Genomic DNA, 131,374 nt, shown 5'->3' with positions numbered 1-131,374 from the left:
GGGGGGTCTTAGGTTTAGGCACCACCAGGGGGGTCTTAGGTTTAGGCACCAACAGGGGGGTCTTAGGTTTAGGCACCAACAGGGGGGTCTTAGGTTTAGGCACCAACAGGGGGGTCTAGGGGTTAGGGGTAGGTACAGGGAGGGTTACTTAGTAATTTTTTTTTAAACGTTATTATACGTTTCACTTTTTAAACGGAAGATTAACGTTTTTACAATTGCCGATTTCATGCACATTATTTAATGATTTATAACTTTATAAAACATTCATTTTAAACGAAATACAGTACAATATATTTTTAAACGTTATCTATGCTTATCGTTTAAAACCCCGCGCCCTTTTTTCCCAGCGCCCCTTTTTAACGTACGCCCCAACTGTCCCTCTTTGGGAACCAAATCCCTCTGTCTCTCTTTTTTGCTTATTTGTCCCTCTTTAAGGACTGATGTATTCTTTTAGAAGAGTTTGCTTTTATGTGTGCTATAAGTACCGTCCATGAGATGTACTTTTTCTCCCCCAAAAATGGGGAGAAAAAGTCCTTGTGTCTTATATGGCGAATACAGGCAAGAAAGGGCGTTAAAAATGTGTCCCATATTATTAAAGAAAATGAATTACCGGTAGTACATTTAATGATTTAAACATAGACTACAGCTTTCCAAGTTAAATGTTTTTTGTTTTTTTTTAGATATCTGCAATTACGCCACATTTTCAACACTGTTTTCTGGTATTGCTCAAACTGTTGAAAGTACAAGGCTTGGACCTACTCCGCTACAGCAGTCCCTAGCGAAGCCATTGTCCGCTATTTGTTATGCATTGCTTACGGCTAATACCTACAAATTGGATAGATGCAAAGCCAAATGGCAGTCTGATAGTCCTGTGATGAAGATTGAGCTGAGGTAATGGAGGATTATGTCCGGGCTATGGTCTCTTGGAGAGAGATTTTATTGTGATGATCTGGGCCCAATAGTCTGTCCAAGTCTAATAGAATAAAACAAATTAATAAAGCACTTCTGCTGTAACAACTTAAAGAGAAACTGTAACTAAGGATTGAACTTCATTCCATTCAGTAGCTGATACCCCTTTTCCTATGAGAAATATTTAATTTCTCTCAAACAGATCATCAGGGGGGGTCTGTGTGGCTGATATTGTGATGAAACCCCTCCCACAGTGTGATGTCATGACCATGGTCCTGACAGTTTACTGTGTAACCTTGTTGCTTTTTCCAATTACCAAACAAGCAATATATCCCTCTATGCATAGAACTCATTCCATACAGATCACCAGGCAGAACTAAAGATGTCACTACCTGTGATAAATCTCAGGGTGTAAATCAGGGAGAGGAAAGATTTTACAATGAGCAAATACTGACTCTATAAATTAATATTGTAAAAAATGAGCAGTTTAATTCATTGTTATTTTTACTACAGTTTCTCTTTAAGTAGGGGTTGCTCAAGGAAGTTTCTTAAACTTGCTGTCCTTGCTCTCCCCCTGTTCTCAATCCCATAACTCTGGAATTCCTCTGAGCAGCACACAGCTACTCTGAACTGCGCAGGTGCAGTGAAAGAAAGTGCTCATACATTTCCTCTGTGCTCGCATGGTTTAAAACTTGCCCCTCCATAGTTCTCAATCGCAATTTAGTATCCCACTGGAGGACGGGGGATGGAGGGGAAGATACTGCAGTATGAAGAGGACCGTGGATGGGGAATTAGAGATACCCTGAGGACAACGAGCAGCACCAAGACACTTCTAAAACGGTAATCTAGCTCACCATGGGCTTCATTCTTTTTTTGGCCCTCAGTTCAGTGGTACTTTAAATGTGTACCAATAATAAAGCTGCTGGGGAATCTGGGTGCAGGGTAAAGCCGAAAAACGTCTCACCCTGCTCCTGCAAAAGTTCCAACAGCGTTAATTACTGTGCCCCCTCCAGGTCGCCGTGGTTAGTGAGGAAAGACGTAATTTGGCTGCTAGCTATTGCTGGCAGCCAAATTACGCTTTTTTCCATCTTTTGATGGCGCCCAAATGACTGTCTGAGCAGCGCTATAGCCGTAATTGTTTTTACGGGCCTATGGCGGTGCCAGGCGCGCGAAAATGTTTTTCGCTGCGTTTGCTTCCCTGTTAAACACCCTGCATCTAGAAACGAGGTCATAAGGTCAGCATGCCCTGCGTCTTCTAATAATGTCAGAGTGTAAGGGGTCTTCTAATTATGTCAGCTTATGATGCGTCTTCTGATAACGTCAGAGTGTTATGTGTCTTTTAAAAACGTCATAATGTTATCTGTCTTCTAACAATGTCATAGTGGGATCTGTCTTCTAACAATGTCTTAGTGCAGTGTGACTTCTAATAACCTCAGCATGCAGAACATCTTCTAATAATGTTAGCACGCAATGTATCTTCCAAAACTGTCAGCGTGTCGGGCATCTTCTGATAATGTCACCATGTTCTGTGTCTTACTCTATATAGTTGCTGTTCAAGGTTCAAGAGACCGTAGAAAATAATTTCCCTTATTTGAACAAATCGTCAATAGATACATATGTAGGTATTAAATGAGTAGCTATAAAAATTGTATAAAATGGGTAGGTTCTAAGGCAGAAATGAGTAGGTAAAAATTACAAATGTAATTCTTTTTCATTTCCGAATACACTTTGTAGAGTTGTACTTCAAGCCTGGCAGTCGTACAGACAGTAAATAAGGGACAACAATAAAAACAAAGAGATTCCGACTCTTTAACACGTAGAAATAAAGTTTAATTTGTTGTTTCTCTACCTGACGGAGGGATTTATCCTCTTCCTGTCAGAACAGGAAATGAGAAAATTCTCTCAGACGTGGACACAGACATCTCATATCCCAAAATAGGTTTTGGCTTCTTCCCCCTGCTACCAAAGGAAAAAACGGAGTTTGGCTTTGAAACTATGAAAACTTAGTTGGTCATTCTAGTGTTATGGGGGTGGATCTACCCTCACCCACATAACACTTGGATAAATATCACCTGGTCACAAGTGAGCAATCTATAACCCATCATGAATCTTCCCATGGCTATTATTTATCTAGCCTGCATAGTTTTCACCTTAAGTCTGACACAGAAGCTTTATTGCTACCATAAGTCAGTCAGCAGTGAATTCTCTTTGCATCCTCAAAATTTCTCACTAGTCCCCCAACAATCTTGAGTTATTTTGCTTATGGTGGGCTTTCTTGTTATTGATTGATGAAAGGGGAAAAATAACACTTGCTGGATTTAGAACAGGATCGTCTGTGCCTGCTTGGGAACAGCTTGGATCTTCTGGACTTGTATAAATAAACCCCTCTCTGTTATACTTTATGGGAGTGAACAGCAAAGCCCAAAGTGTTATTGTACTTATTCTTAAGTGTGCTTAAAGTAGCTTAAATGGAGTCTTGGTCTTTAAAGAAGAACGATACTGAACATAACATAATGAATAAACCGCTTATTTTTGTTTTACAATGTTAGGGTTAGTGCACACCAAAAATTGCTAGCGACATTGCAAATGCTCTGTGTATTTAGAAGTGATTTTTCGAAGCGATTCCAGGCAAGTGCCTAGCGATTTTCTAGTTATGCCTAGTGATTTTTGGAGCATTTTGGTATAGAGATATTTTTATTTTTTGTACAGTTTGAGCTGAAAGTGAACAGCTTTAACAGAAAAAAAAACAAAACGCTTGAAAATTACTCTGTTCTAGCATTTTTTAGAGCGATTTTCCACTTTTCCTATACTTTACATTGAGGCTGAATCGCCTCTAAAATGCTGCAGGACACGCGTGTGTGATCCATCCCATACAAATACGTTAGCCAAGCAGTTTTTGAAGCGCTCACGGTTCTAAGAGCACTCTTTGTGTGCACAAGCCCTCACTTTGTAAATGACTTAGGTAGTGTTTGCCCATTGTATAATCTTTCCTCTCCCTGAGAGTCAGTGGGTCTGGGAAGATGGAGTGGAGGAGACGGCCAAGGGAGCACTGGAAGTGGGCCCCAGTGGAGAAGTCTGGGCCCCTCCTCCATAATGGTTATTTCTCGCAAATTGTGGGAGCTGCCTGTTACCCCATATTACGCCATTGGACATCTTGTATATCAGCATTCACTTGTCCATCATCAGATTTAAGGGCATCTCACCTAGGCTCCTGCTTCTGTAGGAAGAGACATAGGGCCTGAGGCAGTGAAGTCCAGTAAAATTGCCGTGCGCAAGGGAATGCATAGTAATTTCACCATTGCTTGCGCAGGGAGAGCACAAACAGATAACCCTTAGCACCACGTGCATTACCGGCTTACCGCACGTGTTGCTATGGTAACCAATGCCGGATGTCCTCCTGTGCTAGTAACAGTAAAATTACCGTGTGCTTCCGGCGCTTTCGGCGCACACCAATTTTACCGGTCTTTATTGCAAGAAAAAAAAAATATTCAAAATAATTTTGGTAGTACTTTTTCAATTACTGTTTGGTGCTTTTTCATTTGTAAAGTGCTGATTGAACATCTAGTATCAGGTCAGACCATGACCCTACTACGCTTTTTAAAGAGAACCCGAGGCGGTGCGGGGGGGGGGGCAGATAGGATACAGAGGCATGTTTTCTGCCTCATGACATGCCTCTCTGCCCCCCACCGCCGCCCTATAGCCGCCCCTGAAATTAGCAACAATAATTGTCGCTATTTCAAAGGGTAATGGGAGAAGAGGGATTCCCTGCTCAAAACGTCCACTAGGGGTGTTCCTTAAAGGCTTTCTACTGTTGCCATTGGGCAATAGGCAGCTGTCACTCCCTGGCAACGCTCCATGCACACTGAGAGAGTATCTCTCTCTCCTTCCAGTGTCGTAAACCCCAGAGGTCACAAAAGTGAAAGTGAGCCCTAGCAGGCCAACGGAGCGGCGGGGATGGTGGCTGCCTGATTTGCCCAGCCCCCACAGATCAAGTAGCCTAGTTTTTTTTATTTTATAACCCCACCTCGGGCTCATCATTTGTGGATATATATGTGCCCTTAAATATTTTAATTGTCCTAAGAAAAGGGTATTTTTCGGACTATAAGACGCCCCTGACCATAAGACGCACCTAGGTTTATAGGACAACAACCAGGGGGAAAAATATATACTCTAAACCTGGTGCATCCATGGTGAAGGGGCATCTTGTGGATTATACCCCCTTTGTACCTCATGCCCCCTTGTGTCTCTCTGTGTCCTCCTCTGTCCCCCTTGTGTCCTTCTGTGCACCCTACGTGTATACCTCTATCCTCCTTGTGTCCTCATCTATGCCCCCTTGTGTCCTTCTCTATGCTCCTTTGTGTCCCCATGTGTCCTCCGTTTGTCCCCCGTGTCCTCTACATGGGCACAGTACAGGGAGTCCCCAACATTGCGGTGGGTTGAAGGTTCGTATTGGCAGCCGTTCACAAGTCAGGAACTCCCTGTATTTGGACTATAAGACTTTTTTCACCCACTTTTGGGGGAGAAAAAGTGAGTCTTATAGTCCAGAAAATACAGTATATTTTACAAAGCCTGTAGGGCTTCAGTCCCAGTTCAGTCATTCTGTGCATGTAAGTTTTCCCTGACTCCCCTCGGACTAGTATTCTTGTATTAATAGTGTGGCTCTATAAAATAAATAGGCTATAGGCACACACTGCAGCTCTGGGCATGTGTTTGGCTTTTCAGGCACATAGAGGAATGATTTGCATATTCACTCACTGAGCGGAAGTGATGCCTCATGAACAGGGGCGTAACTAGAAATCACTGGGCCCCCCTGCAAAACTTTGGAGGGGGCCCCTTCCCCCCGCTTTCTACACAGGTAAACTGAGAACCAATGTTATTCAATTGGCTAGTGCACAGTTGAATGTTTTTCCCCATGCTGACTTATTCAACATCGCCACAGTACACAGCACATGGGGAGGGGTAGAGAGGCTGGGGGTTGGGCTCTGTACACAAGAGCCTGCTGAACCCTGAATAGGGACGTCTACAAATTTTTGTCTACAAAACTTTGCATCATTCCTTATCAGTGGCTGAGCAGATGCAGTCATTAGAACAATTGTGCAGAGAACAAAAAGTTTTTTCACTCCATGGCCCATATGCAATTCAGTTTTCTCCTAGGAGATAATTTTTCATGTTCGATTTAAAAAAACTTTACAGCAATTTTCAACTAAAAAAGTACCAAAAAGTAGGTGAAAAAGTAATACCAAATTTATTTTGAACATTTTCTTGCTTTCCGGTGGCTTAAAAAGCATTTTATTGACAAGTTTAAAATTATCACCTAGGAGAAAACTCAGGTGAAAAAGTGAATTGCATATGGGCCCATGTCCTTAGTTGTCAGTCTCTCAGGACAAAGAAAAGAAACTTCTCCCTCCACGGGGCCCCTGCGGCTTCTGGGCCCCCCCTGCATATGCATCCCTTGCAGTGTCTATTGTTACGCCCATGCTCATGAGAGTTCTATCTCGCTCATATAAAGCAGGACAAGTGCAAATGCCTTCTGTTGTTAGAAGACAATGTTATAAAAAAACACATACAGGTATACAGGTATGTATTGTACTGTCCACGTTTTGGTTTCAGTGAATTTTATATAGTGAATAAAGAGAAAACTGTTCCAGGCATATTCCATTTTTGCTTCCTCTGAAGCCAATCCTGATGTAATTTCCTCTCTTGCCTTTTTTTTTCTCTCCTAGAAACTGCACTGTCATATCTAGCTTGCTTTGTAAACACATATGAGCACAGCATAGATCAGATTTAAGCAGCTCACTGAACTGTAAATGTACCAAAGAGAGACAGGCTGACCGAGATAAGATTTATTACAGCACAAACATTTCTGATTAGACTGAAGTGCTTGCAATGCAGGGTAAGGCTGCAGGCTGCATAATAAATACAGGGCAGTGGGTAAATGGAATTTGATTTTATGGCTGACAATCTAACTTTAAAACATTTTTTTTGTTTTTTTGCTGCATTGATTATAGTTGTGATCTTTTGAAGCGGATGTGGCTCCTTCTCCAGGCCCCTCCCACAATCAGCTCCTTGCATCAGACCAGTGGTGTAGCTAGGGATTATGGGGCCCTCAGAAGTAGGCATTCTTAAAGAGAACCTGTAAGAAAAAAAAGTTCCCCTGGGGAGTACTCAGCTCGGGAGGGGGAAGCCTCAGGGTCCCAATGAGGCGTCCCCCTCCCCTGTAGCTGCAGGCAGTCCAGTGCTGGCTTCCGTGAAGTGTCCGGCAATCCTCCCTCGACAAGCCTGACAAGATCTGATAAGCACTGATTTATTTACCTTTCCTGGCTCCAGCGGGGGCGCTGTTGCAGCTCTCAGCACGGAGGAGATAAGAGAAAATAGCCGATCTCTGTCGGGTCCGCTCTACTGCGCAGGCGCAGGAGACTGGCGCCTGCACAGTAGAGGGGCCTGACAGCGATCGGCTATTTCCGCCTATCTCCGAGCGGAGAGCCGATACTGCCTGCGCTGCCGCCGGGAAGGTAAATATTTACATCCCCGCTGCTCGGGGAGCTTTATCGTCACCGCCGTGGGACAGAGGAGGACGGGGGAAGCCTCAATAGGATCCGGAGGCTTCCCCCACCCAAGGTGAGTATGCCCCCGGGGAGGTTTTTCTCCGTACAGATTTTGTTTAAGCAATGTCACCTGCTCCACCCTATGGATATGAGTTAATTGGGCAATATACTTTCTCATGCAATCAAAACTGCACTAGTTCATTGGCACTGAGACAGAGGATGGAGAAACAATAAACAATTTAATGGTGAATACATTAAGTACTCACTGGGCCCCATGGCCAGATTTCTGGCAAGGCCACATAGGCCATGGCCTAGGGCACAAGATAAATAAGGGGCAGACTGCAGGCAGCCAGTGGGCTTTATTTGTAGATTAAGTGTCCAAACAAATGAAAGGGGTTGGGCCAACCGCACTATTTGAACCAGCTGGCAGCTGCCTGTGCTGTGCTGCAGGCAGCTGCACTCAGTTAACCAAGCATGTGTGAACAGTGTGTGATTAGCAAGCAGCCAGACCTGGTCCAATGACACAGCAGAAGCTGTGGGCGGTTATGGAAGGCTGGGTTAGGCGTGCATGAGGTGTGGGGGATAAAAGGACCCAGGGCAGCACCAGCGAATAGTACAGAATACAGAAGGCAGCCTATCATAGTCCAGATTTCCTGGTTATTGATTGGCCAGTGGTGGTCCACGTCACTTTACCATGGAGACCGCAGTGGGTATGGGAATTCTACGCATTGCCCACTCCACCCACTGTCCAATTGTGGTAGGATACTGTGTGGTGAGGGGCGGATGGCAAAAGTGGGCCTTGGGCTGTAAGAAGTACAAATCCGGCCCTGCTGGGCCCCAGGGCCAGGGCCCCATAGCAGATGCTATGGCTATTGCTACACCCCTGCATCAGACATCCACAGTGACACATGACACAAATATCTACCGCAGTGCACTACATGATCTGATTATCTATTCCGTGCAAAGAAATCTTGTAAACAACAATCTCATATTTACTCGACTGTTTCTTTTTAAATGGAAAGGAGGTTTTTCTTTTTTACACAAACAACACACACAGAGAATTCACAGCTGAAAATCCAACGCAGATGTTACATGACCTATCAGAAAAAGTTTGGAAAAAGTTAGCAATGCCTGTCGAAGTATCCAGGAGGGGGGTGAAGCTGTCAGGCAGAAACGCTGACTGCACAAAGCAAGGCTATTGTACGGAATTGGGGCGGGAGATGGAGGAGAAGACAAGGATTGTGATTACAGTCAGGGTGCTGCATACATTAAATATGACTAAAGGGCTGCTTTAGCCTCTTGTATTTGGAGAAGGGTTTGCAGTGAGGACTAGGCAGGATTAGTGGATGGAGAGACCAGGTCACAGTGATGGCACTTGCTCTGTGTCGCAGGAGGATTTTTTTCTCAATTTTCAAAGGCAATCCTGCAATAATTCACAAAAACTGATGGGTTTACAGGAGAAAGGAAAAATAACACTAAACAGACCTAAAAATGCAATACTTAACTTACCTGGGGCTTCCTCCACACCCCAGTAGCCCGTGAGGTCCCTCGGGGTCCTTTGGGTCACCTCTGTACCCTTGCTGGCGGGAGACATGTGCAACCACATCTCTGTGCTCATGCGCTCGTCGCTGTGAGTGTCCATGGTAATGGGCCCGCAATTGAGACGTGTGGGGACGGGCCGTGCATATTCAATTGCGCACAACAATGGGGCATAGGAGTGGGAAGTGGTTAAGGTTAGCCATAGGGGTGGGTGGTGAGGGATCAGTGAATAATGGCGCACAGTGCCTATGCACAGAAATGGCGCCGCATTAAAAAGATACGCTTATCGCTATTTATCGTTAGTACTGCATAATAATGGCGCACAGGGAAAAAAGAAGAAAAACGGCACACACTAACGTTATTTATCAATAGTGGCACACACTAACGTTATTTATCAATAGTGGCACACACTAACGTTATTTATCAATAGTGGCACACACTAACGTTATTTATCAATAGCGTCCTACATAAGCCAAACTGCAGAAGTTATTTAACTGCAAAATGATGAATGGATTTAATGTAACACTGTCAAGGTTAGGGTTAGGCGCCACCAGGGGGGTCTTAGGGTTAGGCACCACCAGGGGGGTGGTTAGGGTTAGGCACCACTGGGGGTGGGTCTTAGGGTTAGGCACCACCAGGGGGTGGTTAGGGTTAGGCACCACCAGGGGGGTGGTTAGGGTTAGGCATCACCAGGGGGGTGGTTAGGGTTAGGCACCACCAGGGGGGGGTTAGGGTTAGGCACCACCAGGGGGGTCTTAGGGTTAGGCACCACCAGGGGGGTGGTTAGGGTTAGGCACCACCAGGGGGGGTTAGGCACCACCAGAGGGGTGGTTAGGGTTAGGCACCACCAGGGGGGTGTTAGGGTTAGGCACCACCGGGGGGTTTAGGGGTTAGGGATAGGTACAGAGAGGGTTCTGTGTGTTAACGCTAAATAACAATAAGGCTTTAACGCTAAATAACAATAAGGCTTTAACGCTAAATAACAATAAGGCTTTAACGTTAAATAGCGATAAGCGGCAAACGGATTAGCGGCAACACTGTGCGCCATTATTCACAGGCGCCATTTTCAGATGGATGCGGGTGGTTAAAGAGGATAGGAGATGAAAAACTAACTGTAACAAGTAACTTGTCCATATATCTTATCTAAAGTTTAGATATTTTACACAGCAAATCTAGCTGCAAACAGCTTCAACAGTATATAATTATTTATTCCTGTCATACAATGAGGGCAGCCCTGCTCTGCTTGTGATCATTACACAAAGCCAAGCTGTTCTGCATCTCCTCCCCTAAGCCTGTGAAAACTTCACTCCCCTCTCCTCCTCCCCTCTGCCTCTGAAATCTCTGGCTAGTAACACCTCCTCCTCCTGCCCAGACTGAGCTCCCATAACCCCTTGCTACATGGATCTGAGAGTGCCAAGGCACTGAAGAAGCTGTGGGTGAGGCTTGCTTAGTTTATAGGGAATTAGAGGATTGAACAAAAACACAAAAAAAGGATTGGGCTTGAGGAATGCCCTATAAACTATATGAAAGGAACACAATTATGCAATGAGTAAAAGTTCATCTCGGATCCACTTTAAGGTTTGCAATGGGATGTGGTTAAGGTTAGCCGAGGTGATGTGTGGTTAAGGTTAGCCGTGGGAATAATAATAATAATCCTAACCTTTGTGTAGCACTTTTCTCCTGTTGGACTCAAAGCGCTCAAGAGCTGCAGCCACTGTGGCGTGCTCAAGGGGCCACCCTGGGGTGTTAGGAAGTCTTTCCCTGGGACTTCTTACAGAATAGGTACTGTCCCTAGCCAGGATTCGAACCCTGGTCTCCCATGTCAAAGGCAGAGCCCTTAACCAGATGGTTGAGTTTAAGCATCAGTAGAGAGAGGGATTAGTGTGAGAATAGGCTTATGTTTAGCTGTCAAAACTGTGAAAAAACTTTTTAGCTTCACTGGGCACCCTTTTTCCCTCTGCGCTCTTTTTGCATAGACACGTTAGGCCCGGTTCACACTTGCGGTTTAGTAAAAACCGCACCGGATGTCCGGACCGCACCGTATCCGTACCGGACCTGATCCGTACGGTTCCTATCCGGATCCGGTCCGTTTGCATCCGGTTTCCGTGCGGTGTGAACACGGTTGCGGTCCGGATCCGGTTTCTTAAGGAGATAACATCCTTTTAATTACCTGGGGTCTGGGAGGTCAGCAGAAGGGTCTGGGGTCATTGTTGGAGACAGGTGGACGTGTGGAGACCATCCGTGGATACAGAGACTGCAGTTGGGACCATGGATCCAGGCATTTTTTACTCGTAAACCTGGGAATTCTCTCTGTTGTTCGCCTCCTTCAGCAGACATGTTGCTGGCAAAAAGAGCTCCAGCATGAAATCGCTGCTGCCCCACTCTTCGCTGGGCCCATGTGGTCCCCATCCAAAATGCATAGGAAGTGGGGTAGAACGTCCGGTTTTTGTAGCCAGTGTGTTGTGCGCTCTCCGGCTCTCATTGCTTTGTATTGGCCGGATGGTGCAGTCCGGCTCCGCTCCGGATACGGCTGCCGGAGGAGCCGGACCAAAAAATAGCGCATGTTGGAACGGACGCCGGAGTCCGGATCCGGCCCGGATCCGGTCCGGCTCCGGTCCGGCAGAACGGACGCATGTGAACGGACGCATAGGCTTTCATTGCCATGCCGTGCGTCCGTTCCGTCCGTTCTGAAAGCGGTCCGGCTCCGGCACGGCGATTCCGGACGGCCACCGCTAATGTGAACCGGGCCTTAAACTAGACCGTAACTTGTGTGCAACACAGGATTATAAGCAATTGCTATGCAGAGAGTATTTTATGTACTGGAATTTAATTGAGTCCACAATGTCTAATAGTAATGGAGTGACAAAAGATTAATAGTCAGAGATATCAGTATAGGTCTTCTTTTCATCTTCAAACAAAGTAGAAGTTTACTGTTACATAAACACCAGCTATATCCGTTTGTTTTGGAAAGTTGCCACAAGGACGTACAGTTACATTTGAAGGACAGTGAAGAAACTTATTTTGGCTGAGACATCATTACTGAACGTTTTCATTTATTAGAACGTGCATCAAACTTACAGAACCTGTCCTCATAGTGTGACTGACCCAGGTGCGTAGCAATAGGGGGGGCAGAGGTAGCGACCGCATCGGGGCCCTTGGGCCAGAGGGGCCCCAAAGGGCTCTCCCTCAACCACAGTATTAGCTCTCTATGGGTCCTGTGATCATAATAATCACTTCTATAGATACTTTGAATAGTGGTAATCATTAACAAACTGTTCTCCATCCCCTTCTTGCACCTCAGACACTGTAGTTGCCATTGGCAGGTTTTGGTGCGCCGTATCAATTGTCATGTATAGAGTGCTTGGGGGGGCCCCATTGTAAAACCTGCATCGGGCCCACAGCTCCTTAGCTACGCCACTGGACTGACCTGACGTAACATGATGAGAATGAGATAAGCCCAGGGCCGGTCCTGGACTTTCTGCTGCCTGAGGCAAAGATCGCGAAGGCACCCCCTCCCCCCCCCCCCCGGCCGACCTCTCCCAACCCTCCTCAACCCCCCACACCCCCCCGGCAAATCTGACTTTAAAAATACAGGGACTACAGCAGAAGTAACTAATTTGGATTGGTTTATATCATTTTTGTGGACTAAGCACAGCTATTACTGTTTATATACATGATTTAAGATGACCATTATATGAAAAATAGAACATTTTATCATATTGTCTATTTTAATTACAGTTTAAATTCATTAGGAGTGGGAGTCAGAGTATTTTTTTCCCGACTCCAGGTACCCAAAATTGCTCTGACTCCAACTCCACAGCCCTAATGAAATGACTCACATTAAGGACCATTTCATTTAGTAATTCTACACACAAGTGAAATGCTGTCATCTGGCATGGCATTAACCCCTGCAGAGTGACAAAGGCCTATGTTGCAGAAAGTGTAGGCCCTACTGTTTGGGGTTCAATGTGGATGTACCATCCTGCGGTTCCCTTCACACTGGATCTGCTGGTGTGTGTCTCTGCCTCCATGTTCTGCTTGTTCTCCCTCCTGTCCATTTTAGTGGAATTAAGCCTGATACACTTTCAATTACGATTGGCCAATTATTAACCAATTTTACCACCTGCCTCCATGTAGTATAAGGGATACCTACATAATATGCTCATAGGCTTCAATATCTGTTGCTCCTCATACTACATGCAGGTGGTAAAATTGGTCAGTGATTGGCCAATCATAATTGAAAGTGTGTACCAGGCTTTATAACAATAAACCCCTAATCTAAGTAGGTGCTATGTAAGCATAAGTGCAGTCGTAGGTAGCAACCTGTGCTAAGATGAGCTGGTACGGTGAAAATGCTGCTGCAAGATCGCTGCAAAAGTGTCAGTGCATGGAATAAAGTGCAGAAGTGAAAGTGTAGAAATCCTTACCCGTGTGTAGATATACCCCCCTGCAATGCAGAGCCCCAGCCTGTATATGCAGGGCCTGCATAATGCAGGCCCTGCATATACAGGCTGGGGCCCTGCATTGCAGGGGGTAGTGCTTGGCTGCATATACCAATACCACACTAGACACCAGAGCCGGGACAAGGTCCTCCAGCACCCAAGGCTGAGACACCAAAGTGCGCCCCTCCATCCCTGCCACCCCAGCCGTCACACACTGATTGCTATTAGACTAAGAGGCGCCACAGGGCCCACAACCTCCCCAACACCTTAATATCTAGTTATCTGGCTTGCAGTCACTGCCATGTATCCCCTTTTCTTATTTATTTCTGCTTCAAACACAATTAGGAATGACAGCTGAATGAATTCTGCACCCCCTCCTATACTGCGCCCTGAGGCTGGAGCCTCTCCAGCCTATGCCTCGGCCCGGCCCTGCTAGACACTACCAGCAACATGATTATATATACACGCCCCTGCAATGCATGGGGCCCCAGCCTGTATATGCAGCCTGGCCTGGGCCTGCATATACCAATACCACACACCCACTAGACACTACCAGTCTGTCTACCACACATGACAATCATTCCAAAATAAATACCAGTCTGACTCAGACTACGGCTACCATATTTATATATATCAATATGATTGATGACGTCACTCACATACATTCACATACAAAAAAAGGAATCCGACCCGACCGTGAAACTAAGGCAGAGCAGAGCGGCCTGAGCCTGGGGCAGCAAACTGACTCACCGGTGATGGTGGGGTCCGGCGGCGACGATAGCGGAGGACAGGGGTCGGGCATGATCCAGGCCCAGCATCCATAGTCTTGCACTGGTGGGCAGCTGCAGGCGGCGAGCTTGCTCCTCCATCTTGCCGGGGGGCAATGGCGGGCACATCGTTGTCACGGTCACAGCGCCACTCAATGACCGTGACTACTATCATGGCAGGCGGCAAGCAGCGTGACTCTTACTTCCAGTCCTGTATTCTGCCTGGCACCCACCATCAAGCAGGCGGAGGCAGCGACAGCGTGCAGGTGCAGCCTCACAGTCACAGAGGCCTGCTATTAGGCGGCAGAGGCAGAGCTTGGAGTCCGGCATGGTGGGTGGGACGCGGGCGGCACGTCACGTGGCAGGGCTGGCGTGCACTGTGCACCGGTTCAGTCACTCACGATTGACGATTCTTCGGCGCAGACTTCACTGCAGTCAGAGTCTGCAGCCAAATTGAGGCTATCAGGCGGGCGGGGTAACCAGCACACACTCCAGTCTGAGCAGTCTCTCCAGAAGGCGGCAAACCAGGCCAGTCACTTCCTCTTTATGGCTCCTAGTGCCGCCCCTCCACTTCCTGCTGCCTGAGGAACCTGCCTCACCCCGCCTCATGAGCGGGCCAGCCCTGGATAAGCCTGTACAGTATATGCACATCTAAAAGGATACAGAAAAGACTTTTTAAATGTCTTCTTCTCCTGCTCTGCCGTTCTGAAATGCCACCCTCCAAAGTATTGGGCCAAATAGGGTGAGAAGCAGAGCTGCCTAGCTCTCCCTATTGGCTGTCTGCTAGATAGATAAATACCAACACTTTTGCTTGGTTTTACAAACACTTTAATCTTTGTAAATTGCAATATGTTGACATTTCTTCAGGTATTTACTGCACAAGTTGGTATATTACCTCACTAGTAGATCATTTTATTTTTCAGTGCAGTAATAGGTTAGTGAATTGGCATTTAACAAGGTGATAAAGTTTGTTTGCGCCTCCATGGGAAAGGTAATAACATGAGTATGGCGTTGGTAGTATCCAGAGACGTAACTTAACTTAAAGTGGATCAGAGATAAACTGTTACTCATTGCATAATTGTGTTCTCTTTATATACTGTAGTTTATAGGGCATTCCTCAAGCCAAATACTTTTTTTTTTTTTAATACTCTAATTCCCTATAAACTAAACAAGCCTCATCCACAGCTCCTCCAGGGCCTTGGCACTCTCAGACCCATGTAGCAAGGGCTTATGGGAGCTCAGTCTGGGCAGGAGGAGGAGGAGATGTTACTAGCCAGAGATTTCAGAGGTAGAGGGGAGGATGAGTGGGGAGTGAAGTTTTCACAGGCATAGGGGTGGAGATGCAGAGCAGCTTGCCTGTGTGTATTGATCACAAGCAGAACATGGCTGCTGTCATTGTATCACAGGAATAAATAATCATATACTGTTGAAGCTGTTTGCAGCTAGATTTGCGTGTAAACTATCTAAACTTTAGATAAGATATAGAGACAAGTTACTTGTTATAATTAATTTTTTCAGCTTGGATCCGCTTTAATAGAGCCCCCCCTTGCAAAAATTATACCATGGGGCCCCCTTGGTCCACAAGCCGCAAGTGGTTCATGTGATCTGGAGACAGTGAATAGCAGCAGAGAGTGTTCTGCTGTGAAGCAGCATCTGGAAGCAGGAAAAAATGACACGTTCCCGCTTCCTAATACTCTGCATGGCGGGAGGAGGCGGGGACGTTTCCTGTGAGCAAACGGGGACCTTTTTTGCTAATTGGCTCCACTAGCAGTTGAGGAGAGGGAGAAGAAGTGATCCCCCAAGGGCCTCCGGGCCCCCCTGTGATGGCAGGGGTCTCAGGGGTGATTGTTACACCCATGGTAGTATCAACAAGATTATTTAAACTGCAGTATAGTAAAGCAACCACAAGATGTCACTGTCTGTAAAATGATGTGATCATGTCTATGGTATTGTGATTTCCTGTATTAATTCTGTGTTCCTCTCTGTTTTTAAGTAAACTGCATTACCTAAAGGTGGTGTACGTTTTATCTCTGCATGTTTTTCTTCAGTAAAGAGTTCTAACTTATATTGGGTGCCTCTCTGCACCTACAGACCACCCTGCTCCATCATATGGATCCTGTAAAGTACTGCAAAAGTTATCAATGCTATATAAATACACAATAATAATATTTTGACACAACATGTAAAGTGGGCCATTCAGTTTAACCACTTAAGGACCACGGGATTAAACCCCCCTAGTGACCAGGCTATTTTTTGCAAAATAGGCCACTGCAGCCTTAAGGCTTCGCTGCAGGGCCATACAACTCAGCACAAGTGATTCCCCACCCCCTTTTCTGCCCACCAACAGAGCTTTCTGTTGGTGGGCTCTGATCGCTCCTGGGATGTTTGTTTGTTTTTTTTATAAATATATTTTTTACAATAAATAATACTATTTTTTTTAACTTTATTTTTTATTTCTCCACCCTCTCTCCCCCCGCCAGCCAATCACACCTCTCTCCCCCCGCCAGACATCAGCAGCGCTGTACGGTGTAAATAGACGGCGGTTTCGTCGTCTAACAGTCTCATAGCGGCGATCACTGCTGGGAGACTGATGACGGAGCAGAACTCCGTCATTCAAGCTGAGGTGGGCGCGCGATCTCCTGCAAAACCCCGCCCCAGGATTTCACGCCTATTGGCATGGAGTGGTCCTGGCGTTCACGCCAGGCAAGGGGTTGAACACAACATTGGTCTTTTTATCCAATGTCTCATTCAGCACGTCTGTAGTGTTTATTCACATTAGATGAAAACAGAGATAATACAAGTTTAATGTTCGTAGTTTTGGAGTAGTCAGGAAGATCCAATGTTTAGGTTTGAACTGGTTGGTGGTGCTCTGTGATTTTGAGTTAGTTGGTGTAGATTGAGCATTAAACCAGAGTACACGCCAGTTATTTCCACTCCGCTAATTAGGAAGCTTCTGAAATTTCTTCCCAGGATGTCGGCTAATTGCAGTGGTAAGGATCTCTTTCCTAAGTACTCAGCACTGAGCAAACACAGGAAAGCTCTAAGCCAATGATACGCCTCCTTTGATCCATGTAATACTTGTTCCGGGAGACAGAAGGAGGACATTGTTAATGATGTTCTGCTGATTGCTGCTTTGGAGTGCTAGCATTGCATCCTGAAATATTAACACATGAAGTCTAATCTTCTAGTAAATTCTTAACTATGTTAAAGATTCAAAAATATGTTAGCGCCCCTTCAAAATGATGCCTTTTGAACATCTGTTCATTACTGTTTTACAACCGTGCAATTGTACTGAAAAGCTCAGTGATGTTCTATAGTAAACTGTCACTTTTCCAACAATTTACAAGAACGGTTTTCTTTACTTCTAGGTCCGACCTGGTCAATCCTGTTACCTTGAAGTGGAAACTTCTAGAAACAACAATAGTGCAACTGCAATTTTTAAGCAGAGGTTTAAGTCCTGTAAACTACGAGGCAACTCAGGGGTCTAGTCCTGGGAAAAGAGGTGAGTGGACTCGCCTGGAAAACCCCTGCGCGGTGTGCCAAAAATAGGCGTGGTCAAGCATAATGTGGGCGTGGTCATGGGTGGGTCCAAATATACATGACCTTAGCAGTGATGTAAAAGGTCTGCCGGGGAAGTTTGAGCTCTGCCGTAGTGTATCCCCCAAAAATAGATGTAATCTGTTTCACCAAAAAGACACATAATCTGGTAGAAGTTCCTCCAAAATACAGATAATATGGCAGTGGTTCGCCCAAAATAGATAATGTGGCAGCAGCAGTTCCCCCAACATACACATAATTTGGAAGCAGTTCCCCAAAATACGCGAAACCTAGCAGCGGATCACCCAAAATACACGTAACACCCAAAATACATATAATCTGGCAGCAGTGGTCCCCAAAACATACACAATCTGGCAGCAGTTCCCCAAAATATGCCTAATCTGGCAGCAGCTGTTCCCCTAACATACACATAATCTGGCAGCTGTTCCCCAGAATACATGTTATCTGGCAGCAGCCGTTCCCATAACATACACATAGTCTGGCAGCTGTTCCCCAAAATATATAACAGCGGTTCCACAAAAATGCAGATAATCTGACAGCAGTTCCACCAAAATAGGTACCCCCAGCATAGGTAGCCAGGTCTATAGGTGTCCCCAGTATAAGTAGCCATGAGTATAGTAGTCCCCAGTATATGTAGCCAGGGGTATATGTGCCTAGTATATGTAGCCAGGGGTATATATCCCCAGTATATGTAGCCAGGAGTATACGTGCCCAGTATATGTAGCCAGGGGTATACATGCCCAGTATATGTAGCCAGGGGTATATGTAGCCAGGGGTATATGTGCCCAGTATATGTAGTCAGGGGTATATGTGCCCAGTATATGTAGCCAGGGGTATATGTGCCCAGTATATGTAGCCAGGGGAATATGTGCCCAGTATATGTAGCCATGGGTATATGTGCCCAGTATATGTAGCCAGGGGTATATGTCCCATTATATGTAGCCAGGGGTATATGTCCCAGTATATGTAGCCAGGGGTATATGTCCCAGTATATGTAGCCAGGGGTATATATGTGCCAGTATATGTAGTCAGGGGTATATGTCCCAGTATATGTAGTTAGGGGTATATGTGCCCAGTATATGTAGCCAGAGGTATATGTGCCCAGTACATGTAGTCAGGGGTATATGTGCCCAGTATATGTAGGCAGGGGGTATATGTGCCCAGTATATGTAGCCAGGGGTATATGTGCCCAGTATATGTAGTCAGGGGGTCTATGTGACCAGTATATGTAGTCAGGGGGTATATGTTCACAGTATATATGTAGCCAGGGGTATATGGGCAAAGTATATGTAGCCAGTGGGTATATGTGCCCAGTATATGTAGTCAGGGGGTATATGTGCCCAGTATATGCAGTCAGGGGGTATATGTGCCCAGTATATATGTAGCCAGGGGTATATGTGCCCAGTATATATGTAGCCAGGGGTATATGTGCAAAGTATATGTAGCCAGGGGTATATGTAGCCAGGGGTATATGCCCCAGTATATGTAGTCAGGGGGTATACAGTATGTCCCCAGAATAGATAGTCAGGTGTCCCCCAGCAGGAGGGGAACAGCACAGTGGAAGGAGAGCTGTGAGCAGCGGTGGAGAAGGGGGTCCATCTCCCCCCATCCCTCACCTTAGGGTGCTCTCCTTCCCTCGCTCTCCCCTCCTGAAGTAACGTACGGGCAGCCAGGAGCGGGCGGGACTTACCTCTCCTCGTCGTCGGAACACCGGATCTGCGTGCCGCAAGTCTGGTCTGGTCTAGACCAGAGCAGCGGCACGCAGATCCGGCGCTGGAACGAGGAGAGGTAAGTCCCGCCCACTGCCGGCTGCCCGCACGTTACTTCAGGAGGGGAGAGCGAGGGAAGGAGAGCACCTAAGGTGAGGGAAGGGGGGGGGGATGGCCCCCCTTCTCCACCGCTGCTCACAGCTCTCCTTCCACTGCGCTGCTCCCCTCCGAACATGGCAGGGTGAACGGCATCCACTCTCTGGAAATAGTAAGTGGACGCCGTTCACCTGCGTCCACGCACCACTCGACCCCTGAGGCAACTGGACTTTGGAGCAGTGGAGAGATGCATGTTTTCTGAAGTGATGGCTCACACTTCACCAAATGAGCAGTCTCATGGATAAATTTGACCTTGATAGATGCCAAGAAAATGCAAGCATTATGTCAACTGTGAAGTTTGGTGTTGGCGTAAAATGGGCCATATTCTTGGTGTAAGCTAGGATCCTTAATTCCAAAAAAGGTGAAATCTGAATTCTGCAGCCTACAGTGGTATTATAGAAGCTTGTACCCTTTCGCCTTTGTGGCAACAGTTTGGCGAGGGACTTTTCTGTATATCAGCAAGACATTGACTTTGTGTTTTAAACCAGGTCTACAAAGAAGAGGTTTGCCGTTTGCCTAATCTGATGTGCAAGAGCCTTATTAGCTTACACAGTAGTCTAAAATGAATTAATCTTTTTTGGGGATCTCGTGCGCTCCTCCCTGACACTGAGTTAACCACTAAACATATAATATAAAATATAAAATATATGTCACAAAACTGTTCAAATTTAGTTGGATCGCTATCTACCTCAGCGTGTACCTCAATAAAAGTTGTAAATAAAATCGTGGTATAGCGCTCAACAATATACACTTATGAAACCCTAAATGCAGTCCAAATGCTTAAGAGCATCAGCCTGGTACTAAATAAAAGTCCAAGTGTACAGGTCCTTCATTCATCTGATATCTTCATTGCATGATGTAGTAAACCATATATGCTCACCAGATCTCTAGGCCAACCCAAATTGATCGGCAAACACGTTTATGACACTCAGTCAGTATCTCCAAACGCTCCCGCTTGTTCCAGTCACGTCTCCTCAGCATTCATTCGAATGACTCATCAGTTTCGTCATTCGACTCATGCCCCTGATGAGCCGAATGACGAAACTAGTAGGGCGGAGCCTACGGAGCGGAGGAGACGCTTTCCTGTGATATGAGCATATAATTCTACTATATTGTGAGTGCACTCTTTTAACTTTTTTAAACTTAATAAACGGTATTACACTATGTTGGATCCTGCTTGAGTTCTAGGGGAAGAGTCTGGTATATAACACAGTGTGACACAACTACAAACAAGCGCTTTTGGCTGGTCTGTGCTGGGTCAGCACGGATACACGGTGAGAGGCTTTGTTGAAATCTGGTGGAGGTCGCACTGGGTACATTATTAACCACTACCCAACTGAGGGGTTTTACCCCCTGACCACCAGAGCAATTTTCACCTTTCAGCGCTCCTTCCATTCATTCGTCTATAATTTTATCATTACTTATCACAATGAAATGAACCATATCTTGTTTTTTTCGCCACCAATTAGGCTTTTTTTAGGTGGGACATTATGCCAAGAATAATTTTATTCTAAATGTGTTTTAATGGGAAAATAGGAAAAAATGTGGGAAAAAATTTATTATTTTTCAGTTTTCGGCCTTTATAGTTTTTAAATAATGCATGCTACTGTAATTAAAACCCATGAAATGTATATGCCTATTTATCCCGGTTATAAAACCGTTTAAATTATGTCCCTATCACAATGTTTGCCGCCAATATTTTAATTGGAAATAAAGGTGCATTTTTTTCAGTTTTGCGTCCATCCCTAATTACAAGCCCATAGTTTATAAAGTAACAGTGTTATACCCTCTTGACATAAATATTTAAAAAGTTCAGTCCCTAAGGTAACTATTTATGTTTTTTTTTAAATTGTAAATTTTTTATTTTTTTTTACTTACAAAAAATAAATAAATTGGGGAGTGTGGAAGGTAAGGAGTTAATTTTTTGTGTAAAACTAGTTTATTTGTGTGTAAACAATGCTTAGGGTGTAGTTTTACTATTTGGCCACAAGATGGCAACAGTAACTTTTTGTTTCATGCGACCTGCAAGCGTCCTTCCGGACGCTTGCAGGAAGTAGAAAGAGGCTGGGAGTTTGTTATTGCTCACAATGATCGCGCTGCTCAGCCGAGCGGCAGCGGATCATTGCAGGGCTTAGATCAGCGAACGGGAATGGATTTTCCCGTTCGTTGATCTCTGGGCGAGCGGGCGGCGGCGTGTTTACTAGCGGCGGGTGGCGTGTTTACGAGCGGGAGCGCGGGCAGCGGCGGGAGTGCGCAAAGTACGGATTTCTCCGTCCCTGGGGGTTAAAGGATGGAAAAAGGGACGGAGAAATCCGTACGGGCGGGGGTAAAGTGGTTAAACTCAGGGAACCACTGGAGTTGAGCCTAGAAAGGGAGTGGTGAATCTAACTGCCAAACAGTATTACCCTATGGATGTATTTTTATTTACATGACCTGAATGCTGAGGAGGCGTGACTGGAACAAGCGGGAGCGTTTGGAGATACTGACTAAGTGTCATAAACGTGTTTGCCGATCAATTTGGGTTGGCCTACAGATCTGGTGAGCGTATATGGTTTACTACATTGTGCAATAAAGATATCAGATGAATGAAGGACCTGTACACTTGGACTTTTATTTAGTACCCGGCTGATGCTCTTAAGCATTTGGACTGCATTTAGGGTTTCATAAGTGTATATTGTTGAGCGCTATACCACGATTTTCTTTATAAAATGAATTAATGTCAAGCCATTCCTCATAATATCATTGCTTAACCTTATTGGTGCTCTTATGCCTGAATGGTAGCAAATCTCTGTAGCCAAGTTCTAAAAATATAAAGGCGGTGCTAGAAGCAAAAGGGGAACAATTCCATACTAATGGTTTTGAAATCGAATGTTCAACAAGTATATATAACTGTGTTGTTAGTGTCTCAATCCCCACATACTCTTTACTAAGAAGTGTTTCTCAACTTCTGTTGCCTCTTTAGGTGACTAATCTCTTAGTCACTACAGGTATTTAGCATATTGTGAGGAAATCAGTCTGCACGTCATCATCTTTACTACTGGCATGCATGTAAAAAAACAGACAGCACCAACTTCCATTATCTATAACCAAACCCCTAACAATGCGATAGGCTAAAAGGTTGTTTTTTTTTAATAGATATACATATGCATAGAGGGAGATACTGGTTTCTTGGCAGTTGTAAAAAGCTGTTACTTCCCACAATGCAACAAGGCTCAAAGACAGGAAACATCACACTGTGGAGGGGAGGGGTTTAATCACAATATCAGCCATACAGACCCCCATGATGATCTATTCGAGAAAAGGTAAATATTTCTCATGGGAAAAGGGGTATCAGCTACAGACTGGGATTAGTTCAATCCTGGGTTACAGTTCCTATTTAAAGAGGAACTGTCACGAAAATCTTAAAATTTAAAACACATACAAATAAGAAGGAGTACATTTGAAATGGGCGCCGGTAGACTTGGGTGCAGGATACAGCGGTATATGGCTGATCCTGCTTCTGCACAAGTCGGGCCGTTTTAATTACTATTCCCCCTCCAGGCCGCCATGGATAGTGGGGGAATGAAATAATTCGGCTTCCAGCGATTGCTGGAGGCCGAATTATTCTGTTTTTAAGCAACTTCGGCTCCGTCTTCTGACTGATTCCCATTACAGTCTATGGCGGCGCTGGCTGCGCCCAAATCTAGCAGCGCTGAAAAGCACTGCTCCGATAAGAAGTATGTTTCTTCCTGAGTAAAATGAGCCATAAATTACTTCTCTCCTATGTTGCTGTCACTTACAGTAGGTAGTGGAAATCTGACATTACCGATGGCCTAGACCATCTATCCATAGGGGATTCTCAGCATGGCCTTTATTCTTTATAAAGACACTCCCTGAAAAAGATTTATACAAAGATGCCGACCAGCCTCCCTGCTCACCGTAAGTGCATTTTGAAAATGAAGAAATCCCTGTGAATCCCCATTGAAGAGATGGACTAGTCCAAAACCTGTCGGTTCTGTCAGAATTCTACTACCTACTGTAAGTGACAGCAACATAGGAGAAAAGTCATTTATGGCTCATTTTACTCTGGAAGAAACGTACTTCTTAATTGTATATGTTTACATATATTTTACATTATAAGATTTTCGCGACAGAGGTCCTTTAAAGAGGAACTGTAACGGCAAACCGTCCCCTGGGGGTACTCACCTCGGGTGGGGGAAGCCTCAGGATCCTAATGAGGCTTCCCACGCCATCCTGCGTCCCTCGGGGGTCTCGCTGTAGCCCTCCGTACAGCCGTGACGCAATATTTACCTTCCTGGCTCCTGCGCAGGCGCTCTGATGGCTGTCGGCTCCGAAGTAGGCGGAAATACCCGATCGCCGTCGGGTCCGCTCTACTGTGCAGGCGCAAGTCTCCGGCGCCTGCGCAGTAGAACGGACCTGACGGAGATCGGGTATTTCCGTCTATTTCCGAGCCGAATGCAGCCACAGCGCCCCTGCTGGAGCCAGCAAAGGTAAATATTGAAATTACAGTCGGGCCTGTTGCCGGCTGTTCAGAGGGCTGCAGCGAGACCCCCGTGGGACGCAGGACGGCGTGGGAAGCCTCATTAGGATCCGGAGGCTTCCCCCACCCGAGGTGAGTACCCCCCAGGGGATCTTTTTCAAGTTACAGAGTCTCTTTAAACAGTTAATATCGAAAAAAAATGTTTCTTGAATGAGGAGTTACTCTCAGGGTGAACGTTATCTCTGAGAATTAGAATTAGCTCATAAAGAACATAGACAGAAGCACATAAGTAAGTAGTACATAAGTACGTACATATGTGGTACATTGTGCTCCTGCTAACAACTAAACACAGTGTTTAACGGTAAGCTATTCTCTACAATTATCTTGTTCTCGGTGAAGAACATAGAAAACATCAAATGGATCCTCGTTCTGTTGGAGCCATGATTTTCTTGGAGAGATGTTGCATAGTAGATGGCCGGGGAGGAAGATTGTTATTTATCAACGACCTTAGTGCTAATCCTCGATAAAATACTGTGATTTAGCTTTTAATGTGCCTCTTCCGTTGTACTGGAAATGCTCTCCTTCCTTTGAATTTTGATGGAAATTGTGTGAAGAGGTAGTTGTTTCCCTAATGACGGGTCACCTTGCTCTACATAAACTTTCGATGTTCTGGGTGTTCTTCACGCTACTTCCCTTTTATGACTGGCCTGATTTTTCTCTGAGATAAAACAGGATTTTTCTACACTGGGTCGTTATGTTTTCCCGCTCAATAAACTAATGTTTTAAGGTAGACCCTGGCATTCATTAATGAAGGAAGTGAGGCTTTCAGAATTGATCAGGACTAATCTTCTTCTGCACATCTCTGCTAATGTTACTTTACAGCCAGGGCCGGTTGTAGACTTTTTGCCGCCTGAGGCAAACTTGTGAGGGTGCCTCACAAGTTTAGTTATTTTCGCTAAATTTACAGCAGGGAAGCAATTACTCACTTACTTCTTTACTTGCGTTGCACCACTCGCCGCATCACTTCCTGCAATGCAGCCCACTGTACTTCAGTGGGCGGCATGTGACGTGGCGAGGCGTGGAATGCAAGTAGGGAAGAAGTGAGTAATTCCCTGCTCACTGCTGGCTGTAAATTTAGCAAAAATAGCTGGAGGGGGAGCGTGGACGCTGGAGCTCCAGATGAGGGAGGGGTTGTCTTTGACCCCTCTCCCCACCACTGTGCCCACTGCTCCCCCTTCCTGGCTGCTACCTCCTCCAGCTCGGCGTCCCCCCCATGACCAGACAGGTGCTGCCCCCCACTTTCGACGCCTGAGGAACCTGCCTCACCCTGCCTCATGGGCGGCCCGGGGCTGTTTACAGCCTATGCCTAGGATTCTAAAAAAAATAACACAAACACATTACTAATAAACAGAGAATGCATAATGAAAGTGCACCTGCATCAGGGAAAAAAGAACCGAATCGAGCCCATGGAGGGCTAGATGTATGCATGAAAAAGGGCGCGAGGAAAAATGGGTGCCCGTTTTTGTTAATAGATTTATTGTTAATATCTACCGATATTCTTCGTTTTTAAAGTGCAAATAGTGTAAATTATTGTAATAAAATATCGGTATTTATTAACCATATTTTACAACAACTGAACCTAAACCTATTCTCAGACAGAGCCCTCTCTTCCTGACGCCTAACCTTAAAACCCCCCTTACTGATGCTTAACCTTAAAGTTAACCAGAGCTGAAGTCATGTAAAGCTCTGATACCTACCCGGGGCTTCCTTCCACCCCATAAACAAGTCTAACTCCCACGCCATCCTCACGCAGTTCTCTGTTCAGCCGCGGTGAGACCTGGTAACAGGCTCACTGACGTCAGTTCGGGTCTAGTGCACATGTGCACGTGTGCACAGTAGATCCAGACTGGCATCGACTGAGCCAGTTACCGGAGCTCACCACGGCTGAACGGCAGACCGCGGGAGGACGGCGTGGCACTTATACGTGTTTATGGGGTGGGAGGAAGCCCTGGGTAATTATCAGAGATTTACATTACTTCAGCTCTCTCTCTTCAGTCTCTTTAAAGCTAATGAGAGTTGTTAAAAAAGAAAAAATGAACCAGATACTTACCCATACTTACTTTAGCCATTTAAGCCTTCTGGACGTAGAGGCTATGTCCAGAAGGCCATGTGCGCTCCTGCGTCCGATCGCGTGCATGCACGCGTGCTCCCGGCCGTGGATCGTTAGCCCAGGAATCAATGAATCGGGACATGGTGCCCAATCATGGATTCCTTTCGCTGGCAGAAAAAGGGACCGCTTCTCTCGGAAGCCTCATTTTTTCTGCCTCTTACGTCCCCCTACGTCCCTCTAAGCGTACATGTTACGCTTAGAGTGACGTCATGTAAACAAACTCAAGGTTGCCAATTGTGGCCAAAAAGTAAAACTACATCCACATGTAAAAAAAAATAAAAAAACACATATTTACATAAAAAAATTACTATTTACATCCCACCCTCCCAAAAATACCCATATAGAATGTTTAATTAAAAAAAAACAAAAAAAAAACATTACAACAAAAAAAAAAACATGTAAATATTTACCTAAGGGTCTAAACTTTTTAAATATTCATGTAAAGATGAAATATTTCTATTTTTTTGTTATTATAAGCGTGTAAATAGTGATGGATGCAAAACGGAAAAAAAGGAATTTTATTTCCAAATAAAATATTTTCGCCATACATTGTGATAGGGAAATAATTTAAATGGTGTAATAACCGGGACTATTAGGCAAATACAATACGTGAGTTTTAATTATGGAGGCATAATATTCAGAGGCTTTACTCTTCTAAGGTAAGTATCTAACTTTTGCTGAAAATGTATTTAATTTGATTATTATTGATTTTGATAATTTGATCATTGTTAATTTTTTTAGGATCACCTTAAAGGACCACTATCGTTAAAAAAAATTGAAAAGTTTTAAATACATGAATATGCACGTGTATAAAATGTACATTTGCTCCAGAGTAAAATGAAGTATAACCTTATGTTTCCCTATGTCGCTGTCACTTACAATAGGTTGTAAAAATATGACAGATCTGACAGGTTTTGGACTAGTCCATCTTCTCAATGGGGGATACTTGTTTTTTCTCGATATTCATAAGCCCTGGACACCAGTTGTGCAGTCCAACTACCAAATTTTGCAAGTGAGTATGGAGACCAGCCAGCATCGTTGTATAGATCCATTTCATAGAGAGCTTTTTGTAAAGAATAAAGGAAATACTGAAGATTCCCCATGAGGAGTTGGACCAGTCCAAAACCTGTCAGATATGTCACATTTTGGCTGCCTACTGAAAGTGAGAGCAACATAGGAGAAATGTATTTAATACTGTAGCACATTTTACTCTGGGAGAAATGTTCATTTTATATACAGTATATGCATTCTACATTTTACAATTTTTCTCGATAGTGGTCTTTTAAGAATTAAACTGCTCAATAATTTCTCTGTTCTACTGTACAACAAGCTGCTAAGTGGAATGTAAAGATACTTTGTAATAGCATTGCATTGCAAGATGACTTGTGTACCAGTGATACATGTTGTAGCAGAGAAGCTAGCAGTTTTTCTGGATCATGTTTTATACAATTTCTTCTTTGTGTGGTAGCCAGTCCTGGATTTACATCACAGGAGCGTATAGGCACAGATATCCTGGCACCCTACACTTTGCCCTCCATGAACCCACAACCCCCCCCCCCCCCCCCCAAAACCACAACTTACATATGCTGGCTAGCCCAGCTGTCACCTCTGCCCAACGTAGTTAGCCACAGGTACCGCTTAATATTGAGGGTACTTCTGACAACCTAATACTAAGTAGAGGTGCTCCCAAGTGTGAGGTAGAAAAAGATGCCCCAGGCTGAAGGGTGATGTAGACAGTGGAATGCGGAGAGCTGGGTGACTAACCTCTCCTTTTCACTCTGCTGGGGTAGGAGGCACTCGGGGACGGGAGTGAGCCCGCCTTTCCAACATCAGGCGACTGTAGGCACATGCCTACAGTGCCTTATGGTAAATCCAGCCCTGGTGGTAGCGCTTGTATTTACGCCTCTGGCTGCAGCACAGATCATTTTTGTAATTGGTCCTGAGGCCATACAGTGGTTTCTTTTCACATCCGCCCAGAGAATTCTCTGGATTCTTGTAATCCTTTAATGATATTATGTACTGTAAATGAGGAAATTCCTAAATTCTTTTTACTTGAGAAATTTTATTCTTAAACTGTTGTGCAATTTTCATCATGTTAGTGACTTGTTGTCACTTGATCAGTTGTTAGATGTTCCACTGTTTTTTTTTTTTGTTTAATTTGGTCCTACACAACTTTTCATTCTTTTATCGACCCTGTAGTGACTTTTTTTTTTTTACTTTTGCTGCTGGTAATTCCAACCAGGTATGTATTTTGTTAAAAGCATTTCAATTTATTTGTGTCAACGTTTTAATTTTTTTGTATTAGTTCAGTAAATATACAGGGCCGGTTCTAGACTTTCTGCTGCCTGAAGCAAACTTTGGAGGAAGGTCTCGCAAGCAGGACCACGACACAGTCATTGGACCAGTCACTGCACTCAATCATTAGTAGTGACCTATCAGATCTCACTGCTACTGATAGAGTGCAGTGATTGGCCGCAAGACTATTGGCACCAGTTAGCAATGAGCGGCTGCGATTGGCCGGTCTAGTGCCGGCACCCCCGCCTGATTGGTCGCGTGCCAAAACTTTCCCTCTGACTGGCTATGGTGATCTCTCACCGGTGGTTTGGATTTTACCGTAGCATGTCCTATGATGTCACAGGGAAAGGTGGCAGGTGCCACTGGTGGAATGAGGACAAGGATTCAAGGATGCGTCGATGAGGAGGGTAGTGTGTGTATGTAACGATCGGTGAGCACAGAGAGTATCTGATTACCGGTGATCTGCAGTATCACTGGGAATACAGATATATACCAGATTATAAGTGATCTGCAGTCTCACCGATAATCCGATATACTAGCTAACCTCTGTTCACCTAAGTAGAGTGTAGTGTTTGGTGTAACAGTAACACTTTGAGGACTAGGCCTCAGTGCAGCAAGAAGTACTGCACAGATTCCTTCCGCAGACCTGAGCTCTCCAAGACGGGAGGAGTCAGACTGACAGTAGGAAGGATGTCTGGAAGTGACCCTCAGGAGGAAGGGTCGCTAACAGAGCGAGGAACCGCCTCTAATGGTAAGGTCGGTTCTCGAGGTCGGACAAGCCAGGTCGTACACACACAGACAGACAGACAAAGTACAAGATCAGGAGACAAAGGCGGAGTCTAAGTACAGGCAGGGTTCGGCAACGGGGTATCAGATATATCGAGGTACAGAATCAGGAGGCTGAGGCGGAGTCTAGAAACGAGCCGAGGGTCGGCAACAGAGTATCAGAAGTATCGAGGTACAAGATCAGAGTTCAGAAGGGTGGTCAAGGCAGGCAAAAGTCATAACAGATAATCACAATCAAACTAGTACTTCAGCTATCAACAGAATCTAGCTAAGTGTAGGATTACAGCTCCAGCTGGTCCCGGCACACTTGCGGATCCGACTACGGATCTGGGTGCTCCCACATATGTGATCGCAACGCCAGACAAAGAGCAAGTGAACAGCCAGCAGTATATATACACAAGGACCTTTCCAGGACCTCCCTAATTGCTGGACCAATGAGAGCAGTGGAAAATGTCAGCTGGTTTTGCCTCTCCTCAATGCCGTACCCTTTCCAATGTACGAGGTACTGTACCGAGTTTTGTACCGTACGTGAATCTGAAATTTTTTCCACTTCATATTCGGGTTCTGCATCTACTAACACAGGAGGAGGAGGAGTGGGGCCCACCTGGACTGCTGGTTTAAGAAGAGACACGTGGAAGGACCTAACCCCCCGCATGCTGGTGGGAAGGTCAATGGTATAAGTAACATCGTTGATCCTCCTGACTACCGGAAATGGACCCACAAACCTGGGACCAAGCTTGTCAGAAGGTTGTCTCAAGGTCAGGTGACGGGTTGACACCCAAACCAAATCTCCAGGTTGAAATTTCCACTCTAACGAGCGTTTTTTGTCAGCCTGACCTTTCTGACTCTGAATTGCTTTTACCAGGTTATTCTTAATGGTCCACCACATGTCCTTAAATGACCTTTGCCAAGCCTCCAAGGCTGGAAATGGAGTGGACGCAATTGGCAACGGAAAGAATTTAGGTAGTTTACCGGTTACTATCTGGAATGGACAGAAACCTGAGGAAGAACTCTTTAAGTTGTTGTGGGCAAATTCTGCATAAGGTAAAAATTTAACCCAATCACTCTGCGCCTCGGCAACGTAACATCTCAGAAATTGCTCTAACGATTGATTGACCCTCTCCGTCTGGCCATTTGTCTGTGGGTGGTAACCCGAGGAAAACGACAGTTTAATGCTTATTTGGTGACAGAATGCCCTCCAAAATTTTGAAACAAACTGGACTCCCCGATCGGACACTATGTCTTCTGGAATGCCATGTAGTCGGAAGACATGGGTGATAAATAAATCGGCCAGTTCCTGGGCCGAGGGGAGTCCCTTCAGGGGCACGAAGTGGGCCATTTTACTAAAACGGTCGACCACCACCCAGATGACCGACATACCTTCAGACCTAGGGAGCTCTCCCACAAAATCCATGGACAAGTGGGTCCATGGTTCACTCGGGGTGGGCAAAGGCTGCAGAGTACCTACAGATGCCAGCCGGGAGGGCTTGCTTTTTGCGCACACCGCACATTCCCTGACAAACTCTTTGCAGTCAGCTGCTAGCGAAGGCCACCATGCACATCTGGCCACGAGATCTTGCGTTCTAGACGCCCCAGGATGTCCCGCATTTTTATGAGAGTGGACCATCTCCAAGATCTGGAGACGGAATGGTAACGGGATAAACAATACCCCGTCTGGTTTCCCTTCCGGGATATCCTGCTGGAAAGGACTCAAAGTCTCCTTCCAGTCCTCCCAAGTCTCAGTAGCGGCTAACACCACCCTTCGAGGGACAATGGTCTCGGGAACAGAGGGCTGTGCTGTCTCCGGCTCGAAACACCTAGAGAGTGCATCTGCCTTGGTATTCTTACTACCTGGCGTGTACGTAATCAGGAATGTAAATCTCGAGAAAAATAGAGACCATCGAGCCTGCCGAGGGCTTAACCTTTTAGCCCCCTCGATGTATTCCAGATTCTTGTGGTCGGTATAAACCGTGATAGTGTGCTCAGCTCCCTCTAGCCAATGACGCCACTCTTCGAAGGCCAATTTGATGGCTAGGAGCTCCCTGTTGCCTATATCATAGTTTCTCTCTGCCAGAGAGAACCTCCGGGAAAAATAGGCACACGGGTGTAATCTACCCTGGAGACCAGAACGCTGAGACAGCACAGCCCCCACCCCGACCTCCGAGGCGTCTACCTCAACAATAAACGGGAAGGAAGTGTCCACATGTCTCAGTATGGGCGCCGAGCAGAACAACCCTTTTAAAGTAGAAAATGCCTGTAAGGCCTCGGGAGGCCAATGAGTGGTGTCTGCCCCTTTTTTAGTAAGGCTAGTGAGGGGTGCGACTACTGTGGAGTACCCCTTTATAAACCTTCTATAATAATTCGCAAACCCCAAGAACCGTTGTAGCGACTTTAACCCCACCGGCTGCGGCCACTCCAGAACCGTGGAGACCTTGGCAGGGTCCATAGACAGACCTGAGGTGGAGATTATATATCCCAGAAAGGCAACCGACGTAACCTCAAAAATACACTTCTCAAGTTTAGCGTATAACATATTCTGCCTCAGTTTGTCTAATACAATCCTGACATGGGTTCTGTCTTCTGAGAGGTTGTTAGAAAAGATGAGAATGTCGTCTAAATAGACTAAAACGAACTTCCCTAACACCTCCCTAAAAACCTCATTGATGAGCTCCTGGAAGACGGCCGGGGCATTACATAAGCCGAAGGGCATCGATTAAAGCTTTGTGCTGGCCCAGTGCTTGATGGATGGTATCCACCGAAGTGGCAAGCACAGTCAGAGGGTCAGCGCGTGCGTCCATCTGTTATTTGGGTCTGGCGTTCAGTAACGATCGGTGAGCACAGAGAGTATCTGATTACCGGTGATCTGCAGTATCACTGGGAATACAGATATATACCAGATTATAAGTGATCTGCAGTCTCACCGATAATCCGATATACTAGCTAACCTCTGTTCACCTGAGTAGAGTGTAGTGTTTGGTGTAACAGTAACACTTTGAGGACTAGGCCTCAGTGCAGCAAGAAGTACTGCACAGATTCCTTCCGCAGACCTGAGCTCTCCAAGACGGGAGGAGTCAGACTGACAGTAGGAAGGATGTCTGGAAGTGACCCTCAGGAGGAAGGGTCACTAACAGAGCGAGGAACCGCCTCTAATGGTAAGGTCGGTTCTCGAGGTCGGACAAGCCAGGTCGTACACACACAGACAGACAAAGTACAAGATCAGGAGACAAAGGCGGAGTCTAAGTACAGGCAGGGTTCGGCAACGGGGTATCAGATATATCGAGGTACAGAATCAGGAGGCTGAGGCGGAGTCTAGAAACGAGCCGGGGGTCGGCAACAGAGTATCAGAAGTATCGAGGTACAAGATCAGAGTTCAGAAGGATAGTCAGGCAAGCAGGAAGTCATAACAGATAATCACAATCAAACTAGTACTTTAGCTATCAACAGAATCTAGCTAAGTGTAGGATTACAGCTCCAGCTGGTCCCGGCACACTTGCGGATCTGACTACGGATCTGGGTGCTTCCACATATGTGATCGCAACGCCAGACAAAAAGCAAGTGAACAGCCAGCAGTATATATACACAAGGACCTTTCCAGGACCTCCCTAATTGCTGGACCAATGAGAGCAGTGGAAAATGTCAGCTGACCCGCCTGGTCAGCTGACTCACTTCTGGCTGTTATTTAAACTCAGCCTCTGTGCGCGCGCGCGTGTCACTCTGAGCCTTGGTGGACTATCAGTCCCAGCCACACCAGCACTGTCTAGCAATGTATATTGTGAACCGCTTGCGGGGGCCGCCTCAAATGCGGATTCCGCCGTTCTCAATGCGGATTCCGCCTTTCCCAATGCGGATTCCGCCGTTCCCAATGCGGATTCCGCCGCTCTGCCTAAGCGGCATGCGGCGGTTTTTCCGCGTTGTGACGCCATGCTGGACACGGAGACAGCCGCCTCACCTTGAGAGACGGCGGCTTTTCCGCGTTTCCTTGCAGTGTACCAGGAAGGCGGGAGAGCGGAGGGGAGGCAGGTGCCAGGTGGCCCAAACCTTTTGTCCAAACACAGTGGATTCAGGTGGCTTCATGGTACCGGTAGGTCCAGCCCTAGTATTGGTGTTTGAATTTGGCATAATGAATTCGGAACATATGAATTCCAAAGCCAGAATGAGGAAGTATCTGAGTCATGTGAAATGTGTCGTGAAGGGCAAGTGGTGAACACCCCCTGACACTGTCCACTTGTTTGGTACTGCAATGGCACTGAAGTGTGGTTTTCGTACTGTAAGTATTCCTGTGTTCCAAAGTCATCGTGCCTGATCACCAACACAGAATATAAGGTTCGTATGGTTCGCAAAACATAAAAAAAAAATGTTAAAAGCAAAGTTGTGGATCCACGTGTCAAAAATTCAGATACTTACCTCAGTAGAGGGAAGTCTCTAGATCTTCCAGAGATTTCCCATATCCTCCTCCTAGCCACTGATCCAGCGCTGAGACCCTCGGAAGTTTGCAGCTGTGCTACCATAGGTGAACATGCAAAGCCTAGCTGTGCATGCGCAGGGCTGGTGGCACCTGTGCAGTAGCAACGAATCACTGCTCAGGTTTGGTGGAAAAAGCCTAGCCCATTTGGCTCCGTGCTACTACATAGGCGCAAGGCCATGCTCCGTTGGCCAGCCCTTGTCAATGAGCTTTGGGGTGTCCCATCACCGGATTGGCGAGGTGGAAGGGGACGAGGGAAGTTTCTGGATTTTCCAGAGGCTTCCCTCTATTTAGGTTATTACCCATTTGGAGAACTTTTTTTTCCTCCAGCTACTGTCCTAATTCTTTCGGAAATGGGGTTATAGTAGATCTTTAAACATTTTTTATTGTGACTTTTCTGCATTTCACTTTAATTATTTGACTTTAGCTTAGCTTTTACGTAATACAAGTAGTCTCATTTGTCTCCTGTGCTGTAATTGGGTTCTGTTTGAGCTGCAGTCATCCCTTGTTTCTTCTTCTCCTCATCTTCGGGCTCATTATTTCCTTGCTGTAGAATGATGTCATTCATCTGATTTCTTTGTAAAACAGTGTAGTATCCTCTTTTAAGGCAGATTGATAAAGTGTCAGTAGATGATTCATTTCTGTAATTTCTGATTTAATGGAGTTATCAGCCAAATTTTAAAAAATGAGCTTTATTCCTGGAGCTTTCTCCAGCCCCTTGCAGGCGATTGCCCCACGCCGACCACTCCACTCTCCGCCCCCCATCCCGGTCTCCGCGGACGGTGCAGAGGCAGACCACGAGGTCGTCCTTACTGTGTACTGCCGCTGTCAATCAAGCCCACGTTGTATGCGGCTTACTGCGCATTTTATACACACCAGGGCGTCTCTTTCACCCATATTGAGATAAATACTTGTTCTACTTCCGTAACAGATGTATTGTACTGTCCACGTTTTGATTTCAGTGAATTTTATTTAGTAAATAAATAGATTTCTGTTCCTGGCATTTGCCATCTTGATTCCCTCTGACTGAAGCCAATCCTGATGTTATTTCCTCCATAACTTTTGTTTCCTCCTAGAAACTGCACTGTCATGGCTAGCTTACTTTGTAAACACATGTCTAAACACATTTCGGCAGCTCACTGAACTTCCTTCAGCCAATCAGAGAGGAGCAGGAATGTGGGAGGGTTGATGACAAGCTTCCTTCTCATTGGCAATGGCAAAAATAAAGCCAGGCTTACTGGGATATTATTTATTACAGCAGAAACATTTCTGAATAGATTGGAGAGCTTGCAATGCAGGGTAAGGTTGCAGGCTGCCTAACAAACACAGAGCGTGGGTAAATGGAATTTTATTTTGTGGATAACAATCCCTCTTTAAGAGGAAAACTAACTTTATTTTTGTAATTACATGTTACAGTATTGTATAAATGGTTTTAAGCTGTTTAACCTCCCTGGCGGTAAGCCCGAGCTGAGCTCAGGCTATGCCGCGCAGGGGGAGATCTCAGCCCCTGGTGGGGCGATTTACATGCTGTAAAGTGCTGTGCGCGCAGCCAGCACTTTGCTAGCCGCGCACACAGCTTGATCGCCGCCACTCTGCGGCGATCGGCCGCACGCAGCGGCTGAAGAGGGCCCCCCCGCCAGAGCCCTGCGCTGCCCGGATCAATGAGTTCCGGGCAGCGCTATGGGCTGGATCGGGTGTGCCTGACGTCAAGACGTCGGATGACGTCATCCCGATCGTCGCCATGGCGACAGGAGAAGCCAAACAGGGGAACGCGTTATATACGCGTTCCCCTGTTTGCTATAGATGCCGGCGACGATCGGACTAGAGGGCCACATGCGCCCTCTAGTGGTGTTTCATGTAGCTACCACTCTGGTAGCTTTACATGAAACAAAAAAATTTTTTTTTTTTAAAAAAGGATTTTTTCAATTTGGAAAAAAAAATTAACCGCCAGGGAGGTTAAAGCACATTTTTTATACTGCATGTCCAAACTAGAGTTGATCGAAAGTAAATAATTTATCCACATATACTAGTATATAATACATGACTCAGCGTACAAATAAATTTGACTTACAAAGAAGAACCTCATGGAATGGGAGCCTATTTGCCAGTGGTGGACCGACAGCCTGTATATTGTGCAGAGCAAAATTCATTTTTCCAACATTATTGACAGGTATTGGAGTGGCCATCACAAAGCTCTCACCCCAGTCTGATTCAAAATTTGTCGGCAGAACTTTTGTGCACATTTGTGCAAGACAAAAGAGTAGAAACTCCGGGCACCAGTTGCTTTGCAAGTCACCTATTTAATTGCTCCCAACATCTTCAAAACCTACATGCAATAAATCCTGGCCTTACCGCTGTTTCGCAGAGAATCTGCTTCTTCAGAGGCAGTGGATTACATAAAAATTGTGGCACAACATAACAGTATATATATACATGTGAGATGCAGGTCTTACCCACCTCTGTAGCAGCCTCCCACTGCCGAACGCGCGCCAAGAGGAGGCGCCGCCCCGAGCCGGTCAGTCAGCCTACGGGAGAAAGCCACGCCCCCATACTCTGGGAGCGTGTATCGGGTTTGCCCCGAACGTCACATGACAGCCGTCATGTGACTCTAACTTTCGTCACTTCCCCCGTCTGGTCCTTTACTGCCGGTATCAGTGAGAGGATGTAGCCACAGAGCGTTGCCTGGCAACCAGGAACGCGGTGTTCTAGACCTATAACAAAAACAGACAGAGAAAATAATGAATAAAAACAACTAGTGAAGCAAATTAAAACCTCTGTAAGTTGGCTCTATGGTAAACAGTAATGGAACTTATTCATTTACTGCAGGATAAAGATTATTTCATACATAATTGTAAATACCCGTTTTTAACCGGCTAATGGTTATTAGACCCAGTAATTATACCTATGAGGCATACTAGTTTCAAGGGGGCATACCAGGGAACATGGATTAATCAAGCCTCAGATAAAACCTTTGAAAAGCATAAAACATCAATTTCTTTACTTATTCATGCCGGGCAACAGCACTCCAAACCACATAATCTAATGTTTCTCCAAGAAGCACCAAAGTTCGTTCCTTTCATTCAGACCCATCCTCCCACATGCTTCAGTGAGGGAAATTAATCTTGCCTCCTCCCTGTTTTCTGGAGGCACAGCTGCCTGCACCTGGGGCTCCTGACCTGCCAATCCAACATCTTGTGCCGATTTATCTGCTCTTTGCTACAAATACATTTGTGCAAGCAAGGAGCCCCTTGAACACTTCACAGCTACACCAGTTCTGTCTGAACGAATGATCCAAACTTTCAGCGTTTAATTGCAAGTAGGGATGAGTGAAATAGTTGCTGGCATGCTCTCGTTAAACTTCTGACCCTTCCACTAAATTTTGCCAAATCAATGGGGTCAATTGCAAAGCCCTCCTACATGCTCTCATAACCGGATTTTCGAAAGTTGTAAAAAGGAAAAAAGGAACAAAGGAAAAAATTTAAAAAGTCCTTGTAGTTGTTGCTGGGTAAGGGGCTTGGAAGAAGAGGGAATGAGAGAATGATAGGAAGGTTTATCCAGTGCTTGTACAGTATTTATTTCCATATTACACAGCGGTTGCACAGCGTAAAGAACCAGCAAAACGTTTCGGGCTTATTGCCCTTTGCCAAGTGCTTGACAAAGGGCAATCAACCCCGAAATGTTGTGCTGGTGCTTTACGCTGTGTAATATGGAAATAAATACAAGTGTTGGCTAAAGCCAGGGCCGGTTCTCGCAGGCGGCAGAGATCACAGGGGTAGCATGTGTTTGTACTGTGTTTACACTAACAGCATGCAGTCAGAGTAGGAGGAGAAGTGAGAGGAGAGCGAGGTGAAGAGGTCATCATTTGGGGAAAAGCATCTTGTAGTGCTCTGTGAGGAGTCTGACAGTGAGTGAGGAGCGGGGAGGCAGGAGAGCAGCAGTGTTTCATTTGACTTGCACAGCAAAGAGAGGAGGTGGCACTGCTGTCCTGACTGAGGTGAAATGGAGTGGCTGAGAGTGAGCAGTGTGTTTGTCACAGACTCACAGCCTGCAGCATGCTATTGTAGTAGTGTTGATCGAACATCCAGATATTTGGGTTCGGTTCGGCCGAACATGGTCCAGATATTCGGCATATTCGTGCCAAATCCCGAACATAATGGAAGTCAATAGGGACCCGAATAACCACAAAAAATTAGGGAAACCCTCTGCAAAATGGCTTGGACATAGTGTGTGTGTGTGTGTGTGACGGGGGGGGGGGGGGGGGGGGATGAGAAATTCCTGAAAAGCTGTCGTAGTACCAATGGGACCGGCAACGCTAACCCAGCACACAGGGTGGAAGAGAAGGTACAGGAGAGCACGGCCACGCTTTGTGACATAACCCAGGCCTGGCCTGAGGACAATATGCATGCGTAAAGCAATGCATTTTGTCGCCATGCAGTGATAAATGTAAATGAAATGAGATATTCCTGAAAATGTCACGCTAATCCAGCACAGATGATCATGGTGCTTGGTCGGGGGGTGTTGCGAAGTCGTTTCCAATCCACGATTTAGCAATAAATTGTGTTTATTTTAGAGCCACAAGTGATCCCACCTGGCACTGAAATTACTGTTTTTGGTTCAACACTAAGACAAAATTAATTGCAATAAAGTGTGTTTTTTTGGAGACAACTGATCCCACCTGCCACTGAAAGTACTGTCTTTTGGTGCAACACTGCTGCTGGCAGTGCTTGCTGGCAGTGGTGAGTCAGAGGCCCTGTGGGTGCTGTCAGGAGTGAGGATAGGGCCCTGTGGCTGGCCTGGCTAGCAGTGGTGAGGCAGGGGCTCTGTGGGTGGCTGGGTGCTGCTGTCAGCGGTGAGGCAGAGGCTCTGTCCTCTGTGGCTGCAGCAGTGCTGTGTGAGGCAGAGCCCCTGTGGGTGCTACTGTCAGCGGTGAGGCTGGGGGCCAGGGACCTGCGGCTGGCCTGGCTGGAAGTGCGCTACGCTGACGCTCCCTCCTACCTACTCAAAGCTAAACCCCAAAGCAAATGGCGTCGATAACGCGCGTTCGGGTATTTATAGTCCCGAACCACGTGACCCAAGTTCGGTGCACGCTCGGCCAATCACAGTAGGGGGAGGAGTTCGAGCAGTGTGGCCGTGCATCGTCACAAACACCATGCGGTGTTCGGCTGTGCTCGACTCGAACCCGAACGGCCCATTATTCAGGGAATAACGAATAGTGTTGAGCACTGTTTGATCAATTCAACACTAGTGTTGAGATACAGCTTGTCACGTGAGAACATTAAATGAAGCAGAGTAAATTATTGTGTGCCGTGTGATCATTCCAAACTGGGGGGTGGGCAGATACTTACAAGTTTGCCTCAGGTAGCAAAAAGTCTACAACCGGCCCTGTATAAAGCATCCACAACGGGTCGAGTTCTGATTGGGAGTTTATATCGACTGGAAGTTTAGAGGTATGATGACCCTCTGTGCCACCAGAACTCCCCGCATTACCATTTGATTCATGAGACCCGCAGACCACTTTTTGCTTCGTTTTGGAGGATAATGGAACATCACAGAATAACTGCCTCTTCCTGCCAGAAATCTTGACTTTCGCCAAAGATCACATTTAAAGGCGTGATTATGACCCTTGCAAGATGGGTCCCCTGGCTGTGAGGGCCAGGGGTAGGCAAGGGAAAGGGATTGAACATTGGGGGGTGCTCCATCAAAGTTTTGCTGGGGGGTCCTATTTAAGTTTTGCTTGGGGGCTCCATGATTAGTAGTTACGCTCCTGTAACCAAGGACAACCAGGCAAGTTGTAAAGATGAAAGTGGCAAAACAGGAAAAACTGTATTATAATTGGATTCTACCCACTGGTTAAACTTATACTCAAAAATAGATACTGTATTTTTTGGACTGTAAGACTCAAAAGTGGGGAAAAAAGTAACTGCGTCTTATAGTTCAAATGCAGGGAGTTCCTGACTTGTGAACGCCTGCCAATATGAACCTCCAACCCGCCACAATATTTGGGACTCCCTCCCTGTACTCTGCCCATGCAGAGGAGGACACAGGGGGACAAACGGAGGACACAGGGGGACACAAAGGAGCATAGAGGAGGACACAAGGGGGACAGAGGTGGACACAGGAGGACACAAAGGGGCATAGAGGAGGACACAAGGAGGACACAGGACAGAGCTGGACACATTGGAGACACAGAGGACACAAGGGGGAGAGAGGAGGACACAAGGAGACACAAGAGGTACAAGGGGGCACGAGGTACAAAGGGAGCATAATCCACAAGATGCTCCTTCACCATGGACCAGGTTTAGTACATAAATTTTTCCTGTTTTCTGTCCTCTAAACCTAGGTACGTCTTATGTTCAAGGAGCGTCTTATAGTCCGAAAAATACGGTTATTTATCCAAAAACACAACAAAGAGGCTAAAACAGGCTATTGTATCACCACAAGGCAGCAATATTCTACTAAAAAGCATTTTTTAAACATAAAAGTTACAAAAAATTAAATTAAATAAATGTGTATATGTTTGGCCTCAGAGAATGTATGATGTTCAAAAAAAAAATAAAAAAATCCTACGTAGACATCAATCATCAGATAATAATAAAATGGCAGGGAGGAGCAGGACTGTTTGAGATTGAGAATAGATGACAAGCGTCTCACAATGAGAGTCTGCAGCAGAAAGACAAAGGCAGCTGTGCTCACAGATCCTTGATTAATCGCTCAATGGAAGGAACTGACAGATGAGGATGTCACATTGGTGGGAAGGTTGCCACGTCTTTTGCAAGCTAATCAGGATAAAAGTAAACATGGTCATTAAATACTAAAAGCATCATCAGACACAATGAGCTGGGTTGTAATGCCATTCCAAGACGTTACCAGAGGGGTTTGTCAGGATCCGATGTGTGGCGGTAGATCAGGGCAGCAGTGACTGCAAACACATGAACTGTTAACCCATTCGCGTTCCGTCGTTTTCACTTGAGCAATGTTCACCTCCCATTGATTAGCCTATAACTTTATCATTCACTACTTATCACAATGAACTGATCTATATCTTGTTTTTTTCGCCACCAATTAGGCTTTCTTTGGGTGGTACATTTTGCTAAGAGCCACTTTACTGTAAATGCATTTTAACAGGAAGAATAAGAAAAAACAAAAAAATTCATTATTTCTCAGTTTTCAGCCATTTTAGTTTTAAAATAATACATGCCTCCATAATTAAAACTCACATATTGTATTTGCCCATATGTCCCGGTTATTACACCGTTAAAATTATGTCCCTATCACAATGTATGGCGACAATATTTTATTTGTAAATAAAGGTGCATTTTTTCCGTTTTGCATCTATCACTCTTTACAAGTTTAAAGAGGAGCTGTTAGGTATAGGGTCTCAGAGAAAATAAACACATATATCAGTAGCTAAAGATTGGCTGTACTTACATTACATATGCATTTCACTGTCCACGTTTGTACTTCACAGATTTTGTATATAGTATATGCAGAGATAGATGCTCCTGACAGCTCATGGCAGGCTCCATGTTTGTGAAGCCAAATGTGTCGTCATGTCCTGCCTGCTTCTGATCACAGATAAGCTCGTTCTTGAACAACACGGTGTGCAGTGAATATTAATGAGCCATGTGGCTAGGAACAATAGCTGACTCCTGCAGTGTAGTCTGCCCGAGATTTATCAGTGCTTCGCGCTGGACTGATTACACAAGCTCCTGTACCGTCTCATTAGCAGCCGAGGGGAGGGCCCCAGAATGCTTTGCAGTTTAGCTGCGGCTTGCGTCTTTATGGGTCTATAACAGACTTTAAGATAAGCACACATCAAAGGTAACTGAAATGTTTATCTTCACTAATGGCTTTTGAGCTTCCTTCTAAACTGTTTAACACAGGAGAATAGAGGTTTAAATTAGCTTCTGCAGCCTGACAGTTACTCTTTAAAATAAAAAAAAAAATATAGAAATATTTCATCTTTACATTGATATTTAAAAAGTTTAGACCCTTAGGTAAATATTTACATGTTTTTTTTATTGTAATGTTTTTTTTTTTTTTTTTAATATTAAACATTGTATTTGGGTATTTTTGGGAGGGTGGGATGTAAACCATAGTTTTTTAATGTAATTGTGTGTTGATTTTAATTTTTTTTACTTTTTGTTGTAGTTTTACTTTTTGGCCACAAGATGGCCATGAGTTTGTTTACATGACGTCACTCTAAGCGTAACACACGCTTAGAGTGACGCATCGGGGAGGGAACAGCCAGAAAAGGCGCAGCTTCCGAGAGAAGCTGTCGCTTTTTCAGCAGGGGAGAGAAATCAGTGATCGGGCACCATAGTCCGATTCACTGATTGCCTGGCTAACGAACCGTGGGCCAGGAGCGTGCGTGCACACGCGCGATCGGCCACGGGAGCGCGCCGTACCGCGCATGCTTCCTGGACGTAGTTTCTACATCCAGGAACCAAAATAGGTTAAGGTGCACGTACATCTATTGATTTTGGTGGCCAATCAACCAAGAGATAGATCTTTCGCTGATCGAATCTGATCAGTAGGGATGATCAATGAGATGCAAACTGTTCTGAAATTATGCAAATTTTATGCAAATATATGCAGCTTGAAAAGCTGCATACATTTGCATACAAATTTGCGTTAATTTTCATCAACTCGGAACTATTTGCATAGCTGTGATCATCCCTACTGATCAGAGAGAGATCTGTTGGCTGCCATACACCGCAGGCCAATTCCCAATCAATTTAATCTTGAAATCTTTCGGGAATCTGCCATGAGATGCTGCCTCACGTCCACCAGCTGCCCCTCCCCCCCAAATTTTTTATGTGCCCCCCCTCCCCCGTGCCTGAGCATGTTCGATGCTTTCCTACCCGTCGTAGTAATGCACTGGCACCCAATGTGGGACCCAAATGCGGAACTACAGCTGACCCAGTGATGGACACTAGTGGGTATTCATCTTGATGTTGTTTGCTGTGGGTGGGACAGTAAGCTGTGGCAGTAGGCAGGGAAAATTAACACTGAGCTTGGTTGAAAAAAAAAAGCAGAAGTGATGTCACATCACAGAGAAACAGGTGGAAACCGGCAGAAATGTTATTTTCTTTTTTTCATATCACATTTCTCCTAAGGTCAGTTTTACGCTTATTTTTAGTGCTGTGGTGCTCCTGCCGCATCACACTGCAAAAAACCTGAGTCCTATGGAGGCTCACTGACGAAGCACCCCATGGGTGGATACGAACCGGCTGTCGAACCTCTGTACACCTGATCTATACCTCTCTCTCCAACGTGGATTCTGTTATTGATTGATGTCATTTTAAGGATTTTCTATAAAAAAAATTGGCCTTTATTTGGATGTGCCCTGCTGCTCTGCCTTTTTCAGTACAATTATGTTTCAAAGTAGTTGATCCCGGATCAGGTCATTTGGGAGCTGGGATGGCAGCCTCTATTAGTCGCCTGTTTTTGTATGCAGAACACAGTGGTAGGTCACAGCCAAAAATAGCAATATTTATTTGAATCAATAAAAATCAGTCATGGGTCAAGCATTCAGCATCCGCTCAAGATGAGAGGCAGTACAGAATGTTGCAAAAGTCGACAGCTGTTTCGCACCGCTATCTGTGGTGCTTCATCAGGACAGCCTAATAGATGCATGTGTTAACCATCAGTAATCGGGCTCCCAAGCGGTGAGATGACTCAATGCGGGATGAAGCCAATTAACTACTAAATAGGAATGAATGGCTGTAGCCAGGCCCGGATTTACCTCACTGGAGCCTATAGGCACTGATGTCCTGGCACCTTAGACTTCACCCTCCATGAACCTAAAACCCCCACCAAACTGCACCACAAGTGTGCTGGCTGTCCCAGCTGTCACTTCTCCCTTACTTCCCTTGCCCATTATAGGTAGCTACAGCTATAGGAGGGAGGCGCTCGGGGAGGGGCGTCTATAGGCACGTGCCTACAGTGCCTTATGGTAAATCCGTCCCTGGTTGTAGCCGATCGCATACAATTGGCTACAACTAGCGCTTGTCTTGCCTTGGTCCTGTGTGGCTTTTCTATTCACTACTTTCAAAATTAATTATTTGAAATCAGCTGAGTCGTGAGCTTCTACGCCAATAAATACAAACTCTTCACAGAGTGCTGCACAGGTTGAGGAAATACGCTCAGAGCTTGTCTTTCAGTAGTCACTGAAGGTTTGAGAAAATACACGAGTTTGGCACGGTCCCAGGGCGGCTGCCCTTAGCGCCGCGTCAGTTTGATCCTGCGGTGAGGGATCAGTGTTGTCTCAGAGTGACACAAATATACAGGCGGTACTTACACCCTTAATAGACCGCGACTTGTTACTGCAACGCAGCCTCTGGGGATCCGCTGCTGTGACCTCCTCTGTGCTTAGATTATGTTCATTTATTTTTCTGCTGCGAGGACTGTGGCTGCATTGTCAGGACAAATGCGGTCAATGTGCAGCAGGTTTACATTCCATTGGCTGTAATTGCTTCCAGAAGCTCAGGGCGTCCGTACCGTAGAAAGTCTCAATTGGAATGATTGATGGGCCCGAATAACCCACAATTACTGCAGCGCTGATGTGTCAATGGACAGTGTTAGCACCCCGGCAATCAGAAATGATTACAGTACTTATGCATTTACACGGCACAGATATTTTCCCGCCACTTTACAGAGTACAAGTAAAGAAAACCTAAACTGAAAATTAAAAGTCAAAATAAACATACAGGAGTCATACTTACCTGCCATGTAGTCTACTTCGCAATCTCTTTCTCTTCTCCTGCGTCCTGTTTGTCCACTGTGATCAGTGGAATTCCCTATCCTCCATTTTGAAAATGGCCATTACCCCATAACAGCTTTGTGGTCAGCACAGTGTTAAAGAGAAACTCCGACCAAGAACTGAACTTTATCCCAGTCAGTAGTTGATACCCCTTTTACATGAGAAATCTATTCCTTTTCACAAACAGACCATCAGGGGGCGCTGTATGACTGATATTGTGGTGAAACCCCTCCTACAAGAAACTCTGAGGACCGTGGTACTCCTGGCAGTTTCCTGTCTGTGAACCTTGTTGCATTGTGGGAAATAGCTGTTTACAGCTGTTTCCAACTGCCAAAAAAGCATGCAGCAGCTACATCACCTGCCAGCAGGAAAAATGTCACCATGTGATAAATGTCAGAATGTAAATCAGGGATTTAAAAGATTTTACAATGAGCAAACGCTGATTAAATCATTTATACATAATTATTGTAAAAATGAAGCACTTTTTATTACATTATTTTTAGTGGAGTTTCTCTTTAAACTGTAACATCGCCCACTTGAGCCATAGGGAAACATGGACATTACCTGGCACATCACTTGTCCTCTCAGCTATAACTGACAGCAACTGATATAAAACCGACAGCAACTGATATATTTCAGTCCTGACAAAATGTTGTCAGAACTGGGAGGGATCATTGTCAGACGAAAAAGCTTCTGAAATGACGGTGAGCTAACTATGTAATGTTCATTTGAAGTTACCTCACGGGTTTATTTGAAATAAATTTACTCACTTCAGGTTCCCTTTAAAGTGTACCAGAGACGAACTTGATTAAAAGATGTATACATACCTGGGGCTTCCTCCAGCCCCATGCGCACAGTCACAAGTTCAAGTTCGTCTCTGGTACACTTTAAGTGTACTTTGTAAAGTGGTGGGAAAATATTTGTGCCGTAAAATGCCGTAGTCGAAAAATCGATGGGAAAGTTGTGTAGTGGGTACGGGCCTTAAAGGGAACCAGAGATGAACTTAGTTAAAAGTTTTATACATACCTGGGGCTTCCTCCAGCCCCATTCGCACGGATCGCTCCCTCAGTCACCGCCCTCAGTCTTCTCCCTCTTCTGCACCGGGTCCCATAAGTTCGGCAGTCATGACCAGTTTGATGCAAGCGCAGTGCGCTCTCTCTGTCTCTCTCCGGTGGAGAATAGTACTGCACAGGCGCAGTACTATTCTCCACCATCTGTGCAGCTGGTCATCTCGGGTGCTGCCTGTATTTGGAAGAGCTGCCAATATCTCCTGTTGTACAAAAATGTGAGTCTACTTATGGCTAGCTGCATTCATGTGTATCAGTTTGCATTCAATTTAATTAGATTAGGGTTCAGTGCATAGTTTTGCAATTGATTTGTATTCAAGGTGTGTAATTTAAGTCCCTGGGGGCGGTGCATGCCTCTGTTGGTTAATTTCAGTTGCAGCCTGTTTTAGCGCCGCCAATTTTTTCCCTGTTCTTTAGAAAATAAGTAAAAATAAAGTTATTGCTGATTGAATAGGGGCATAGCTAAAACGTTCAACGTGCTCTGGTTCATAAGAGAGAAACAAGGTCTGGATGCGAAGCGCTTAAATACCCAGCAGTATGCAGATGACTTGCAGCATGTGTTTTTTAAATGAAAAATAAAGGATCTGGCAATCTGCTGACTGCAGAGGGAGGGTGGCATTTAATAGTGACATTTATTACACCTATGTACACAGTATTTTTTTGTGTGTGCTTATTATGAAACATAAGCCTTTATTTGTGTTTTGCTCAGAATCCCAGACCTCCATCTCATTCTCGACATCTGTCTGCATAAGTAATTGGAAGCTCAAAGTAGCCACGGCTCTGAACTGCCTGATGCCAAGATTCCATAGCAGGTATTTATGATTCTTAAGGACTTTATGTACGCCGTACTCTCTACACAAGCAAACGCCTCATTGTGCTGAAGGGAAAGCACAGATCGGACTCCTATAAAAATATAAAAAAGTAACAAGCTACAGGAGGAGGAAAATATTCAATCATTCACAGCCATCATCTCCCTGCAACTGCTGGGGCGGCCCACCCCTCCTCCCTCTCATTACCCACATGCAGCTGTCTCTCAATGTCGTTTTAATATTTGCTATGCTGTATCTTTAAAGGGAATCTAAACTGAGAGGGATATGGATGTTTTCTTTTAAACAATAACAGTTGCCTGGCAGTCCTGCTGATTTTTTTTAGCTGCAGTAGTGGCTGAATCACACACCTGAAACAAGCATGCAGCTAATCCAGTCTGACTTCAGTCAGAGCACCTGATCTGCATGCTTGTTGAGGGGCTGTGGCTAAAAGTATTAGAGACACAGGATCAGCAGGAGAGTCAGGCAACGTATTATTTAAAAGGTAACATCTACATCCTTCTCAGTTTAAAGAGACTCTGAAGTCTCTAAAAAAAATGTTTTTTTAATTTCATAAATATGTTTAACACTATATCCCTAACTAAACCGCCGCATCCCCGCCGCAGTACACTATCTAAATCCCCCAAACTCCCCGGGGTGCAATCCGGGCAGCGCTTCTGTGTGTGGCAGGGCTATGAGCTGCAGTCCTGCCTCACAAGTGTCTGTCAGTGCCGGATCTCCGCCTCTCCCCCGCCCCTCTCAGTCTTCCTTCGCTGAGAGGGGCGGGGAGAGGCGGAGATTCGCCACTGACAGACGCGTGTGAGGCAGGGCTGCAGCTCATAGCTCTGCCTCACACGGAAGCGCACAGGGGCAGCAAAATCCACGACCAAGAAAGTCGCAGTATGTTATCTAAATCCCCCCAAACTACCCCCTACCTCTCCCCAGGAAAATCTGCGACTTTCTTGGTCGTGGATTTTGCTGCCCTAAGCACTTCCGTGTGAGGCAGGGCTATGAGCTGCAGCCCTGCCTCACACGCGTCTGTCAGCGGCGAATCTCCGCCTCTCCCCCGCCCCTCTCAGCGAAGGAAGACTGAGAGGGGCGGGGGAGAGGCGGAGATCCGGCACTGACAGACACTTGTGAGGCAGGGCTGCAGCTCATAGCCGTGCCTCACACGGAAGCGCTGCCCGGATTGCACCCCGGGGAGTTTGGGGGTTTAGATATCGTACTGCGGTGGGGGTGCGGCGGTTTAGTTAGGGATAAAGTATTAAACATATTTATTAAATAAAAAAACTTTTTTTAGAGACTTCAGAGTCTCTTTAAGTTCACTTTAAATGAGACCAATGAACGAGTACATCATTCCTCTCCTGCTGAAAGCCACACTGCTCTGCCGTCCAGCTTCTCTACCGCACAGCTACAGTATACATTGCTCAGCTGTAGCCAAGCAATATGTCTGTGTACCCTTGTGCCTGAAGACCCCATACACACGCTCAACAGCAGTATTTTGTATCTGGTGGTTAACAAGCGATTTGAAAAAGTTGCACGACAAAACGTACATGTAGACGTGCGCACGACAAAATAAGAAACAGGATAAAAACCGCAAAGCGACTGATAAGAGGAAGTTGGATCGTTCCGCTATTCGGTTTGATTTTGGAAACAAGAAGATTTATGTGCAAGATAACAATGTGTACAGAAATCTAGTGCAACTGTCCACCCACTACTAATGACTACCTTGTAGATAGCGATATGCAGATTAGGCGTCTTTTCTCAAGTCGCTCATCGTGCCGTGTGTATGATAGTCGCATGCGCATCAAGACGTATTTTTCAGCACCTCACAGTTGTTCAATTTCGCCTATTCGTTTGTTCTGAGATACTGTGGTTGATGGTGTGTATGGGGCTTAAAACCAGCTCTGGATAGCTATGGGTGGCTAAGTAATTATGTATGTATACTTACCTTAAAGAGGGATTTTCATCCACAAAATCAAATTCCATTTAAACTCTGTGTTTATAATGCTGCCAGAAATCTCACTATGCAGTGCAAGCACTCCAATCTATTAAAAAATGTCCCTGCTGTAATTATCTTATCTCAGTATACCAAACTGTATTCTCACGCCGATGCTGAAGACAGAGAGAGAGAGAGAAGGAAGCCTGTCATTTCCCCTCCCACATAAATTCTACAGTATATCTAGGCAGTTGCCTAGGACCTGGAGAGAATCTAGGGGCCTGGTGGATGCTAACCCCTACGAAATCTTACTAAAGTTAAGTACCCATGGGCAGATCACGGCCAGATGGAACAGGGATCTCTGCAGACAGACGATCGCTCCCTGATCCAACTGGCTGAATCTGCAAGTGTCATTTGCGCCATCGTAAACAAACAATTGTGTTTACACGATCTTGGAAAAATCTGCAAAAGTCAATGAGGTTTGGAAGGATCTTCCGTGATTTAATCCAACATGGCGGTCATTCTAGAAAACGTCTCACATCACAAGGCAAATGATGGCAAATCGTCCCTTTGCCTTGTGGATGATTCGGCCCTGCTCTCGACAGACAATACATGGTGGATTTTCTGCCCTTGGGCCCAATCTCATGGGGTCACAAAGTCAAAGCTGCACCCCTAGTGGCATGGCAGGTATGGCGCCTGGGGCATGTGCCACTCCTGCATACCCTAGAAATGTCTCTGACTATCATTAATCCCTTAAAGTATACCCAAGGCAACATGAGACATGATGAGATAAACATGTGTATATGTACTGCAAAGCACTAAGAACCAGCATGGGTGTAACTAGGCCCCACCGGGCCCCCCTGCAGAAATTATGAGCGGGCCCTCCCCCCGGGGGCCCACTCGGGGTCATTTTGTGGGGCTGGAAAAGTCGCAGCATGAGGGGAAAGCCATGCCCACAGTCGGCGGGGAGGGTGGACGGTCCCCCCCCTCCCTCACCTCAGGGCTCTCCCCTCTGCGCTCGGCAATGGCTGATACATACCTTCCGTGCGCTCCAGTGTGCGTTCCTCACTCTAGTCTCTGACGCAACTTCCTGTTATACAGGAAGTCGCGTCAGAGACTAGAGTGAGGAAGGCACGCTGGATGGAGCGTCCCCCCTCCCCGCCGACTCTGGGCATGGCTTTACCCTCATGCTGTGACCCCTCTAGCCCCCCAAAACGGCCCCGAGTGGGCCCGGGGGGGGGGGGGGGTCAGGGGTCGCATCCCCTACTGTTACGCCAGTGAAAACCAGGCTGTTTTACTTGTTTGGTTTTGCTGCCTGAAAGAGTTAATTTCTAAGCATGGAAGTGACAACTTCTGCCTTGTCGGTACCTTGTCATATTGCATCACTGATAAGCTAATTACAGCCATAAAGGGTTTCCTGGCAGAATACAACTTCTGAGAGCCAGGAGAGATAAAATACATGAACTGTTGACCTTTTTCTAACTCTGGGACACTGAGTAGAGGCAGCAAAACATTCAATCTAGTTTGTAAATGTTTAACTATAAAATAGAACCGTGGGACACCCAAAAAAAGTCATTTTAGGAGTAGATAAAAAAAATTGTTTATCTCTTCAGTTTATTTTCACCTCGGATTCCGTCACTCGGATTAAGATGTAATTAGGGCGCTAGTGAATGTAGTAGATTTAGCTCCCCCTTTTGGTCCATTTGGTAAGCTGAAGTGAACAGAGGTCAGAGAATGTCGCAGGTGGGCCCCTTGACACCTAATAGGCCCCAGGCACCTGCCTAAGTCACCTGGTGGATGATCCTGCTCTGCCGCCACCGCCAACAGCTTGCAGCCAAAACATGTTTTACAGTTGTAATTTGAAATGCACATTGCTTTATAGCAGAGTTTTCTTGAAATCAGGGCTGTATTTATCATAAGGCACTATAGGCAAGTGCCTACAGGCGCCCGATGATGGAAAGGAGGCTCACTTCTCGCCACAAGTGCCTCTCTCCTTCCCTATGCAGAGTCCTGATGTGAGTGTAAATGAGAGGTTACTCACCCTGCTCTCGGCATTCCACTGACTAGCTCTCCCTTTAATCAGGGGCAACTCTTGCTACTTAATACTGAGGTTCCTCTAGCTACCTAATACTTAGGGGCACCTCTAGCTACGTAATTTTGAGGGTACTGCTGGCTACCTAATACTAAGGGTCACCTGTAGCTACCTATGACGGGCAAGGGAGAGGTGACAGCTGGGACAGCCAGCACACTTGTAATGCAGTTCAGCAGGGGTTTGTAGGATCGTGGAGGATGAAGTCTAGGGTGCCAGGACATCTGTACCTATAGGCTTCTGTGATGTAAATCTGGGCCTGTTTGAAATGCAATGATACAACCCTGAACAAGGGCTTTAGCACTATTTCAGAAGACATATTTAAAAGCACCATTTTCATAGTTTCCTGTTTGGCAGGAGCGTACAAAGAAGTGCCAGTCCCGAATCCTGCAGGAAGCATAAAAATGAACGATATCTCTCAAGGGCTTTGTAGCGAATTTCATTTTAAGCGGCAAACAAGGAAGAGTTGATCAATAACCATAAAATGTGCCAAAAATAATCCGGCGGCGGTAATACTGCGGCCGTTATTAATCTAATTAACGAGGGGAACCTCTGTCGTAAAGCGAATGTGAAACGCGTATTGAAATACCTAATTGAGCTGATAAATCATAATACTCTCGGCACATTTTTGGAAAACAGCTTTAAATACCTCTATAATAAAGAAGAGGGAGCGTGAGCCCAGTCCGCACATTATGCATCACAGGCAGATGGTTACATTTAGACACCATAGAAATACCTTTTCACTTTGGAGCTGTAGTTTTGCAATGTAGGCAGTTTTTAACATTGCAGATCTATCACTGAATGGACTGTCAGGATTTGGTGGAACACTGGGAATCCAGAACAGTGGATGTGGGCACAGCTGGCGCCTCTATAGGCTGAAATAGGATAGGATTACAACTATAGCGGCGCACAGTGAGTAACTTCAGTGCCGGCAGAAGACGGAGCTGAAGTTACTTTTAAAACACTGAAATTCAGCCGCCAGCAATAGCTGGAAGCTGAATTACATCATTCCCCACCATGCTCGTGGACGTGGAGGGGGAATAGTAACTAGGTAACAGTAAATTCGGGCGCCTGAGGCAAGTGGACAAATCGGGCGCCGCCATTCACTCCCATAATAAATATCATTTAATGGGCGCCCGACAGGAAAAAAGGGCGCCGGAGAAAAATAACGTTTTATAAGCGGCGCCCGGAGACTTTTACTGTTTTATAACTGCTTCTCATGATTACACATTATTTTATGATTTATAATTTTTTAAACATTATTTTTAAACGAAAAACAGTACAATCTTTTTTAAAACATTATTTTTAAACGAAAAACAGCACAATATTTTTTTCACACGTTATTAATGCTTATCACAGGGGGGTCTTAGGTTTAGGCACCACCAGGGGGGTCTTAGGTTTAGGCATCAGCAGGGGGGTCTTAGGTTTAGGCACCACCAGGGGAGTCTTAGGTTTAGGCACCACCAGGGGAGTCTTAGGTTTAGGCACCATCAGGGGAGTCTTAGGTTTAGGCACCACCAGGGGGGTCTTAGGTTTAGGCACCAACACGGGGGTCTAGGGGTTAGGGGTAGGTACAGGGAGGGTTACTTACTATTTTTTTTAAACGTTATTATACGTTTCACTTTTTAAACGGAAGATTAACGTTTTCACAATTGCCAATTTCATGCACATTATTTAATGATTTATAACTTTATAAAACATTATTTTTAAACGAAATATAGTACATTATATTTTTAAACGTTATCCATGTTTATCGTTTAAAACCCGGCGCCCTTTTTTCCCAGCGCCCCTTTTTAAAGAGACTCTGTAACGACAAAAAGATCCCCTGGGGGGTACTCACCTCGGGTGGGGGAAGCCTCAGGATCCTAATGAGGCTTCCCATGCCGTCCTCTGTCCCACGGAGGTCTCGCTGCAGCCCTCCGAACAGCCGGCGACTGTGCCGACTGTTCAATTCAATATTTACCTTTGCAGGCTCCAGCGGGGGCGCTGTGGCTGCTTTCGCTCCGAAGGAGGCGGAAATACCCGATCTCAGTCGGGTCCGCTCTACTGCGCAGGCGCCGGAGACTTGCGCCTGCGCAGTAGAGCGGACCCGACTGAGATCGGGTATTTCCGCCTCCTTCGGAGCGAAAGCAGCCAGAGCGCCTGCGCAGGAGCCTGCAAAGGTAAATATTACGTCACCGCTGTACGGAGGGCTACAGCGAGACCCCCGAGGGACGGCAGACGGCGTGGGAAGCCTCATTAAGATCCTGAGGCTTCCCCCATCCGAGGTGAGTACCCCCCAGGGGACGTTTTAACGTTACAGATTCTCTTTAACGTACGCTAGTAACTAACGCCGCCGGGACTTGTGCAGGAGCAGGATAAGCCATATACCGGCTGTATCCTGCGCCCAAGTCTCCCAGCTATTTCTCTCGTACGCTGATTTGTCAGCTTAAAGGAGAATTCCCTGTCTTGGAATTGAGCAATGAGCATTAAATGGAAAAACGGGGGCAGTACAGTGGCGTAGTGGTTAGCACTCCTGCCTTGCAGTGCTGGGTCCCCGGTTCGAATCCCAGCCAGGTCAACATCTGCAAGGAGTTTGTATGTTCTCCCTGTGTCTGTGTAGGTTTCCTCCGGGCACTCCGGTTTCCTCCCACATCCCAAAAACATACAGATAAGCTAATTGGCTTCCCCCTAAAATTGGCCCTAGACTACGATACATACATACACTACACAATACATACAAAGACATAGGACTATGGTAGGGATTAGATTGTGAGCCCCTCAGAGGGACAATTAAGTGACAATACAATATACTCTGTACAGTGCTCCGCAAGATGTCGGCGCTATATAAATACTAAATAATAAAATAATAATTAGTGATGAGCAAAAATTACGCCTATGTGTAATTATGCATACATCGTAATCGTAGTGTGAAATTTCGGGGAAAAGTGTAATTCATTTTGTAAGAATTCATAATTACGCATGAATTTATGTGTAATTTACGCATAATTTCATGCTGTTTTTGCGGTGAATAGCAAAGCCCCCATACATGCTATTGCTACAAAAAAAATTGCTTCATATGTTACGGAGAAAAGTGGGTACAAGTCAAAAGAAAGAATTTTTCAAAAAGCCCTTGTAGTTTTTGAGAAAATCGATTTTAAAAATACACAGAAAAATGTTTTTTAAAGAGACTCCGTAACAAAAATTGCATCCTGTTTTTTATCATCCTACAAGTTCCAAAAGCTATTCTAATGTGTTCTGGCTCACTGCAGCACGTTCTACTATCACCATCTCTGTAATAAATCAATGTATCTTTCCCCTGTCAGACTTGTCGGCCTGTGTCTGGAAGGCTGCCAAGTTCTTCAGTGTTGTGGTTCTGTGATGCATCTCCCCCCTCCAGGCCCCTCTCTGCACACTGCCTGTGTATTATTTAGATTAGAGCAGCTTCTATCTTCTCTCTTATCTTTTACAAGCTGGATAAATCCTCCTCTGAGCTGGCTGGGCTTTCACATACTGAGGAATTACAAACAGGCAGAGCTGTCTGCACTCTGCAGGAAGAAACAGCCTGACACTTCAGTGGAAGATTGCTGCAGGGGGAAAGAAACACACAAATGATCTCTTGAGATTCAAAAGGAAGGGTGTATACAGCCTGCTTGTGTATGAATGTATTTTCTATGTGTGGACATACTGTACATCAACCTACTTCCTGTTTTGGTGGCCATTTTGTTTGTTTATAAACAAACTTTTAAAAACTGTTTTTAACCACTTTTAATGCGGCGAGGAGCGGCGAAATTGTGACAGAGGGTAATAGGAGATGTCCCCTAACGCACTGGTATGTTTACTTTTGTGCGAATTTAACAATACAGATTCTCTTTAAGCTGTAATTTTTCTGAGTTTAAAAACCATTTTCCTTTGCATTTTTAAAATCGATTTTCTCAGAAACTACAAGGGCTTTTTAAAAAATTAATTTTTTTGACTTGTACCAACTATTCTCTTTAACATACGCAGGAACCACATTACGAGTAAATTACGCATAAATTAATGCGTAATTACAAATGCTTATACAGAATCAATTGAATTACAATATGTAGTTACGCATAGGCATAATTGCAAAAATGTACTTGAAATTTTGCTTTATTGTAATTAGCCGATTAGGATCATCACTAATAGGAATATGGAATGCTGCATGATATGCTAAGGAAGCGGCTTTGCAGTTGTTCTGGAAAGTCTATTGTACTACAGGTGAGCGACCGTTCAGTAACCAGCAGGACCTGGAATACCAAGCAGGGACAGTTAATTCCCTGCAGGCCTATATAGTGGTTGCAGGAACTACAACCCACCTTTGTGAGTATGTATCTATATAATTTTATCCTCAGTATACCTGACGATACTCCACCATTGGATACTCCCTACTTCTCACCTAGGTATTCTTGGCCCCTACAAGAATCACCAAAGAAATAAAAACCCTTTAGACCTCTATAATTCTCCAGGATTGCTTTTTTTTTTTGTTGGCTTGGCTCTATTTACAAGATACTTAGATAAACAAACTCACAGGGTATGAATGCTCTTCTAGGCCATATTTAATTACCTGTTGTTGTTAAGTTTTATATTTTGAGATCCTTTAGTTTTACGGTATTCTGGCTCCCACCAGTTTTCCAACTTTTATTGGTTGCCTCAGGCAACATATACAAACACGACTCCCCTGTGTACAGAATAAGTTGGCAGCCAAAATCATCCTAACCTGATTGTTGTAACTGACAGCCATACATAGCACAGCACACATCAGGAAATGAGCACTGCCTGTGTAGTAGTGTGAATTATTTTATGCCTCTAAATCTCTGGACTGGGAACCACTAGGGTGTTTTTGGCAGCATTTTGGGATCACCATCAATCGCTGGTGATTCGCAAAAATGTTTTGCCAATGTATCTAAATGGGACTAAACCCACTAAAGCGATTGCGATTAGCGTTATTTGCAGTCGCAGGACATGCAACATTTTGAGCACGTTTCCGCTCAATGCTGTGTTTAGTAGCATTGCAAAATCCTTTTGAAAAGCTATTTTGCAGTGATTTGGGGGGGCGAGCGATTGTAAATATAAATTTTATACTTACCGGGTATCTGGATGTCCAGTTTCCGTCCATAGCCCCACCCCCTAGCAGAAGAGCTCAGTGGCGCTTCTCTGATCTGGTCCTAGAGAAGTAACAAAAACAAACCGCAAATCGGTTGTACAGTGCTTCTAATCACCAAGAAACGCAAGTGCAATGACCCTAGGAATCGCTGCACACAGTGCAGAGCCCTCATATGGGGTTATTCCTTGTACATTAGCAGCAGCAGTGGGTTGTTGTGGAGTGCTTTCATGGTCTCTTATCCTGCAGAGGCTTGTATTATAGATAGATTTCTGTGAACTGCTGGTTTCTGGGTCGTGTAATGCTGTGTTATTCCTTTGGAGCTGTCTAGCCCTCATTACTCCTCATAAAATATATTTTATTGGTTTCCTTTTAGTTTCTGCAGTGCTGGGTCATGCTCAGGTTGCAGGTGGAGCTAGCTATGATAAATGGTTTTCCTTTTAAGCCGACAATATGACAAAGGCATAAATAGAATTAATTTCTTTTAAACACAGTGTGGGTATATTGTATTTATAGTTTTGTACAAGTAAAACACTGCATGCCCTACAGCCCTAGTTCTCCATCACGATTCCAGATCTTTCATAGTGGAGGAGGTGGAAAGGGGAATATAGCACCATGCACACGATTCTCATATTGGTTGCAACTGTTTCAGAGAAATTCCCTTTGGCAAGGTCATGTGACCTAGGGATTGCTTCAAAAAACAGGCAGCTGCCTGAAGAGTGTGTGTTGCCCTCATTTCCTAGCACACAGCCAACCATCTGACTCTGCCCACCTCCCTACACTGCTTCTGAGACATTAACTCTTTGTTGCCAGCATTGCAGCTGGGCAGATTCTTATCATATTCCTCTTCAGGTTCCGCAATCAGTGATCCTTCCCACACCATCTCCACTATTTACAAAAGCCAATTGTACCTCGCAGCATCAGACACTGCCTGCAATTAACCTGTTTGCATTTGTACTTATTCGATACAAGGCTAGTACATGTTTATGTATAACTTTGATGTTTTTATGTTGTATATGTTGTCTACCAGGAAAGCCATATGGGGGAAAGCACTAAATACTAGAGAACTGAATAGGGGAGGGAGGATTACTAGACACCGGGGAACTGTATAGGGGTTGGAGGGAAGAGGCATTAGACACCTGGGAACTTCTTAAGGGGAGTAAAGGGGCCCATACACCTAACGATTTTACCGCCAATAAACAGCAGATTCAATCACTGTGATCGTATCTGCTGTGAAATCGTTGCGCAAACACTGACAGAACGATCGATTTCCGTCTGAAATCAATTGTTCCTGTCGATTCCCATCGATCCGTCCATGCGGAAGAATTCGCTCGATCGCCGGTGGGTCGGGAGTGCATCGATAGCGGCGTTCGAATGCCCGACGACCCAGATGCTAGCGGCAATACATTACCTGCTCCGGCCGGCGCGTGTCACCTGGTCTCTGCTGTCCCTTCTCTGTGCTAGGCTCCTCCAGCTTCACTGAACTTCCTGTCCCAGCAGGAAGTTTAAACAGTAGAGCGCCCTCTACTGTTTAAACTTCCCTGGCGGCAGGAAGTTCAGTGAAGCTGGAGGAGCCGAGCACGGAGGAAAAGACAGCGGAGACCGGGGGACTCGCGCCGGCCGGAGCAGATAATGTATGCGGGGGAAGGGGGCGGCGGCGGCAGCTTCACAGATTGTGACCGGTTTCATGCTGAAATTGATTCACAATCTGTTTGCAGTAAAGGCAGCCATACGATCCCTCTCTGATCAGATTCGATCAGAGAGGGATCTATCTGTTGGTCGGATCTGATGGCAAATCGACCAGTGTATGGCCACCTTTAAATGGCCAGTGGACATTGAGGTTGGCCCGCGAATAGGTCCCAGTGTACAATTTTGGCCCACTTTGTATTTGAGTTTGAAACCCCTGCTCTAGTTCCTATTTACACTACAAAACAGGAAACACACAAGAAAAACGCAATTTTACCACAGTTGTTTTTTTTCCTGTGTCCTTTCTATATGTTTTTTTTTGTGCAACTACAAAATCCCATTCAGTTGTATTGAATACAGCCTTATTCTAAACAAAAATGTCAGCGAGTTCAGCTCCACTTTAGAGGTGCTACCAGCTACTTTTCAGCATCTTCAAGGCATATTTTTTAATAAAAAACAACTTCATCCAGGAACACAGAGAAACAAGGTCAATCTTTATGAGAGTGCCACATCCTGACCTGAGCATAGTACAGACCTCTAACTCTGGCAGGTCTTGAGAAATGATCTTCATTAAATTGATGTTATTCTACTAAATGAAAAAATAGTTCGGTGGAAACTGTTAACGTAATAACGTTACCTAATAATGAGCTTATTCAGTGGATTGCTCTTGTAGTTCTGTCGTCATGTTGACCTGTGATAGGAAAGATGCTTCTTCAGGGAGTTCAGGGGAACAAACCAGCAACTGATGAATGAAATACCTCAAAGTCACACTGTAATTGAGAAAAGGGGGAAATTTCAGGTCAGAGTCACATTCGAATAAAGGGATTTGTCTTAGTGTAAATAACGTCACTGGTTTAGGTTAACTCTAATGTCAAAGTAGTGTTGGGCGAACAGTGTTCGCCACTGTTCGGGTTCTGCAGAACATCACCCTGTTCGGGTGATGTTCGAGTTCGGCCGAACACCTGATGGTGTTCGGCCTTTTAAGTTCGGGTTCGCCCCGAACTTCTGTATGCCCCCGAACAGGGCCCCTGTTCGGGCGAACAGGGCCCTGTTCGGCCGAACAGGCCGCAATACGGCCCCCCTATGGGGTCGCAGGCATAAGGGGGGAGCATGCCCCGATCGCGGGGGGGGTCGGAAATTCCCCCCACCCCCTCCGCTAGCGCTCCCCCCTCTGCCCGCTTCCCCATAAAAAAAGTTTAAATCAAGTTCAATAGTAGTGTACCTGGGCTGGTGGCATTGGCTGGCAGTGGAGTGAGGAGGAGGAGGAGTCCGAGTAGCAGAGTGACGTTGAGGCCGGGCAGCGGGCGGTTCAGCGCTAGTACCCTTGTGGTACTTCCGCCCTTTCTCTGACCTCACGTCCTCTGCATACGAGGGTACGCATCACGCGTACCCTCGTATGCGTCATCACGCAGAGGACGTGAGGTCAGAGAAAGGGCGGAAGTACCACAAGGGTACTAGCGCTGAACCGCCCGCTGCCCGGCCTCAACGTCACTCTGCTATTCGGACTCCTCCTCCTCCTCACTCCACTGCCAGCCAATGCCACCAGCCCAGGTACTATTGAACTTGATTTAAACTTTTTGTATGGGGAAGCGGGCAGAGGGGGGAGCGCTAGCGGAGGGGGTGGGGGGAATTTCCGACCCCCCCCGCGACCGGGGCATGCTCCCCCCTTATGCCTGCGACCCCATAGGGCCCCCAAAATGGGCATGTTCGGGGGTCCCATTGACTCCCATTAAGTTCGGCGTTCGGGCCGAACATGCCGAACATCTGGCCCATGTTCGGCCTGTTCGGCCCGAACCCGAACATCCAGGTGTTCGCCCAACACTATGTCAAAGTACAGCAAAGTCCCTGGTATCCTGCACTGGTGGGCAGGGGCACAGCATTAGCCCCTGCAAGGGATGCAGGCCCAGGAGGGCCCCGAGCCTGGTGGGGGGGGCGGTCCAAGGGAAGTTTTCAGTGGCAGAAGGGGGGCACAGCGAAGGAGGGGGGCAGTGGGCACACATCAGCGGGGAGGAGGCCCAAATCCCCCCACCTAACCTCAACACCCCCCCTTCAGCCCTCCTGGCTCCCACCTCCAGAAATGATGGCAGCGGGTTGGGAACTCACCTCTGACTTCCGCTTCCAGGCGGCGACAGAGCACTGTATGCCTACGTCTTCTATGTCGTCATCTCCACTGACTCTGCTTCCTGTCACCGGCATTGGAGACATACAAGACGCAGGCATGCAGAGGGGTTGGGGGCCCATCCATAGTTTCACAGGAGGGCCCAGTGATTTCTAGTTACGCCACTGCTGGCGGGGATCGCCTGATGTTGCAGGTTACATGTGTTTCCGGTTGCTTGAGCCACCAGCCTAAAAAGTACAACCCCCCTTCTAGCATTAAATATTTACAGAGCCTCCTGCGCCATCTTCTAACCTTCATGTAAAAACAAACACATCCCCACATCCCCTTCAGGCATGTCGGTTAGTTGAAACTTCCAGTTAGCCAAATTCTGTGTTAAAGGGGACTTTTACTGTATTTGGAACAGCAAGGAGAGAGACTACTGTATGTGATCCTGAGGGCCTGGTGGACAAAAACCCGTCTGCTACATAACTATGTGCTTTCTGAAAACTGAGATTGGTATGTCTTTTAAAGGACACTTGAAGTGAGAGGGATATGGAGGCTGCCATATTTATTTCCTTCTAAACAATACCAGTTGCCTGAATATCCTGCTGACCTCTTTGGCTGCAGTAGTGTTTAAATCACACACCTGAAACATGCATGCAGCTAATCCAGTTAAACTTAAAGTGAACCAGAGACAAAGCACCCTCAATTATTTCACCATATACAGAGGGAGCCCCGCAAATTAGCCTCCTTCAAAGCGCATCGTAGCGCGAAACGGCCGTCAGGCACCTTCCCCCAGCACCCACCGCATCACCCCACTCCATCTCATGGTATGTGAACAATTTTTTATCCGTGTGATTTTCTGTACTGTACCTGTGCCTGCATTTGGAATAAGCACCTGCAGTGCCGATTGACCTTCTCTCTCTCCAATCCTTCAATACCTGACCTCCATATATCTGAGCACGCAGCCTGTACCAACAGCAGGAAAAAAGAGTGGGTGTGCATCCTGCCTATGTTCTTCCAGCGACAGCTGTCCCCAAGCTGCAGTGCCAACTACCTCTCCTTCCCCTCCTCCTTTTGCTTCCATATACAGTGGCTTGCAAAAGTATTCGGCCCCCTTGAAGTTTTCCACATTTTGTCACATTACTGCCACAAACATGAATCAATTTTATTGGAATTCCACATGAAAGACCAATACAAGTGGTGTACATGTGAGAAGTGGATCGAAAATCATACATGATTCCAAACATTTTTTACAAATAAATAACTGCAAAGTGGGGTGTGCGTAATTATTCAGCCCCCTGAGTCAATACTTTGTAGAATCACCTTTTGCTGCAATTACAGCTGCCAGTCTTTTAGGGTATGTCTCTACCAGCTTTGCACATCTAGAGACTGAAATCCTTGCCCATTCTTCTTTGCTAAACAGCTCCAGCTCAGTCAGATTAGATGGACAGCGTTTGTGAACAGCAGTTTTCATATCTTGCCACAGATTCTCGATTGGGTTTAGTTCTGGACTTTGACTGGGCTATTCTAATACATAGATATGTTTTGTTTTAAACCATTCTATTGTTGCCCTGGCTTTATGTTTAGCGTCATTGTCCCGCTGGAAGGTGAACCCAGGGCCGGCCCTAGACTTTTTGCCGCCTGAGGCAAATTTAGGAGAAAATTGCTGCCGCCGCCCCCCGCCCCTTACAATACAGTGGGCGGCGATGCAGGAAGTGACATCAGTGGAGCGCTCGCTGGAACGCGGAAAAGGTGAGTCCTCCCCGCCCGTGCCTCTTATGATCGGGCAGCGGCTGCTTCCTAATTACAGCTGGAGGGGAGCGCAGATCAGGGGACCCAGGCGTGGGAGGGGGGGGGGTCCGACCCCACCGCTAGGCCCAATACCCCCGTCCTGCCCGCTACCCCTCCAGCTCAGCGGCCGCCCACCCACCCCTGCAACCACGGACGGGCGGGTGCCGCCCCTAGAAGTTTGCCGCCTGAGGCAAATGCTTCACCCCGCCTCATGAGCGGGCCGGCCCTGGGTGAACCTCCGCCCCAGTCTCAAGTCTTTTGCAGTCTCCAAGAGGTTTTCTTCCAAGTTTGCCCTGTATTTGGCTCCATCCATCTTCCCATCAACTCTGACCAGCTTCCCTGTCCCTGCTGAAGAGATGCACCCCCCGAGCATGATGCTGCCACCATATTTGACAGTGGGTGTGGTGTGTTCAGAGTGATGTGCAGTGTTAGTTTTCTGCCACACATAGCGTTTTGCATTTTGGCCAAAAAGTTCCATTTTGGTCTCATCCGACCAGAGCACCTTCTTCCACATGTTTGCTGTGTCCCCCAGTTGCTTGTGGCAAACTTCTTATGCTTTTTGTTAACAATGCCTTTCTTCTTGCCACTTTTCCATAAAGGCCAACTTTGTACAGTGCATGACTAATAGTTGTCCTATGGACAGAGTCTCTGACCTGAGCTGTAGATCTCTGCAGCTCGTCCAGAGTCACCATGGGTCTCTTGACTGCATTTCTGATCAGCGTTCTCCTTGTTCGGCCTGTGAGTTTAGGTGGACGGCCTTCTCTTGGTAGGTGTACAGTTGTGCCATACTCCTTCCATTTCTGGATGATCGATTGAACAGTGCTCCGTGGGATGTTCAAGGCTTTGGAAATCTTTTTGTAGCCTAAGCCTGCTTTAAATTTCTCAATAACTTGATCCCTGACCTGTCTTGGACCTGTCTTGTGTGTTCTTTGGACTTCACGGTATTGTTGCTCCCAATATTCTCTTAGACAACCTCTGAGGCCCTCACAGAGCAGCTGTATTTGTACTGACATTAGATTACACACAGGGGGACACTCTATTTAGTCATTAGCACTCATCAGGCAATGTCTATAGGCAACTGACTGCACTCAGATCAAAGGGGGCTGAATAATTATGCACACACCACTTTGCAGTTATTTATTTGTAAAAAATGTTTGGAATCATGTATGTTTTTCATTCCACTTCTCATGTGTACATCACTTTGTATTGGTCTTTCATATGCAATTCCAATAAAATTGATTCATGTTTGTGGCAGTAATGTGACAAAATGTGGAAAACTTCAAGGGGGCCGAATACTTTTGCAATATACAGTGGGAACATTAGAGAAAACAGACTGATTGCTCAGCGAGGGAATTTTATCAGCGCTGATTAGAAGCAGGCTGAGCAGTGAAGAATGAAACAGAGAGCAGGGTATGTGTTTTCTCTAATGTTCCCACTGATATATATGGTAAAATACATGAGGGTGCTTCGTCTCTGATTCACTTTAAGTCAATTTCTGATCTGCATGCTTGTCCAGGGTGTATGGCTAAAAGTATGAGAGGCAAAGGATCAGAGGGAGGACTGCCAGGCAATGTGCATTGTTTAAAAGGAAATAAATATGGCAGCCTTCCTACTTCTGGCACTTCAGGTGTCCTTTAGGGGCAGGGGCGTAGCAATAGGGGTTGCAGAGGTTGCGACTGCATCGGGGCCCTTGGGCCAGAGGGGCCCGGAAGGGCCCTCCCTCAACTACAGTATTCGCTCTCTATTGGTCCTGTGCTCATAATAATCACTTCTATAGATACTTTGAATAGTGGTAATCATTAACAAGCTGTTTCCCCATCCCCTTCTTGCACCTCTGACACTGTAGTTGCCATTGGCAGGTTTTGGTGCGCTGGATCAATTGTTATGTATAGAGTGCTTGGGGGGCCCCATTGTAAAACTTGCATTGGGGCCCACAGCTCCTTAGCTACGCCACTGTTTAGGGGCTCTGAATTTTAACCTCTTGAGGACCGCAGTGTTAAACCCCCCTAAAGACCTGGCCATTTTATGTAAAATAGGCCACTGCAGCTTTAAGGCCAAGCTGCAGGGCCGCACAACACAGCACACAAGTGATCCCAATCCCCTCCTCCCTTTTCTCCCCGCCACCATCAGAGCTTCCTGTTGGTGGGGTCTGATCCTATTTTTTTATTTATTTTACCCCTAGGCCCACCCTCCCTCCCCCTACCAGCTAATCACTGTGATCGGATGTCATAGGTTTCAGCCTATGACAGCCGATCACCTCTGATCCACTGGAGGAGACAGCCGTGTCACACGGCTGTCCCCAGTACAGCGCTGCTGCAGATCGCAGCGCTGTACAGCCTAATTAGACGGCGGTTTCGCCGTCTAACAGTCTCCCGAGCGGCGATCGCTGCTTGGAGACTGAAGGTGGAGCTCTGCTCCGCCTACCAACAGGAGATGCGCATGCAGGCAGCGTGCAGGCAGTGTTAGGCGATCCTGCGCAGACGCAGTCGCTCTGGTCCAGGTGGCGGGGATTGACAGCGCCGCTCGCACAGGCGCAGTGAAGTCCGAACTCGAGGGCGGCCTGACATCATCGCCGGGGACCAGGACGGAGCTGCAGCGAATGGCTGACTGCAGAGCCGCGGTGAGGGACATACTGGGAGCTTGGGGCTGGAGAAAGCCCCGGGTAAGTAGCACTTATTTTCTTATTTTTCTCCTTATAACTCCTTTATAGGGAACCTAAACTGAGAAGGATACTAATTTTTCCTTTTAAAATAATACCAGTTGCCTGACTCTCCTGCTGATCCTGTGTCTCTAATACTTTTAGCCACAGCCCCTGAACAAGCATGCAGATCCGGTGCTCTGACTGAAGTCAGACTGGATTAGCTGCATGCTTGTTTCAGGTGTGTGATTCAGTCACTACTGCAGCCAAAGAGATCAGCAGGACTGACAAGCAACTAGTATTGTTTAAAAGGAAACATCCTTATCCCTCTCAGTTAAGGTTCCCTTTAAGCAAGGCCAGTGAGGTCGCAGTGTGACTTCACTTCTGCCGTTCCTTATTTTTCAGGAAATACGTGAATGTATTCTGTACATTACAGTGCAAATGGCAACTGGCAAGTGCAGAAAAATGGTCGAAAAAAATCACATAAAACCCAAATAAAGAAAATACCGCAAAAAAATTGCAATTGCTGAAAAGTCTACTTCCACTTAACCAGGATCGGTCACTAAGAAACTGCAGATTTAAACAGGTACATACTCCTCCGGAATGTGTCATTATTATTTATTGGGTTAGGAAGTGGGTGGCAGGAGTCCCTTCCAGTCTCCTAATATAATCAGTTTATTTGGTAAAGCTGCAATAAGGTATTTGAACGATGATTGATCTTTTTGTCTGTTTCTTTTTCTTCCATCAGCCTCAATATACTATACAGTATTTAATTTCAAATTCTGCCTCATTGCGTAGCATGCTAATACACATTTATTCATTCATTCATTCATTCATTCATTCATTCATTCATTCATTCATTCATTCATTCATTCATTCATTCATTCGTTCTGTGTTCTACTTAGGGTCATAGCCATTTTTTACTTGATGCAGTTCCCATTCATTGATCTAAGTCCCTGTGTCAATGATCGTCGGCATCAATGAGATGCCTGCGTTCATTGTAACAACCTGAATAACACAGGCACACATTACTTCCTGTTCGCGGCAAGAAGAAAATGTGTGAGAACATCTTGTGGCCAAATAGTAAAATTACACCTACGATTGTTTCAATAAAAAGAACTACACACACGTAATTTAAAATGAACTCCTAACCACCCACACTCTCCAATAAACACCCAAATAAATGTTTTACATGCAAAAAAAATTAAAAGAGTACAATAAAAAAAAACATAGTTATCTTAGGGACTGAACTTTTTGAATCTGTATGTCAAGAGGGTATATTACTGTTGTTTTTTAAAATATGGGCTTGTAAATAGTGATGGACGGAAAACGGAAAAAATGCACCTTTATTTCCAAATAAAATATTGGCGCCATACATTTTGATAGGGACATAATTTAAATGGTGTAATAACCGGGACAAATGGGCAAATACAATAGCTTGCATTATTTTAAAACTATAATGGCAGAAAATGGAGAAATAATGATTTGCTTTCCATTTTTTTCTTATTATTCTCATTAAAATGTATTAGGAATAAAATAATTCTTAGCAAAATGTATCACTCAAAGAAAGCCTAATTGGTGGCGAAAAAAACACGATATAGATCATTTCACTGTGATGAGTAGTGATAAAGTTATTGGTGAAAGAAAGGAGGGCTGACAGGGGAACATTGCTATAGTCCATAAGGGGAAAAATCCTTCAGTGGTGAAGTGGTTAATTGATCTGTTTTCAAGCTGCATACAATATGTATAAACTTGGAATTATTTGCATCTGACTTATCACTGCTATAAATTTGACCTCCTCATATACAAGAAGTAACAGCCTTAAAGCAAATCTGAAGCAAAAAAAAAATTATGAGATAATAAATTGTGTGTGTAGTACAGCTAAGAAATAGAACATTAGTAGCAAAGAAAAAAGTATAGTTGTTTTCCTGTACATGAAGAGTTAAAACTTGAGTTTTTATCTATGCAAAAGAGCTTCTCTAAGCTATAAGACCAACTTGGTTGAACTCAGTCCTGTTTTCTAAATAGTTTATCTACTTAACTACTTTGTCTTCCTTGACGTAGGACTACGCACTCCCAGTCCACGGATCAATAGCCCAGGAATCAATGAATCGGGCCATGGTGCCCGATCACTGATTCCTCTCCCCCGCAGAAAAAGCGACAGCTTCTCTCTGAAGCTTCGCTTTTTCTGGCTCCTACATCCCTCTAAGTGTACATTGTACGCTTAGAGTGACGTCATGCAAACAAACTCAAGGTTGCCATCTTGTGGCCAAAAAGTAAAACTACATCTAAATGTAAAAAATAAAATAAAAATAAACATATATTTACCCCAAACAAATACTATTTACACCCCACCCTCCCAAAAATACCCACATAAAATGATTAATAATAATAAAAAAAATACAATAAAAAAAAAAAAAAACATAAATATTTACCTAAGGGTCTAAACTGTGAAAATATCAATGTAAAGATGAAATATTTCTTTTTTTTTTTTTTTCTTCATAAGCTTGTAAATAGTGATGGATGCAAAACGGAAAAATGCTCTTATTTCCAAATAAAATATTGTCGCCATACATTGTGATAGGGACATAATTTAAATGGTGAAATAACCGGGACAAATGGGCAAATACAATACGTGGGTTTTAATTATGGAGGCATGTATTATTTTAAAACTATAATGGCCAAAAACTAAAAAATCATGCATTTTTTCAGTTTTTTTTGTTATTCTTACTGTTAAAATGCATTTACAGTAAGGTAGCTCTTAGCTAAATGTACCACCCAAAGAAAGCCTAATTGGTGGCGGAAAAAACAAGATATAGATCAGTTAATTGTGATAAGTAATGATAAAGTTATAGGCTAATGAATGGGAGGTGAACATTTCTCAGATGCATAAAGTGAAAACGACCGAGGGCTTAAGTGGTTAAGGACCGCAGTGATCTCGCCGCTCAAACCCGACGTTTCTCGCCGCAGCTCACTGGCTCTGCCTGTCTCTATGACGGCAGAGCCATGTGAGCCGTTCAGGAGCCGATTTCACCGGCTCCTGGCCGTGTCTATCAATGTAAGCCACTCCCATTGGCTTACATTAAAAGACACGGTCAGGTGCCAATGAAAGCGGCACTTGACCGCCTCACATGACTCTGCCGTCATAGAGGCGGCAGAGTGGATGTCAGGAATGGCCCCGGCGAGCGGCGATGATGGTGATTGCGGCGGGTATGCGTGGCGATTCGCCGGGATTAGACCACTGGTACTTAAGTGGTTAACAGTGAGAGAGACAGCTTGAGATGATGTTTAACTGCAGGGAAGTTCAAAGGGTCATTAGCTCTGCTCTGTTTTACAGCTTAAAATACAGAGTGTGGTTTCTAAACTGCAACTATGACAGCATGATGCAATGGTATAAATAAAACTATATAACTAGAAACAAAAAATATGAGACTCTTTTCTTTGTTAGTAATGTTTTATTAATTATCCATACTACATATACACTTCATTATCTCATAAGTTTATTTTCGCCTTAGTGTCACTTATTTCTGCCGCAGGTAGTACATGACAATATTACCCATACTAACTTCAGTAGAGCACTGTGGATTGCGCAATTAGCGTGACCCTAGGTACATGAGTAACGCAAGTGTTGCTATGGTAACACGTGTTAAGCAAGTATCATAACATGCCAATATTACCTGTGCACAGCAGTATTACCACGGTTACATGGATCAGGTCCTTAATGCTTTAAGAAGGCCGTACTTCACTGTTTCTTAATTTCATTCTACTCTGCGTCTGCAGCATGATGCTGTCACTTCATAGCAATCATTAGGATAATTGAATATTGTGACTTTTCATTTACACGCACGGCCCTGGCCACAGCCTCCGCCACCAATTAACAAACATTACTGTGTTTTCATGTAGCACACGGACAGCTTCATCCAGCTGATCTCACACTGAAATAATCAACAGATTACATTTCCGGGCAAAGCAGCATTTCCTTTAAGCCATCATTTCTTTTTTCTTTGTATAGGAGGATGGAGTCAATTATATACAGAGTACATTGTATTTTTCTTTTTACATCAATATTTATTATTAAGTACTTTGTATATGCAGATGGGAAAAGACTAGTCAAGAAGAGTAAATAAGTAGTACATAGTTGCCGATTAGCCAGAGATAAGCAAGTCTGTACTGCTGTCTGCAGTGAAAGCAAACTTTTTACACACAGGGAATGCGTGGGAATGCTTTCAAAGGTTCTTGTAGCTAAGAGTAGTTGCTGAAACTTTACTTGTGGGAGTATAATCCCGCTGTAATGAAATCCTGTGTCCCAAATTATGTTTCCTTATGTGTGAAACATTCATCCTTAGCACAGCTGCAAAGGTACCACCAAGTCGTTGATTTTTCATTAAGGTGATTTCATTGGACATAAAAGGATTGGAGAGAGCAAGGAACATAATAAATTCAACATAAAAGCTCCTTCAGGCAGTAAGGGGCCTGGGCATGAAGCTAGTAAAGAGGGTGCTGCAGGCACCTTGAAAAGAAGGGCACCGCTATGGCGCCAATGGTTAAAGCTGTAATTTGCGTCGATGGCTGGAAATTTGGGCATCTGGAGGTGTCGACAAAATAGTGGGTGCTGGGGCTACCCACTATGTAAAGCCTCAATTTGCATTGCAGCCTGCCCTGTCACCCACTAAATTTCCACCCATTGTTGCTAATCGCTGGGGGTGGGTGGGGGGTTAAGGGTTAGGCATTGATAAAGGGAGGGTCCTGTGTGAGAGTAGGGCTAGGTTAGGTTATAGTAAAATATTGGTAAAGATTGATGGCAACAAAATTATCTAAACTGCAGTATAGTAAAGCAACCACAGGATGTCACTGTAAAATGTAAAGTGCTGCAGTGATCTCTATGGTATTATGATTTCCTGTGCTGATTCTGCATTCCTCTCTGTTCTGAGTAAGCTGCATTACCTGATGGTTCTGTATGATTTAATCTCTGGGCGTTTTCTTCAGTAAAGAGTTCTAACTTGTTATACTGTGTGCCTATCTGCCTGTACCTACCACTCTGCTCCATCCAAGATTATTAATAGTTTACTGTCGGAAACAAAAAGTAGTAGAATAGTGGTAAATTTACCGATATTCTACTAGCGGCAGTCTCCTACATCCTTTTGTTTTCAGGACCCTTTATTGCATGTACCCCCCTAGGCCATTGCCCACTTCGCCTCCTTTACGATCTCAACTGCTGAAGTCTATTCATCTGTGTGAACAGGAAGTGGGATAAAATTTTCTTGGCAGGGTAACACTCATAAAAAGATGTGACACAGCTTATAACCTCTTCTGAAATAAATTAAAAAAAATAACAAAAACATTTGTTTAATTAATATTAGTTTAAGTAAGCCGGGAACACTTGTAAGCTGTAATCTCCTTAGGTATGATTTCATGTGCATCTTATGTCCCTGGGATATTCTAAAAAGAAAACAGATGTTTGGAATATTATTAGGAACAGATGGGTGCCTGATCTTCTGTTTATAGAGCTGTCATCCAATTCTTTCAGTACATATTCTTCTACATCAGTGGTGTAAACTAGACATCAGTATTTATAGCAGTATTTGAAGTTCTGGCAGTGTGTTATGTACAAAAAGCCAACAAAATCCCAACATGAACCAGTCAATCTTTGGCATCATTTCATGCCTGCTGGCCATGCCAGTATGATACCCACAATTGGTGCAGAAATGTTTGAAGTTCTGTTCAGTTTTGTATTATGTTTGAACAATGATGAAAACATGAAGAACTTTTTTTTTTCTCCTGTATGATCAGCTGGATATTTTACGAAACAGACATTCAAAAAGTTTGTCCTAAAAGTTTCTAGTTCTCATTTTCTATAAGATTGGTGGCAGGATGCCCAATCTGGTTTCGGCATCAGAAATGCTACCTATATGTACGTTATACAGTATGTTGCTGTATATTGCTATTTAGCCCCGCTATCCCAGTGATGCTCATTTTCTAAAATGTAGGAGGGATAAAAATATTCAAAAACCATTCCATTATCTGTGTCAGGATACCCAACCTGGTTTCGGCACCAGAAATGCTACCTATATGTACTGTATATTGGTATGCAGCCCCGCCCTCCCATTGATGCTTAGCCTAGGCTATGACATCACACAGCCTTCTGCCCCAGAGCACTCTGGGAGGCCAAGTGTTTCTGCTCATTTCGAAACACAACAAACATGCATTCCGTTGGGATGCGCCTTGCCAATGTAAAAGGTGTCGCCACCTGTGACAGATTTAAGAATGTAAATCAAGGTGAGAAAGATTTTACAATTGGCAAACACTGACTAATTAATGTGTGAAGTAAAATTATAAAAAAATAAACAATTTTATTCATTAAGTTATATTCAGTTACTTTATAAAGCTGGGCATTTTAGCTCATCATCTTTATAAAAATTCTGGGCTCATCTTGTTTATAGCACTTAATAGACAACCTTAAGACCACCCAAATTAGTGTTTCGATCTTCAGTAAATCAGGACATTTAATGGCAACAATAAAACTTCTTAGCTACAAAATTTAAAGCAAAGTACGGTATAAACTTGCTAGTGTATGGTGTGCCAGGTGTGTGTCTTAAAGTGTCCGTCTTTCTTATCTCAAAAAGTTGTGAGGCATGTCTTTAAAGGACTACTGTAGGGGGCCCTTAGGGAAAAAGAGTTGAACTTACCTGGGGCTTCTATTGGTCCCCCGCAGACGTTTCTGTGCCCGCGCAGCCACTTACCGATACTCCGAGCCCCACCTCCGGTTACTTCCGGAATTTGCCACTGTGCCTGCGTGCCTTCCCCCCAGTGCGCTCCCGGGGATGTCAGCGAGAGTGTAGAGAAGGCAGCACAGGCGCAGTAAGGCCTCTAGGTCCTCCTTGCAATTCTCATCCCTGATTGGTCCAATTTTTGTATATAAGATGTGTGTTTGAGCTATTTGATTTAGTGTGGGTCTGACCAGCCTGAGGAAAGGCTGCTTGGCCGGAAACAGCAGGCTGTCGCTGGATATAAGCTGTGCACTTTTTCTCCACTTTTTACTTTTTTTTAATGCTTTTTACATAAAAGAGCTGTTTTAAGAGCTATAATACTTGGAGGTGCTGACCATTTTTTGAAGCGAGAGCAGTGGTTTTGCGACTTTAAAGTCACAAATTCCAGAAGTAACCGGCAGCGGCGAGTGGCTGCGCGGCCACAGGACATCTGCAGGGGACCATTAGAAGCTCCAGGTAAGTTCAACTCTTTCCCTAAGGGCCCATACAGTACTCCTTTAAAGAGAATCTGTACTCTAATAGTCTTACACTAAAAAGCATACCATTCTATTCCTTATTTTCTCCTGTGCCCCTCTGTGCTGTTTCTGCCACTCTCTGCTGCAATCCTGGCTTGTAATTAACAGTTTTAGGCAATGTTTACAAACAAACTAACCAGCTTCTAATAGGCTCAGCTAAGTATAGTGTGTGAGTATGCAGGGGGCCTGCAGAGGGTGTGTATCGCTTCTACCAATCACAAGCAGCCCTGCACATTCCACACAATCAAAGCCTTAGCCTGACAAACAGGACAGAGGAAAGATACATTGATTTATTACAGAGACAGTGTAATTAGGAAGAGCTGCAGTAAGCCCCAGCACATTAGAACAGGCATAGGAACTCATAGGATAGAAGAACTAAGGCTGAAAAAATTGTTACAGAGTCTCTTTAAAGTGAATGGGAACCGCATTTAAAAAAAAATGAAGCAAATACTTACCTAAGGAGAGGGAAGGCTCTGGGTCATATAGAGCCTTCTGTCTCCTCTCTCGGAGCTCTCTATCCTGTGCTGGCTCCCCCCGTTTCAATCCCCCACCGAATGGGTATTTGGAAGTCTTCGGGAGCCGTGTCCTCCCGAAGACGTGCGGTTCCATACTGCACAGGCGTGAGCGTGCAAGAGAGCGTGCTTGCGCAGGTGCAGTACAGGGCCACCCTTCTTCAGGAGCACTCGGGCTCCCTGAAGACTTCTGAAGCCTCCTTCGGCCGGGTAAAGCAGTATTTGACTAAATTAGTTAAATACTGCTACCGGGCGAGCCAGCACTAGAACGAGGGGACCAGGAGAGGAGCGGGAAGGCTCTATAGGACCCAGAGCCTTCCCTCTCCTTGGGTAAGTATCTGTCTCATTTTTTTAAATGCGGTTCCCATTCACTATAAGTCTAGCTGGATTTGCTGCAAGCTGATTTCAGGTGTGTGACTGGTGCATGAAAGATTAGCAGGACAGCCAGGCATCTGGTATTGTTTAAAAAATAAATAAAAATGGCAGCCACCATATACCCTTCACTTCAAGCATCCTTTAAGAGCACTTACAGAGCTTTAGAACAGCAGTTTGGTGTGGGAATACTACAGTATCACAATGACCAGAGCAGCAGTAATTGAAAAAAACTTTATTGAATGATGCACACTGGTTTTAAATAGAGACATTACGCACTGGTAGCGGTTTTCATCCAGAAATCATGGACATTCCTACTCACAATGGCTGGGAAGTGAAACTTTTGCATTTCACAACTTTTTCTCTAAAGAGATGACATACCCATGGAGAGCTCCAATGCAGGAATCTCATTACTTACTAATCACTTCCTGTGAGATTGTTTACGGAGGTTTAACACAGAATCACAAGTCTCTAAACTGAAAACAAAAGGGACTACGGTGCTACAATACCCCACCCTTTGCTTGTAGTGGTTCATACAGTACAGGCCTGGATTTACCTCACAGGAGCCTATAGGCACAGATGTCCTGGCACCTTAAGGTAGCCATACACTGGTCGATTTGCCATCAGATTCGACCAACTGATAGATCCCCCTCTGATCGAATCTGATCAGAGAGGGATCGTATGGCTACCTTTACTGCAAACAGATTGTGAACCGATTTCCGCCTGAAACCGTTCACAATTTGTTGTGGTGGTGGTGGTGCTGCCGCCGCTCCCCCCCGCATACATTTCCTGCTCCGTCTGCGCGTCTCCAGTCCCCAGGTCTCCGCTTTCTTCTCCGCTCTGGTCTCCAGGTCCGGCATGCTTTACTTCTTCCTGCCTGGCAGGAGGAACTGAAGCATGCCGGAAACCAGCGCGGACATGGTGCAGCGGTGACCGGGGGTAGTCGCGCCGGCGGAGCAGGTAATGTATTGCCGCTCTATTGCGTCGGTCGTCGGGCACTCAAACGCCGCTAGCGACGTGCTCCCTACCCGCGGGCAATCGACGGTAATTTTCCGCACGGAGCGATCGACGGGATCGGACGAAATGGATCGAAATTCGGCGTGTAGCGCGAACGATTGGCAGCAGATTCGATCCCAGTGATCGAATCTGCTGTCGAAACGGTGGCAAATCGGGCCAGTGTATGGCCAGCTTTAGACTTTGCCCACTATGAGCCTACAAACCCCCACTGAAGTGCACCACAAGTGAACTGGCTGGCCCAGCTATCACTGCTCCCTTACTTACCTTGCCTGTCAAAGCTAGCTACATGGGGACCTTTAGTATTAGGTAGCCAAAATGATCCTCAATATTAAGTAGCTAGAGGTGCCCCAAAGTATTAGGCAGCTAGAGGAACCTCAATATTATGTATGTAAAGGTTCCCCAGACTGAAGGGAGATCTCATCAGTAGAATGCCTGGAGCAGGGTGAGTAACCTCTCATTGACACACTCATCAGGACTCTACATAGGGAAGGAGATAGGGAGGCTCTCGGGGAGGGGAGTGAGACACCTTTCCATCATCAGGTGCCTGTAGGCACGTGCCTACAGTGCCTTATGGTAAATCCGGCCCTAATACAGTAGATATATCTGCAAAGTCTACGGATGGCCATACATCAGTCGACTTGGCGGCCGATCGACCATCCGATTTTATTATTATAACCAAATTGGATGAAAATCAGTGCTGTCAAGTGTATGCCCAATCGATGATTGCGTCAGACATGCTGCAAGATGTAGGGCCGACTTGCTTGATCGGGTGCATGGCAGTAACGCCAAGCAATATCGGGGTGGGCAACGAATGCGACAAACCCCCCGATGTTTGCCTCAGGCAGCAAAAATTCTAGAACCGACCTTGGTCAGGGACAGTGCAACTACATAAAATCTTACATAACACAGCATTATATTACTCAGAAATAACATCAATGCAAATACAGTGCAGCAATATCACAGATAACAGCAATCTACCTCGAGTATAAACCGAGTTTTTGGGCCAAAAAAAGTGGCTCCAAAAATGGGGGTCTCGGTTTATACTCGAGTCATATACTCGAGGGAGGTGGAGGAACTTGTGTCCTCTTTATAGAATACCAGAATTACACATCTGGTTCTATTATGATTATATCAATCTATGAAATTGACGGTGAAACATGTTCATTTTTGGGGTGCCTGTTTTATACATACTTTACAATATATTTTTTAGGACAATGTTGGTCACAGATAAGCAAGACCTGCACAAAAAGAAGAAAACCATGAATCGGATATTCTTTGAACTTCCCAGGATGCGACCTCTTTCATCAACACGATGTGGCAAACTTTGATATCAACAGGAGCAACTTTTCAGGCCTTTGATAAGTCGCTGACGATGAAACGGAGCCATAATGGGACACATAAAGGCCAATGTTGCAGAACATAACAACTCTCATTGAGAAGACAAATAAGTCAGACAAAGTGATTACTGTTCCATTATCTAAACTACAATTGGCAAAGTGCAGTCACAAGTCATTGCTGGAGAGATGTACTATCGCCCTACTAATGACTGGAGTCACAGATGATTGGGCACATAGTGCAAATTCATCAAAAGTACAACGCGGTTAAGGTCACGTTTGGCTAAATTTGTGGTTCGCATTTACATAGGATATACTTACGTAATATGTAAATAGCAACAATTGATCACATAGGGAATTAAAGTGAACCCGAGGTGAGAGTTACATGGAGGCGGCCATATTTATTTCCTTTTAAGCAATATCAGTTGCCTGGCTATCCTATTGATCCTCATCTTCTGTCTCTAATACTTTCAGCCATAGACCCTGAACAAGCATGCAACAGATCAGGTGTTTCTGAGGTTATTGTCAGATCTGACAAGATTAGCTGCATGCTTGGTTCTGGTGTGATTCAGACACTACTACAGTCAAATAGATCAGCAGGGCTGCCAGCCAACTAGTATTGATTATAAAACAACAGGTTTTCTTATGTTGCAAGAGTCCAGGAGCTCCAAACAAGGCTCAAAAATAAAAATAAAAATTGGTGTGCCAAGGTCCTCACCCCGGTACCTGGGGGTCACAGTAATGCGTATTCCTCAAAGGACCGGCACCACACAAGGTAAATATAGCTCTTTCAAGGTTTTATTGATGCAGACATGACTCCAACAACAAACAGTTGTTTCGGCCTCCTCTGGCCTTTTTCAAGTTGTAAAATGGTCATATAAAACACCTAATGTGAAAAACATGCATATATAGGACAAGACCCACCCCTCTGGTGAAGCCTCAGACCAATCCCCAGGAGCGCACAAAGGAGGACCTGATGGGAGACTAATACGTCCAACATGGACCAATAGATACTGCATAGTTCAAAAATCAACTCACCAATCAGGTGAGCAGAAGGGGTCCCCGCTGTAGGCAGCCATCGTGAGGGCAGAACGGGCGCATCATCGCTACATAGCCGCCGCCTCCATCCACGGAGACAAGCGGTATAACATCCGCGTCATGTGACAGAGTCACATGATCTGGTCAGCTGTAAGACCTAAGCCAATCCTGTGCGCCCCAGCCGTCACTCAGCTCAACACAGCCCACGCATCATCACAGTAGGTGGTGCTACAGCGGAAAATGTCGCCATGGCAACATAAACACATAACAAGTATATACAATCCGCAGCACTCACCATACTGCTGCGTGGTTAAAGGGGGCCACCTCCTGCACTCCATATGCGTCCTCTGATGATCTGAAATGAAAACAAAATAAACATATTAAAACCACGAAGTGCCAACTATACAGAATATATAACAGAAGTACACAGTCAGGTAACCACAATTCAAATACAGAACCCCAGGTCAAGCTCACGATTGAGCCCTGCCCTTCCCATGGCATCCATACGCCTGATCCAGCCCGCCTCCCTGCGTAAAAGTTCCTTGGTTCTATCTCCTCCCCTCCAATTCGGTGGAACCCCATCTATCGCCATAACTCTAAGCTGGGAAACACTGTGCCCACATGACGTGAAATGCTCTGCCACTGCCTGTCCTGCCATGCCATTTCTAATGGCTGATTTATGTGCAGAGATCCTCACCTTCAGACACTGTGTAGTCATACCAATATATATAAAGCTACATGGACATTTCAATAAATATACAACATGGTTAGAATCACACGTGTAATGTCCCCTGATATGATACACAGTGCCCAAAGTGGGATGTAAAAAGGTGTTACCTCGTATAACACTATTGCACATATGGCAGGACAGGCAGGGGAACATCCCAGTTCTTGCCACATGAGGCTGAAATTGAGGTGCCGACTTAACTCGCAATTTATCTCGCAGTGTAGGCGCACAGCGAAACGACATCAAGGGAGGAAACCTAAATTCAGGCACTGTAGGGAAACCATCCCTTAACAAGTGCCAATGCCTGCGTACCGTCCTTGCCACCACATCACTACAGGTGTTGTAGGTGGAAACAAAGGGTATACGCGGTACCCCCTTCAGACGACGCCCGCGAAAACGTTTTCTATCACCCAAGACCTCCATAGGGTAACCTCTAGATTGAAATTTCGCACTGAGTTCATTCTTACGGTCGGCACATCTTTCAGGCTCACTCACAATCCTGTCCACTCTAGAAAATTGACCTCCAGGAATCCCATCCCTCACCCCACCAGGGTGGAAACTCCCATAGTGGAGGATGGAGTTCCTGTCCGTCGGCTTGGTATACAAATCGGTGGATATAACCCCATTATTGTAACAGACTAAAACATCAAGGAAGGGTAATTGTTGCGTGTCCCAATTTGCTGTCAATTTTATAGCCGGGCACTGCCGGTGTACAGTATCAATAAAACTATCCAATGTATCACGTGGCCCCCTCCATATGCAAAACACGTCATCAATATACCGCCACCAGCACAAAGCGTGCTGGCGGAACATGGGGTTCAAATAAACAAAGGTTTCTTCATATAGCCCCATGAAGAGGTTTGCATAGGACGGGGCCACATTGGAACCCATGGCAGTGCCCCGTAGTTGGCCAAAGAATCGTCCCTCAAATTCAAAATAATTTTCTTTAAGCACAATCTCAAGAAGTTTAATCAAAAATCTACGTTGCGGGGAGGTACAATCTGATTGCGTCATGAGGTACCAGTCTACCGCCTCTACACCCCCATCATGTGGGATGGAGGTGTAGAGGCTCTCAACATCCAAAGTGACCAATGCCACATCCCCTTCAAGTGATGGTAAAGCACTCAATTTGTTCAAAAACATACCCGTATCACGTATAAAGGAATCCAGAGATCGCACCATGGGTTGGAGAAGCTTATCCAAATATTGTGCCAAAGGGACAAAGACTGATCCCACCCCCGCCACAATAGGCCGTCCAGGAGGACACTGCAAAGTCTTATGGATTTTTGGAAGAATATATATATGTGGCGTGGTGGGATTAATCTGTTGCAAAAATCTGAACAACGGTTCATCAATAATATCCCTAGCTAAAGCATCTCTCAAAACTCCCAATATGTATCTCTGGATCCTAGGTAAGGGGTCACATTGTAGTTCCACATATACATTACTGTCGGACAGCTGTCGAATGATCTCACCAACATACTGATCACGGTCAATTACAACTACAGCTCCCCCCTTATCTGCAGGGCATAGAACAATCCCAATATTATTCTGTAGTCCCTTAAGGGCATCATTCTCAGCTTTTGACAGATTATGCGAGACACGAAACTTCCCATTCTTGTAGTCCCGTTCAATAGCTAATAAATCCTCCGTAACCTTAGAAACGTAAGCGTCAATAATAGCGTGGCTAGGAGGTTTAAAGGTACTGGAGTTACGCAAGCCAGAGTCTTTCAAATGTAGACTATCACTGTCTACATTCCCATACTCTCTAGGGAATGAGGCTTGTGGAACAGTACCAAAAAAATGTTTAAGCTTAATTGAACGAAAAAAACAATAAAGGTCTTGTTCCAGCTGAAAAAAGTCGGGTAAATAAGTGGGACTATAGGACAAGCCATAGTTAAGCACATGTTCCTCAAGCTCAGATAACACATGGGAGGAAATATTTACCACTAGACTGGAATTCGCTATCTGCCCCTCCTGGGCCTGAGGTTCATCGGGTTCCTGGGAGGTTTGTTTTTGGGGGCGCACAGGATTGGCTTAGGTCTTACAGCTGACCAGATCATGTGACTCTGTCACATGACGCGGATGTTATACCGCTTGTCTCCGTGGATGGAGGCGGCGGCTATGTAGCGATGATGCGCCCGTTCTGCCCTCACGATGGCTGCCTACAGCGGGGACCCCTTCTGCTCACCTGATTGGTGAGTTGATTTTTGAACTATGCAGTATCTATTGGTCCATGTTGGACGTATTAGTCTCCCATCAGGTCCTCCTTTGTGCGCTCCTGAGGATTGGTCTGAGGCTTCACCAGAGGGGTGGGTCTTGTCCTATATATGCATGTTTTTCACATTAGGTGTTTTATATGACCATTTTACAACTTGAAAAAGGCCAGAGGAGGCCGAAACAACTGTTTGTTGTTGGAGTCATGTCTGCATCAATAAAACCTTGAAAGAGCTATATTTACCTTGTGTGGTGCCGGTCCTTTGAGAAACAGGTTTTCTTATGAAATCTTTATGGTATGCGTAACTACGGGTGTGCCGGGGGGGGGTGTTTAGGGGTGCGGCAGAGGTGTGGCTTAGGTGTCTCTTTCTGATCTCAAAATGTAGGGAGGTATGGTTTAAAAGGAAACAAATATGGCAGCCTCCATATCACTCTCACCTCAGTTTCAATGTAATGACATAGAAGAAAAAAACTAGTGAGCAAAATTTCACAGAGATGCCGTGTATTGCTCCTGCCTTTAATTGCCTGAAGAAGCGGGTTTTTGCCTGCGAAATGCGTTGCGACTTTCATTGGGAATAAATGAATAAATTGTATATTGTTTGAATTTCGACAGTACATGTGTCTGTTTATGGTTGGCTGGTCCACCACCGCAACGGAACAATTTTAAACTTTTTATCGACTTTTTTCCTACCGGCGCCTCTGTACATCTCTGCGCATAGTGAGCAAAATTGGTAACAAAATATCTGGGTAATTTTACATATAATGTGAATTGCTTTGAAGGACGAAAATAACACTTTTTTTTCAATGGCTACACATTCCTAAGGGCCCATTCAGAATTGCTGATCGCAAAACGCTAGCGATTTTGCTAGCGTTTTGCTCTGACGTTTTTTGGCGATTAACGGCCAAAAAAATTCACCATTCACACCTGGCAATTTTTTTGTGATCGCGTTTTGTGCTTCTATAGCAATGAAACGCAATCGACGGGAAATCGCCTGAAAACGGTGCAGGCTACGTGTTTGCGTTTAGCATTTTTGGGCGATTTGCGGCGATTAGTGCAAATCGCCCAAATGAGAACGGACTCATAGACTTTTAATACCCTAGCGCTTTGAAAAGCAATAGCGTTTGAACGTTTTGCCGAAATCACCTGCAAAACGCTCAAGTGTGAATGGGTCCTCATTCCTTTTAAGCCACCCCACAAGTGGGTATTTGAAAATCAATGTGTTTGATCGAATCTGACAGGACTGGAATGGGGAAATAGATAAGTGTATATTAAGCATTAACCACTTCACCCACAGGCAATTTTACCCCTATCGCCAAGAGCCATTTTTACCTGTTGTCGCTCCTCCCATTCATTTGCCAAAACTCTATCATTGCTTATCATACCTAAATGATATATATTTCGCTTTTTTCGCCACAAATTAGGCTTTTTTTTTAAACAATACTTGTTTTCAGTAATTACTTCATTTTCTATGCATTTTATAGGGGAAAGCAAGAAAAAAAGTACACTATTTCTCCAATTCTATCCCATATAGTTTTAAAATAAGCAATACATAACACCCACACATTGTATTTTCCCATTTGTCCCAGCTATCAAAACAATTAAAATATGTTTCTAGTACAATCTACGTCGTCAATATACTGTTTGTGTTTTTTGTATCCTGTCAATAATTACAAACCATTATTTGCTAAAACAACAGTAATATACTCTCATGACATACATATTAAAAAGCTGAGCGCTTAAAGGGAACCTGAGATGGTGTGTGTGGGCCAATTTGTATTTAACTGGGGCTTCCTCCAGTAGAGGTGTTCAGTACTGCGCAGGCGAAGAACACTCCTGGGCACGGGAGCGCGGTGTGGTTGAGCACGTGGCCGAGCAGGAACACCACGACTGGCCGTAACTGACCACAGTACCGGAAGCGATTCTAAGAGAACAGAGTGGCCGGGAATGGTGGCAATTGGCTCCAGGCAGCTCATGGGGCTGGAGGAAGCTTTAGGAAAGTATAAATTGGCCCACACACGGCCTCTCAGGTACACTTTAAGTCAACTAGTTATGTTTTTTTTTAACTGTTAGGTTTTTTCCTTACAAGTGTCTCTATTTGATAACTATGGGGGAGGGGAAGAAGGGTGAAATTTAGAAGGGATTCATTTTAGTATTTTTTTATTTAATTCATTTTGACTGTAATTTTAGGGGGATTTTTTTAGAAAAAGAATGGAGCAGAATGGAGCTGCGGACTTTAGGAAAAAGTCGCCCTGTGTAATACAATGTAACTATGGAAAGATGGATATCATTTTAAAGCTCTTTCTCCTCTTTCTGACGACCCCAAATCGTTACCCTACGCCTTTTAGTTTTCTCTATTTTCGCGATCGAACTCGCGGCCGCGGCAATTCAATCGCGAAAACTAAAAGGCGTAGGGCCACGGTTTATATATCATTGGAAAGAGGAGAAAGAGAGCTTTAAAATGATATGCATCTTTCCATAGTTTCTGCACTGCTCGGAGTCCCTTTAACATTGCGGTCCTCAAGTGGTTAACACTGAGTTATGTATTTTTTACACAGAGTTATGCTTCACAGTAGAAATAATAATTAGATATAGAAAGTAACTTGGCTTACACAAATTCACAGTCATTACAAAGATTTCTGCTTCAAAACCTATCTAGAATTAGTTTCTATGCTATGCCCTAACCCGAGAATGGGCTACTTGGTATGCAGTTTGATTTAGAATGTCCGGTTTGCAATGAGATGAAAGCTGATGAGTTCTCTTAACTGCCAGTGGCATTATGATGAGGCTGGGAATTAATCCATTCCATCTGTTCAGTAGATGGCATTTTCACTGGACTGGAATAGCCTCCATAAGAACAGAAGCGTTATGACTCCCAGGGGACGATTGCCTCCCAGGACTGTAATGCCCAATGATTGGATTCTCAGAAGATCGCTGCCATTGTTAAAATACCATCTTTGCCAAATCTCTAAACAGAGGCATTCTCTGGTTCCTGGCAGACCAATGGCAGTGAGGCGTCATGAAATCAAATAAAACTGACTAAATACTTCTGTAGTTGCTGGAATGTGAAATCCTAGCATCAGCCAAGGTGCATTTTAAAGCACCACTATTGCAAAAAAATGTATATAAAATGTATCTATGTCCCAGAATAAAATGCACTAAAAATGTTTTTTTCCATTGTTGCTGTCACTTACAACAGAACAACAAATAACATTTGTAAAACACTTTTTTCCATAGGACTCCAAGGCAGCGCATTAGCATGTCTCAGACCAGTAATTGGTTGATTGGTAAATTGTGGTGCAGAGGAATAACGCCAGGCTAAACAGGTGGCTTTTCAGTCTGGATCTGAATAACTCCAGGGATGGGGATGTCTTTACTTGGTGTGGTAAGGAATTCCAAAGGGTAGGGGCAGCATGACAAAAAGCTTTGGCACCAAAGGTTTTGAGGTGCACTCTGGGAGTGACCAAGTTTATGAATCCTGCTAATCTGAGATTGTGGGGGGTGTGGTGCAGTTTCAGTAAGTCCTTCATGTATCCAGGGCCACAATTGTGCAGGGATTTGAATGTCAACACTCCAATCTTGAAGAGTATTCTCCATTTTAAAGGTAGCCAGTGCAGTGAGTGAAACATCGGTGTAATGTGAAAGTGGTTTGCTAGCAATCTGGCAGCAGCATTTAGTTGCAGGTGGTACAGGTCCTTGTTTGGGAGGCCTGCATACAGTAGGTAGTTAAAATCTGACAGATCTGTCAGCTTTCCTACTAGTCCATCTCCTCATGGAGGATTCTAAGGTTTTTCTTTATTTTCTTAAGCACTTACTGAATGGAAGTTGCTCAGTCCAACCGTTAAGATGGTGGGCAAATTATGGATAGGGGGGCTGACATCTTTGTATAAATCCTTTAGGCCCGGGTTACATGGACATTACTGAAGGCCGTGGTTCACTTAAGTGAATGGGCAGCACTAGTACCATTGTTTGTCATTATTTATGCAAACGGTGTGCTCTGTTACTAATTTTATTTTCCTGTGACTTTTCTCACTTCAGGTATCCTTTACGTGACCTGTGTGGATTTTCACAGCTGACAAATTATTGTATATCCTCTCTGAGCAGTGAAGCCCTCAGTAGCTTGGTGGAGTGCTAAATGTTGACATTCCTTTCACTTCTCTGTATTCCTCTCTGCTGTAATCTATGCTAAGACAAGGATAAGACAAGATAAGGCAGTAAAACAATTAGCTGATAAAAACATAACAAATATAAATCTATGGATCTGCATAAAAATACAGCAAAGTGGCTTATTTCCTGTTATGTATCTCTCTTATCTCATGGAGAAATTACTGAAGATTTCCCATAAACCATTGCACTATCTGCAAAACCACCACGTGCATTTCTCCATGGGGGCGGGATCACAAAATAATACATGTTTGCAAGATTTCCCTCCCACCCACATACCAAGAACATACAGATAAATAAATTGGCTCCCCCTAAATTGACTTTGATAGGGACATTAGACTGACTATAGTAGAGATGAGTGTGTGTGGAACAGTCTGAGATGTAATAGTAGCGGGGTAGTATACTGGTTAAGGGCTTTGCCTATGACATTAGAGACCTAGGTTCAAATCTCGGCTCTTCCTATTTAGTACGCCATCACCTATTCAGTAAGGAGTGCTTGGGCAAGACTCCCTAACACTGATACTGCCCACTGAGTACGCTCTAGCAGCTGCTTTGCAAGCACTTTTAGTCCAACAGGAGAAAAGCACTATACAAATACTAAAATTATTATTATTATAATCATTTTGGACCCTGTAAAGTGCTGCATCAGTTCTATATACAACAATACAACAAGTACAGCTTTAACAGTGGCGTAGCTAGAGATCGAGGGGCCCCATAGAAAAGCTTTCATGGGGCCCTCAGATGTAGGCACTCTTAAAGAGAACCAGAGACGAAGCACCCTCATGTATTTTACCATATTTATCAGTGGGGACTTGACAGTAAACACCTACCCTGCTCTCTGTTTCATTCTTCTCTGCTAAATCTGCCTGTTATCAGCCCTGATTAAAATCCCCGACTGAGCATTAAGTCTAGCTTTTCTCGGAATGATTATAGCTGAGTCAGTCTTCTGTGATGTCTTTTCAAGCCCAAGTCTGGCCCCTTGGGGCTCTGCTTTCCTGCTATTTATCCTCGAAGCAGCAAAGCAGAGCCACAAGGGGGCAGGCTTGGGCTTGAAAAGACATCACAGAAGACTGACTCAGCTATAATGATTCCGATGAAAGCCAGACTGAATTCTCAGTCAGGGATTCTTATCAGGGCTGATAACAGGCAGATTTAGCAGAGAAGAATGAGACAGAAAGCAGGGTAGGTGTTTTCTGTCATGTTCCCATTGATATATATGGTAAAATACATGAGGGTGCTTCGTCTCTTGTTCCCTTTAAGCAATGTCACCTGCCCCAACCTTATGGATATGAGTTTACAGTGCAATTTACATTCTCATGCAGTCAACACTGCACATAGTTTATGGGCACTGAGACAACATTTGAGGGTGGAGGAACACAACAAAGTTAATGGTAAATACATTAAGTACAACCTGGGTCCCCTATGTTCTAGGGCCCCATAGCAGCTGCTATAGCTGCTATGGCTATTGCTACGCCCCTGAACATTAATAATAATAGTAGAAGAGAGAGACCAATCTGAGACGTTCAACCAAAGAAGCCAGTGTCGTTGTTAGTCACCTGTTGTAGGTCAGCTGCCCATGAGGCTATATGGTAGATCTGAACTAATCATCATTGTAAGTCACCTGTTGTAGGTTAGCTGCCCATGAGGCTATATGGTAGATCTGAACTAATCATCATATCTGAACTAATCGTTATAAATTATAACAGATGCTGTGAGCCTTGCCCTTTAGCAGGTTGCAAAGTCCGTAAACTGATCTGTGTAGCTCAGATTATACCGCTGTCTGTCACTCACTATATATACATCTCAGTCATCTCTTTGGCACATTGCAGGACTGGAATATGATCTGCAAACAAGCAGCCAGAAAAATAAACTCAGCTAACTAGGTGGTCAGGCAATCAACAACATGCTACATTCATGTGCTAGCCTAGGCAAGGCATGTTTTCCTTTTTAGCCTTGGAAAGACGGGAGGTTTAGAACTTCTGCCAGATTTTTTACTTCTTGTCTGTGGTGTCATTGGGGACATTTTTTTCCCACTTTCCACTCAACAGGAAGTCAGAGAAAGTCCTAGCAATGAGCCTTTAATAGAGGACAGTAGAACTTACTCTAGTCCATTTTCAATGAACGTTTGTAAACTGGAGCTTAAAAACTTTGCATGGAAACAATTATCATCACAAAGACCATCCAGTTATAAAAGGGGAGTGTCATTTATTTTGTTTCCCACTGGGTAACTGGTTAGTGGTACCACTTGAAACACAAAATTAGTACTCAGTTTAAAAATATTTGTTATCAGTCACACACACTCCAGTTATGAGATTGGATTTGTTTTTGTGACACTTGTCACATCAAGATAATCTAAGTTAACACTGCAGGATTCCAGCATCCGCCTTTCCCACTCTGGGCCTTTTTTATTCACCACATTCCTGCCCCACTGCGCTCACTCCCAGGGTCGGCATTATTTACAAAATGGAGGTTCCAGATTTCCCAAATGGGACACCACTGTGACATCAGAAGATGCCAAATGAAAACTGCAGGGGGTAAAAATTGCATGCGCATGTTTTTTTTACAGGGTACTTTTCAGTTCAGGTGTGCTTTCATAGCTGGACTTGCACTGAGGATAATAAGCCATCGCTTACCCGCCATCTTCATAGCTCAAATCCCCTCCCTTAGACTTATTCCCTACCCCCCTTATGTGTCCCACTCACCCACCAATTAGATTGTAAGCCTATTTGGTAAGGCCCTCTTACCCATGTGCGCTTCTCCTCCACCATATGGACTCAGTCATTTGTCTTCTATATTTATCCTTTCCTTGCAATCTGCGCACCATTGTTTATTGGTGTATCACTATTTTGTGTACCATATTATTTAACATTGTAATGACTTTTCTCTCTATTGTACAGCACTGCATGATATGAAATGAAGTTTAACAATAATAAGCCTGCCAGAAAATAGTGGAAGCTTTTGGATCAATCCTAGAATGGAAACACAGGTGGCCTGACTGGATATTGTACTGGTTAAGAGCTCTGCCTCTGACACAGGAGGCCAGGGGTTCGAATCTTGGCTCTACCTGTTCAGTTTGTCAGCACCAATGTAGTAAGGAGTCCTTAGGCAAGACTCCCTAACATTGCTACTGCCTAAAGAGTGCACCCTAGTGGCTGCGGCCAGGGCCAGATTTCAGGCAAGGCCACAAAGGCCATGGCCTAAGGCACCAGGAAAGCAAGGGGCGAGGTGTGGGCAGCAGTGTGGCAGTAGCAGTTAGCGTGCTGAACATTCGTCCTGCTACACAGAATTTGCATGTAGCGGTGGGCAGCTACAGCTGGATCTGGCATTCGGGAGGATGAAGGGGCAGCAAACGGGCACTTACAGTGAACTCTGAGCTACCTGTCACTCACAGAATGTGCCAATGCCAAATGGCACAAGATTGCAAGCTCACCAAGGAGCTTGCAATCTAATCCCTGTCATCACTAATCACTAACTGTCCTCAGAGGACCTTATAATGTAATCCCTGCCATCACTAATCACTAACTGTCCTCAGAGGAGCCTACCATCTGATTCCTGCCGTGTTGTGGGGGAAGTTTAGGATGTTGTCGGTCTGGGACAGCTGGTGATAGTGGGCCTTGGGCGGTGCTCTAAGAACTTTGAGTCCGCCAGGAGAAATGCGCAATGTAAATGGCCTGTGTCTTGCCTACTAGAATGATCTTCAGAAGTACGCGAGAATACGAGTGCTATCGAAGCCTGCCATGGAGTCTTGAAGGCGTGGACATTGAATGGGGGACAACGGTGGTCAAGGAAAGAGCAATGTATACAATCTGCCTGGGCATGGCTTGCTGCTGGTCTGTGCTCTATTCCCCTCCTCTGTCCCATGGCTCCACCTCCCTAAATGTCCATCAGCTCTCTGTTGCAGGTTCCAGACACAGCAGCTTGAAACTCCACCCCAACTACATCTCCACACTTACACAGTATGCTAAGAACACAATGCATTTGCCTGCTTTGCCTATGCCAAAAAACGGCCCTGCATGTGTATACTTTACTTCATATACAAAAATACTGCCCCAGACTGTAGTTGGATTTATACACCCCTACCCCTTACCCCTGTCCAGGGCCGGGCCGAGGCAGAGGCTGGAGAGGCTCCAGCCTCAGGGCGCAGTGTAGGAGGGGGCGCACAATTCATTCAGTTGTCATTCTGAATTGTGTTTGAAGCAGAAAGAAATAGGAAAAGGGGATACATGGCAGTGACTGCAAGTCAGATAACTAGAGATTAAGGTATTGAGGAGGTTGGGGGCCCTGGAGTGCCTCTTAGTCTAGTAGCAATCAGTGTGTGACGGCTGGGGCGGAGGGATGGAGGGGCGCACTTTTTGTCTCAGCCTTGGGTGCTGAAGGACCTTGTCCCGGGCCCTGTCCCATTGAGTGGGAGTGAGTGGGTACAGGCAGTGCTGGACTTCTTTACTGGTGTCATGGTTGCACCCAGTATTAAATATGACAAATGTTGATTTGTAAAGCAAAGTCAATTTAATAAATGTACACATCCTCCAGTTTAGCTGGGAATTATCAAATCCAAATCCCCAAGCCTGTCCCGGCTTTATTTTTATGCATTTGAAGTTTGGCTCTCTTAGTGAGTTTGTTTTTCTCCAACAAACAATAATTATTTTCCTGATTGCATTTTAGGTAGAGGTCACTGAGCGTTGGCATGACAACCCCAGGGAGAGGTGACAAATTAAAAACCCATCCAGGATGTCACCTTGATCTCTGGGATCTCATTTCCCATTACGTTTCATCTCACGGCTGAGGCTCGAGTGCTGTTTAAAAAGCGCTCTCCTTGGAATTAGCCCTATTACTGATTTCTGCTAATTTACCAATTTGTTCTATTTGTACTCTGGCCTCGCCTTGGTTGTGACAATGTGTGATATACATATGTATGAGCTCATCAACAGCCATAATAACAAACAAACACACAGAACGCAGCAAGGGATTCTGGGAAGTTGGATTCAGAGGAAGTCCAACGAGAGAAACATAGGAGGAAAAATTAATCTCTGTACCGATGCAGGATGAATGCGGTATAATTGTAAAACTTCCTGCTCTACGATACCCTCCAAAAATAATCAAGGGCAGTTACTAAATACTGCCATTAGACGCTTTTAAAATAATAACTGCAGCAATCCAAAGAATGGTTACAAGAAGGCAAAACTCAGCAGGCACAATGACACTAGATGATTGGGATGTATCCAGCGCATCATATTGAAGCCTCTGATTAGATTCCACTTTTCTTAAAGCAGTTTGCTGTAAATAATTTTCAATATATATGTGTATAATTTTTTAGCCCAAAAACATTTGATTTTTTTGCAAAATAAAAAATGGACACGATGCACCACATCTCAGGTACATATTTCATCCTTGGTGAAATGGCTACTGTAGATAAAAAAACACACATTTTATTTGTCCATTTGTCCCGCCTATCACAACATTTATACTATGTTCCTAGTACAATATATATTATGTGGAAATAAAGGTGTATTTTTAATGTTCTTTGTAATCTATCAATAATTAAAAGCCCTTATTTGCTAAAATAACAGTAATATGCCATCATGACATACATATTAAAAAAGTCCCAAAAGGCAACTATGCATGCTGTCATTTTGGGTTTTTTTTCACAAGTATTTCATTTTGGGATCTATGGAGGAGGAACAGTGGGAAGACGGGGTTAATAAATATGGGTGATGTATGCTGTAATTTACATTATTTTAATGTTTCTTTTTGTCCACTAGATGGCGATACAAATTTAATCCTGCGCTCACAGGATTAAGTATTAAAGGATACTGCAGTCGAAAGGCTGCTGAGAGATAAAACCTGCAATGTGTAGGGAAAGAAAAGTACATACTCACCGCTCCCCTCGCTCCCTGCCGTCGGGTCCCGCTCGTCAGCCACAGCTCCCGGTACTGGCCGACTCTCCTGACCCCTGACCCGGACATACTGCGCCGCGCATGCGCAGTATGTACTGTAATCTTCGCTTCTGGCGTCGCATCATGACGCCAGAAGTACGGACACTCCCCCGCCTCCTGCGTGTGCGCTCCAGCGGCTCCACTATAAAGCTTTAAAGTGGAGCCGCTGGAGCGCACACGCAGGAGGCGGGGGAGTGTCCGTACTTCTGGCGTCATGATGCGACGCCAGAAGCGAAGATTACAGGACATACTGCGCATGCGCGGCGCAGTATGTCCGGGTCAGGGGTCAGGAGAGTCGGCCAGTACCGGGAGCTGTGGCTGATGAGTGGGACCCGACGGCAGGGAGCGGTGAGTATGTACTTTTCTTTCCCTACACATTGCAGGTTTTATCTCTCAGCAGCCTTTCGGCTGCAGTATCCTTTAAGTGTGTTTTTTTTTCCTCTGCTTTTAACTTTATTTTTGATGAATTAACATGGCTTCTGATTGGAGCCACATTGAATTACTAGCTCAATGCAACAGCATTGAACTTTTCTTTCATTCTTGAATATCGTTTACATCTTTAGCTACAAAGACGTCCAACCAACCTCCAAGTGCACTGTATTCCATGCTACCCCGCCCACCAAAAGCTGTGCCATTGTTTACTCCGTGCCCCCCCCCCCCCCCCCCCCAGCAACAGATACATCACTAACATCTAGGCTAGCCTCTAAGCGAGTAACACAGTGTACAGCATTCGGCATTGATCTACTGCCCAAGGAATCCCTGTAGGTAACAGTAATCGTATGTTTGTACTTAGCTTTAGAAAGCACTGCAGTTTCCTATTGTTTGCTGCATGCGCGCTGCAACCAGAGTCGGATCATTCACAAGGCAACTCCCGCAGATGCCCAGGGCCTGGAGGGAGTTTAGGGGCCCGGTTTATGCTTGTCCCCAACAAATCTTACCATAACAGCCAGGTGGCCATCAAGCATGGGTGTGAGGTTGTGGCTTGCCTATTGCCCCAATTCCACTAAATCCGTCTCTGGCTGCTCCGGTAGTTAAAGAAGAACTTCAGCCTAAACAAACATACTGTCATTAAGTTACATTAGTTATGTTAATTAAAATAGATAGGCAATATAATCTCTTACGCATCCTGTTTTAAAAGAACAGGCAATTGCTTGTGATTTCATGGGGGCAGCCATCTTTTTCATAGGGCAGCCATCTTTTCCTTGGGGCAGCCATCTTTTTGGTTGACAGGAGGGGACAGGGAGCATGAGACAAAGTTCCAACTGTCCTGTGTCCTGATCACCTCTCCCAGCTGCGCACGCTAGGCTTCAAGTCTCAAAATAAAAAAATTGCACCAAACAGCAGATAGAGAACAACATCAGAAATCCCATCATGCCTTGCACAGAATCAGGGCAAAAATGCCCGGGCAGTTTTCTTCTGTGCAGCCAAAAATGAGGCTTGGGTAAGAAAATCAAAGTTCTGATGCTGTGAAACTGTTAAAGAAACACCAAGCCTTTTCAGTTCTGCGGAGCAGATTTTTAATCTGGAGGTTCACTTTAACAGCCTTCAGTATCTATCTTTTATTAAAGCAGAACCTTTATTCCAGTGCTGCTTATAGAGTTACTCTGTCTTAATCATCTCTGTACGATCCTCATAAATATAAGAAGAAATACAGTCCCTGGAGGTGCTCTAACATGTCCTCAGCCCAGTAATTTGCTAACATTCAATTTGGCTTGCTTGATCAGCATAACAATAGTGGGTTGATTAGAGTGACAATGGTGCAGTGGGGAACATTCATTTGCTAAATAATACATTAAGTGTTTTGGATTTGTTGATTGTGCCACACAGTGTCAAAATGCAAAACCAAATGTTCCTTAAAAGTTTTGAATGAAAGAGGCAGATTATTGTAATATATGAGAGCGGTGTCCAATTGACACGGAGCAGAGATGGATTAATATGTAATGGGGCCCTTGGCAAGGTAGCAGATTTGGGGCTCCCTTGTGGTTCTATTGGTAAGCTAAAGTGGAGAGAAGTCAAAGAAGGTCTCTGGTGGGCCCCACGATACCCATTAGGCCCCAAGCACTTGCCTAGGTTGCCTGGTGGATAATCCTGCTCTGCACGGGGACATGAGAATGGATACTTTTCGGGGTGTACTAAAATAGCCAGAAACTGAAGCAATAACCAAACCAAAAGAGGCAATATGGGCGCTGCCATGAGTGCCTATGTTAGTAGCTGCAAGTGGCAGGATATTTGGGGGTCAAAGGCAGCTAATAAAATAGCAGGTTCAGTGGCTTTGCGTCTTCTTTTTGTTGCGGTATTTTGTATAGCGGGGGGGGGGGGGGTCTTATGGCTTAGGATTTGGGGAAGGGGTCCTTAGGGTTAGACATCGGTGGGGGGCCTTCGGGTTAGTCATTGTCAAGTGTGAGGACAGGGGGTGTTCCTTAGGGTTAGGTATCGTTGGGTGGGAAGGGGTCCTTAGGGTTAGAGTTAGGCATCGAGAGGGAAGGCTCTGTGTGAGAGTAAGGTTAGGAAAGGACATAGTAATATATCGGTAAAGAATATCAATATTTTACTATTGCAATTGCTCACTGATTCCTAGTAGAGTATTGGTAATTTACCGATATTCTAATTGCGGCTATGCACCCTAATTACCACGGCGACCATTTGAAATGTGCGCCCAGAAACAGCTCTGTGAAGCAGTGCCAGATCTGCACAAAGAACATCATGTTGGCAGTATCAACACAATTACCTAAACTGCAGTATAGTAAAGCAACCACAAGATGTCACTGTACAATGTGCTGCAATAATCTCTATGGTATTGTGATTTTCCTGTATTCATTCAGTATGTTCCTCTCTGCTAGTAAGCTGCATTTCCTGATGGGGGTGTATGATTTTATCTCTGCACGTTTTCGAGTTCCAGCTTGTTATAGTGCGTATGCAGAACACTCCATCACATCACTGGTGAATTCATGTATGATAACATTTTTATTTGCCTTATATTTGGAGGTCGAATAGGGTAAGCAAGAGAAGACTGTTTATTCAGCTGGATATAAGCGTGGAAAGCTTCCTCCATCCCTCTGCCCAGCCTATCAACACCTCTCTATGAACACAGAGTGGATGCTTTGACATGGCAACAACAGCCAAACCTATATCTGGATTCATGAATTATCACTTTTATGCATTCATCTAGTGCTGACATTTTGGGCAGCACTTTACAGAGTACATTGGATAATTAATGCCACCTACGTCCCTTTCAAGGAGCTACGTCCCTTTAAAAGAGTTATGTCACTGCCATAGTGTAGGACCTAGGTTCTCAACGTGTGGTATGTGTACCCCAGGGGCACTTCTGATGGTTCCAGGGGGTACTCAGGCTTGATATACTTAACCAAGAGCAACAAATTTAGAGTTTTAGAAACATTAAATCTTATTTAACCTCTTCACCCCAAAGGGGTTTTTGCCCTAACGGACAAAAGCGATTTTCATCTTTCAGTGCTCATCCCTTTCATTTGCCAATAGCTTAATCACTACTGATCACAATATCTAGTTTTTTTTTCACCACCAATTAGGCTTTTTGGGGTTGAGATTTGTTTTCAGTAATTACTTTTTTTTCTATGCATTTTAAAGGGAAATGTAGGGGAAAAAATGAAAAAAATACACTATTTCTCCAATTTCATCCCCTATAGGTTTAATATAAACACTGCTACTGTACATAAAACCCACACATTGTATCTGCCTATTTGTCCTGGTTATTACAAGGTTTGAATTATGTCCCTAGTACAAAGTATGGTGACAATATATTATTTGGAAATAAAGGGTTTTTTTAACTGATCTCACGTGCATGTGCTCGGGAACGCATGTGCACACGTGGGAGCGTGCACGCGCGCACATGCGCAAGCGCTGCTTGACTTATAAAAACGGCCTGGAGCCGTTAAGACTCTCCAGCAGGACGTTTTAATACGCCTGCTTGTCTTTAAATGGTTAAGCACCAAATTAGTGTTTTAGCTAATTAAAAGCTTGTTTTGAATCAATTATCATGTAGTACGATTCAATATATATTTGTCAAGGGGTACTTGTTATAATGTTTACTATGCTTGGGGAACTTGGTGAGAACAGGGTTTTAAAAGGGGTACATACCAATAAAATGTTGAGAAACACTGGTCTAGGTGTTATTGGGGGAGGAGGGTGGGAGACAGGTAGCCTACTAGTATGCTTTAAGGGTTTGGGTGCCGGGAAGCTGGAGTGAGCGGTAAGGCAATTATGCTTACTAAGGGGCTACAATGACCCAGGCGGACAGACCTGGCAGGAGAAACAGGAGTTCAGTTAGAAGTTGGAAGAGGGAAGAACGTGCTCCTGCACCTGGTGGTTCCGGAGGGAATGCTTCCGTCGGCTCGATGAAAAGACCTCAAAGAAGTGACTGCCCGGGTGGGAAAAGTCATGCGGAATCCTGTTGGCCCTCTGCCTTTGGTGGCAGTGTGGAGGAGGTCTAGAGGTGGCAGAGGCGATTCGATTATCTGATTTGATAAACCATTGAGCACCAAAACCTGTCAAAGATAGCTACAGAGAAAGATGTGACCAAAGGAGGGAAAAAGTTTCTTAACCACCTTAGCGGTAATGACGAGCTCAGCTCGTCCATTACCACTGCAGTGGATATCTCCGGCCCCTGTGGGCCGATTTTGCTATTTTTTTTTTATACACGCAGCTAGCAGCTAGCTAGCTGCGTGTGGGGTCCAATCGCTGCCGCTCCGCGGCGAAAAGGAGCCCCCCCTGCCCAAACCCCTTGCACAGCCTGGCCAATCAGTGCCAGGCTGCGCTATGGGGCTGGATCGGACACCCCCACTCCATGACGTGGATGACGTTGATGACGTCATCCCGATCGTCGCCATGGCGGCGAGGGAAGCCAAGCAGAAAATCGCATTTACAACGGGATTTTCTGCTTGCTGTAAAAGCCGTCGGCGATCGAACTAGATGGGCAGATGCGCCCTCTAGTGGTGAATCATGTAGCTAATTGAAAGTTAGCTACAATGATTCAGGAAAAAAAAATTGAAAAAAACCTGTTTGCACACCACCCTGGCGATTTTACTGTAACACCAGGGTGGTTAACCAGTGTTTAAATCACTTATGAAAGTGATCATCACCAGCATAGCTCCAATGAAGAGCTAATTCAGCAGTTGAATAAAGGGATCCTTGTGGGTCCCTGTCGCACTCTCAGCATCTCCTATTGCTATGCCACTGCCTAGACCAGGCATGGGCAAACTTGGCTCTCCAGCTGTTAAGGAACTACAAGTCCCACAATGCATTACAGGAGTCTGGCAGCCACAGTCATAACTCATAAAAGCAAATGAATTGTGGGACTTGTAGTTCCTTAACAGCTGGAGGGCCAAGTTTGCCCATGCCTGGCCTAGACGAAACCCACATAAACCTAGCAATAACATACAACTCCATGGGCCATATGCAAGTCACCTTTTTTGATAATTTAAGAATGATACCGGATCATCTTGCCTAAGTGCAGGTCAAGGCGATTGTTCTCCTCTTTAGGGATGCTCAATCGAATTCTGCAGAATTACGCAAGATTTACGATCGAAACTCGGAAATCAGAAATTCTATGAAAATACTGGAAAGTGGGAAATCAGATTTATGTGGAAATACCACCTTACCCGCAACTCTAATTTTAGCCCAATCACCGAACTAGTAAGCATAGGACCCATCAGAGAATGAAAAATCAACTCGGAAGTATTTAGCCAATCAGAGAATGCAAAAAAATGACCAAAAAAGACTTCTTGGAAATCAGAAATCGGAAAACAGAAATTTCAGACCATCCCTAATTCTCTTCACACCTTCTGCTCCGTGCTACTCCATGGTGAGGTGCATCAATGTCCCCTCCATAGCAACAGAACTTGGCTCTAAATTGTTGGGGCAGATTTATCAAAGCATTACCAACAGTTTTTTCTTCTAAAAATGTTCTAACCAGCAGAGGAACTGTTCTGCATGTTAGTAAGAAACGACTCAAAACCTACGTAATAGTGACAGTTTAGCGTGGATTTCTAGAGCTGCACTACAGTTAAGAAAAGTGCAAATCTATTCCTAAACTTCTGCACATTAAGAAGTGCTTCATAACAGTTCTCCAGATAGCAGAGCAGGGACAAGGTCCTCCAGCACCCAAGGCTGAGACACCAAAGTGCGCCCCCTCCATCCCTCCTACCCCAGCTGTCACACACTGATTGCTATTAGACTAAGAGGGCCACAGCGCCCACAACCTCCCCAACACCTTAATATCTAGTTCTCTGGCCTGCAGTCACTGCTATGTATCCCCTTTTCTTATTTCTTTCTGCTTCATACACAATTAGGAATGACAGCTGAATGAATTGTGCGCCCCCTCCTACACTGCGCCCTGAGGCTGGAGCCTCTCCAGCCTATGCCTCGGCCCGGCCCTGCCAGATAGTGCAGCAGTGCAGTGCAGGCTAGACATGATTTGTGAAGGACTCCTCCCCCCTCACTCAGAGCCTGCTGCCAGCAGATGTGTTGGTTACCTCAGCAAAAGTAATTTCCCTCACTCTGCACTGCCTGAGAGACCTTCCTAACTCCACTTATTTCTAACAGTTTAAGAAGGAATCTGCACTGTTTAGTGATTTCTTAGGATGTCTGAGACAGTTCTGCACGGGTTTCTAAAAAATGACTAATATTTTGTCTGACACTCTTGATACATGTCCCCCTATGTCTAATGGTTCTCATACATGTGTATGAGGCTTTAGCTCAGTGTTTTTTAAGGACTCTTGGAGTATTACAACACTTTCCCTTGGTTTGACCATTGTTGGTGAACCACTATCGGAGGATAACAATAATGTTGAATTACTGTAATTTGTGCCTCATCTGCCTGACACTGAATTTATGGAATTTCTACTCTTTAAATATACTGTTGTAACCTTCTCCAACCTGCTGAACGTGCTTTTAGGAGGTCCTCAGAATTCCCCTTTGTTTCAGCTATGGCACTCTTCCAAGTTTTTTAGATCAGACCCTGTTAGCGGAGATCCAGATGTGTGGTCCATGCACAAAGCAGGATCTTCCAACTTTCATACATGATTATCATCCAATTGATTGAAACTTCCTCCTCAAATGAAGTGACAATTCTGAAGCTTCAATTACGTTTACAGAAAACTACGCAATGCTGGATCATTTCACGCTATACATAAATGAACAAGCATGTTTTCGGCGCACTTGTTTAATCAGTTCTGGACTGTGCTAATTGAAATCTACGCCATGTTTGGGAACTGTTATCCCTGCCAGCATGTAGATTTCAATTATTCTGCCACACGCTACCACTGCTACCGCCGATCGCGCCACTCTCCCGCCTCTGCAGCTCACTCGCCCTGCTGTTGGTGTGACAGCAGAGCTCCGTGAACTAGTCAGGAGCCGATTTCATTGGCTCCTGACACTGTGATCACTCTGAGGCTCACATTGAGCACAGGGTCAGGGGCCAATGAAATTGGCTCCAGATCGGCTCACAGAGTTCTGCTATCATAGCGAAGGCAAAGCGAGCGAGCTTCAGCAATGGGAGAGCAATGCAATCAGCAGTAGCAACGTATCTGTGTGGCGGGATGATGGTAGGCCCTGGATTTTGTACCAGCGGTTTCTGGTCCTTAGGGAAGGGAGTGGAGAAGCTGGCCAACATCTTTGCATAGCTCCTCACCAGCGAGGGTTTTTGTAAGGCATCCTACTAATCCCCCATGAGGAGCTAAGCTAGTTCAAAACCTCATCAGATCTGTCAGATCTTTATTACCTACTGTATGTGACAGCAGTGTAGTTGGAAAGAGGAATACCTAAACAGCCCAGAACCACTTAGCTAGCCCCCCGATCAGTAAATGGGAATATAATTCCCATTCACCGATCTAATTTCCCTGCAGAAATACTGACGCTTTCTCTCCAGAGAGCGCGGTATTTCTGCCCCCAGGAAACTTCTCCCCAGCATTTTAGTTCCTGGATGCGAGATCGTTCGCATCCAGGACTTTTTTCACTGTGGCCATCTTGTGGCCAAATAGTAAACTGCACCCACATACATTTTTAATAAAAAAAAAATCATTTTATATTTAAAATTAGCAGTTTCCCTCCCACACCAAAAATTACCCACATACATTTTTTTTATTAAAAGAAAAAAAAATACAGTAAAAAAAAACAAAAACAACATAAATAGTTACCCAAGGGTCTGAACTTTTTAAATATGCATGTCAAGAGAATATGTTATTATATTATTTAAAATTATAAGCTTATAAATAGTGATGGACGCAAATTGAAAAAAAATGCACCTTTATTTCTCAATAAAATATCGGCACTATAAACTGTGATAGGGACATTGTTTAAATGGTGTAATAACCGGGACAGATGGGCAAATAAAATACATGAGTTTTAATTACGGTAGCTTATATTAATTTCAAACTATAATGGCCAAAAACTGAGAAATAATGATTTTTTTTCATTTCTTTCTTAATCTTCCTGTTAAAATGGATTTAGAAAAAAATAATTCTTAGCAAAATGTAGCACCCAAAGAAAGCCTAATTAGTGGCGGAAAAAACAAGATATAGATCAATTCATTGTGATAAGTAGCAATAAAGTTATAGGCGAATGAATGGGAGGTGAACGTTGCTCGGATGCATGAGATTTTCGGCACTGCGGTGCTGAACCAGGGATTTGGGAGAATTTAGCTCCAAGTAAGCAACTGTAGCTTCCCATGATGCATCACTCATGAACATGCAAATTATCTCTTTTGCTCCTGAAGCGAGGCTTACATCCAGAACCGCTGGTGTATAGCAGGCTTATAAATTTTACAGAGTGACTTCAACCCAAGATGCATATTGGTATTTTGACCAATCGCCACACAGCCCTGCAAACCACAATCACCCAGCCTATGCCACTCGTGGTTGCTGCTGTATTGGATCTGTGGACCTCCCACTAACACACACCACTAAGGCCTAACATGCAACTATACTGCATATCTTGTTGCATCCTTGAAGTTGAAGATACTTCAATCCGATTGCAATATAGTTCCGTACTTAGTGAACACTGACAGAAACTCCCATTATCCCATAGCAATTAGCAGCACCACCCTGATTTATATGACCCCAGTCACTGCTGTGACTTGATCGCCAATATTCTGCTTGAATCCCAGCAAAGCTCCATCACTGGACACAACAGGTACAGTATGCACCGTTGTAACTCACAGATCTTCAACCAAGCACTTGCAGTAGTTGCCTCGCTCGTCTTCCATGTGGTCAGCAGATCGCTTGGTGCTGCTGGTATCTCTGTGCTGTAATGTACAGTGCCCTGACTCCAAGACTCTAATTACCGCGGCGCTGCCTCCGTCAACGCTGGTGGTGTGGCTACAAGGAAGGAAATCTCAATGACCCGGCAACCAGGGTCTCGGAGCACTCACTCCTTCTACAGCCCGACCTGCAGGTGCATGATGTGTTTATTTTAAACAATTTTATTCAGTTCAGGTTCCCTTTAACTCCATGATGGACACATTTGCAGACACACAGTTGATACGTTTTGGTGGAGTCTCCACCTAACCTGATCAACTGTCTGTCTGCTTGTTTGGTGTAATTGACTCATTTTTAGACAGCCATACATTTCCAGCTGCATTGGAGGCAATGGAGCTTATCAGGAGCTATTATCTTATTATTATCTTATTACTTCAAAATTTGAAACTGCTTAATGTATTTTTTTCCATATTTAGAAAATTCTATATTTTTCAGTGGAGTTCTCCTTTAAGACATAAGATTCCACTGGTGGCCTGTGGATTTTCAGGACTTCCTTGAAAACAGAACAGAGTAGCTGCCTGTAAATAGGTCATGCAGATTCTTGCATAGAAGGCAGAAAGGCTGTAATGAATTAGTAGCTGACATAATAGGCACTAATAATACGGCAGTGACTGTAATTGAGGAAGCATGTAAGCCAGTTTCATCCCCGGAGCATTAGGATCCTGAGAACTCCCCGTGAAGCCAGTGAGGTCTGGCATTGTGCCGCGTGCTTCATCCCGGGAGCTGGCGACTACTTCAATCTAAGGACAGCAACTGCTGGAGATCTGTCTGACAGGAGAGCTGCTCATTTATCACGGGTGGGGATGGCAGAGAAATGATACAATGGGCTTGTATCATAGCATGCCTTATCCAAGTTAATACACCTTATCAGAGTTAAATGTCTTATCAGAGTAGCATAGCAAGCGCTACAAACTTACGCCTGCTAATTGGCAATGACGAGAGCTCCACTTGTCCTGCCCTGAGCCCCTGCGGGTCCAAACACTTTAACTACCTGAAGACCACGGTCACGCCAATGGGCGGACCGCATAACGCCAAATGACGTCAAGTCCTGGGGCTGGCTTTTGCAGGAGATCGCACGTGCTGCTGCAATTTTAAATGTAATGATGTCTGTTTATTGTATTAAAAAATGTATATAGATGTAGTTTTACTATTTGGCCACAAGATGGCCACAGTGAGATTTTTTTTCAGTCCTTCTAGCTTCCAGGAAGCATATAGAGGACGGGAAACTTTTTTTTCTTTTCAGAAAGGCCGCGGCCTCTGATGAGAAGCCGTCGGTTTTTCTGCTGGTCCCCATTCTTTGATCTAAGTCCCTTAGATCAATGAACGGGAACCATGTTCCCATACATTGATCTCCGGGCTGCCGAAGCATGCAGCAGCCTTGCCTGGTTAAAGGACTTATGAGCCGAAATAAAAAAAAAAGTTCTGTACCTGCATGATTTTTGAAGGCATGGAGGAGGCCATCCGCGCCCTCCGTGCAGTTCTGCCGGGTCCCCGCTGCTTAATCTTCCCCCGGGCCGGCTCCCAACCCACAGCCCGGGTCGGGCTCTTCTGCCTACTCAAAAATGGCTGCCGGAGGTTGCTGCGGCTGCGCAGTCTGCACAGACGCAAGTACGACTGTGCAGCTCTAGGGCCTCCCCCCGATCCACGCTACAGGAGACAGCCTTTAGCGTGGATCGAGGGGGAGGCCCTAGAGCTGCGTAGCCGCACTCGCACCTGTGCGGACTGCGCAGCCGTGGCAACCTCCGGCAGCCATTTTTGAGGAGGCAGGAGAGCCCGACCCGGGCTGTGGGGTCGGGAGCCGGCCCGGGGGAAGATTAAGCATCGGGGACCCAGCGGAACTGCACGGAGGGCGTGGATGGCGTCCTCCGTGCCTTCAAAAATCATGCAGGTACAGAACTTTTTTTTTAAAAAAATTGGGCTTGTAAGTCCTTTAAGGAGAATAGCGAGTACAAGTCACAAAAACAATTTTTCAAAAAGACCTTGTAGTTTTAAAAATGCCAAGGAAAAATGTTTTTCAAACTGCCATTTTCCTTTGCATTTTTATAACCGATTTTCTCAAAAACTACAAAGTCTTTTTGAAAAAAAACTTTTTTTTTTACTTGTACCCACTATTCTCCTTAACATATGTTGCGATGTTGGTAGCAATAGCAGGTATGGGGGCTTCGCTATTCATTACTAAAGTTGGCACAAAATTATGCAAAAATTACTCAAAATTATGAATGATTACAAAAAATCAATTGAATATACAAATCGTAATTACGTACAGGCCTAATTGCAAAATATTATGAAAAATGTTGCATAATCATAATTAACTAATTACGATCAACACTACACAATCGCTTTACAACCAAAGAGAAAGTACCCAAATTATACAGCACCAGACCACTCCTGATAATTGTCAAAAAGTATAACAACCTTTATTGGAAAATAGATTAACAACATTAAAATTCCTAAAAATCACCATAGGGTGATGGCAGCGGTGAACGGAATATTAAATAACAGGATAATACAATAATCACAACACCTAACAACCACCTCTATAAGTAAGTATTACAATTTACATAGATAAAAAGGCGCAAAGTATTCTAATAAAGTCAATACACAGTGCAGGAATATGATAAATTGTGAACAAATTGCACAATATAAATAGAGTCCCTGGGAATAGTAAGGAAAAGTGCAGGCAAGGGTCCCTAAGGATACCAGTAACATAAAAATATATGTCCAATGAACCCAAACAATTGAACGTGAGAAGCCCATGTAAGGCAAGAGAAGGCGCAAGACTTACGAGGTGGAAGAGGGAAGGACCGTGTCACCGATGCACGCCTAAATGCATCGCGCGGGCTCTACCCGCTTCTGAAGGAGGCTCTACCCGCTTCTGAAGGAGGCCTCCTTCAGAAGCGGGTAGAGCCCGCGCGATGCATTTAGGCGTGCATCGGTGACACGGTCCTTCCCTCTTCCACCTCGTAAGTCTTGCGCCTTCTCTTGCCTTACATGGGCTTCTCACGTTCAATTGTTTGGGTTCATTGGACATATATTTTTATGTTACTGGTATCCTTAGGGACCCTTGCCTGCACTTTTCCTTACTATTCCCAGGGACTCTATTTATATTGTGCAATTTGTTCACAATTTATCATATACCTGCACTGTGTATTGACTTTATTAGAATACTTTGCGCCTTTTTATCTATGTAAATTGTAATACTTACTTATAGAGGTGGTTGTTAGGTTTTGTGATTATTGTATTATCCTGTTATTTAATATTCCGTTCACCGCTGCCATCACCCTATGGTGATTTTTAGGAATTTTAATGTTGTTAATCTATTTTCCAATAAAGGTTGTTATACTTTTTGACAATTATCAGGAGTGGTCTGGTGCTGTATAATTTGGGTACTTTCTCTTTGGTTGTAAAGCGATTCCCTAATTGCCCAATTAGCACATTCCCCCCAGTTCATTTATTTTTGATTATTGGATGGTGCTTGTCCCTAACTGTTGTTTACAACACTACACAATGACTGGTCCCTCTATGAACAGCCCACCAAACCAGGTGAAACCTGTCCATGCGGCCATCGGTCACCCCATATACACATATACACGCTGTCTTTTTGTCTTTTTTTTGTTACTGTATACAGCGTGGCGCAGTGTGAATGGAGTCTTATATAACCTATTGGTACCATCAGTAGAGATGTGGTAAACATCTCTGAGGCTGTTACTACTTCCGGGTCGCTATGACCCGGAGTAGTACGCCTGCGCTGCCCGGCAGAGCGCGTCCTAGATCGAGCTCCTGTTGCCGGGCACTCTCTGCACATGAGCGTGAAGTCGTTCATGACGTCACGCACATGCGCAGAAAGTGCCCGGCAACAAGTGCAGCGCAGGCGTACTACTCCGGGTCAGAGCGACCCGGAAGTAGTAAAAGCTCCAGGGATTTAGAGATGTTCGCCGGCGAACAGTTTGGGAACCATTCACCACATCTCTGACCATCAGTGGTTAATACATTTTCTGCTCTTGTGTACTGGAGATGACATCATGGAACACTCATCTACAGAGAGGAAGGTATGGAACATAACAGCTGAAATATATGTAAAGTAAGCCCTGACCTTTGGAAATCATTTGTTGAAGAGTCCATCTCTCTCCCCTTTCACCATGTGAGCGTAATTGTATCCATTCTGGCTGGAGCTGTACCTTCCAAATGCCCACTTGTGAGCTCTCCACGAAGCACTCCACCTTCTATAGGATTATTATCCTAATACTGCACTCAATATCAATTGACAGAAGGCTGATGGACTATAGTGGGATGATAAAAGGGAGAACTATGAAGTGTTTTCTTCTTCTTCTAAAAAAAAAAAAAATACCGCAAATTAGAGGAAAGCTACAAAAAGTCAATATGGATTGCAGAGAAAAAAGTTGGGGGAGGGAGTAGAAGATGAGTTCATGAAAGGCAACCCAGAGTGCAAGTCTGTATCCCAGGCTCCGCTGTACATAGCCGAGCCTGAACATAGTGGCTCGGTGGTTAGTATTTACTACCCTCATCACTAGAGTCCCGCAGAGCCGGTTCTAGACTTTTTGCTGCCTGAGACAAACTTGTGAGCATGTACCCCCTCCCCGATTTGGAATGATCACACAGCAATGTTCTCACATGACATGCTGCATCTCAACACAATAGCACACTTGCACAAACTGCTCACCCTCAGCCACTCCATTCCTCCTCAGTCAGGACAGCAGTGCCCCTCCTCCCTTCTGCTGTGCAAGTCAAATGGAACACTGCTTCTCTCCTGCCTCCCCCCTTCGCACTCACTGTCAGACTCCTCACACAGCACAACAAGCTGCTTTTCCCCAGTGATGACCTCTTCACCTCGCTCTCCTCTCGCTTCTCCTCCTACTTTGACTGCATGCTGTTAGTGTAAACACAGTATAAACATGCTGCCCCTGTAATCTCTGCCTCCTGATGCCAATATTTCACCTTGCTTCATGAGAGAACCGGCCCTGGAGTCCCGGATTCAATCTCACACTTGGACACCCTCTGCACGCCTTCAAAGGTTTGCTTCGGGCACTTCAGTTTCCTCTCACATTCCAGAAACGTGCCCTTCTCCTGAGGCTATCACTATGGTATGTACTCTGTAAAGTGCACCAGAAGATGTCACTGCTACATAAATACTTAATAATAATAATAATAATAATAATAATAATAATATGATAGGAGATTAGACTATGACTATGCTGGTGATTAAATTGTGAGCTCCTCTAAGGAAAACAGTGACATGACTATAAAGTGCTGCAGATGATGTTGGTGCTATATAAATATGTAATAATAATTTGGTAGGACATTACACTGTGACTATGGAACGGATTCGATTGTGACCTCCTCTGAGGACAGACAGACAGTGACAAGACTATGTACTCTGTAAAGTGCTGTAGAAGATGTCAGAGCTATATGTAATAATAATATGGTAGGACATTACACTATGTCAGTTATGTTAATTAAAATAGATAAGAAATATAATCTCACTACAGAAGTTGGCTGTCAGTACCTGTATCGCTGGCTTCTGCAACATCAGACTGTACTGTATTATTGATTAATTACTCTGATCAGGAAAAATAATCAATAGTCTAGGGCACTCTGGTATTACAGCAGCCAGTGCACATGGCTACTAATGACAGGCAAATTCAGATGCACTAAACACATCCTGCCTTCTCTCCCTGCTAATGTCCCAGCTGCAGCACAGCAATCATTCTCTCTACTCACCCTGCTGCTCTGCACATTCACTCACTGCAGGCTGTATGTAGCGAGCAAGGAGACACATTGCCCACGGGACAGGAAGTGGGAGGGGTTCTACATCTAGTGCAGGAAGTAGTACAGTCCCCTGCACTGCCTGCTGCTATTTTACCAAATGTTGCCCAAACTACGGGAAAAGGTCTCGGGTGGAAGAACACAGTGGCTGCAGCACCCAGCAGCACCCCTAGCCATGGCTACACGCAGTGCTGTAAGCACCTGCAGCCCTATAATAGGTACGCCGCTGCTTACAAAGAAACTAGTTCTCTCAGCCATTGATTGCTGCTTAGGTACAACATGTACAACAACATGAGACCTGGAGGGAGCTGGCTCCATTGCTCTGGATTCTGGACACAACTACAATAAAATGAAAGCTATAATAATAGTGTGCAATTTCGTGGAAAAATTAAAAACAAGCAATTCCTTTGGGTATTTCTTGGGCAGCTTTTTTTTAGACTTTGGAAACCACAAAGAAGAATTCCAAGATGTATCAAATAAAACTTCAGTTATTTGAGGGATTCTCTGTATTTTCTTTACAAATGCACTCCCTGGAAAGGATCTATACAAATATATACACGTTTCCACACTATTTCAGCAGTTCCAGTGAGCAACGGAGGTTGCCATATTTATTTCCTTTTACGCAATACCCGTTGTCTGGCAGCCCTGCTGATCCTCTGTCTCTAATACTTTTAGCCATAGACCCTTAACAAGCATGCAGCAGATCAGGTGTTTCTGACATTATTGTCAGATCTGACAAAATTAGCTGCATGCTTGTTTCTGGTGTAATTCAGACACTACTGCAGCCAAATAGACCACTTAAAGGGACTCCGAGCAGTGCCTGTGGGTATGCCTTTAAGCATACCCACAACTAATTAATTATATCCTCACACCTACCAGCTTTATGTTTGTAATTATATCCCCCTGGGTTCCTTATATTTCATTGCATTGTGCTGAATGGAGCTGCCGACTTTGGGGAAAAGACGTCCTGTGTAATAAAATGCTGGACTTCGAAAAGTGCAGAAACTTTGGAAAGATGCATATCATTTTGAAGCTCTCTTTCTCCTCTTTCCAATGATATATAAACCGCTGCCCTACGCCTAGGGATGCTCATTCGGATTCCACGGAAATGCAATTTCCGAAATTCCGATCGGAAATTGCATTTCCGCATCGGAATGCGGAAATCGGTAATGCAAATGCATTAGGCGGATTTCCGCCGGAAATCGCGGAATTTCTGCCCGACTTTAACATCGATTTTCTCAAAAACTATAAGGTCTTTTTGAAAACTTTTTTTTGCATCTTGTTCAGGAGATTCTGTTTAACAAACCCTTAAAATTTGGTGTTTCTAGGACTTACGGGGGCTTTGCTATTAACCGCTAAAGTCGGCGGATTTTTACTGTAATGTAAAATGCAGAAAATCTGCATCTGCCCATTTTCTGCATTTTACATTACAGTAAAAATCCGCCGACTTTAGCGGTTAATAGCAAAGCCCCCGTCAGTCCTAGAAAAACCACATTTTCAGGGTTTGTTAAACAGAATCTCCTGAACAAGATGCAAAAAAAGTTTTCAAAAAGACCTTATAGTTTTTGAGAAAATCGATGTTAAAGTCGGGCGGAATTTCTGTGATTTCCGGCGGAAATTCCGCATCGGAATGCGGAAATTGGTAGCGGAAAGCGGAATCGGTATTTGGCAATGGCGGAATGCGGATTTACCGCGGAATCGGAAATTGGCATTTCCAACCATCCCTACCTACGCCTTTTAGTTTTCGTTATTTTCGCGATCGAAATTGCAGCGGTCGCGATTTCGATCGCGAAAATAGCGAAAACTAAAAGGCGTAGGGTGGCGGTTAATATATCATTGGGAAGAGGAGAAAGAGAGCTTCAAAATTATATGCATCTTTCCATAGTTTCTGCACTGCTCGGAGTCGTTAAAAACGAAGAACATTTCCGAGAATCCCCCATGAGAAGATGGACTAGTTCAAAACCTGTCAGTTCTGTCAGTATTTATCTGCTTATTTTTTCCACTGGAGTGGTCCTTTTAATGCAGCCAACCCCAACCTATCAGAACTAAGCCTTTCTCTTGTTAGGAGTTTCTTGAGTTCCCTTTCCTTTGCTCAGTAACACTCTCCAGCTTTGCTGTCTGCTAACTGAAGATTATATGGGATATAAGCCTCAGCGACATTCTTCATACGCTTTATCTGATGAAATCCCCAGTGTAATACATTCATTTTATGTCTGCTTGACTGAAGATTTATAGTCAGAACAGAAAACTAATAACAAAATTCCTATTTCACTTATCAGTAAAAGTGCTGTACAGCGCACTTAATTATTATTAATTATATGATAATTGCTCCGCTAACCAGTATGACCAGGGCTATAATTCCATTATATTGCTGGAAGCCCAAATATAATGTATCACATCTATCATCAGCTGTAATATGTGGAAATGGGAGCTTTAGTAGAGTACTTCAATGTAAAACAAAATTAATCTTAAAAATGGGAGTTATTTTTTTTGACAGCTCCTGGAATCTACGGCTATATACAGTGGTGACTAGGGCCAGATTTGTACTTTTTACCACCCAAGGCCCATTATCACCAGCTGCCCCTGAACTGCCAGCATCCTAAATTTCCCTCAACATGGCAGGGATTAGATTGTAGGCTCCTCTGAGAACAGTTAGAGAAGAGATGGCAGGGATTACATGATAAACTCCTCTGAGAACAGTTAGTGACATGATGGCAGGGATTACATGATAAGCTCCTCTGTGGACAGTTAGAGAAGAGATGGCAGGGATTACATGATAAGCTCCTCTGAGGACAGTTAGTGACATGATGGCAGGGATTACATTATAAATTCCTCTGAGGACAGTTAGTGACATGATGGCAGGGATTACATGATAAACTCTTTTGAGGACAGTTAGTGACATGATGGCAGGGATTACATTATAAATTCCTCTGAGGACAGTTAGAGAAGAGATGGCAGTAATTACATTATAAGCTCCTCTGAGGACAGTTAGTGACATGATGGCGGATTTAATCAGATCGTGAATAGAATCGTAATTGAATCGCACAAAGAATCGTATCGTGTAGATGGGGCTTAAGTGCCCCTTCATCCCCCGGGTGCCAGATCCGGCTGTCGGTAGCCGTCCGCTGCTATGTGCAAACTCTGTGTAGCAGGGCGAATGTTCGGCAGGATAGTCGCGACTGCCTCCCTGCTGCCCACACCCCGCCCCTTGCTTTCCTCGTGCCCTAGGCTATGGCCTTTGTGGCCTTGCCGGAAATCCTGCCATGGTGGCGACTCCAGCTTAATTTTTTGGGGGGAGGGGGGCACAAAGGCGGCACAATGGCACGATGGCTGGCTGTTGGGCCCCATTTCAATGATCAACATCAATGTTGCTTTAGATATTTTTTGCCTAAAATGAAGGCCAATTAGTTCTGCAATGATAGATACCTGCAGATGTACCTAGTTGGCTGGCATGCTTTGAACCTTACTTGCTAGCAGGCTGCTCCTGTGTGGACAAATCACAGACAAACCATTTCAGCCCCCAGCTTTTGTTTGTACAACCGAGGGGAGGCGGAAGATGCAGGAGGAAGAGAAACACTGTGTATGTAATTCCTTATCTTAGTAGCTAAGCGTTGCTGGAGACTAGATCTTGTATATTATGGACAGGAAGTTTTGAATCAGGATAATACCATTTATTGGCTAATTTAAAGTATACGTGTCATCCAGATGCATTAAGTACAAGGGATCTTGCAAGTATTCTGATGTATTCATGACAAATAGATAAGACCCTTGGTTTTTAAAGCCTACATAGTCTACATAGAGCCTGCAAACAGTTAACTGCGTGTGTGTGTGTGTGTGTGTGTGTGTGTGTGTGTGTGTGTGTGTGTGTGTGTGTGTGTGTGTGTGTGTGTGTGTGTGTGTGTGTGTGTGTGTGTGTGTGTGTGTGTGTGTGTGTGTGTGTGTGTGTGTGTGTGTGTGTGTGTGTGTGTGTGTGCGTGCGTGCGTGTCACTTAAAGAGAAACCGTGACCAAGAATTGAACTTCATCACAATCAGTAGCTGATACCCCCATGAGAAATCTATTCCTTTTCACAAAAGGATCATCAGGGGGCTCTGTATGGCTGATATTGTGGGGACCCACAGGAAACTGTGAGGACCATGGTCCTGGCAGTTTCCTGTCTGTGAACATCGTTGTATTATGGGAAATAGCAGTTTACAGCTGTTTCCAACTGGCAAAAAAGCAAGCATCAGCTACATCCACAGACATCACCTGCCAGCAGTAAAAATGTCACCATGTGATAAATGTCAGAATGTAAATCAGGGAGAGGAAATATTTTACAATGGGCAAACACTGACTAAATCATTTATACATAATTATTGTAAAAATTAAGCACTTTTTTATTACATTATTTTCACTGGAATTCCTCTTTAAGGCAGCACAGTAATTCCCAGGGGGAGCCAGTGTCCTAGCCTGCGCCAATGTAGTGCCGCCGCTGGTTGTATCCACTAAATGTAAATGTAAAAGTAAAGTTGCCATACACTGGGAGCACACTTCCAGCAGTTGGGCAGCACAGGTTGCCTTATTAGTGCAGCCTGTATTACCTAGGTAAGGCACACTTTGCAATGGTGCACCATATGCAAGTAGCATAACACACTGGTGCCCTAGCAACGTGTGTTACCTAGGTAATGTGGGTCATGCTAATAGCGGATCTCACGCTACCTAATTGCCCGGGGGATCAGGAAAATTGCTCCCAACACATGGCGATTTTAGCAACATTTCGTAAATACACCTCTATATGCTACGATATATTTGGCAGCTTATCGGTAGACTAATGTGGAAGGGGCATCCTTTGCAGGAGAGGCACACCTGTGTAACACCCCTTCCCTTCCCCTCAGAGCCATCTCACTGGCTCTCCTTTGCCCCTCCCCCGTTCCCTTCCCTTCCTCTCAGTTCGAGCCGGCCTTAGGTTTCACAGCGCCCTGAGCGAAACCAGATTTTGGTACCCCCCCCATTCATCTTTTTCGCGCACGCGTACGCAAACACACACACAGGTCCATATGCAATTCACCTTTTCTCCTGAGATATCTCCTAGGAGATCATTTTCATCTTTGCTTTAAAATACGGTAACTTTTCAGCATACAGTTGAAAAATTACCTAAAAGTTGGCGTAAAAGTGCTAACAAAATGATCGTTTTTTCTTGCTGTTGGTTTTAGGATGCATTTTATGACAAGTTGTGAAATTATCACCTATGAGAAAAAGTGAATTGCATATGGGCCACTCACTTTTGTTTTAGCAAGAATAAAGAGTAACAGCCAAAAACAGTCCTACATGTTTATGGAAACATGCTGTATAGTCATTGTAACAGGTAACAAAACTCTGAATTGGAATTTAAACAAAAATGATAGAATTTCAAAATGAAATGGTAGGTGAACCCTCGGATCTGTTTACGCTTCATACTGCAGCCAGGCTCAAGAATCAAGTAACTGAGCACAGGGGGATCATCATTAGTCCCTCCTTTCCGTGCATATACTCAGATCCCCCCCACCTTTAGTGTAAATAGGCAGATCCTCCCTTTAGTGTATATAGGCAGATCCCCCTTTAGTGTAAATAGGCAGATCCCCCCCCCCCCCTTTTAGTGTATATAGGCAGACTCCCCCTTTAGTGTAAATAGGCAGACTCCCTCTTTTAGTGTATATAGGCAGACCCCCCCCCTTTAGTGTATATAGGCAGATCCCCTTTAGTGTATATAGGCAGACCCCCCCCCCTTTAGTGTATATAATCAGATCCCCCTTTAGTGTAAATAGGCAGACCCCCCCTTTTAGTGTATATAGGCAGACCCCCCCGCCCCCCCCCTTTAGTGTATATAGGCAGATCCCCTTTAGTGTATATAGGCAGACCCCCCCCCCTTTAGTGTATATAGGCAGATCCCCTTTAGTGTATATAGGCAGACCCCCCCCCCCCCTTTAGTGTAAATAGGCAGACCCCCCCTTTTAGTGTATATAGGCAGACCCCCCCCCCCTTTAGTGTATATAGGCAGATCCCCCTTTAGTGTAAATAGGCAGATCCCCCCCCCTTTTAGTGTATATAGGCAGATCCCCCTTAAGTGTAAATAGGATTCCCCCCCCTTTAGTGTATATAAGCAGATTCCCCCCCCCCCCCCTTTTAGTGTACATAGGCAGATTGCTCCTCCCTTTAGTGTACCACTTTAGCTACCACTCGCAGCAGCCATAGATGGACCCGGAGCCTGCAGCCAGTTAGAAATGCGGCCATGGCCAGTCCAGACAAGGTAGATAAATGCATGTGCGCCCCCTGGAAGCTAGCGCCCTGAGTGACCGCTCCAGTCGCTCCGGTCAAAGGCCGGCCAAATTTCAACCTTTATCTCACAAATTATCTCCCCATTATCTGTCTATCCCATGAACTTACCCTTATCTAGCTCATGAGTTATCTTTCCTTATCTGTCTATCCCATGAACGTACCCTTATCTAGCTCATGAATTATCTTTCCTTATCTACCTATCCCATGAAATATCTTTCCCTTATCTGGTTAACTCATGAATTATCTTTCCTTATCTGTCTATCCCAAGAACTTACCCTTATCTATCTCATGAATTATCACCTCTTATCTGTCTACCCCACTCTTTATCTCTCCCTATCACTGCGGTGAAAAAAAGGGGGATAAATCAACAGAAGAGATAAGCTTTGTGTATCAGCCCCGCGGCATTGTCAAAGTTGGATTTATGCTTATTATATCCCTTCTAATAGTGTCGTCAGATTCTGCTTTGATTAAAACATGGTTGGCATGAATAGGAATTTAGGAGGACCTCATTTTGGCTGAATTTGTATTCCTTCCTGAAGCATTGTCCTTGTGCTGCCAGGCCTCATCAGCAATGTAATGTAAGTTTTGTCCTTATTACCGCAGTGAATAAAGCAGAGCACTTACTGCCTGACTTCCGTAATTGTCTCCACCTGAGCTCCCAGATGGCTGATCAACCTCATTGCATGGATTCTGTGTGATTACCCGGCTCCCAAAAACCGGCTCTCTGCGGCGCAGAAACTGCTTCATCCTACAGATGAGGAGTGTATTGTGGGTACTTATGTTTCAAAGGGAAAGTAAGTCTCGAAAAGCAATGTTCTTCAGTAATGAGTATTGCCTGACAAAGATGCCATGAGCATTCCGAGCTGGAAATCAATGCCAATCTGTAGTAGTGTCCCTTACACACACTAGATGGGACTTGGCTCCACAGGGCGGTCTTGGCTGAGAATCAGGAGTGTGTACAGGTGCCCTTACAGGGGGGCTGCTCCTGCACTATAAGGACCCCCCCAGCTATACTTCATTTTACCAGATCAGGTGGTTTTGCAGCTACACTTGTTATGGGTGTGAAGGTCCACACTTGGGTGGGTGTGAAGATCCACACTTGTTTCATGACCCTAGCAAGATGGGCCCCCAGGCTGTGCGAATCACTAAAGGTAGGAAAGAGAAAGGGTTTGAACATTGGGGGTCCCATTAAAATGTTACAGGGGGCCCAGTAAAGTTTTACTGGGGGGGGGCGCATGATTAGTAGTTACACCCTTGGTCTAAATCACACACCTGAAACAAGCATGCAGCTAATCTTGTTGTATTTGTTATAGCCATCTGAACGGCCAGGTCTATAGCCAGGGGTGTGGCTAGACTTAATAGGGCCCCCCTGCAAAAATGATAGCATGGGGCCCTCTTGGTCCCCGAATCCCATTTGGGTCACGTGATCGGAAGCTGGCGAATGGCAACAGAGAGTTTTCTGCTGTAAAGCAGCGTCTGGAGACAGGAAACTATGCACGCTCCTGAAGATAGTTTTTGAGAGTGAACAGGGAGGGGTTTTTTTGCTACTTGGCTGCAATTGCGGATGGAGAGAGGGAGGAGAAAGGCCCATGTCTGGCAGGGGTCGCAGGGGTGATTGCTACGCCCATGTCCATAGCTAAAACTATTAGAGACAGAGGATCAGAATGACAGCTCGGCAATGTGTCCCTGACTTGTTTGGAGAGCTCCTTGGTCTTCATGGTGTGATGACTCTTAGTTAGTGGTGTTGAAGTCTCTGGGGCCTTTCTGAAAAGGTGTATTTATACTGACAGATCATGTGACACTTTGATTGTGCTCAGGTGGACTTCATTTCACTAATTCTGTGACCTTTGAAGGTAATTGGTTGCACCAGGACTTTTTAGGAACTTCATGGCAAAGGGGGTGAATACATATGCATGTGTGAATTTTCAGTTTCAGAGGGTCCCTGCCAGAACCAGATCATTCACAAGGCAAACCTAGGCAGTTGCCTAGGGCCTGGGGAACTTCTAGACGGGGTGAGGCAGGTTCCTCAGGTGGCAGAAGTGTGTGCGGGGGAGGAGCGACGCCTGCCTAGCCATGGGGGGGGGGCCCAAGCTGGAGGGGGTAGCAGCTAGGAAGGGGGGCAGCAGCCGGCACAGCAGTGGGAAGGGGGGTCGGACTCCCCCTCCCTCACCTGGGCTCTCCCAGGTCTGCGCTTCCCCTCCAGTTATTACCGCAGTGCACAAGCGATGATTCATCCTTGACGTTCCAGTGCTGCGTTCTGGAACGCAGAAGGAGGTGAGGCATCGCTTCCCCACCCGCTGCTTGATAATTCTGCACTGCGGTAATAGCTGGAGGGGGGGCGCAGACCGGGGGAGCCAGGTGAGGGGACCCACAGCTGTGCCCGCTGCCCCCTTCCTGCCTGCCATAACCTCCAGACTACCTATACTGGGGGCAATTATACTACCTATCGGGTGGGGGCGTCATCTTCACAAGTTTTCCTCAGGCGGCAAAAAGTCTATAACCGGCCCTGGTTGCTTTACCCTTTCTGCACGCAGAGTAACGCAAGAACAATTAAAAAGTGTATGGGGCCCAGTACACTTACCGGGTCAAGCCAATAGCTTCTGCTTTACCGCTATTCATATGACCATGCCGGCGCACTCTGCCGCAGGGTCAAATGCTTTTTTTTGGCATTGCGGTGTGATGTCAGGTGGGAGGAGCACCACAACGCAATGCTATCCCCAAATGTAATGGAATACCTTAATACCTCTTTCTCAGTGCTTAAAGCGAACCTCCAGAATAAAAATCGACTCAGCAGCACTAAAAAAGGCTTGTTGTTTCACAGCATCAGAACTTTGTTTTTCTTATTCAAGCCTCATTTTTAGCTGCACAGAAGAAAACTGCCCGGGCATTTTTCCCCGACTCTGTGCAAAGCATGATGGGATTTCTGATGTTGTTGTTCTCCTTCTGCTGTTTTGGCGCAAATATTGTATTTTTTTATTTTGAATTTGAGATTTGAAGCTTAGCTTGCACAGCTGGGAGGGATGATCAGGACAGGTCAGTTGGAACTGTGACTTATGCTCCCTGTCACCTCCTTTCAACAAAAAAGATGGCTGCCCCCATTAAAAAGATGGCTGCCCCATGAAATCACAAACATTTGCCTGTTTTTTTTTAAACAGGGTGGGTAAGAGATTATATTACCTATCTATTTTAATTAACATAACTAATGTAACTTAATGGCAGTAGGTTAGTTTAGGCTGAAGTTCCCCTTTAAACGTTATACACAGAGGAATATGTTAAGCAAAAATGGAATGAGAAAAATACTTTGCAGTCTCTTAATAAAAAGAGATCACTGCTGTAAAAAGAGTAAGACACATAAATTATATGATATCAAATAAATAAACTGCTGCCACAGAAGGATGTAATGCATAGCAATTTTTCTGCCTAACAATACAATTATTTTCATCATACAGGAGAAAACACACAACTTCAAAATTGCTGCCTGCCTTTGTTCGCAGTGACAGGTAAACAATGGCAATTTCTGCTGCCGCATAATTTGTGAAGATTCAAGGCTATTTCCTTCACTTACACATGGTTTATGTTTATCAGAAGCCCAAAACCACAAAATAAATCCTAATAATGTATTTTGTATCTGAGCACAAAGAAATAGATCTTCAAATTAGCATTGCTTGAATATTCCTGTTTGGTTCAAGGGCTGTCCTTCTAAATCTCTTCAAAACGTCCACGGTCGGTAGGACCTGAATCCGAACACCATTGAACAATCTGGTGTTTTGTTGTGTTTTGCCTCCAAAAAACAACCACAGCTGCCAAATGCACCAAAATGGTATGAAAGGACACTAAGGCCTGGAACCCACTGAAATCCGCAAACGCAAAACGCAACCGCTAGCGTTTTGTCTGAGCGGTTTGCAAGCGGATTCATGCGCGTTTTCGGTCGCGTTTTGCAACAGTGTATTTTTTTGCTCAGCGGTTGTGTAGCGTTTTGCGTTTCGCGTTTTTATCCTGATTGGTCCTGTGAATTATGTTTAATTTTGTTACAGTGTGCTGAACCGCAAAACGCTAGCAAAACCGCTCAGTTTAGGTTTTGCTGAGCGTTTCTGCTAGCGTTTCAATACTTTACATTGAAGCGCTAACGCTCCCAAAATGCTGCAGGTCCTGCGTTTGCGTTTCTGGGAAACGCAAACGCTCCTGTGGAAGTTGCCCCATCCATTAACATCAGCTGAGCGTTTTGGCAAAACGCTAGCGTATCGCAGCGCTGCCAAAATGCTCAAAAAACCGCTCTTGTGGGTTCCAGCCCTTAATGAGAAACATTGGCATTCACACAATGGGCTTGATTCACTAACCGGCGCTAAGCTGGTTAGTGTGCCTTATCTGAGTTAGTGTGCCTTATCTGAGTTAGTGTGCCTTATCTGAGGTTAGTGTGCCTTATCTGAGGTTAGTGTGCCTCATCTGAGTTAGTGTGCCTTATCTTAGGTTAGTGTGCCTTATCTGAGGTTAGTGTGCCTTAAGTAACATTGTGCACACTAAAAGATGCACAAAGCTACATCACGCACTGCATGATAACATTGCACCCGCTATACTGTACATGATGCGACCTTAAGGTCGCATAGGATGCGACATAAACGGCGCATCAGTGCACCGTTATTGTCGTATGTATCCTATGCGACCTTATGGTTGCATCATATACAGTATAGCGGGTGCGACATTATCGTCACACTGCGTGCAAAGATCGATGCATTACGCTGTGCGCCCTGTGTGCAGTGCACTGCACAATGTAGCTTTGTGCATCTTTTAGTGTGCACAAAGCTACTTAAGGGGCACTAAGTTCAGATAAGACACACTAACCTCAGTTAAGGCACACTAACTCAGATAAGGCACACTAACCTCAGATAAGGCACACTAACCTCAGATAAGGTTAGTGCTGTAGTTTGTGCCCACTAAGTGATAAGGCACACTAACCGGCTTAGTGCTGGTTAGTGAATCAAGGCCAATATCAGTAAAGTTCTCGTGCCAGAGCAATTCTACTGGTATTTACAGCAAAAAGGTAGCACGCATTGCACAGTTATCATGACCCACAGTACCCTGGCAACATGGGCATTACCTTGGTAAGCAACCAGAAGGAAGGAATTAGTCAAAGCCACCAAATCAAGTAAATTTGCATGGGATCTGCCATCACCCTTTTATACTTTTATTTGGCCTAAGGAAGTGGGCGCCTATTTACCCTCTACTGTACCTTACTCCCACCCACCCTTCTGGGAGGGGAGCCTTGCACACCTATCCAAGGGGTGCAGGTTGTTTTCTAAGAGAGCGACCGAGTCCAGGACTGCTAGTATACCTGAGTGGAGTCAGGTTTAAAACACTCCACCTGCCTTTGGATACTAGCATCACTAGACAAGAAAGCAAGCCATTACACCACCATCTTAGATCGACGTGACAATTCAAACACTACTTGTTGATGCCACCACCATTGAGGGGCTAGGCATGAGTAGCATGCCCGTAAAAGGAAAGTATTTCAATAAATACAGAAACAGTGTTAAGGTGGCCACACACGATACAATAAAATGATCCGATTTTACAGTAATTCGATAAAAACGATAGTATCTCCCGAAAAAATCGAAAGCTTTTTTTTCATTCGACTGAAAAATCCGATCGGATTTCCCGTTTTCTTCGATTTTAATCGATCCGGACTGCCCGATATTTTTCTTCAATCTTTCTAAAGATTGTATGGTGTGTGTTGGATTGTCAATTTATTAATATACACACCCTAGCAATTTTGTTAGAGTTTCCAATCATTTTTATCATAATTGGGGGAAAAATTGAACATAGATGTGTGGTACATTGGTCATATTTTTGAAATGTTACAATCAGTCAGAAAAATTGATTGCAATTCTTAAATTGAACAGATATTTAAAAAATTGTATGGTGTGTGGCCACCTTTACTTTATGAGATGAAAAATAACAAGAGGCAGCATCAAGGTTTTAGCTACTGTCAATGTCATTGAACAAGACTATATAAACATGGCCTGTGGGTGCTTGCCAACACCTGGGATGTAATAGGCTTTGTTTTGCTTCCGTGAATGAAAACTTTGAAATAATACAATAAATTGTTAGATAAATAGTATCACAGTACATGAAAGAATGACAGTATTGAAGGATTGTAACCTTAGGGTCATTGTCAAGGTTTCAAGTTGCGCCAGCATCCCGGATGTACGCCACACAAACTTGGCCCGGTCTTTCTTGCCAACACTTGTGATGCATTAGCATTGCATCCTGTGAAAGAAATTACAATTGTAAAATATGTTCTGAGACATTGTCAGAATTACATCAACCTTTTACGGACCCCCCCGGCTCTTGCCCCTTAGGCCTTGTTTTCATCTTCAAGGATATCAGAGGTGAGAAATAAAAGTTAGCTTTAGTTACCTGGGGCTTCTTTACCCCCTAAAGGTCACATGTGTTCGTGGCCACAGCTCCGACTCTCTCCCGGTACTGCTGGCAGCCTCTGCAACATTGCTGACCCCTAATGGGTGGGCGTTTCCTGCGAATGCGCATGCCCACGTCATCTGGAGCATACTGCGTTTGCGCAGTATGGAGAAGCTGGTTTTCATGGGGGAGCCAGGGGTCAGGCTGAATGAGACTATGGAGGGTGGAAAGAACATGCCAGACACCATCAGTAGGGGGTAAGAATACTGGTCCTATCAATATTTATGTATTGTCTACTGGTCAGATGTCCTTTAAACCTTTCCAATCCTATTTCACGATCACCCATGTCCCCCCAGCACTTTCTTTTCCATGTGCTGGAAGGGGCACTGGTGATCTGGAGGGTCTGTACCTTCTTGATCTAGAGTTAGGAGGCAACCCTGCATCAAAAGGAGGAGGGAGAACTAGCTCGCATGTTGTAGCTCCACACCCTTGCATGTGCACCAGCATAATAACGCAGATATGAGTGGTGCTGGAGGAGATCAGTGTTGGACTTTGTGTTGGAGTCCAAGTGTTGGACTTTGTAGGACACTTTGATCCCCATAGACCAGATCCGGCAGTGGGCGCCACTGCCGAATCTGGTCTATGGGGCATCCCCAAATTCATCCATGCAATATTTGTATTACATGGCACAGTGGCTAAGGATGGGGCTGGTGGCGATCAGAGTGTTGGTCTCACTCCAGCACTTTGATCCGAAGAGGATGACGCTGTGCCAGATGTTATTAGACAACAGCACCATCTAGCGGCAGCCAGTTTTTCGAATCAGACTATATCCGGAGGAAAAAAATCAATGTGGTTGTAAACGGTTAAATTCTGGGTGGTATGGAAACAACGCATTTTGCTCAGTGCTGTATTTCTGGGAAGATCAGAATGGCCTGGGCCTTGTGTGGCTACAGCTCAAGTGGACAACAGGACATAGAGGAGGGGCAAGAAAAAAACCACATGTATCCAGGCACATCACCTCAAGTGAGAACATTTAAATACATTATTAGGGAGGTGCTAAAGGGGGCGTGGCCAGAAAAAATGGCAAAAGAGAGTTAACCTTTAGGACACTCACCTGCAAATGTTCAAACAAATGCATTCATGGGAATCAATCATCCAGCCCCCACTGCTATCCCTACAGCTAAGTTAAAAGCCTGGGTCTTAGATGAGGAGGGGCAGCCAGGGGCGTAACAATAGACCTTGCAAGGGATCTAGCCGCAGGGGGGGGGGGGGGGGGGAAGTTGCAGGGGGCCCCATGGGAGGAGAAGTTTAATTTCTCTGTCCTGAGAGACCTACAACTAAGGGCACAGAGAGAAAAAAAGCTTTCTGCTCTCTGCACAATTGTTATAATGACTGCATCTGCTCAGCCACTGATAAGGAATCATACAAAGTTTTGTAGACAAAGATTTGTAGACAGGCCCTATTCAGTGTGTAGCAGGCTCTTGTGTACAAAGCCCAGCCCCCAACCCCTCTACCCCTCCCCAAATGCTCTGTACTGTAGTGATACTGGAGAAGTCTGCAGAGCCATTTCGGCTCCATAGTGGGACAGAGGGAGTGTAATAAGGAGCTGAGGATGGGAGCACACATCTGACAGTTTTCGGTATGCGTTTTCTGCACACCTTGGGCTCAATTCACTAAATCGTGATAACGCTTATCACGAGGGTGATAAGCGCTTTTGAGCGCAATTTCACCTTTACATGCGATAACTAATAACTTCGCACACAAAGGCGGGATATCACGTGATAAACATCAGTATCACGTGATATCACTGCACACAACACATCACACGATCCGCTTGAAACTTTGCGCGCGATCATTGTAGCACCATTGCTGATTTCAGTACCAAACTCTATCTGCTTAAAGAGACACTGAAGCGAAAAAAAATATATGATATAGTGAATTGGTTGTGTACTATGAATAATTACTAGAAGATTAGCAGCAAAGAAAATATTCTCATACTTTAATTTTAGGTATATAGTGTTTTTTCTAACATTGCATCATTCTATAATATGTGCAGATTACACAACACTCAGCATTCAAAATGATTCTTTCAGAGCAGTCTGTGAAGGAATGACCTCTCCTCTAGCAGAGGAAAAAGTAAACAGTTATCTTACAGTTGAGATAATAAAAGTCAGATAACAGCCCTCTCCACGACCAAAGGTGCCCATACACTCGTCAGATTGGCAGCAGATAGATAAGAAATGCATCTGATGATCTATCTGATGCGTTTTTAGAACATTTTTTACCAGGAAAGAATTCCAATAGATTTCATTTTGAAATCTATTGAAATTCGATCTGATGGCATTTTTTTGCCATCAGATTTCCATTAAGGCCAATGCAAACTGATAAGCAATCTCATCAGATCGACCTAAATTTTCCACCCTGCAAGTTCGATGGAAATCCATCGAAATCGGCCGTCGATCGGTCGATTGGCCAACCGATTTGCAATTGATTGATCGATCGATCGGGATCGATCGGTCGGCCAGAAAATCGGCTGAGTGTATGGGCTGCTTAAGTTAGTCAGAGAGCTTAATGGATTGTTTGTATAGAGATAACAACTGGAGTTTCTCAACTCTTCCTGTACTGGAAACAATTACACTGATGTATCTGATCTTAATGTTTTATTTCTTAGCTGTGCTACACATACAAATCATAATATCATCATTTTTTTTTCGCTTCAGTGTCTGTTTAACGCACGAAGCGCCTTAATTATCACATGAAAAGCGTACTTATCGCGTGAAGCACAACGCTGTACGTGCGATAAACATTATCACACAATCGCTAAACTTTTTATGTACAACACACACGTGCACAATGGTTTGCGCGTGAAAAGCTTTAACACGTGATAGCTGTGTTATCATGCTTTAGTGAAACGAGCCCCTTATGTGTCTGTAGGTGTGAAAACACATACACAGAAGCTAATTCAATTGATAGTGAAAATGTGTGCAGTGCTTCAGCATGGGGAAAACACATGCAAGTGTGCACTAGCCAATTGAATAACATTGGTTTTCATTTCACTTGTGCAGAAAGTGAGGGGAGGGGGGGGCCCATTCAAAGAATTGCAGGTGGGCCCAGTGATTTCTAGTTACGCCCCTGGGGGCAGCTGTACATGGAAGTGGGGCTGCTGCATATGGAGGAGGAGTTTGCAAATTGACAAGAGCAGCTGAAAATGGGTAGAAACACATGGAAGAGGGGTACTTCTGCCCAAGAGAGCTGTACATGAAAGAGAAGGCCTGCTGTGCATGGATTTTACACATGGATGAGGGGTAGGGGTGTGACAAGGTCCCACTGGGCCCCCCTGCAGAAATACTAAGCGGGCCCCCGCCCCTCGGGGCCCGCTCGGGGCCGTTTTGGGGGGCTGGAGGAGTCGCAGCATGAGGGGAAAGCCATGCTGCACTTTGGCGGGGAGAGGGGGCGGTCCCCCCCTCCCTCACTTCGGGCTCTTCCCTCTGTGCTCCTCTCCAGCGTTGAATAGTTTGTGTATGCAGGCGGCGGGCAGCGGCAGATACATACCTTTCGTGCGCTCCAGCGTGGATGTTCCTTTCTCTAGCTTCGGATGCGACTTCCTGTTTATACAGGAAGTCGCGTCAGACACTAGAGGGAGAAACGTCCACGCTAGAACGCACGGAAGGTATGTATCTGCCACTGCCCGCCGCCTGCATACACAAACTATTCAACACTGGAGGGGAGCGCAGAGGGGAGAACCAGAGGTGAGGGGGGGCCCACCAAAGTGCAGCATAGCTTTCCTCTCATGCTGCGGCCCCTCCAGCACTCCAAATCAGCCCCAAGCAAGCCCCGAGGGGGTCCCCTGCTGGGGCAGGGACTGCAGGCCAGGGGCGTAGGAATAGGCCCTGCAGCCCCTGCGCCCGCGGGGGGGGGGGCCAGGCCCCCCCCCTGGGGCCCGCTCGGGGCCGTTTTGTGGGTGCTGGAGGGGTGGCAGCATGAGGGGAAAGCCTTGCCCACAGTCGGCGGGGAGAGGGGTAGTTCCCCCCTCTCCCTCACCTCGGGGCTCTCCCCTCTGCGCTCCCCTCCAGCTCGTAAGTGTCTGTGGGGCTGTGGTGGGCAGCGAGCGGCGGGCAGATACATACCTGCTTCCGTGCGTTCCATCGGAGACTTCTCCCTCTAGCGGCTGACGTCACTTCCGGAAGTGACGTCAGCCGCTAGAGGGAGAAGTCTCCGATGGAACGCACGGAAGCAGGTATGTATCTGCCCGCCGCTCGCTGCCCACCACAGCCCCACAGACACTTACGAGCTGGAGGGGAGCGCAGAGGGGAGAGCCCCGAGGTGAGGGAGAGGGGGGAACTACCCCTCTCCCCGCCGACTGTGGGCAAGGCTTTCCCCTCATGCTGCCACCCCTCCAGCACCCACAAAACGGCCGCGAGCGGGCCCCGGGAGGGGGGGGGGGGGGGGGCGCTCAGAAAATCTGCAGGGGGGCCCGGTGGGGCCTAGTTACGCCCCTGCTGCAGGCCCTATTGTTACGCCAGTGATGAGGGGGCTGCACATGGAATGTGGGAACACTGCTGCAAATGGAAGGAGCAACAGTAAGGTTGGCCTAGAGCACTAAGAGTATAAATCCGACCTTGATTTTGCTGTCAGTCAGATCACTGGTACAGTTCTCCTGCTCTTTGCATGAAGCCACAGAGTAAGTGGAAGTACAATGTAGATTTTTTAAAATAATCTCTATTTATAGAAAAGTTTCTCCTCCAACAAATATACAAACACAATAAATAGCGTATTCAGTATAATATTAAACGCATCCTAAATCCATTTAACAGTAATGCCATACTAATAAAATGAAAGTACAATGTAGATTTTGTCAAACTGTTTTGACATTTTTTTCCATGGAATCAGCTTCGGTAGCCTATACGCATCTTACATAGTAAAATATTATATTAGCATTCGGAGTAGAATTTCTATAATTCCTTTCTTCTTTTTAACTGCAGTGAAAGAAAAAGAAAAAGCTTCTATCCTCCTGGATTTGCAGTAATTTGTGATCACAGCAGTATTTTACAGCACAGCTCTGTCTTCTCGCATCCGTTACAATGCGCAAATGGCTGCACAGTTTGCTATGATTTATAGCTGCACACTCGCCTGTGACAGTAGCAGCAATGTGACAGCGGCTCGTCACACTGAGAAGGAACCCTCCAGGAAACTTGGCGGGAAAACATTGGGATTATATTGTACAGACATAGTTACTCTGACTGAGCGCTGCGAGGCTCCGGTGAAATCTCCTTTTCATAACATTCTAATGATGGATGATCAGATTAAAATGCCTTCTGCTTGGCTGGTACTGTTTCCCAGGCAGGGTGGTCACTAGAACTAAAGTCTTAGCGTGGCAAACTTATTTTTGAACAGCAGTGATCTGAGTTTTGAGCTTAGGTGAAATCTGCCCATAAGTGGAAACACTGTGCCATTTCTGTCCCCTGTATCTCTTCTGTGCCCCCCTGTGCCTCCAGTATCCCCCTCTGTATCACTTCTGTTCTTCTGTGCCTTTAGTGTTCTCCTCTGTGCCACATATGCCCCCCCACACTGTGACACCTCTGTCCTCCTATGCCTTCAGCGTCCTCCTCTGTGCTGCCTCTATCCACCCCTGTGCCTCCAGCGTTCCCCTTTGTATCACCTCTGTTCCCCTGTGCCTTCAGTGTCCTCCTCTGTGCCACCTATGCCCCCCATGCTGTGTCACCTTTGTCCCCCTATACCTGCAGCGTCCTCTGTACTGCCTCTATCCAGCTCCTGAATTGTGTCACCCCTGTGCCTCCAGTATCCGCCTCTGTATAAATTCTGTTCTTCTGTTCCTTCAGTGTTCTCCTCTGTGCCACCTCTGCCCCCCCCCCCACACACACACACTGTGTCACGGTCACCTCTGTCCCCCTGTGCCTTCAGCATCCTCCTCTGTGCTGCCTCTATCCAGCCCCTGAACCGTGTCACCCCTGTGCCTCCAGTGTTCCCTGCTGTATCTCCTCTGTTCCTCTGTGACTTCAGTGTTCTCCTCTGTGCCACCTCTGCCCCCCCCCATGCTGTGTCATCTCTGTCCCCCTGTGCCTCCAGTGTCCCCCTCTATATCCCCTTTGTTACTATGTGCCTTCAGTATCCTTCTCTGTACCACCTCTGCCCCCTCCCCACTTTGTGTCACCTCTGTCCCCATGTGACTCCAGTGTCCCCCTCTGTATCACTTGTGTTTCCCGGTGCCTTCAATGTCCTCCTCTGTGCCACCTCTGCTTTCCCCCATGTCACCTCTGTTCCCTTGTTCCCTCAGTGTACCACAGCAAAATGTCATTTTGCCAGTTTGAAAAACATTTTTTCAAAATCGATTTTCTCAAAAACTACAAGGTCTTTTTGAAAAAAAAATGTTTTGACTTTTTCCCACAGAATCACATTTCTCATTTTCATTCATATTGGTGAGTCGTTCGTAAATCAGTTGTTCAAAAGTTTGGGGCTACCTGTAACTAGTGTTGGGCGAACATCTAGATGTTCGGGTTCGGGCCGAACAGGCCGAACATGGCCGCGATGTTCGGGTGTTCGACCCGAACTCCGAACATAATGGAAGTCAATGGGGACCCGAACTTTTGTGGTTTGTAAAGCCTCCTTGCATGCTACATACCCCAAATTTACAGGGTATGTGCACCTTGGGAGTGGGTACAAGAGGAAAAAAAAATTAGCAAAAAGAGCTTATAGTTTTTGAGAAAATCGATTTTAAAGTTTCAAAGGGAAAACTGTCTTTTAAATGCGGGAAATGTCTGTTTTCTTTGCACAGGTAACATGTTTTTTGTCGGCATGCAGTCATAAATGTAATACATATAAGAGGTTCCAGGAAAAGGGACCGGTAACGCTAACCCAGCAGCAGCACACGTGATGGAACAGGAGGAGGGTGGCGCAGGAGGAGAAGAAGGCCACGCTTTGTGAGACACAACAACCCCGGCCTTGCATGAGGGCAAGAAGCGTGCGGATAGCAGGCTTTGTACCGCCATGCAGTCATAAATGTAATAAAGATAAGTGGTTCAATAAACAGGGACCACGCGGCAACGCTAACCCAGCAGCAGCAGACGTGATGGAACAGGAGCAGGCGCAGGAGGAGAAGGCCACGCTTTGTGAGACACAACAACCCAGGCCTTGCATGAGGGCAAGAAGCGTGCGGATAGCATGCTTTGTACCGCCATGCAGTCATAAATGTAATAAAGATAAGTGGTTCAATAAACAGGGACCACGCGGCAACGCTAACCCAGCAGCAGCAGACGTGATGGAACAGGAGCAGGCGCAGGAGGAGAAGGCCACGCTTTGTGAGACACAACAACCCAGGCCTTGCATGAGGGCAAGAAGCGTGCGGATAGCATGCTTTGTACCGCCATGCAGTCATAAATGTAATAAAGATAAGTGGTTCAATAAACAGGGACCACGCGGCAACGCTAACCCAGCAGCAGCAGACGTGATGGAACAGGAGGAGGCGCAGGAGGAGAAGGCCACGCTTTGTGAGACACAACAACCCAGGCCTTGCATGAGGGCAAGAAGCGTGCGGATAGCATGCTTTGTACCGCCATGCAGTCATAAATGTAATAAAGATAAGTGGTTCAATAAACAGGGACCACGCGGCAACGCTAACCCAGCAGCAGCAGACGTGATGGAACAGGAGCAGGCGCAGGAGGAGAAGGCCACGCTTTGTGAGACACAACAACCCAGGCCTTGCATGTGGACAAAAAGCGTGCGGATATAGCAGCAATGCTTTTTGCCGCCATGCAGTCATAAATGTAATACAGATGAGAGGTTCAATAAACAGGGCCCGGAAACGCAACACCATCCCAGATGTTCATTGGTCATGTTACTTGGTTGGGGTCCTGGAGTGTTGCGTAGTCATTTCCAATCCAGGATTGATTCATTTTAATTTGAGTCAGACGGTCTGCATTTTCTGTAGAGAGGCGGATACGCCGATCTGTGACGATGCCTCCGGCAGCACTGAAACAGCGTTCCGACATAACGCTGGCTGCCGGGCAAGCCAGCACCTCTATTGCGTACATTGCCAGTTCGTGCCAGGTGTCTAGCTTCGATACCCAATAGTTGAAGGGTGCAGATGGATGGTTCGACACAGCTACGCCATCTGACATGTAGTCCTTGACCATCTTCTCCAGGCGATCGGTGTTGGAGGTGGATCTGCACGCTTGCTGTTCAGTGGGCTGCGGCTGCATGGGTGTCAGAAAATTTTCCCACTCCAAGGACACTGCCGATACCATTCCCTTTTGGGTACTAGCTGCGGCTTGCGTTGTTTGCTGCCCTCCTGGTCGTCCTGGGTTTGCGGAAGTCAGTCTGTCTGCGTACAACTGGCTAGAGGAGGGGGAGGATGTCAATCTCCTCTCTAAAGTCTCCACAAGGGCCTGCTGGTATTCTTCCATTTTGACCTGTCTGACTCTTTCTTCAAGCAGTTTTGGAACATTGTGTTTGTACCGTGGATCCAGAAGGGTATAAACCCAGTAATTGGTGTTGTCCAGAATGCGCACAATGCGTGGGTCACGTTCAATGCAGTCTAGCATGAATTGAGCCATGTGTGCCAGAGTCCTACCAGAATCCTCATCATCCTCTTGTGAGCGTTGTGATAGTTGTTGTGATGCATCATAGTCGTCACCTTCCTCCTGGTCTGCTTCTGCTGACCATTCGCGTTGAATTGTGGAAGTCCAACGTGCACCGCTCTGGCCCTCGTCAGTGGTGGCATGAAATTCCTGCTCCAACTCCAGCTGTTCCTCCTCCTCTTCTTCGTCATAGCTGCTGGGGCCAGCGTTCCCTGAGGCGGATGGCCTGATGTTGGTACCATCACGCTGATCGTTTTCTCCTTCAGATTCCCCCAGTTGCATCATGACAGCTGTTTCCTTGATTTTTAACATCGACCTCTTCAGTAAACACAGCAGTGGTATGGTAATGCTGACTGAAGAGTTGTCACTGCTCACAAGCAACGTGGATTGCTCAAAATTTTGGAGGACTTGGCAGAGGTCCAACATGTTGGCCCAATCGGATCCACAGAAGCTTGGCAGCTGGCCGGATGCGCCTCGGTACTGCGCCGTCATGTACTGGACCACTGCACTCTTCTGCTCGCAAAAGCGGGCTAGCATGTGCAGCGTAGAATTCCAGCGCGTAGGGACATCACACAGCAAGCGATGGTGGGGGAGATTGAAGCGCTCCTGCATCTTGGCGAGTGCCCCCGAAGCAGTACTGGAATTTCTACAATGTTTGGACACTCGACGCACCTTCAACAGCAGATCGGGCACGCCTGGGTATGTCCTCAGGAACCGCTGAACTACTAGGTTCATCACGTGCGCCAGGCAAGGGATGTGTGTCAGCTTAGCCAACCTTAAAGCGCGAATGAGATTACTCCCATTATCACACACAACCATGCCCGGTTTCAGGTCCAGCGGTGCCAGCCACAAATCCGTCTGTTCCTTTATTCCCCTCCAAATTTCCTCCCCTGTGTGCTGCTTATCCCCAAGGCAGATTAGCTTCAGCAACGCTTGCTGACGCATGCCAACAGCTGTGCTGCACTGCTTCCACGATCCTACTGCTGCTGGGTTAGCGTTTCCGGATGAGGTACAGCTTTGAGATGCGTTGGAGGAGAAGGAGTCAGAGAGGTAGGTGCTGCTGTTATCCAGTGGGAGGGACGGCGGTGCAGCTGTTTGTGGCGTGGGCAACACCCGTGCCGTAGCAGGTGAGGAATCGCTGCCAGGCTCCACAAGGTTCACCCAGTGCGCGGTAAGGGAGATGTATCGACCCTGGCCGAACGCACTCGTCCAGGTGTCAGTGGTGAGGTGAACCTTGCAGGCAACGGCATTCTTCAAGCTTCGGGTTATTTTGCTGACCACGTGCTCATGCAACTCAGGCACTGCAGAGCGCGCAAAGTGGTAGCGGCTGGGAACCACGTAACGTGGGATGGCCACTGACATCATGCCCTTGAAGCTGTTTGTCTCCACCAATCGATATGGCAGCATTTCGCAGGCCAGAAGCTTGGCTATGCTGGCTGTTACTGCCACGGCCCGGGGGTCATTTGCTGGCAATTTCCTCTTGCGCTCAAACATCTCCGACACAGACAACTGAACCGTAGCGCTGCACACGGAAGGGCTGTTGGTTGTTGTGTTTGATGAACACTGGGAGACCTCAAGAGCACTACTCCGGAAAGTGACAGTGTCAGCGTCGTCTGATGTTTGTGAATGTTGTGAACCACGCAATGGCTGGGCTACTGCTGCTGCTGAGGCGGGTCTGGTGGTGAGTCTGGTGAACCCAAGGGAGGCAGTGTTGTTTCTGGTACCCTGTCCTGACGCGTTTGCCCAAAGAGTGGGATGTTTGGATAGCATGTGACGGCTCATGCTGGTGGTGGAGAGGTTGTTAATATTTTTCCCCCTGCTCAGGCGGGTCTTGCACACCTTGCAAATCGCCATGGTAACATCCTCAGTGCAGTCTTCAAAGAAAGCCCAGACTTTGGAGCACCTGCCTCCTTGCTGGCGATTTCTGTTTGCTCCTCTTTTGCCTCTCACTTGAACTTCCACGCTTGTGGTGCCTGAAATTGCGCGCCGCCTACCTTGTGGCACAAGGCGAACTCGTGCAGCAGTGTGTTCTTCAACAGACTCATCTGTGCTGCTGCTACGACGGCGATGTTCTCGTTCACAAACAAAATCTGGGTCTCTGTCCACATTGTCCATACCCTCCTCTTCCATCTCCTCAAACTCGTCATATGTCATTGTGGGCCACCGCCGTGGAGTAGAGCTCCCCACAACAACCTCTGCGCAGCACACTCCAACGTCGTCTTCCAGATCTTGTCGGCCGACCTCCTGCAATTGCAACCCCTCCTGCCCAAATTGCTCTGGGATTTGGGTTTCCGAGTCCTCTTCGGACTCGCCTTGTATTTCAGTGCGCGGTGCATTTCCCACAGTTAACGGTTGTGAATCCAGTAGTGTTGGGCGAACAGTGTTCGCCACTGTTCGGGTTCTGCAGAACATCACCCTGTTCGGGTGATGTTCGAGTTCGGCCGAACACCTGACGGTGCTCGGCCAAACCGTTCGGCCATATGGCCGAACTAAGAGCGCATGGCCGAACGTTCCCCGAACGTTCGGCTAGCGCTGTGATTGGCCGAACGGGTCACGTGGTTCGGACCCGAACGCGCTCTGATTGGCCGAACGGTCACGTGGTTCGGGTAAATAAATACCCGAACCACGTCATATCTCCGCCATTTGTCTGTGGGTTTAGCTTTGGGTAGGCAGGCAGGGTAGTTCGCGCTCCAGCCACGCTAGCCAGGGTCCCCCCTGTCATTGTGTCACTGCTGGGAACAGTAGTACACCGCTTGCTCAGCCACACTATATAGCATTCTGTTTACTGCCACTCTGTGTACCTCGCTCAGCCACACTATATAGCATTCTGTTTACTGCCACTCTGTGTCTGCTGGGAATAGTAGTACACCGCTTGCTCAGCCACACTATATAGCATTCTGTTTACTGCCACTCTGTGTACCTCGCTCAGCCACACTATATAGCATTCTGTTTACTGCCACTCTGTGTCTGCTGGGAATAGTGGTACACCGCTCGCTCAGCCACACTATATAGCATTCTGTTCACTGTTCTGTGTCTGCTTGGAATAGTGGTACACCGCTCGCTCAGCCACACTATATAGCATTCTGTTTACTGTTCTGTGTCTGCTGGGAATAGTGGTACACCGCTCGCTCAGCCACACTATATAGCATTCTGTTTACTGTTCTGTGTCTGCTGGGAATAGTGGTACACCGCTCGCTCAGCCACACTATATAGCATTCTGTGCACTGTTCTGTGTCTGCTGGGAATAGTGGTACACCGCTCGCTCAGCCACACTATATAGCATTCTGTTCACTGTTCTGTGTCTGCTGGGAATAGTGGTACACCGCTCGCTCAGCCACACTATATAGCATTCTGTTTACTGTTCTGTGTCTGCTGGGAATAGTGGTACACCGCTCGCTCATCCACACTATATAGCATTCTGTTCACTGTTCTGTGTCTGCTGGGAATAGTGGTACACCGCCCGCTCAGCCACACTATATAGCATTCTGTTCACTGTTCTGTGTCTGCTGGGAATAGTGGTACACCGCTCGCTCAGCCACACTATATAGCATTCTGTTCACTGTTCTGTGTCTGCTGGGAACAGTAGTACACCGCTCGCTCAGCCAGAGTATATAGCATTGTGTTTACTGCCACTCTGTGTACACCGCTCAGCCAGACTATATACCATTGTTTACTGACACTCTGTGTACACCGCTCAGCCAGACTATATACCATTGTTTACTGACACTCTGTGTACACCGCTCAGCCAGACTATATACCATTGTTTACTGCCACTCTGATTCTGCTGGGAACAGTAGTACACCGCTCGCTCAGCCAGACTATATAGCATTGTGTTTACTGCCACTCTGTGTACGCCGCTCAGCCAGACTATATACCATTGTTTACTGACACTCTGTGTACACCGCTCAGCCAGACTATATACCATTGTTTACTGAAACTCTGTGTACACCGCTCAGCCAGACTATATACCATTGTTTACTGCCACTCTGATTCTGCTGGGAACAGTAGTACACCGCTCGCTCAGCCAGACTATATACCATTGTTTACTGACACTATATAGCAGACTATATAGCATTGTGTGTACACCGCTCAGCCAGACTATATACCATTGTTTACTGACACTCTGTGTACACCGCTCAGCCAGACTATATACCATTGTTTACTGCCACTCTGATTCTGCTGGGAACAGTAGTACACCGCTCGCTCAGCCAGACTATATACCATTGTTTACTGACACTCTGTGTACACCGCTCAGCCAGACTATATACCATTGTTTACTGCCACTCTGATTCTGCTGGGAACAGTAGTACACCGCTCGCTCAGCCAGACTATATACCATTGTTTACTGACACTATATAGCAGACTATATAGCATTGTGTGTACACCGCTCAGCCAGACTATATACCATTGTTTACTGACACTCTGTGTACACCGCTCAGCCAGACTATATACCATTGTTTACTGCCACTCTGATTCTGCTGGGAACAGTAGTACACCGCTCGCTCAGCCAGACTATATACCATTGTTTACTGACACTCTGTGTACACCGCTCAGCCAGACTATATACCATTGTTTACTGCCACTCTGATTCTGCTGGGAACAGTAGTACACCGCTCGCTCAGCCAGACTATATACCATTGTTTACTGACACTCTGTGTACACCGCTCAGCCAGACTATATACCATTGTTTACTGCCACTCTGATTCTGCTGGGAACAGTAGTACACCGCTCGCTCAGCCAGACTATATACCATTGTTTACTGACACTATATAGCAGACTATATAGCATTGTGTGTACACCGCTCAGCCAGACTATATACCATTGTTTACTGCCACTCTGATTCTGCTGGGAACAGTAGTACACCGCTCGCTCAGCCAGACTATATAGCATTGTGTTTACTGCCACTCTGTGTACACCGCTCAGCCACACTATATAGCATTGCGTACTCTGCCAGTCAGTGTGTATATTGCTGGGATCAGTAATACTCCACTCACCGTCAACCACTATATGAGCTCAACATGAGTTCCCCAGAGACCTCCGCTGTGAGCAGCACTCCCAACAACAGCAACAGCCAACGCCCCACGCAAGCTATAACATCCACCCCAGCAGCCAGTGGTCAGCAGCAGCCCTCCCCGGAGGAGAACGTTGTGTCCATCAGTCCGTCGCCAGAGCGATTAATGAGGGCTGCCATTGAGGAGATGATGGGGCCTGATGTGGAGGAGGAGGTCTGGCTCAGGCCAGCATCCCAAGTTAATGTTGAGGACGATGAGGGGTCTGTGTCTGGGGATGTTGGGGTGGCAGAGGTGGTGGGTGGGTCAGACTCAGGAGAAGAGTTGTATGATGAGGATGATGATCGGGACCATCTGTATGTGCCTCAGAGTCCGACCCCGGAAAACATGTTGTATCGTGTGTTTAGGTACTAAAATCTGCGTTCCCTCCCAGTAGTGTTGGGCGAACAGTGTTTGCCACTGTTCGGGTTCTGCAGAACATCACCCTGTTCGGGGTGACTATATAGCAGACTATATAGCATTGTGTTTAATGCCACTCTGTGTACACGGCTCAGCCACACTATGTAGCATTGTGTTTACTTCCACTCTGTGTCTGCTGGGAACAGTAGTACACCGCTCACCCGCCACTGTATAGCATTGTGCTCTGTGTCACTGCTGACAATAGTGGTACACCGCTCACCCACCACTGTATAGCATTTCTGTACTGCCACTGTACTGCTGCCAGTCAGCGTGTACTTTAAGGATAAGTGAAATGAGGAAGAAATCCGGTGAAAGAGGGAGGGGCAAGGGAAGAGGTGTTTCCCCTGACGGTTCACGTACAGGCCACAGGGGAGCACCCAAGAAAACCCACTCAATACTGCCCATGTTGTCCAGGACAACAACCCTCACAGATCCAAAAGAACAGGACCAGATAATTACTTGGATGACCTCTCAAGCGTCCAGCAGTGGGTTAAGCAGCACCAGCACATCACGCACGAGGTCCGAGTCCTCAGCCAGTTAAAGTCTGGGCTTTCTTTGAAGACTGCACTGAGGATGTTACCATGGCGATTTGCAAGGTGTGCAAGACCCGCCTGAGCAGGGGGAAAAGTATTAACAACCTCTCCACCACCAGCATGAGCCGCCACATTCTATCCAAACATCCCACTCTGTGGGCAAACGCGGCAGGACAGGGTACCACCAGCAACACTGCCTCCCTTGGGTTCACCAGACTCACCACCAGACCCGCCTCAGCAGCAGCAGTAGCCCAGCCATTGCGTGGTTCACAACATTCACAAACATCAGACGATGCTGACACTGTCACTTTCCGGAGTAGTGCTCTTGAGGTCTCCCAGTGTTCATCAAACACAACAACCAACAGCCCTTCGGTGTGCAGCGCTACGGTTGAGTTGTCTGTCTCTGAGATGTTTGAGCACAAGAGGAAATTGCCAGCAAATGACCCCCGGGCCGTGGCAGTAACAGCCAGCCAGCATAGCCAAGCTTCTGGCCTGCGAAATGCTGCCATATCGAGTGGTGGAGACAAACAGCTTCAAGGGCATGATGTCAGTGGCCATCCCACGTTACGTTGTTCCCAGCCGCTACCACTTTGCGCGCTCTGC

General features: G+C 45.5%; 1 long non-coding RNA gene across 1 annotated transcript; it reads left to right on the top strand.

Moving 5' to 3' along the window:
• The first annotated feature begins 22,837 nt into the window (after positions 1-22,837).
• LOC137522411 (uncharacterized) lies at positions 22,838-74,889 on the top strand. Its single transcript, XR_011022288.1, has 3 exons — positions 22,838-22,927; positions 46,360-46,462; positions 74,198-74,889. It is a non-coding gene; the product is annotated as an uncharacterized lncRNA (long non-coding RNA).
• The last annotated feature ends 56,485 nt before the right edge of the window (positions 74,890-131,374 follow it).

The sequence above is a fragment of the Hyperolius riggenbachi genome, chromosome 6, assembly GCF_040937935.1.
Source record: "Hyperolius riggenbachi isolate aHypRig1 chromosome 6, aHypRig1.pri, whole genome shotgun sequence".
Lineage (NCBI taxonomy): Eukaryota > Metazoa > Chordata > Amphibia > Anura > Hyperoliidae > Hyperolius > Hyperolius riggenbachi.
The sequence above is the reverse complement of the archived record's forward strand: the minus strand, read 5'-3'. Positions and strand labels throughout refer to the sequence as shown.